Source organism: Camelina sativa, chromosome 8, assembly GCF_030686135.1.
Source record: "Camelina sativa cultivar CO46 ecotype springtype chromosome 8, ASM3068613v1".
Classification (NCBI taxonomy): domain Eukaryota; kingdom Viridiplantae; phylum Streptophyta; class Magnoliopsida; order Brassicales; family Brassicaceae; genus Camelina; species Camelina sativa.
This window is the reverse complement of record NC_141887.1, coordinates 6343309-6485774: the sequence shown is the minus strand read 5'-3', so window position 1 is coordinate 6485774 and position 142466 is coordinate 6343309. Positions and strand designations below refer to the sequence as shown.

Genomic DNA, 142466 nt, shown 5'->3' with positions numbered 1-142466 from the left:
TTCAATGGATATGAATTCAATACTATACTGCTTCCTTGAAAGAAAGAAAAAAGAGTTAAAAAGAAAGTGGGAATTGATAAGGTTGACAAAGAAGTGAGTTCTAATAGTTGACCGAAAATAAATAAATTGTCATGAAAAAAAACGTTGAACAAAATGTAAAAAGCTGCAAAACCAAAATCCCATAAATGGTAAAAAAAAAAAAAGTAAAAACCTCATCAAATCATTAATCATTAGTCATTGTTTAAATATATACTTAAAAAATCATTAGGATAATAATAAATTGATAAGAATTCTCTACAAATCTCCCCTCTGTCTTCCCATTGGGCAGGCACAGATTCTTAAAGAACAAAAACTCAGAAACTGAAATACCAAAAAATCCACTGTTATTTTTCTGTAACTGAAAAATAGAAGAACCTAACCAAAAAGACACAAACCCAATTTGTCACTTACTGTTTTATTTCATATCCTTTTTATATACACTCTGTATAAAATTCTAAAAAAAAAATCACTCAAAAAAGGAAAAATATCTTATAAAAAATGAGTGAAAACAAATAAAATAAAGTTTAATACTAAAAAATTTCACCATTTATATTCCTTCCTGGTTTATCTTTCTCCTTAACTCTCACTTCCTTCTCCTCCTCTCTCTCTTCCTAAGAGCTTTTTTTTTCTCTCTCTCTCTCTTTCATAAACCCCATTTACACAGAACAGAGCCAAAAAAAAAACCACCGCCATTGTAATAAGAGAGGAGAGGAGTGGTTTTGGAAAAAAATGGAAGGTGTTACACCAAAGTTCGTGTTGCCGGAGACATTCGACGGCGTGAGGATGGAGATCACAGGCCAACTAGGCATGATCTGGGAGCTTGTGAAAGCACCAGTGATTGTTCCTCTTCTTCAGCTGGCCGTTTACATCTGTTTGGTAATGTCTGTCATGCTTTTGTGTGAGAGGGTTTACATGGGAATCGTCATCGTCCTCGTCAAGCTCTTCTGGAAAAAACCAGACAAACGTTACAAGTTCGATCCCATTCACGATGATGAAGAGCTTGGTAGCTCTAATTTCCCAGTCGTCCTCGTTCAAATCCCCATGTTCAACGAACGAGAGGTCCCTTTTTCCTCTATCTCTCTCTCTGTTTTTTTTTTCTCTGTTTCTCCTCAAAAGTTTTATGATTTCGAGAAAAGTACCCTCAGATTTTACGGGAAATTAAACTTTCCCCCACGTATTTCATATTCCTCCGCCGTTCCAAATCCCGAAACGGCGAGAGTCGTGACTCATATTTCTTTATTGTTCATTTGAGATTTTTTGGGGGTTTTCTGGATAAACCCATAGTTTTGGGGGTTTTCTGGATAAACCCATAGTTTTGGGGGTTAATCTATAGTAACTTGCTAAAGTAGTGGACTAAAAGTGAAAGAGTTTGACAATAGATTTATTTTTTGCATCCCCGTGATTTTTGCCGTGCAGGTTTATAAGCTATCAATAGGAGCGGCGTGTGGACTCTCTTGGCCGTCCGATCGTCTCGTGATTCAAGTGTTGGATGACTCAACAGATCCTACTGTTAAGGTTATTTATTTCTTAAATAAATTTTACTTAGTCCATTCACAAAAATATAGGGTGCTGCACTATTAGTATTATTTTCCATAACTTTCTCTAATTAAATTAAGACTTTTTAGCATCTTTGAAAAAGATTAATTTACTTTCTTGAAAAAGAGATGTAATATTTTCCGGTAGGTAAGAAAGACAAGATTATGGAATCATTAGATTTTTTATTTATGATGTGGTGATTTAAATGAGATACTTAAAATGTGCAGCAAATGGTGGAAATGGAGTGCCAAAGATGGGCAAGTAAAGGAATCAATATTAGGTATCAAATAAGAGAGAATAGAGTTGGTTACAAAGCCGGTGCTTTAAAGGAAGGACTCAAACGTAGTTATGTCAAACATTGCGAATATGTTGTCATCTTCGACGCTGATTTTCAACCCGAACCGGATTTTCTCCGCCGTAGCATCCCTTTTCTCATGCACAACTCCAACATTGCCTTGGTTCAGGCTCGATGGCGGTTCGGTAATTACATTCTCTCTTAAAACTTAATAATAATAGGAGTATATCTTAAATTTGATACTAATTGAAATAGGTTGTTCATTAATTTATAATAGAAAAATGAAAAATGTGACACTTGATAATGTTGTTGTTGTGCAAGTGTCATGGTCAAAATATTACTGAATTGATGTCTTCTTTGTTTATGTTTTATGAAAAAAAAATAATGTTGTTTTTTCGATTCATTAAATGAAAGCTCGTGGTTTTGGTTTTGTAGCTAGCATTAGTGGTGTCGGTGGTATATGCTTTTCAATGTTCTTTTTATTTTTTTTTATATATAGAAAATAAATATCGTCTTTTCCTTTTTCTTGCTTACATCTTTTTCCATATAGTTCACCTTTAGTTTTTGGCTTTTTGAAATGGTCTTTTCGTCAATTTTTGTATTTTTCTTTTGAGCATATAATTATTGTTATCTCCTCTGTGTATATTGTCTGATTGAAGAAGTAGGGTTAGTTCTGTTTGTGTCGGCGGAGTAGCTGCACTAGTGTTAGTTGTAGTGTCTAAACCAATTATAAAGCAGCGCGTGTAAAAACAGGTGCGCTTTGTTTACATTAGAGTTTTAAGTACACCTCGCCGCACTGGATTAAAAAACTAGTACTACTAATTGTCAAATACACCGGGTCGGATTAGTTGCGGAATCCCGGGTCAACGGATAATTTTGCTGACGTCATGTCACGTTTCTTTTATCTGCTCCGCGATTTCGGACCCGTCGGTCAATTAACCGAATCGGTAATCGGTTTAATCCGGTTTAGATGAAGCGGATCGGGTTATGATGGACTAAGTAAGAAGGAACTGTTGGTCTTTAGAAGTTGTCGGGTCTCTGATACCCTCCACGTGCTCTTTGCCTTACTTTAAATGCTCAAGTGTGAGACCCCATCTTTGTCAGTATTATGTAAAAGTATTATTGTTAGTATACAGTGTGAGTATCGTAGTCTCTACTGTGGACTTTGCGTTTCGCTTGCCGACACTTGGTGTATAGTATAGTGTATATTTCATATAGTTTTTGTTTTGGTATTTCATTCTTTTATTTATTTAAAGCATGAGTCCAACTTAGTGAATTTAATAATAATAAATGAGAAAGCTATATGATGAATATGGTTGATTTATTAAAAGCTAAAAACAAAAGAGAAGGACGTTACTTCCTTATAGTGCCACATTTGGACAATGATCTATAATAAAATTGGTTTTTTTTTTGAATCTTTTTGGACTAATGTTTTTAAATCTTTTTGCTTGCAGTGAATTCTGATGAATGCTTATTGACAAGGATGCAAGAAATGTCGTTGGATTATCATTTCACTGTTGAGCAAGAAGTCGGTTCATCAACTCATGCTTTTTTCGGCTTCAACGGTAAAAAAACTATATAGTAATTATTACTAAAAAAAAACATCATTTAATTGGATTAGAAAGTAGTAAATATTAATTGTTGGGGTAATATCATTAGAGTTTTGGGGGTGATGTAGTTGGTATGTTGTCCGACCAATTGAAGCACAGTATGTGGACCCTAAACCTTTTATTTTATTCTTATGTTTTTATGATAAGTGTACAACTGTTACTAGAAAACTAAAGAATAAAATAAAGGAATCATATTAATCTATAAATAATCAATCATTTAATTGATTGATAGAAGAGTGGGGAATCTGAAATGTGAAGCAAGTAGGTGTTGTTTATGTAAGTACTAATACTTAAATAGTTATATAGTCATTCCTTGTCTTATAAGTAAGATTTGCAAGCTTGAAGATTCTCTAATTTAATTGGTTTTTAAAAATCATGTGTTCAATTCATTTAGTAGCTAGTGTAAGGGGACACATTCATTACAGTAGGACTTGTAGTTGAAGCAAATGAAAGGCCGATCTTGTTTTTTTTACAGTAGGACACATTCAATTACAGTAGGACACATTCATTGTTTTTTTTCATTAATAATTTTATAGAAACTTTAAAAATTAAAATATGGAACATGTTATCTAATGTTTATTTTTGAAAAAATTATAGGAACCGCCGGAATCTGGAGAATCGCAGCGATAAATGAAGCCGGCGGGTGGAAAGATAGGACCACCGTGGAAGATATGGATCTCGCTGTCCGAGCAAGTCTTCGCGGCTGGAAATTTCTCTACCTCGGTGACCTTCAGGTTTTTTTTTTTTTTTTTTTTTTCTGATATTTTTTTAGATAAATACCACAAATAAAATAGTTAGAATAAATTAAATAGACTTAACAAATATATTAGTTGGTGGTGCACTAGATACTGACTTGTCTCATTAAACACATGATAGGTGATTCAAACAAGCTATGTTATAATCATTTTACCTTTTTAAGAAGCAAAGATATTTTGTATTGACTTGTATAAAAATTGGTATACATCATAAATATGAGCCTTTTTTTACTTTCTTTTCTTTGTATTAGGTGAAAAGTGAGCTTCCAAGTACTTTTAGAGCCTTCCGTTTTCAGCAACATAGATGGTCTTGTGGACCTGCAAATCTCTTTAGGAAGATGGTTATGGAGATCATAAGAAACAAGGTAATGATAATAGTAACAAGTTAATCACCTTTTTTTTCTTCTGGTTACGTAAAAAAATATTCAGAGATTCTTTAATCTGATTTTATTAATTACTGATGTGGTGCAGAAAGTGAGATTCTGGAAGAAAGTGTATGTGATTTACAGCTTCTTCTTTGTGAGGAAAATCATTGCACATTGGGTCACCTTTTGCTTCTACTGCGTTGTCCTTCCTCTTACCATTCTTGTCCCTGAAGTTTATGTTCCGATTTGGGGTTCTGTTTATATCCCTTCCATCATCACTATCCTCAACTCCGTCGGTACTCCAAGGTGAATTGGATAGCTTGTATCTCAAGTCATTACATTTTTCTTTCTTCCTTGTTGAGTTGCCTGTGTGTCAAGTAACTGCATTTGCATCTGATTGAATCTTTGACATTTTGATTTTGTTTTGTTCAAAAGGTCGATTCATTTGCTGTTCTATTGGATTCTATTTGAGAATGTGATGTCGCTGCACCGGACAAAGGCCACTCTCATTGGTCTGTTTGAGGCAGGAAGGGCTAACGAATGGGTTGTGACTGCTAAGCTTGGAAGTGGTCAGAGCGCTAAAGGAAACACAAAAGGGCTCAAAAGGTTCCCAAGAATCTTCAAATTGCCTGATCGGTATGTATACTTTCTACATCGAAAAGTTTATATATATTAATAGAGAGTAATTAAGGATATACAGTAAAATGATACGATGAGTTTATCTGGTGTCAAGATTGAATACATTGGAGCTCGGATTCGCGGCGTTCCTGTTCGTGTGTGGATGCTATGACTTTGTGCACGGGAAGAACAATTACTTCATCTACTTGTTTCTTCAGACATTGTCTTTCTTCATCAGTGGGCTTGGCTGGATCGGGACTTACGTCCAGTAGAGTTGTGTTCTTGTCAGGGAGAAAAAAAGAGAAGGTTTTAGTAATTTTCTTGGGAAAATAAAGACAATTTTTCATGGAGAATGACAAAAAAGGAAAATTGATAGGGAAATGGTTTTGGGGGAGATAGATTTGAGAGAGAGAGACGTACCCGGTAACAAGTAGGAGACTTTTATCAAAGACAAGGAAAGAAGAGGAGAAGCTCCAACTCCAAAAGTGTTCTTTTGATTTATTTTAATTTTTCTGTGTTTTTTTATTTATAAATATTTTAGTTATGGGATTTGTCATTCAGTAATTGTGAGATTTTTTTTCTTTCTTTTGGGTTTTTTTAAAGTGTTAGTTTTTGTTTTGTTTTTTTTTATGGTTTAGAAATTCAAGATTCTGCGTGAGTCACAAGTGTTCGACTGATGCAAGGGTTCAAAATTCCCTGTTTGTCATCATCAACAATTATCCATTTTATAGTAATTAATTTAAGTTTAGTGACTGTCTTTACCACATTTGTACTGCGCACCACCATCATTATTTGCATTTAGATGTTTGATTTATAATTTTTTTTACCACTTTGTTAAAAATATACCATTTTAGTAGTTACCAACATAAGGAGGTATGCAATTTCATAATTGTATTGAGTAACATTTACTAACGACTATGAAGAGACTTTTTTACCCATGTTTCTAAAAGTTTGGTACAAATGGTTTAATCTCTAATTTACCGGTTAAGTTTATATTAAACCGCAAAATGATACTAGAAAACAAAATCCCAAACTTGACGGTGATTGTGCGTGTGCCTTCGTCTCCCGTCGGATCTTCCGAAACACAAAACCCTAAAAGTCGTCTCAGGTGATTACTTCATCTTTTTCGCTAATCTCCGGAATTGTGATGAACTGTTTCTGAAATTGGTGGTGACTGTTTCGAGGTTGTCTCTGTGGGAATCTTCTTCGTGTTCAAATTTGTGCGAGCAAAATCTAATGGAAGGCTATTTGGAATATATGAAAACGAAACAAGTATGCCGCGGCGTATGGCCGCCGCCACGGTACATCAGTGGTAGAGAGGATATGATAAGCAAATTTCCTGATGCTTTGATATCTCAGATACTCTTGTATCTTCCCACTAAAGAAGCTGTGAAGACCAGTGTTTTGTCCACTAGGTGGAAAAGTCTCTGGCTTTTGATTCCCATTTTGGATTTGGACTCTTCCAAGTTCCCAGATTACAACACATTCGTGGGATTTACGGACAAGTTCATAGATTTCTCTAGGGAACATAAGTCTTGCTTGCACAAGCTTAAGCTAAGTATCCGGAAGAATGTGAATGATCCGCCTTGTGTTACTCGTTGGGTAGATTTTGTGGTTAGGCGTAAGCTTGAGCATCTTGATGTTGAGTGTCTTGTGAACCGTAAGTTTTTAGAAGAGATGCCGTTAAGTCTTTATGTATGTGACACGCTTGTGTATCTAAGACTCCATCGGGTATCGTTGGGTGAGTTTGAGTCTGTTTCTTTGACTAGTCTAAAGACTATGCGTTTTAGAAGAGAATGTGTATGCTAATGATGTGGTTCTAGAGTCACTTATCTCTTCTTGCCCTGTTCTTGAAGATTTGAGCATTCTTCGGATGGTGAAAGATAACGTAAAGGTTTTACGAGTGCGGTCTCAAACATTAACCAGTCTTCATGTAGACTTTTATTTTGGTGCAGGTGATGAATACTGCGTTGATGGTTTTGATAAGAAAGTCTCAGGGGTTTTTATTGATGCCCCTAGACTCGAGTATTTGAAATTCCAAGATGATCTATCGGGGAGTAAAATCATTACAAATTCTGGTTCCTTAGCCAAGGTCAATGTTGTATATGTCTTTAATGAGTCTGACTGTGCTGATGTGGTTGACTTACCAAAGCGAAATATGGTCCGTAATTTTCTTACCAGTATCTCCGGAGTTAGGGATATGACGATCTCTGACCATTTTGTGGAGGTATACATATATATAATTTGTATCTAGTGTTCCTTCATGAAGTTTAGTATTTGCTCACTCATCTTTGTTTTCTTTGGTAAGCAGTTTCTCTACTATAATATAGACTTCGACCCACTGCCCCAGTTTTGCAACCTTTCGTGTTTAAAAGTGAAGATTTCTTTAGAGTTACTGGAGATTCTGCCAACCCTTCTTGAGAGTTGTCCCCATCTAAAATCACTCGTCTTGATGTTGGTAATGACTTGCACAACCCTATAATTTTTTACTCACTTACTTAGAAAGAATGTGTTATCTTATCCACATTCCTCTTTTGTTTGTGTGGAATGTTGTGCTTATGTAGGAATTTGATCCGGCGGAAGAGGATGTGCAAATAAGATTCTCATCTGTACTTCGGTGTTTGGTTTCATCACTCGAGTTTGTAGAGATAAAATACATAAACGGATGGCCTGCTATAATGGAAGTAGCAAGGTACTTCGTAGAAAACTCAAGAGTCCTCAAAAAACTTGTTCTGCATTTGAGGTGTTCCTCGCACCAAGAAGGATTTTACATGCTAAAGGAACTCCTTGAATTGCCCAGAGGATCTAGCACATGTCGAATCATAGTTTGTTGACGGCTTGAAAGGTTTTAGGTGGGTCTGTGATCAGATCAAGAGTAGCATTCCCAGCTGGTTACTTAAATTGGACTTGGATTTGGTATTTGTTTTTTGTGGCACACTATTATGATGTCTTTAGAATCTTTTGGCTACTAGTTCTGGATGATATATTCGAGAGTTTTGTGTGGCTTTTGCCTTCTCTTAAGCCATCTCTGTTTTGATACCATGCCATTTTCAACCAAATTTTACAACTTGTCTTGTTTGGAAGTAGACCTTTATAGACCATTTGTGTGCAGGACCTGCTACTTGTCCAACTATGAATATACACTTCCTCTTATCAATTTGCTAGTTATTAATAAAACTCTCACTTCCTCTTATCAATGGCGTTGACTTCTCCAATCTGAAAATTTAATTATTTGTCTAAACCAAAGACATCTAACAACACAACTGTGCATGTGAAGAGACTCATTTCTTCGCCATGATAGTTTCCCGAAGATTCAGAATCAGAGATTCAAAGTGACATCCTCTGTTCCTCTCGGATTTTAAGGTAAGAAAGAGTAAGACAAGTCGGTAGTTTATGAGAACTACGTACGTTCAATATGTGGTGTGGGCCTCTATAAGGCCTAAGAAATAAATAAGAAACATGTTTCATGATTTAACCTAAAACAAAATTCTTGTGCAAAGTTGACGTCAGTTGAACCAACTCCATCTGTGTCTCATCACCTTAACCATAGGATCTTCCAAAACCCTAAAATCCATTTATTAGGTTTGCCGTCGAAGTTGTCACTGCGGTTCCATGTTGCGAGTGAATATGATGGAGGAAAGGGAAGATAGAGAGGATTTGATAAGCAAATTACCCGACTCTTTGTTATCTGAGATCGTCTCATATCTTCCGACGACAACGGATATTGTAAGGACTAGTGTTCTATCCAAGAGGTGGAAAAGTGTGTGGCTTTCGATTCCCAGGTTGCACTTGGACTCATTCGAGTTCCAAGATATTTTTTTTGAAAATAAATCCCAGTTCCCAGATTATGATGCTTTTTTGAGTTTTATGGACAAGTTCCTAGATTTCTCTAGAGAACATAACTTGGGTTTGCACAGCCTCAAGGTAAGTATCCTAGAGGATGCGGGAAACGAGTGTGTCACGCGTTATGCGGAAGACGAGTCTTGTATCACGCGTTTGAGAAAATTCCTGGCTATGCCTCAACTTAAGCATCTTGATGTCGAGTGTCTTGCTGTGAAGCGTAAGTGTTTTCAATCGATGCCAGTGCCACTACTAAGGCTTAATATATGTGAGAAACTCCTTTACTTAAGATTCCATTGCGTTCATCTTGATAATTTTGTGGTGGCTTCTTCATTACCCTGTCTCAAGACTATGCGTTTAGATCATTGTTTCTATTCCAATGAGGCGAGTCTAGAGTCATTTATCTCATCTTGCCGTGTTCTTGAAGATTTGAGCATTCTCGGAAGGTTCGATGATAATATAACGGGTTTACGTGTGCACTCTCAGACAATAACCAGATTCACTATTAAGATGGTTGGGTTTGATAATGATGATGATGATGATGATGATGATGATGATGATGATGATGATGATGATATTAGAGATAAAGAAAACATAAGGCTTGTGATTGATGCCCCTAGACTCAAATATTTGAGTTTCATAGATCATTATTATGATTTTAAGACCATAATCAATTCTAGTTCCTTAACCAAGGTCAATATTCTTGGCGATTTTCAAGTGAAGGATGATGTTGCCCGTAACTTTTTCACCAGTATCTCGATAGCTAGGGATATGAAGATCTCTGTCAAGGCTTTCTCGGTAATACCTCTATATATATAATGCTTTTACACGAACTTTTCTGGTTCTCCAATATTCTGATCTCCTTTTTTTTTTTTTTGGTTTGGATGAACAGTTCATGAACAAGTTTGTGCCATTATCACAATTTTGCAACTTGTCTTGTTTGGAAATAGAGCTTTATTCATTCTACCTGAAAAAGCTGCTAACGTTTCTTGAAAGCTTTCCGAACCTTAAATCCTTAATCTTGGTAGGTAATAATGACCCTAGAGTTTTACAGTACAGTTTATAAGAAATGCATGTGTTAACTGTTATGAATTGTAATTCATTGATGTTACTGCAGGGTTTAGTTTGGTACCATGGGAAAGAAATAAGAAATTCATCGTCCCTTCCCAAGTGTTTGTTGTCATCGCTTGATATTGTAGAGGTGAAAAGCACATACGAGGCAGATGATTATATTACAATGGAAGTAGCAAAGTTCTTCGTAGCGAATTCAGTAGTCCTCAAGAAAGTTATTGTGTCTTTCAGGTCTTCCTTGCGGAAACAAGATTCCACCGTTGTAAGTGATATCCTTGCATGGCCAAGGCGATCTAGCTCATGTAAAATCGTAATTAGATAATTGTCGAAAATAACTTTCCAGTCTTTTTATATATGATTATCAGACTTTGTTGGATTTTGTGAGCGTTGGACATATCTTAATTGATAAGGTTTGAGGATTTCAAAACTGTTTTATGTGGTATTCTTGATTCTTGAATATACGGAAATAACCTGTTTAGGGGTGTCAAAAAGTGTTATAATCTTATTAGTCACTAGAAAAAAACACAAATCATAGCCAGCTACAAAAACTAACTCCTTTTTCAGAGTAATCATCATCATCCTCGTCAGATTCAGGCTTCACTTCTGCAAGATTAGCCTTTGGCTTTGAATCAGCCTTGACAACATTCGAGGCAGCAGCTCCAGCATTTCCTGAAATGTTTTGAAGTAAAATAATATTGGAGATGATTTTCTGATATATCATGGTTTTTACGGTTTTTAACCATGATATAAGTGTGCTTTTTGAATCTTTTGATTTGTTTTCTAGTATGTTTTAGAATCTTAACATGTTTTCTAGGATTTTGGCACTGATGGAGCGAAATGAAGCAATTTGGATGTTTTTACGGTTTTTAACCATGATATAAGTGTGCTTTTTGAGTCTTTTGATTTGTTTTCTAGTATGTTTTAGAATCTTAACAGGTTTTCTAGGATTTTGACATTGATGGAGCGAAATGAAGCAATTTGGATGTTTTAGAGCATTTAATCGGAGGAAATCAATTTGAAGTCTGATCATACAAGAAGAGGCGACCAACACCATACTAGAGAGAAGATTTCTAAACTCCCTCTTTTACTTTTGATATCTATTGCATGTTATTCAGAATTATGTCTTGTTCTTCATTGAATATGTCTGAGTAGTTTTCTTGTTAGGTTCAGGGTTTTCATAGGGTTTTTATGATTTATTAGATCTGTAATTTTTAGGGTTCATTATCTTTTATGATTTTCATTTCTGGTTGTTCTTCATATTAATTTTTGATTGATCACCTAGAATTAATAACTTAGGATTATAAATTGATATGAAAATATAATTGATTTTCCTGATTAAACCATTGATGGACAAAATTACTTTTTACAAAGAGATTTGATTTATTAATTTTGTAAACTCATCTAAACCTGTTTTCAAAGCTGATTTTTAATCTTGAACTTTACAAAGAGATTTGGGTTTTCTAGTTTTAAATTTATATAATATTTGCAGTGAAAACTGATTTATTTTACAAAGAGTTTAGAGTTCTAGATCTGATTTTAATTGTTTGAACCTTAATTAATTTATTTGATTTAATATTTCATAATTATCTGAGAAATTCCCTAGGCCTAACCTTTTGATCTTCTGAATTCACAACACTTTTATTTAATATTTTGCATTGCTTTTTCAATAATTAAATCAACTTGTTTAGCGTAATAACAAAACTCTACAATTTATTGTGTTTGATCTTGAGTCTCTGTGGATTCAACCTCTAAGTACTACAGTGATCTCTTGTTTGAGAAAGTAGCTCCAGGGATTAATTTGAACCTATCAAATTTTGGCGCCGTTGTCGGGGACTCTTTGATCTACCATTAGATTTGAGTTTTTAATTTCGTCTAAATATTTCCTTTTTATTTTATAACTTACACGTTTTTGTTTTTCTTTTCTTCTGTATTTCAGGTGTATGCCTCCTAGATCTCACACAAGGAGCAACAAGACTAGTCCTACTGTGAACCTTTCAAACCAAGAATTGGGAAAAATTAGAGTCTATACCTTTATCATTTGTATATGATATCTTGGAAAGAAATATTGATATTTTTTAAAAATAGTTGTGAAGATTGCAATCTTTCAAAATATATATTTCCCACATCGTGTTGAATTATGTCATGCCACATTTAAAAATCAGACTTTTAAATTTAAAAATTTAAAACCTCAAAAATACCAAAAACATATTGTATGTTTAAATAATTTTATTTTTATTTTATTTTTTACTATTATATCACCATGTATTATATTCACTTTTTATATACTATTTTATCCAAACTCATTAAACAGATATATAATTCACATAATTGACTACAATATAGTTCTGAGATGTAACATATGTCATTTAGTTAAGAATCATATGTATCTATAAATATTCCCCCACGCTACAGCGCGGATCTGATCCTAGTTTAAGTTTATTAGTAAAGGCTGTATCCCCCTACTTAAAACAAAAATATCTATCCTTGCATTTATGCCTTTAATTGAATTGAATGCATGTACCTTTTTCCCTCTGCATTGCAAATAATCCAGCTGCTCTACCTGTATCAAGTACAGATTCTCCTCCTTGTACAATGTGGTTTGGTGCTTGTTTGTCAACTCCCTTTGCAGGTTCTCCTCCTTGTACAGATTCTCCTCCTTGTACAGGTTCTTGTTTGTAGTTGAATAGCCAAGTTTTAGAAAACTTTATCTGTTTCTGCTTTTGTTGTTAAGAATCAATAAGCTGGTTTTTTCTAAAATCAAAGGATGAGCTAATAAAGGCTTGCGCATTCTGTTTTGTAGACGTCCCAATAACAGCCTGTATCGTAAAATCCGACATCTTGAAGGCAACTCTCATTCGGTTGATTCGGTCTATATGATGCCTCTGAACCTTTTACTTATGTGAGACTTTGGTTTCATTGAGACTTCAGAACGTTGTGTGGCTATATTGTTTCGAGTTTGTGTCTTTACCTAATCTCAAGGTGATGTATCTAGAAGAGAATATACACAATTGGGTTTGAAGGGAAACAAAAATTAAGTAATGCTTGCAATTTTTTTAGTCATCTTTCACATTCCAGCAATATTCATACTGAATTACATAGGAAAGTAGAAACTGCAATACTCAAAATAGCTCTTCCAATAGAAAGAGATAAATTCTCAAAATATAAAATAAAAAGGATAAAATCCCAAAAGCACCCTTAAAAGTTCATCTACTTAAAACCAAAATATCCTTGATCCATCTCCTTAGGCTCTACCCTTTCCCTTGCCCTTGTTAGACCCCTTGTTGTTAGAACCACCGAACTGTTTGCCCGAGTTGAATGGCCTGTATACACACAGCATTGATTAAACATCACACTGGATGCATTTTAACACATCATCGAGCTATGATGAAAGATGAAGAAAGAGACAACTTACTTCTTGTTGTTACCACCGGATGATTGACCTCCAGACTTGGGGCTCTGGTTCACAGGAGACTTTCCACCCTTTTTAGCTGGGTGTGGTGTGGCTGTGTGTCCTCCCTTCTTCTTCTCTTCTGTAAGACAATGTAGTTCTCTTTCATCAGAATACAATCATTATGCTTATTCATCATAATTCTACTCAGATTGACTAATTTAAATAGATCTCAACAACAAGACTCAAACTCTACAGAGACAAAGAAAAGAGTTTTATCATTCAACCTGTCTTCTGAGGAGTAGCTGCTGGTGCTGCTGCTTGCTTTGCCTTCTTTCCCGAGACAGGTGATTTGGAAGCAGATTCATTTGGCCTCTTCTTGTTGATTGGCTCAGGCTTTTAAATAAAACATACGAAACAGTAAAGTGAGAAAAAGGATTATGTAGAAAGCATAGTAAGCAGAGCAAATGTTAGATAGACAGTATATCTACCTTCTTGGGAGTCTCCTCCTCCTCTTCATCCTCAGAATCCTCCTCCTCTTCATCATCTGAGTCATCTTCATCAACATCCATCTACAAGAAAAACATCACCACATAATCAACATACTCAACTTCTCCGGAACGTATGAATGCACATACTACTATCCGATATGGAAAAACACAAAATCATAGACAAGTACAAAAAAAAACTCACTCCTTTCTCAGAGTCATCATCGTCATCAGACTCGTCTTCCCCGTCGTCAGAGGAATCCTCATCATCTTCAGATTCAGGCTTCACTTCTTCAGGTTTGGCCTTTGGCTTAGAGTCAGCCTTGACAACATTCGAAGCAGCAGCTACAGCATTTCCTGAAATGTAAAGTTATTGTACATTGGAGATGAGATAACAACTTTTAAAAGAAAAAAAAAGAAAAGAAAACAAAGACAATAGTAGCATCCACAACGCTTACCATTGGCAGGAGCAGGAGCAATGGCAGGAACAGCAGCAGGAACGTCTTCGTCCTCTGAGGAGGAGTAGTAGTCACCATCGTCCTGGTCGATGTTGGGGGATCTGTAACCAACGAAGTGAACGCTTCCTTTGGTACAGTTGTGGGAAAGCTCAAAATCTTTCTCAAAGACAAGATCAAAGCTAATCTGAGGGAACTTGTCTTGAGAAAGGGTTCCAATAACAAGCTTCTTCCTGTCAACAGTCACAGTCAAGACAATAGGTTCTCCCGTTTTCACCTTACCGTCAATCGACGCCTACACACATAGAGAGAAACCCAGAATCAATCAAGCTAGTTCGTTGCAGCTTAACCTAAAACACTTCAAATAACCTAGTTTTTAAAAAATAAAAATAACCTGAGAGATGTGGATGAGGTGGTCGTCTTCAGGCCTCACCGTGAGAGGTGCCCCTGGCTTCACTTCAGCTCCTATATAAACATTACACACAAGAAATCAATCATGAGTCCTTCGTTTCTCAGAACGTTCATCACTTTGTTTACTTTAGAGAACCTAAACGAAACCTAAACAAGCTTAGCTAACAAACGTAACGAAGTATGAACAGATACACACGATTCAACAGTTTTCAAAATCGAGTAAGAAACTCTAACGAAGGTTAAAAGCGAACACGAAACACACGAACAGATGATAAGGCAAAGCAAAGCAAAAACACGAGTTTCTTATGAAACAACCGATCGAATTCTCGAAACGTGAAAACAGGAAACAATAGAGACGACGGAGATAATAAACAAGGATGAAGAAGACAGATGCTTACCCCAGAACTCCATTGTTGTTGAACGAGGAAGAGAGAAAAAGGAGCTTTTAGGGTTTTTGAGGAAGCGAAGAAAAGAGAGAGAATTGCGAGTGAAAGAGGCAGAGAAGAAGAAGAGGTTTTGCGGACAATTTATAATCGAAGAGAGGTTTAAGAAGAGCCTAGGGTTCTTCTTGGGCGGCTCTCTCTCTACGACGTCGTTGTTGGTTTAATGCGGCATAGTATATGTAACGCTTCCATTATTTTCGAATATTGCCTTTACTTGTGATAAAAATAAAATGGTAAAAATCCAAAATTTTTGAATTTAAAATTTTCGAGAAGATTCTCATAAATTTATGATTTAAGAAAACAAAATTTCATTGATAGTTGCGGTCAAAAATAATAATAATATTTATTAGACAATACAACAACAACAACAACAAAAAATATTCAAATGATTTTGTCCACAACCAAAGAAGAAGATGTCTGAAAGGGTACATAAGAGAAGAAACTCTGAGCTAAAAAGCTACTGGAAGAAGGCTGGAGGAGTCTCTGCATACATATCACAACGTTTTGTATGGATTTGGAGCGACAAAACCGAACTCATTTCTCCAACCGGTGTTTTCCAGATTCCGGAATCTCTCAGGTCTTTATTGGAGCTGTTGTTGTTAACAGGAGGAGGAGGAGAAGATGATGATGATGCATTGCAAGATAGTTGTCGTGAGAGAGACATTAGCTGAGACTGAGATCTTGAGCTTCCGTTGCTTCTCTGGATAAAACCTCGGTTTGATGATGCCTTTACCATCTTCAGTCCGGGTTTGTTTCTTGGCAATGGAGGGAAATGGATTGAAGCTGCTGTGTTTTCTGCACCTTTGATGATTCCTGGTTTCACTTTTGATGGTTCTGCTCTCTGTTGCTTCCATGCTAGAAACGATCTTTCTAGTCTTGATTGTACCTGCCAAGTTTTACATGTATCAAATACTAACTTCTTCTAATCAAGACAAACCGAAATCATTATGCTGAAAAATAAAAAAGCAGTATTACCGCGGGAAAGAGGGTACATGAAGCAAAAGACAACGAGGATGAAGAAAAAGGAGAATTCCTTCTTCCCTTGTCTGCAGATCCAAAACTTGATGGCCCAAGATCATCATCATCATCGTCGTCGTCGTCATCATCTTCTCCGCCTTCACCATCAGCATCATCCTCATCATCTTTGTATTTCTCTTCCTGTTTCTTCTCTTGTATCTTCTCTTTGGCAGCGACAACTTTCTCTTCTTTTTGAACCGGGACAAAATCATCATCTTCATCCTCTTCAGTCAAACCCATTTCAGTTTTTTTTTCCTCTTCTTGTTCTTTCTGCTTCAATTCTTCATCCATATCCTCTATAGCTTCCTCTAAGCAAATCTCAGCCTCTACTAACTCAAGCTCCTTCTGTATCATCTCCTTTCTCTCTTCATTTGCTTTCTTTTTCTCTTCTGTCCATTTCTCTAACCCGTCAAGCATCGGCTTCACCGATTTCTCGATTCCAAGTATGAATCTTTTTATCGGGTGCTCCTTTTTCACTGCCACTTCTTTCCCATAGAACTCGTCGAAACCAAGTGGCAAAAACTCAACTTTTGAAAGATCCACTTCTTCCCCTCCTTCCTCCAGAGTAGGTTGCCAAAATAGTCGTATGCCGTGCTTTTCATCCTCAACATAGTTGATTATCCGACCTGTTGGCGTATGCAAAATAACAGGGTCCTCCGTTTGAACAAGTTTGGAAGGATCTTCAGGATCAGGTTCAGGTTCTTTGTTCAGTAAGACAAACTCCGGTGTCACCTCCACTGATCAAGAAAAATAAAACACAGAGATATATAATATATTCAATAGAACATCGCAAACATTCAATCATGTAAGACCAAAATCTGTATGAGTCATTACCATTTTTCCACCAATGTTCGAGCTCAGCGGGCATTGGTAGCCTCAAAGGAGCTTTGTAAAAAGAGTTCAACCACATTTCCCTTTCTTGATCCACCTCATCTACGTAGGTTTCCCAATACTCAGGGACCTACCAAAAAACGACAGATTCTTATGTCAACTTTGTGGTCAGAGAAGAGAACTAACTCAAAAGCTTGATAAGAAAATGACTCACTTCATAAAATTGGTTAATGAAACCTGGCGCCATCCAAACATCCTCTTCTTCATAAAAATATGGATGTTGAGGATCACCATATGGGCCCCTCTCTTCCCTAATCACTGCATACATAAAAACAAAAACACTTTGAGCTCCCAACTAAATTAACACAGTACTGTAAAATGAACAGTTTTCTTCCACTTTTCTCATAAGCTGGACATTGCTTGAAATAAAGGCCAAACATATATTTGAAACAGAATATGATTACTAGAGAGGGTCCTACACTGATCTAAAGGAATCAAACATGCCCTTAAATATGCCTTGGCTTATACTAAATAGTAAATACACAGAACAAACAGAAGTAGCAATAAGGAAGAGGGGCAATACTTCCGTCAGGTTTGTTTACAAACATTCGAGCCTTAGCTGCGGCCACCTCCGCCAAACCAGAATGCAGCTGAAAATGATTTCACATCAGTATATTTATCATTCCTTCCTCTTTCGTTGCTGAAAGTTATAAGTATCACAGAGAACAGAAAAATGGGTAACTACCGCACAAATATCTACGGTACAGCCATGCTCCTCCTCCAAAAGCTCCCCAAAGTAAAATCTACCCTGCAATACCATTAAGATGTGAACTAGTGTCAGAACTATGAATATCCATTACAGAAAATGCTTCATGGAGGAACAATTTTTAGCCAAACCACTAAAGAAAATGCAATTTTTGGATTACAAAAAATTATGATGTAAACGACCAATTTTTCTTACTACTCACATATAGGATGCGTTCATTAACTTCATAGACACCACACCCATGCATTCGACTGTGCTTCCATTGACCAGCATAGCGATATCGACCTTTCTCCCTGGTATGAAAACCATATAATACACAATGTATTAATAAGGAATAGAGAGGGAAACAACAATAGTGACATTTTTCAGCTCGTAATTTTAGTTCAAGTTATTGCCTAGTCCACCAATATATCTAATGAGGTCAATAAACCAAATTCTTAAACCAAACCACTCAAATCAGTGTTGGGAAGTAAGCCATCTAGTAATGAACTTATAATTGCGGACTTACGGTTTCTCGCCAAACTGCGTGACCCACTCTTCGTTTTCATAGAAAGGAACTTGGAAATTCCCATCAGTAAGTGCAACACTGTCCTCAACATCCATTTCCAACCACTTTCTGTCTTCTGGACTCATATAATCTCTCTTGATAATCCTTCCTTCTGCACGCATCTTAGCTTCAAGCCTACATAAACAGAAAGAACAGTATCTTATTCAAACGACCAAGTCCATAGAATCCTTTGGGAAGATTAATAGGAGCAGTAATCGTACTTGGAACCTGGCATGGGCTCAATATCAGGAATATCAACTTCGACAACCCCATGACCATCCATGTCATTCTGAAGCCATTCACCCTCATACCTAAAGATTCAATTACAGAGCCAAAACCAAAAAAAAACATATGTTCGGTCATTGAAAACCAACATTTACAAGGGAAACGAAACAAAAAACAAGTAAATCTACAAAACAAAAGTAGCACCTCACAAGCCCATCTTCAGCAATATAAACACCTTTGCCTTGAGCCAAGTCATCCCAGACTGTACCTTCGTACCTTTTAGCCAAAAAAAAAAAAAAAAAAACACAGAGAAAATAGTGAGATACGAAGCTTCTCAATCAAGATGAAAGTATATACATCACAAAAGCCACCCCAAACAGATGAAGAAGATCTTTAAACTAAGTAGCAAGAAAGCTTCTAATGCACTATCATTCAACCTGCATTGCCATTTCCTTCAATTTCCAGAATTCAAACTCTACTTTAGAATAAAAAAGATTCAAACCAAACTTCATGAACATTCAATCCGCAGCTATAGAACACAACAAACTAAGAAAGTCACTAACTTTAGAGATTGCTTTCAGCTGAATTGAAGAAATAAACATCAAATGAATCAAAACATATAAACCCTAAACCCAAAAAATCAAAACTTTAAACACCAAATTCACATAAACAAGGAACAATAGTCAAAGAGAGAGAGAGAGAACAAAAAGGGGTATTACGAGCTTCCATCAGGGAAAATATAGCTGACCCATTGAAGAAACTCTTCAATCCTATCAAGCTCCTCAACAACACCTTTAGCATTCTCAATATCAAAATGGTTATCCGGAATCGCTGGGTAAGGCTTCCTATAAGGAACATAGAAAGGTTGAATCCCAGGATCTCGACCTTCTTCAATCTCATCGTTAACAACATCCCAATCATCTTCATCAGCCCAAACAGGATCCCAACCAGGTTTAGTCATATCCAATGGACCATCAGCCCAAATCTCCCTAAGATCTTCTTCCTTCCACCGTTCTGGGTCTCTAGGGAAATCGAATAGATCCTCGTAGAACGTGTACTTGTCTTCTTCCTCTTCCTCCATACGCTTCACTCGCTTCCCGTCGAGCACGCGATTGAACCGGCGGATGTTGGTTTCTGGGTTCGCGTTTGGGTCCGGTGGTATGTCGCTTGGTCGAACGTAGTTGAGGATGCTGTTGTCTTCTTCTTCTTCTTCTTCTCCTTGTGCTTCGTTCTCGGACTCGGAGATGTAGAAGTCGTCGCCGGAGGATTGGGATGATGAGTCGGAGTCGGAGTCTGAGCCATTTGCTTCATTCTCATTGGGTGATTGTTGACTCGGGTCTTGTTGTTGTTGTTGCTGCTTTGTCTCGGTGAGTTCGTCTTTAGCCATGAGGGAGGGAGAGAGAGGAGGAGGAAGTGGATAGGTGAAGTGTGTTGTTGAGCAGATAAAAGTGTGTGAAAGGGTGAGGTTTTGGGGTTTTTGTGTAAACGAGCACTCAGACAAAAACACATTCGCAGATTTATTTATATTTCTCCCCTATTGTTTTGTTTTTTTCAGTTTCAGCACTGTAATTTTGCTTTATTTCTACTAAATCCATTGATCTTTTGAGTTTTTTTTTTTTTTTTTTTTCTTGTTGGAATGTTAAAAAAAAAGAAGGAAAAAAAAATGGGTAATGAATTACAATGGTAGTAGAGTTTGAGTGCTTAATTTTAAAATTGAGAGCCAATGTTAGAGAGAAATTTTAAAAGAATGTGTGAAAGTAACTTGCACATTGTAATATCCACTATGTTTTGGTTCCTTAAATTTTAGCTATATAATAAAATGCATCTAGTAATTAATTTATGTATGGATGCTGATAAATCCATTGTTTTTACTAAGTTACCTTGTCAATAGAATGGGCAAAACATTTTGGAATTGTATGTAAAGAAAAGCATCAAGAGAACAGATTTTGAAGAATGTTGAATCTATTTGAAGTATCACTAATCATCACGATCGTATATGTTGTGACTAGGGATTGAAATTTGAACTTTATCATTGGTCCATATTTTGAGTTATATGGGCCGAACATTACTTCAGAGAACATGGGCTGTTTCAAGTCTATAAAATTAACTTCTGTTAATATGCATTTTACACTGATGCACATTACGTCCAGTATTTACGTTAAAAGTCGCCAACTACTTTGAGAGCCCAATATTAAAAAAACACACAGACACATACACAATTAATTCAATATCAGTGTGTTTTAGAATGTGTAAATGTATTTATTTTACTTTGAGCTGATTAGCTCAATTAGTTGGCCAATCCCCATATATATGCCATAGATGACCTATCATGAATAGGTTCGAGAATTCTCAAGTGGAGTGGAAAATGCTGTTTGAAAACAACAACACAAGACCATAAGGAGAATAATTTTTTATCATTTTATTTTTGGAACGAGCTATTTCACGTTAAATCAAAGCTCATCACATGATTTACGTGTATATAATTTTATATATGCAGTGCGTAGTTGGATAAGCTAGATCTTAAGAGAAATACAGACTTAAGCCAAATATATCTTCAACGATCACTTGATTTCAAGTTGCCAACTGAAACTAGTTTCACAGTGAGAAAATTCTACTCCTTAAAAATTGATTGAGGTAGGTTTCTATGATGTCGTCTTCACATAATGTTGATTGCCCTTAAAACACACATAAAAACAATCGAGACTTCGTTACAAATTATGTCATTTTCTTGAACCACATATATAATATATATAACATAAAGTTATTGTTCAATCACTAATCAAGAACATATGTAAATTAAACCGGACCCAAAACCAACAAAAAGCTTAACCGGACTCTAACGAAGTCGGCAAATCCTAAGTACTATACAAGGCTCCCCCACACTCACCAACTACCATAGTGTGCTCGATCTCTCTTTCTCCCACCTACCACCCCACTCCTGATTTCGCCATTTCTCTTAATCAACCCTATTTTAATTATTAATATCAGTAATATGATAATGGAAGTGTTTTAATCATCTATGTCTGCTGTTATCATGACGAAGGATAAAACATTAATGAAGTTGGTTTCAAATATTATGACGATGGAACTTTTTCATTTATTTTTCGAGTAAGTAATAACTGAAAAAGACGACCAAAAAAATGCTGTTTATAATATAGTACTAAGAAACTAATTCCTCCATTTTGTTTATATAAGTTCGAGTTGTGAATAAGAAATGATAATTCAAGTTTTGTTTTTCCTATAAGTTCGAGTTGTGTTTGAGAAATGATAATTCAAGCTTAAACATATATATCAAACCTATATAAGAAATGTTGTTTTTCCTATATATACGCTATGTATCAAACCTAAATACTAAGAGTCTAAGAACAAAAGACAAAAACAAAATTCTAATCAAACCCCAAAAATAAATACAAGACGAGAGGTTCGATTGATATGTTTCCCGACCACTGCTCTCTCCCACCAAACCCCTTACGGTCAATTGACATAATTGTACCGTCATAATATTTGTCCCACATGAAATATAAATTTAATTACATTACAAATAATATATCCTTAATTAGTGTTTATGAGTATAATAAAATGGGCCATGACATGATTCAGATCATCTCGATAACCTTCATATTCGTGATCGTGATTTTTGTGCTTATGAACAAGGCAAGACTATACTATCTCTTTTGAATTAATTATTGGTAACTTTTTAGTAGGCAATTTTGTCTTCGCATTAACAAGTTAAACAATTTTTTAATTAGTATATGGTGGCCGTACTTTATAAATGTACGATATTATAGGACACCACTGTGCCAAAAACAACAAATCATCACTTGTGATTTATTCATATCGCGATTTTGAATATCAAGGGGTTAATCTTAAGGACATCATATATAGCTAGGGCTTAGTAGTTTTCACCACATCTAAAACTGTGTTGGCATGCAAAATAGTTCAAACCCTAAAACATAGGTGGGAATACATATATAGTATAAATATATAGTAAAGTCGTGTTAAACAAATAAAAAAAATACTAACACTAAGTTTCGTCGAAATTGTATGGCCAATTATTTGTCAACTCAAACTGAAATATCCTGAAGATAGTTGAGAACTTTAATATATACTTATATATATCAATGAAAATTCATGGAAGTTGGCACAGTACACAACCAGATGGATGATTATACTTTCGTTTCAAAGAAAGAAACATCGAACCTGTGTTCACACGGTATGTTTTACTTATGTACTTTAATTAACTGGTTTTAATTGACTTGTTATCACTTAAAAAATGTTATAAGAATCTGAAAGTCTTTCTTGTTTCGTTGGTTAACGCGGACGGGTGTTTTATAAGAGGATAGCTTCAAATATTATTTTAAGTTTATTCTGCTACATCTTTTATCAACAACTTCATTTAGAAATGTAATGATCAAGACACTCCATGTTTTTTTGGGAAGATGATGAAAATAAATTGGGAGAGATGATTTAATTACATGTTAAGCATGTACGTGTTATCAAATGATCAATGCATGATGGTATTGGGCTTGGAAAATGTTATATGGTATGAGACTTCGTCGTATACATTGTTACTCTTTTTACACATTTGGTTCTCTAATATGTATGTGCTTAATGATTAACGATGTATACTAGACATAAAAAAGCTGTGCTTAGCTTAAGAAAATATCTTCAATTGTAATCTTCGAAACCAAACTACAAACCGATCTTGTTCCAACAGAGTAGAGGATACATATACAACACACAAAATATTTGGTTTGTGATATAGGAGAGAAATAAAATTTAATATTATTCTCCCCACTATCACTTGCAAAACGAGTTCTACAAATTCTAATTTAACTCCCACCAAGTATATATATATATAAATTACGATAATTTTATCATAATGTTATTAAATAAAATTATAGATAGAAATATTGTCATACGTCTTCTTGGCTAGGTGGTGGTAACGTGGACCATGGCGTCATATCCATTGGGTAACTTCCCAGCACCCTGAGGAATGACGTGTACTCCTGCACCTCCGATAGCGCGTTTTGCGCACGCGCCTCCGCCATACTCGCTTCGAAATCCACGTAGAACGTGTACTCGAAATGCTTCGAGGTCCCGACGTTCTCGTCGCCGACGACTCTGACCGGACAGTTATGGTGCGGCCGCGACTCGATTTTAGTTAGGCTGATGTTTCGAAACGCGAACGCGGAGAGCACTTTGAAGAGAACGCTAGTTCCTTTGTGTTCCTGAGCCGCGAAAACGATGCTCGTTTTAAACGGACGATCCGTGCGGGGGATGATCGGGTCACGCGCTAGCATAAGGAATCGCGTGACGTTCCCGGCGTCGTCTTGGATCCCGTCGGCGAGAATATTTAGCCCGTAGAGCTCAGCCGCTCTTGCGCTCGCTACAGCCGCCGTGTCGTGGAGGTCGTTGGCTGCTATGTATTCAGCCGCGGCGGCTGTATCGTGAAACGCCTCGATCGCGGCTTTTGGGGTGAGTTTGTTGAGCGATCCTTCCGTCTGAGCCAGAGCTTGAGGATGAGAGATCACTCGCGTGATGCAATCCGTGCGGACTCCGGGGAGTGCGAGGAGACAGTGGTGAACCGGGATCTGAACTTCTCCGACGATGTGGAGACGGTGACGGAGGAGGAGATCGTAATTTCTATGAATCGAACCACCGAGAGAGTTCTCAACTGGTAGAACAGCACGATCGGCGATCCAAAGCTCCACCGCCTGAAACGCAACGTCGAACTGATCACACGGGATAGCTTCCGAGTTCGGGTAAGCTTTTCCGGCGGCCGCTTCGGAATACGCGCCGGGAACTCCTTGATACGCTACACGGAGAGTAGATCCGTGAGACGGCGCCGGAGACAGATCCGTAATCGTTAACGGCTGAACCAATCCAGGCTTCCCGTTTTTCGATGGAACGATGCTTAGATCGACGGAGCCGTTACTGTGTCCGTTAACGACGGCGACTTGATCGGCGATGGAGCTTGAATTCTCAGCCGAGACTACTTTGCTGGCTAAGATGGCGCATGAGCTTTGCCAATCAGCTCGACTCGAGCCAACACCGTTAGGGAAACTAAACGACTCAGACCTGTAACCGCAACGAACAGACACGCGCTTTCCATTTACGTGAGAGAAACGCCCAATCTTAGCCGTTAGATTCGGTTGAATTACGGATTTGAGATCGCACGAGAACACAGGCGAAATGGTTTGCATGATTACAGTTTGTTTTATGGTAGGTAAGAGGAAAAAAAATATATAAAACGGCGGCGTATTTAAAAGAGTACAGAACAAAAGCTTGTAGTTCAATATATGAGAGAGAACTTGTAAGCTGAGAGATAATGGTAGACAAGGTAAAGGATTATATACTAAGTATTTGAGGGTAAATCCGTCAAATCCTTCACCTACCACATTTTATTTGTTTTTCTTTTTATAATTAGAAAGTTGTTTTTTTTTTTTTTTTTTTTTTTTTTTAATTTGAATATGTTAAAAGCTTTTGCTTTGTTAGGAAAAATAATGGTGAATTGCTTGGTACGTGTTAAACAGTGGAGGCCTATAAAGATTTGTTGCTGCTAATTATGAGTAAAGATCATTCGTGACTAAAAATAATGCGATTAGCAAATGACATGTGGCGGCTTTGGACTTTATAGTAACAACATCGAAATGCCAACGTTCCTTGGAGATTTTGTTATGTTTTCAAGTTTCTATTTTCAGTTCCAAAGTTTTATCCTTCAAATCAAATTACTAAATAAAGTAAGTAAATGAATATTTTAAGAGATATCATTTGTATGATGAATATGTGGATTCGTAATAACCAACCATGTGGTGTGTGATCTATTGGTTTAAGTTTTTTTTTTCCTTCTTCTGGTTGAAGGAAGATAAAGATCGAGTTTTATCGCATTTGGAATTATTGATCCCCGTTTTTGTTTCTATATCTGGCCATTTATATATGGGTACGTAATAAAATTCATGGCATATGAGTTTAGAATTAAAATAGTAAACATTTTGATATACGTAGTAACCCAACAAACTATAAATAGATTTTTCAAATGATTTTATGGTATAAATTTTTGGATGAATTTGTGTGAAAATCAAAATAAATAAAAAAAGTATGTATAAAATAACCAACTAAATAAGAAAATTATGTGAGTAACCATTGGTCAATAAATAATTACCAAAAGGGCAGTTTTGGTTGTAATGGATTAGTGGTGGCTAGTGACTAGAGGAGGTGGCGGGCGACCGGAGGCGGTGGCCTGAGTAGGTGATTGGAGGTGGTGGCGGTGGTTCATCTGCCGGAATTAGTAGTGGTGGTGGTCCGGTTGCGATTTTTCGGCAGATGTGTTCCGACGGAGATAGTCCGACAGTGGTGGTCTAGCGGTGGTGGTGATTGATAAAAGATAGAGGTGTTGAATAAAAGAGTAAAATTGTATATATTGTAGATAATTTAGTGTGTATAATAGTTTTATTGTTAGATTAGTTAAATATTTAATTGTTATTTTTTTCTTGGTAAGTTTTGCTAATTTTCCTAAATTTTTAAAAATTTGAAAGAAAACAAATATAGGTGCATAGATATCCATGGTCTATTTCGTTCTTTTTTTGGCCATCAATGGCTCATTTCATTTATCTCCCTAAATTTGGATATATTTACATTTTTATATTTTCTTTTATCTTACGATACTATTTAGATATATGAATCTCAATCGTATAAAATAATTAGTAGAGCATATAGATTTTCTTTATGAACATCATTGAGTCGACAAGAGAAAATCATACCTATTCACAGTCTTATACATACAATGCAGGATAGTAAAATATTGGCTGGAAGCCTCGAATGTAAGTTGTCAAAATGGACCGTTAACCACTTAATTAAAGATATTTATATAAAATACTTAATATAAATTTATAACTTAAATATTATTGGAAAAATTATATTTTTAATTTTCAAAATATCAGTGATTAACACTTTTAAAACTTGAGAGAATTTCACTAACATTATAAACCACTAAAATAATTGTACTAATATTTTAAATTTTAAAAGTAGTTTTATGTGATTTGACAAAAAAAAAGTAGTTTCATGTTTGCATCCCCATAAAAAATGATGGAGCATTAACGCCGTTAATGCGAAATAGTTAAATTAAGTTAGTTTAATTTATATATTTGGTTAATTAAACTTTAATTATTTTTTTATAATTAAGAAAAAAAAATTCATCTTATTCGTCTATTCACCATCCGACCATAAAACTCTCGTCAAACTCTATTAAATTGCAACACCACTTCTGCGACCGATCCCACCAGAGTTCGACTTCGTTAAATTGCGTTACTTTGTATAGAAGAAATTGGTTATGGATCGAACTTTGTCAATTCAACGATAAACAAACAAAATTATACACATAAGATTATGAATAATATCCTTAATATCTTCATCTTTATGCACTAATCACTTTAGTTTTGGCATAGCTAATAGTCGCTCTAACAATAAATTCATAAATGTGTGGCTTAAAAAAATAAAAGAGTGTTATAAAGCTAGAATACAAGATTCAGAAACCAACGAAGGAAACCTAGGACACCGGCCCAACCCGAACAACCATAGACACACAAAGAACTGGAGAGACATATCTGTAGGTATTTATCTAATTTAGTGTTAAACACATAGACATGCAAAAATTCTAGTGAGACATATTGGTGGATGTAGATTATCCTAGGATTATATATTATCTTTATCCCTAACTCTAATAGAATGTATATTGATTGCACACCCTACTTCTTTACCAATTGATTAAGCCATTTACCAATTGTACCTTATTAATGAGAGAAAAAAAAGAAGATATTTTCATGTGATTCTAACAAAAGTTTATGTACTAAATTATACCCAGAAATTAGGATACTAACAAAAAGATCATGTACTAAATATACCAAAATAGTTTATGTATAATAAAATATTAGAATGCAGGATATAAAAAGGACCACTAACAACTTAACAAGTAACAACAGCTCCAATATGCTACGATTATGTAATACTTGTGTCATATTTGTTTCTTCTCTTAGTTAAAGTTAAAGATAGGTGTGACCTCAGGTTTCAAAAGTGATGCCCAGGTTCTAATAAATATATATAATTCTGGTTTGTTTTTCTTCGTTTTGAAGAAAGAAACACACATATGACATATTCATGGTATATAAAAACTAATATTGGTTTAATATATAACATAATATAACAATCAACAAGCGATCGTTGGCCGTAAAAATATTTATCGATGGGGTAGTTGAAACCTTTTTAAATTCATATATTTGTAAAAGTTTAATATGGCAAAAGTTGGTGAAACCCCAAGTGGCACTATCTAACATTGTATTTGTACCTAAGCATGTTGAATTGATTCTTTCTACATTTCTTTTCATCTCTCTTCACTCTTGATGAACGTTTCAACATCTTTTTAACTTTGTTTTCAAATATGATTGGCGACTTTTTTTATTACATTTTTAATAGGACCTAAACCTCGTTCTAAAATCTAAATCCCACCAATTACTGCAATTATTAATCAGCAAAATGGTAGGAATATGCGAAAAATACATAACTAAACAGTGACAAATTTATTTTTACCAATTTCCTACAATACCAAAAAAATAGAGAATAAATAGTTTTTCACAATCAAATTTACTGGTTCTAAAACATTTGTGTACAATATATATTAATCTTAATAATTCGTTGGTTTTTCGTCCATAATCATCGATACATAATAATTTTTTAAGTAACTAGGTTTTGAACTCATGCTACGCGTGGGTTTATATGATATATTTTGATAAAAAATATATATGATTGATTACGGTAATAAAATATTATCTCATAAAAAAATTAAAATTAGTACTAAGGAAAAAAAAAAATTTCAGATATACAATTTTTAAAAATATAAAAATCAGTTATGCTATAAAATCAAATCTGATAAAAAAAATCATAAATTTAACTTGACGTCCAGGCGAAACAAATCAAACTGATGACCTCACATATCCTAAACCATTTTTTTTGACCACCAGAAAAACGAAACAATTTTATAATCATGAATTTAACTCGTTTTCATATTTAATTGATCGCTACCACCTATGTTTTCGTGTTTTTTATTCAATGTTTTCTTATTCTTCATATTCTTTCTTGTCATTGTCATTGTCAAATTTTGTGTTAATTGTCATCGTAACTTTTACCGTTTGGTTCTTCGTTATACTCTTTTTCTTCTTCTTCCTCGTCAACTTCTTCACATTCTTTCACTGAAAAACTTTTTTTAGACTACCACACAACTTGTTAACCCATCAAACTCCAAGAACAAAATCATTTCTTTTCTCATAAAATTTGTGAAATTCATGATTACCATCATAGTCAACATATGTTTGGTTTTCCCAATTATTGACAATTTTATCCATATACTTATTTGGTTTTAGATCCACGCGTTTAGAAACTTCTCAAACCAAAATCCTTACTTGGTTTATAATATTTTAAAAACATAATAAAATATACTAATAATTATTTATTTAATATGAATCATATGATATATAGAAATATGAGTACACTATAAGAACATATTAATTATAAATAAATAATATCAATTATATTATATCATCAAATAATATTAACCCTATCATATTATCAAATAACCATAACCATATATAACAGTAACCGTTTGAACCGTAACCGTATTTAAACGTAACCGTTTGTTAAACGGTTCTAGTTAAGATTACAAATTTTTTTAACCATAACCGATGGTTAATAAACCTTAACTGTGACAACTATAATCCTGGTCATGCCTATGTATAGCTAATTAAACATGTGGGTTTGTCGTCTATCTTTCTTCTTTAAACCTCAAAATTTGACTCAAACATCAAATTAAGGTCTTGCGATGTCAATCCTTCTTCCTTAAACCCAAAAATAAAAAATTAATGAAAGAATATCAACTCATCTATAAAATCATACACAAAAATATGTTTTACAGCTCATAAGAAATAAAAAGCACAAATGTAGATAAATAAGATAATTTATGTTTTGCATCAATATTTATAATATTTTAAACTTTGAAAAGGTTTCGAAATATAAAATTTGAACCTTTTAAATTTTTTTCAATACTTATAATATTTTAAACTTTTAAAATTTAAAACTTATAATATTTAAAAACTTTTTAAAAGCTAAGAACTTTTAAAAGTTTCAATATTTATAATATTTAAACTTTTAAATATTATAATATTTTTTTGAAACTGTTTAAAGTATTAATTTGATCAAATAAAAAACCAGATCAAACCAAATAAAACTTTTAAACTTGGACGTCTGATAAATCAAGCTTTCCTGCTCATTCGTTGTTGGAAGCATATTAATCTTATTTATACTGGTTTTGAACCATTGTCTAAAAAACTTCTAGCCGATGTGGGATATTATGCTTAGTTCTTTGATTTCCATAAATTTAAAATTTTCCTTTTTCTAAAAAATTCTGTTAATTTAAAAAATGTTAATGAATGACATGTCAAATCATGATAGGTTGTTTAAAATAATTCTTAATATTGAAAATTCTGAAAATTGTTTAAAATGTTAATAAGTGATATGTCAAATTTCTATTGGTGGTTTAAAATCCTATGTGGACGGTCTTAGGAGCTTATAGCTCCTACTTTTTATTAGTATAGATGCGTTTTCTCATACCATTATTATTATTATTATTATTTTTTTTGAATAAAATGTAGAATTTATTCGAAAAAAATACTGTTTACATAAGCGTTTGGTTCTGTGCTTTGTTAAGAGCTATAGCTGTTTAATTTAAAGAAATACAAACTTTTAGTGACTTATGAAAATCTCGAGCCTAACCATAGAAGCATGCAAATCCGCGGAAAAACCATTCCCCTGATCATTGATGGAGAGTAGTCAATTTAGGACAAGCCTGTCTAGAGTCTTTATAAACAGAGTTGCTGGTGTTGGTGATTCCCCGTGCCGACGTCTGTTTCGTTCTGTCCAGAGAGAGTGAACTGTGGCTTGGAAGGCATATCGCTTCAGGAAAAGTTTATCCCTCCCTAGAGTTGCATCTGTTAAGAGGGTGACGTTATTTGACCAAACCGTGGAGAAGCTGTGACCGAGTAGCCTTGACATGAGGTATGTCCAAATCGCAGTTGAGTAGGGGCAACTAAAGAATAGATGATCACGTGTTTCAATGGGAAAGTGGCAGAAGACACAGTTAGTGCGAGCCCCACCACTCCATTGTAGCATACGATCGCCGGTTGTTAATCGGTTGAGAGCTGCAAGCCAAACAAGGAGCGAGTACTTCGGTGTGGCGTTAGGAAACCAAATCCCTCTATACCAACTTACCCTTCCTCGTAGCATACATTAGATTTCCTATGTCTCCTTAGTGTTGAAAGAGTCTTTATAGCGGTCTTGTTTACCCTTCCAGAGAGCCTTATCCTCTGTTTCCGTAAGTCCTCTGTTCCGGAGTTCATCGAGAGCCAGCTCCATTTGATTGAGGTAATCTATCCGGTGTCTACTCTTGCAGTGAGACATGGCTTCAGCTACAGTGGCATGAATCGGGATACCCATGTGAATACAACCTCGTTGTCCAGCAAGATCCAACAAACACCCCGTCGGAGACCAGTTGTCATGCTAATAAGATATTGTGCTTCCATTGTGAACCTCGTATTTAACATAGCCAGTAGCCACATTGCGGAGCTTAAGTAGCTTGCGCCACATCCATGAGCCGGAAGATGAGTTCGCTCGAATAGACCAAAAAGATCTCTTGCGCAGTAAATAAAGTCAAATCCATTAAGACCACAAGGAGTTCGAGGAAATGATTCTCCAAAGGAGCTTTAAGCAGCTGACTGTGTTTGCTTCTTTCAGCGGCCTCAGTCCCAGTCCTCCTTCTTCTTTCGGTAGACAGACATCATCCCAAGACACTTTTGCTTTCTTTGAGTTCAAAGCAGGGCCTGACCATAAGAAAGCAGAGCAGAGACTATCAATTTCGGTAAGACAAGCTCGTGGTAAGCGAAAGACGGACATCCAGAAGTTTGTCAGGCTATGAATAACAGAAGTGATGAGTTGTAGATGAACAGCAAAAGAAAGATGTTGAGCCGTCCAACTGCCAATACGAGTCTGGATTCTCTCAACAAGTGGTGAATAATCATTTGAGTTCATCCGCTTGGTTAGAAGAGGAAGACCAAGGTACCTGACGGGTAAAGAACTGGCTGCGAAGGGGAAGGAGGTCAAAATTGATTCCTGGTCCGAGGCTGTGACTCCAGCTAAGTACAATGTAGACTTTTCAAGACTAATTTGCAGACCTGAAAATACTGCAAACTCTTCAAAATTAGTAAGTATACCCTCGATAGTTCTTTTAGTACCATCAGTAAACACAAGCAGGTCATCAGCAAAACATAAATGCGTAAGGTGCAGGTTGTGGCATCGGGATGATACCCAATTGTTTTATTCTGAGCAGCTTTATTTAACATGGCAGATAGAACTTGCATACAGATCACAAACATGTAAGGCGATTGATTGCCTGAGCCCCCTCTCACTGCGAAACAGTCCTGATAACTCACCATTGACCTGCACAGAGAAAGACGCCGTGGTGATATAAAGCTCGATCCAGTGGATACATTTGGGGGGGAAAGCTTGGGCCGTAAGTGTGGTGAGGAGGAAAGACCATTGCACTGAATCAAAAGCCTTTGAGATATCAATCTTTATGGCACTTCGTGGTAAAACTGTTTCATTGTGATAATCTTTAACAATTTCATAAGCGAAGAGAACATTCTCCATCAACAATCTATCCTTCATAAATGCAGACTGAGTCGGAGAAATAAATTCCGGAAGGAGTTTCTTTAATCTGTTAGCAATGAGCTTCGATATTACCTTATAAATAACATTGCAGCAAGATATTGGGCGATAATCCTTCATCTCTTTCACCTCTTTTTTCTTTGGGATGAGGGCCAAAATCGTAGTGTTAACCCCTTTGGGAAGAAAACCAAATTGGAAAAAAGATTGAACTGAAGTAACAAAATCTATCTTGACAATAGACCAGGATTCCTTTAAGAATTCCATGGTGTATCCATCAGGTCCAGGGCTCTTCTCCAATGGCATTGAGAAAAGAGTGTCTCGAATCTCTGTCTCAGTAACTTCTTTCTGCAAATCAGTCTGCTGTGCATCAGAACAGCGAAAATCTATTAGACCACCAATAATATCCTCAGTAATTCCCCTGTACTGCTCTGGTTTATACCCCAAAAAAAGATTGGAAAAAGCGTACAACTTCCACTTTAATCATCTCTTGTGTGTCAGCAACAGTTCCATCCACACAGGTGACCTCTTTAATAGCATTGTGGACCTCCCGAGCCTTTGCAGCATTGTAGAAAGCTTTATTGTTGCCATCTCCAACACTTAACCAATGAAGCTTTGACTTCTGTTTCAAATAACACTCCTCTAGCTCTGAAACATGTAACCAGCGAGCATAGGCTGCAGATTCTCGTCTTATATTCGCCTCGGTGGGATGAGTAAGTGTTTCACCCTGACAAGAACAAAGTGTGGAGTAGGCCTCCTTTGCTTTTTTTTTGTTATATCTCCCAATCGATCACGGCTCAACACTTTGAGTTTTGGTTTTAGTGCTTTAAGCTTCTTTGAGAATCGGTAGATGACAGAAGTAGAATGGTAGAGCTACTTCGTGCTGTCCCAATACTCTTGAATAAGGGGCTTAAATCCAGGGTCATGAATCAAAGCATTAGTGAATTTAAAAGGTTTCGTGGGCGTGGAGTATCTCCACTAATCCTGATACGACAGTGAAGATGGCCAGAGCAGCCTCCAGGTTCAAAAATGCCATAAGATTGCTGATATGTATGAATCCAAGCCGCATTGACAAGGACCCTATCAAGCTTCTTGCAAATTAGCCCTTCCTCTCGTTTATTTCACCAAGTAAAGAGAGGTCCATGAGTCTGCATATCTGTGAGAGAACAGTAGCTGGTGACTTCTTGAAAATCTCTCCTCGCCCTCTAGTATCTCATTGAAATCACCATAGATCAGCCAAGGTTTTTTGCTAACGATAGGTGAATCCTGATGGTGCTTCAGATCCTCCCATAAAATTTTTTGCTCTTCAACAGTGTTGGAAGCCTAAACAAACAAGACAAAGAACTCCTCATCCATTCCTTCAAGAAATACTGAACATGTGATTAGTTGTGCACTCGTAAAAAATGGAGTAACACGCACTCGTGGACTCCAAACAACCTAAATACGACCAAGGCAATTAAAAGAGTAATTAGACAAGTAAGACCAGTCCGGAAAAGCAGACTGAATAATACGAGCAGCTTTACCCTCCCACACCCTTGTCTCAAGCAAGCAGCCAAAGTGAAATCTCTCATTTAAAATCCAATTTCGAACAACGGAATGTTTTGACATTTTGTTGAAACCACGAACATTCCAGAAGAAGCTCGACATAAATTATTGTTGGGGGGGTCTCCTACTCTGAGCTGGAATAGGAGGATTGGTACCATACTTAGAAGATTCTTTGGAGACCCGAGGAATGGTTTCTCGCAAAAGAATACTCTCTTTTTTTGCTGTTTCGTAGGAACAGCCTTAGGTAGTACACCAGTATCACCATTATAAACACTATTGGGCGCATGGACTAACTCATTTGATGGATTTCCACTGACTACAATATCAGCAATTGCCTTGTCTTGTAAGACACTCGTCTCAACTACCTTGTCTTGTTGTTCCGCTTCTATCACGTCTTCCTCTGTTTCGCTAAGAATAGAGTAGGAGTTTGACAAAAGTGAACCATTACCAACTTTTGTGTCAGCGACTTTTTTTCCCGGACTGTTAGCTGATTTATGACCAGTTTTCTGTGGAGTGATCCAGCCCTGTTCACTCTCTGTGTCCCCTTCCTTCACCAGTCGCATGGCAGGCCTACTAGATGCTTCATCCTTCTCCTCAGCACCCGTAGGAACCTACGCTGCACTCTTGTGGGGAGAGAGTAGAGGTGGTGGGGAGTCAACAATACAAGCGGCCTCCAAATGGCCCCATTTCTTGCACTGAAGACATTGGGGAGGCAACCACAGGTAAGAGTATTTGACGACAACATCCAACTCTCCCTCTTCTTCACCAGCTAGATGGTACTCCTCCGGTAATGGCTTGGTGAGGTCTGCTTCAATTAACATCTGAGCTTCCTCAAAACTGGTACATGCCTCTGTTTTTGGGTGTAACCGAATTTGCTTGCCTACTGCACGAGATAAAAACTCCAAACCCTTGTCCGTGAACAAAGAGGGAGGAATGTTCTTTAAGACCACCCACAAAGGAACATACTTCATGGCAGGTTGCGCCTCCTCCGCGAACGGAGTCCACTTAGTCACAAGCATAGGTATCCCCACCATGTTCCACATACCACGGTTGAGGATTTGTTGTCGCATGTTCTCATTACGAATCATAAACTTGACAGTTGTGTCATTGACATATGACACATCAATAAGTGAGGATTTGTCTCCCAAGTGCCAGATCTTATTGACTATCATATGGATCTTTCCTACATGCGGCGCAGAAGCGTTTAGGAATTTTCCGATGAGGAAATCCTCCCAAAGCGGCTTAGCATCCACAAACACATCCTTTGGCACCACCACTCGAGGTTTGCCATCAACTTCCGAAACCACAAAATCATGTTTAGAGAAATTATTCGTCTGAACCGCCTTTACCCATAACCTCTGATCCATTGTCGTCGAGTTAGTAGCAGAGAGAGCAGGAACCTCCGAATCCCCGCGCCCTGAAGAGCGTGGTAGCATAGCTGAACCCGTGGGAGAAGCACCAGAAATAGTCACCCGGCCATCCCGACGTCCGGGGAAGACGGCAGCGGCGGCAAATCCGCTGGCGGCATCAAACTTGGGTGCCAAACAAAGAAGCCCTAGAAAAGTCGCACGCCAGCAAAAATTAAACAAATTTTTTTTTCTTTCATACCATTAGGTTTAGGGTCGCTTTGGTTTCAAACCAAACAACTCATTTTTTCTTTCAACATTTTATTTTGAAAAGAGTTTACATCTTTCGACATTTCTTTTCCCAAAGTCATCTCTATAGTTAATATTTTTTTTTCCGCCACATACCAAACCAAAGAGAACCAAAGTAAGAAAATAAAAATTTGAAAACCTTGTGGTAAAAAAGAAGTCATTGTTAATTACTTGAATTGGTAAGAGTTTTTCCAAACCTAAACAAATCAAACCGAGACGAGACCAAACCAATTATTTGTACAATTGACTTTCTTTTTTCTCTGTTGACAAAATTGACTTCATATTTACTAGAAGGTGCTCGTGTTAAATGTTCACGTACAGTACGCTAGTATTGAAGGTTCTACGACTTTGCATTATGAATAAAGTAACAAAGTCCCACTAATACGACACGTGAACCTAATTCAATTGTTTCGTTTGCTTCTCTTTTGGATACTCGAAGGAGTCTTCTCTGATGGTATAAGCTTTGTTTCGGAATATGTGGACCGGTAAATTTGTCTACGTACCATTATTGCTACTGACCAAAAAATTGTTGTATTTTTATGGTTGGTCCAGGGGAATTGTGGTTTTTATGTTTTCGTTATTCGTCCTCACCACAACTGACAAACTCTTTGTTAGGACTAAGTTAGTGAAAAATGATAATAGACCTGTTCGTTTTCATCGACCACAGATTGACAGATATTTTATTTGGGTGTCCATCAATGCAAACAATGACCAATTTTTTTTTTCTTTGTTCACCAAACCATCTAAAATTTGGCAACACAATAATTGCGTTTGATAAATTAATCATATAATTTCACAAAAATGTGATCTTACCTAAAATTCATGAAACTAAACTTGCAAAATTTACAATAAAAAAAAAAAAAGAATACCCTGATCTTTAAGACTTTAACAAGTCTTCATGAGTTTGATTTAAATCTTTATGCGAGACATCCCAGTTGTTCATTCTAACATACTTTTCTTTCTTTATTAATGATTTTATTTTATTTTAAACATTTTTGGATTGGTAAGTGTTAGATATTATGTTTTTTTTTTGCTACATTTCCAAATTATTATAAACATTATTTAGGAATAATTCCAGTGAAAAATTCAAACAAAAAAAAGAAAAATAAAACTTACATGCCTTGAACTAAATAAATTTCGTGTTCTGCAGAATTGTGCTATATTTATAATTAAGAACATAACGTTGGAGAATGTAGTATATAAATAGCATATTATTTGTTAAAATCCATGTATATTTCTTAAAACATTTTGACAGTGATCCTAGGTTATTTACCTAATTAAAAAATTTATATAATTTATGTAAACAATAGGGGTATTTGTTCAAATTAAACTCATTATTCATTAAATAGGCTTGCTTAAATAAACACGAAAAAAAAAAATCGGGGATATTGGGCCGACCCTCGAAGGCCCAAATACGACAAGACAACAAAAAAAAAGCATGATAAAAAATCGAACTTCCCGCTAAATAGAGATAATCAACTAAAAAAAATCATATTCTAATTTTCTCGAAATTAAAAAAAATAAAGAAATTAAAATGATTTCTCTGCCACTCACTAGTCCGATTTCACCCAATCGGAGTCTCCTCCACCAAACCCGCCGGCCTTTTTCGAATCGCCGCCGCTTCTGGATTCGATCATCATCGAGCTTACAAGACCAAGGCACCGCGAAGACGCCGCCGAAGCGAGTTGTTCTCGTGAGACATGGACAGAGCACGTGGAACGAAGAAGGGAGGATTCAAGGAAGCTCCGATTTCTCCGTTTTGACGAATAAAGGCGAGTCTCAGGCCGATATCTCTCGCCAGATGCTCTCCGGAGACTCCTTCGATGTCTGCTTCACCAGGTTCTGCGTTTTCCCTTAGGTCTATTGAATCGGTTTTGAAATCTATAGATCGAATTGAGGTGTTTGGGGATCGATTGAATTCGTAAACACTTAGATGATTCAGATTGATTTTGTTAGATTAGTGTATCCACTGCATTGTTGTGTTCTTGTTCTTAGTATTGGAGATTTTTGTTGTTGGTAAAGCAGATTGGCTGAATTTTGTTATACATTTGTGTGTTTAGTCCATTGAAGAGATCAAAGAAAACAGCTGAAATCATATGGGGAAGTCGAGATAGTGAGATGGTTTTCAACTACGAACTCAGAGAAATTGATCTTTACTCTTTTCAAGTAAGTTTAAGCTGTGTGATGTGATGATGGAGACTTATAGGTATTTTCATAGACCCGTCATTGTACTTGTTCTTAACTTTTGTTCTAGGGTCTACTTAAGAAAGAAGGAAAAGAAAAGTTCGGTGAAGCTTTTAGGGAATGGCAAGAAGATCCTGCAAACTTTAGCATTGATGGCCATTATCCAGTAAGAGAGTTATGGTCGCGTGCTAGAAGCTGTTGGCCTGGTATTCTTGCTCATGAGAGCAAGTCTGTTCTTGTTGTTGCTCATAATGCTATTAATCAGGCTCTTGTCGCAACTGCAATTGGTACTTGTTCTGTTTCTTCTTCTTTCAGCACATAGCCGAGTTTTGATATCTCTATTGAGTTTTTTTACTTCTGCGGTCTTTGGTTGATGTGATAGGACTGGGAACAGAATATTTTAGGAGTTTGTTGCAGAGTAATTGCGGTGTAAGCGTACTGGACTTCACACCAAGAGCTGATGGTGGATCGCCTCATGTATGTCTTAATCGACTAAATCAGGTAAACTGTGGAAGGCAAGCTTACCCTTTGTTTTTTTTATGGAACATGGAAGCTCTTCTTTAATTCATAGATATGTCTGGCTTTGACTTAGACTCATAAGTCTTAATCATCTTAGTTATGTGAAGTTTTTTTTGTTGTTGCAAGATTCTTGAGTTGGGTTTAAATTTTAAAATATTAGAGGTAGTCAAAATTCTGCTTACTGTTTTTGTAGTAATAATGCAGACACCTAATTCCCCTCTATCTGGTGGAAGTTCTGGTGGCCGGAAAGCTAGTAAGCGGATCATACTTGTCTGCCATGGTCAGGGGGATAATGAGGTATGTATGAGTTCCGTACGTAATTCTCTTAACTCATCTTTATTTCCAGATTTAAAACTCCATTGGCTGCGTGTGGAAGGTGTTTGGCTCTTTACACTAATTCCTGAGATAAGAAAAGTTGGGAGACTTTGTCAAATTTTATCTAATTTCTTCGTTTTTCAACTTACAGGATTCTGCAGTTATTAACCAAGCAGCCACTAATGATCAGCCAATGAACATGCTTGGTGTGATACAGGTAACATATACATGAGTTTTGTGAAGGACAATTGTAAAATAGTTCTTAAAACCTGCATCAGGTACTCTTCAAAAATGCTTACTTGTTGTTATTGCAGTCACAGAAAATCGCAGAGCTTCTTCTTGATCTGAGGGTAAGTTCAATAGTTTGCAGCCCTGATACAGCCTCCATTGGGACTGCTGGAGCAATATCCCGCGTAAGTTTTATAAAATCTCTATCCACCTAGCTTCAATTTTCTTAACAAAGTGAAGACTTGAAGAAATCTATTTCTTCGGAATCTTGTTTATTTTCTATTTAACAGTTTAAAGAGTTGATAGGTGCAAGAAGCTGCGGGTTGTTTGGGTGTAGATAGTGTGCCTCGCTACTTGAAAACGAAACAAATGAATGAGCTCAATGTTGAGAGTGTTCTTGACAAATCCAATAAGGCAAGATTACTTATCCTGATGCAGTAGTAAAGTGAACACTGATTTGATCGTTTTGACCCCTCAATTCTGCAGGATAACGATGTGATTGCATCGATCCAACCTGGTTGGCTAAGTCAATTAGACGAAGAAGCAGTTTCAGCTCTATGGAACAGATCCGGGAAAGCATGGGAATCACTCTTAGACGAACTGTCGGACGAGGAGTCAAATCCAGGAGACACCATGGTGGTGGTTGGTCCTCCAATAGCTCACATATCGCTCATAGCACAATGCCTTAACCTCACTAAAGAAGGACTCGGGTTGTTCCACCTAGACGCAGGTAGCATCAGCGTCATAGATTTTCCGGATGGTCCTAGCAGAAAAGGAGTAATCCGTTGCACAAACTACACCGCTCATCTTGGAAGGTGGTGCATCCCCATCACAAGACCCGCCTGAAGAAGCTTGTCTTTAAACCCGATAAAATCACAGTAATGTTATTTTTAGCAAAAAAATTGCATGAAATGTTCGGAATCCTATAACATCATCTGACAGCTGTGTCCAGAGTATTTGCAAATACATCATTATAGAATTCAACAAAATCAAAATCCAATTCCAATCATAGATAGAGCCACCTAAAAGTCTTTATACGATTTGACAGTTAGACGGCCTTGGCAATACAAGGAGATCTCTTAAGTAAACCAAACTTGGTTTTTGCATGAAATCGCTCAAGTGAACAACAAGTTGGCAATGCAAGGAGATTTCTTAAGAACTATACCGTGTTTTTTACAACGTACCTTGACACATTAGTTTCAGCCGTCCTTCCCCTGAATCTGCTTTAAATCTCTCTACAAACTCGAGGGATGACAACAAACACTGAAGCACGGACGAGATACTTATGGATCCTGATACGCATTACAATGAGTTAAATCCTACAAAATACATAAGTTTAATAAATTAAAAGATGAGTTTAATTTAACACATTTCTTATTAAGTCAAAACTCTAGGTTAGTGCAAGTTATCACCAAGACGATGGATGTTAGATTCGGACAGCTTTCAAGAAAGGTTGACATAATTCTCACATCAGAGTGAGAAAACTCTGCTTCCAAACAGGACAGGTTGCAAAACTGAGGCATTGGTTGTACTTGCAAGTAGGCAGAGAGATTAACTACTTGCATAAAAGAAAAAGGAAAAAGAGAAGGCTATGGGGTTAGCAAAATTTCGTGAAACAGAATGATGCAAATAAATATATTATAGACACATACCTCCATAATACTCTTAGAGAATATCATATCAATAGCTTTGGAGATACCAGTGAAAAAATTACGGACAACCTGTTGCTTTGATAAGTCGAACCCATCAGAAGGATACGAACCTCTACTACAGGAGTCAACAAAACTGACCTTAACTAAGGAACCGTATTGCTTATGGTTTTACTCTTTGATATTTCATTTTCGAAATACAGATACTTGAGTCTAGGGGCATCAATCCAAAACCCTGTTTCTTCTTTAGAACAACTATGCACTGCTACAACATTCTCACCAATAGAAAAGCCTACACTGAGACGGGTTAGTGTCTGAGAGTGAACTTGTAAAACTTTTACATTATCATGTACCCTTCTAACAATGCTCAAATCTTCAAGAACAGGGAGAAAGATAAGATAAACGACTCTAGAACCTCCTCATTTGCATATGTATTTTGTTCTAAATGCATAGTTTTGAGGCGAGGTAATGAAATAGACTCAAACCTACCAAATGATACCCGATGAAGCCGTAGGTTAAGAAGTGTCTCACATATATAAAGGCTTAAGGGCATCACTTCAAAACACTTAGGCTCAACTAGAAGACACTCAACATCAAGATGCTTAAGTTTACGCCTTGACACAAAGTTTATCCAACGTGTGACGCAAGACTGATCATACTCACCCTTGTGAATCCTTAACTTTAGCTTGTGCAAGTATGACTTGTGTTCCCTAGAGAAATTTAGGAACTTGTCCGTAAAAACCACAAAAGCATTGTGATCTGGGAACTCTTTAGAGTCCAAATCCAACTCGGAAATCAAAAGCAAGAGACTTTTCCACCTATTAGACAAAACACTAGTCTTAATAGCCTCATTTGTTGGGAGATACAAGAGTATCTGAGTTATCAAAGCATCAGGTAATTTGCTTTTCAAATCCTCTCTTGGCCTAGAGAAACCTTGGGATCGTTTCACGGATCTTCTTTTCGCTTTCCTTTCCTCCATCAAAACTGAATCTGGATTTAGTTAGCAATGAAAAGTGAAATCTAACAAGGTTATGAGTGACGTGCGCATCTCTCAGAAAGAAAAAAAGAAAAAAACCAATGAGAGAGTGCTATTCTTAGGGTTTATTTATATGCCAATCGGCTTATTTCTCTCCTCTCGTTGTCTCAGGTCTTTCTCTCCTGATCAAACTGAATATTTTCGATCTTTTTATTTGGGCCTTTTTGGCCTAGTAACTCGATTACTGTATTAATTAGGTTACTCTTGTGATCATGTTTACTTGCTGATTACTTCACTCAAACAAAACCCTAATAATACTATTTTTTTTGGGCCGGAGGCCCTTTTGACTTCTCTGGTTTGAAGCCAACAAATTGTCCGTTAGTAAAAACAAAAAATGATATTTCCAATTAAACTGTAGTACTGTACATACACATTATTTTCTTAGGCACGGGTTAAAATTTCTTTTATTTATATTATAATTTTAGAGTAAAATATAATGTATATGATTATTTTTAAAAGTTTTTTGGATAAAAAATTATGCAATCAAATCATATGCAAAATATAATGACTTGAAAAAAAAATACCTATTTTATAAGTTTTATATTGTTAATTTTGTAATTTTATGTATGAAAAATGGTATGTTTTTGTTTGTTTTTATTTTAATTTTTGAACATGTTTGGTGAAAGTTTTTTAATATGACTCATACTTAGGTATATTTTATTTTTAGTTGCACAATAAGATCTCAGAAATCACGATTAAATGTGATAAATTGCCAAAATTTTATTCCTTTTTACGCCTAAGAATAAATCTTTATGTCTAACAACATATATTTTGTAACAATATATGAAATACTAAAAATTTTATTTAGGAAATTGTATAAATCATTGGAATATTATCTTTAAGAAGATTTTTTGGGATATTCTTAAGTACATTCATATAGTCCACAAATTGACCAATTAATCTATAACGTTTTTTTTGTAACAAACCTATATTTAATGTATAACCTATTTTGTAACTAACTTATAAAAATTATATAGTCTACAAAAAAAAGTTGTGTACTTCCGTTTTATTATATAGGGGATAAATCTCAAAACATTTATGTATATTTTGTGAAATAACAAAATATCTATTAATGGTTTTTTTTCCAAAATTTTGCAGTGTAAAGTTTTGTATCTTCTATTTATTTATTTATTCTGATAACTTATTAAAAAGCAAAAAGAAACAGATTAATACTCACATGAAAACATAATCAGTATTAAAATTTTTACTTAATACGCACTTATTGAAGAAATCATGAACTTCCAAGTTCTATCCAAAGTCCAAACCAGATTCTTTAACATCGCATATCGTAAACAAAACAAATCAAAACCAAAACATACATAACCAAACAACTCAAACCTCGTTTACATTAAGAAACAAAGTTCGATATATATGATATGATCATCACAAGATTCACGGTGCGACAACAACGGAAGATTTGACGGCGGCCACCGGGAAATCCAAAAGCACGATCTTGTCGATGACGGCAGTGAAAGCGGCTGAGAATTCAACGTGAAGAGGATGGCTCGTGAATGCAACGTAACCATCTTTGTTCTCAAAGGTCATCGAGAATGCGTGTGTGAATCCTTGTCTAAGCATCTCGTGACTCTCTTTATCTTCTCCCCTAATTAATAATCAAATCGTACGGATCATTTAGTTAACAGAGATCCGAAGAAATTATTGAAAAAAAAAATTAAAAACAAATGACGAACCATTCAAAAGATTTGACAGTATCGATCTGAGAGACAAGGTTCTCCAAGCCCTTCAAGATCTCATCAACCTTTGTATCTTCCTTAAACTTCACAACCACCAAATGCTTGAACCCTGAAGTTGCCATTTCCTTACTTCGTTAATTACTTTAGCTTCACTTACTTATGTTGAAGCATTTCTTATATAGAGGTGGAGATTCCTATGTATGTGCTCACATGTGAAGATGTACGTGTGTGAATGCACACGTGTGTGTGTCTGTACACATGTGTGTGAACAATAATGCTTTTTTGCTGTGCTTGATTTCAATGTACAATCTTCTGTCTGCTTCTGACAATACCTATATGACTCTTTGTCTCTGAATTTAAACATATTTTTTCTTTGTATGGTTTTCATTTGTTTTTGACAACTTGCATGTTTTGTCAGGTTGTAATTTGTATTTCGAATTTCTAGGTTCTGAGTAGTTTTTGAAGTTAAGTGGGTTTGGATGTCTGTGTTCTCATTCACCGAAAGAAGATAACTTGTGTAGTAGAGCTGTGTGATGCATATAAGTCGCACTAGCTACCTAGGACGTACCACACGAACTCAAGTACGATCTATGATTTTTTTTTTAATGCAAATTTAAATATATATGACTAATCTACAAAAACCCAACTCCTAAAAACTTTGTTTCTGTTGTTTAAATTTATTAAATACTAGTGGTATATATATATATATATATAATATAACTTCCACCTTTTTTTTTTGGTTTTGACAATCTTGGTATATGGTAAATTGCGTTAAATTCTATAAGTTCAATTGGTATGGTTAAAATGCGAAGTATCATAAAAATATCACTAACGATAATGTTCTAGCTAGCTTTACCAAATATTAATATATCGTATCACTAAAGTTTCATTTTAGTTGAAATTTATATTTATTATAAATAAAAATAATACAAATGTTTTGTATAATTTTATCCAGATATTTCAATTACTTTATTCTTTTTATATTTTCATACTAATATATTATATATCTATTATCTATACCAAATTGGCATGCCAATTGGAAATGCATTAATCGTAGTCATACATAACATATTCTTGGATTTATTCGGTAGTACTTTGAGTTTCACAGTGACGTGCGATAATATCTATTTTTTCACAGAAGCAACTTATTTTATAAACACTAATATTCGCCTTTCCTTTTATTAAAAAAACTTTTGATTTTCCCAACCGAATAATCTTACCATTAGTAAGAAATTAAAATGATACAGTATATACCGTTAATAACCACTTAACTTCTCTCATCGATAATGACAAAAAAATTAGCGCGTGATAAGGTTGGTTCAATCGTTCTCTATGGCCATGTATTGTTATTTTTATTTGGAAACATATTAAAGATTTAATGGCGACATAATTATTGGTCACGGAGGTGTTTTGATTTATTTTATGGTGATGTCGAGAAATGATTCCGTCAAGTACTCTTAAGTCTTAATTCTTAAGTCTCATTTGAGATGTCCTACAACAAGGCGTACCCACGAGAACTGAAAATAACCACACATATATTTTTTCTTTTCTTTTGTAATATTCTCCGTATACATGCATCGTGCATGTATTCGATCAAACTCTAGAATATATCAGTTGTAAAAAAAGAGAAGGTATTCGTAATGGCAAGCCGGCCGATATGGTTATAGAAAAAAAAAAAAAATTAAGAACATGCGTCAATATTGGCCCGTGGGATTCATAAGACGAAGAAAAAGATGCGTAAATTTGATTTTAACCAAGACTGATGTTGTTGATAAAAAAAAGAAAACGAAACCAACTTTAAAAGTGGATTCTGTTGACTTTGGTAATTTCTTTTATTCCAATTTCCATATATATATATATATATATATATATATTGTTAAGAAAACATAATTTTGGAAAAGTTTAAAAAATAAAATAAAATAAAGTATTCTGTTGTCCTATTTATTTTTCCATTACAAATTTTTATACACCAAAAAGAGAAAAAGATCTCGAAATATCTAATTACATTAAATGTATAATCATAATCATATCTTGTTACGTGATCACAGGATTGAAAACTTGATACGCAAGTTACAGAGTTGATGCCACTGAATCCGCTAATACCCCCCCCCCCCCCCCCCCCAAAAAAAAGTTGGAGCATGCAGATCTTGTATGCCCATCTTGAGACAAAAGTGCTTGAACTCAAATTTACCCAACGGCTTGGTGAATATATCAGCCAGCTGTGATTTACTAGCCACGTGAAGCAAGCGAATGTTCTTCCGGACAATCTCATCAGGGACATAATGACAGTCCACTTCCACATGTTTAGTTTGCTCATGGAAAACCAGATTGCGGGAGATGTGAATCGCGGCCTGACTGTCACAATGAACAAGCATCGAAGTGTCGTGTGAGACCCCTAATGACTTTAGAATCCGCTTCAGACAGATTAGTTCTTGAGTCAAGTGGGCCATTGCACGATACTCTGCCTCAGCTGATGAGCGACTGACAGTCTTCTGTTTCTTCGTTTTCCAGGAGATAGGAGACCCACCCATCTGTATGAAGTAGCCAGTAATGGAGCGGCGGGTTAGTGGGCAGCTGGAATAATCACTGTCACACCATCCAGTTAGCTGAAATGGCGTGTCTGATCGTAAGAATATTCCCTGACTTGGGTTATTCTTCAAATATCGAACCACTCTAAGTGCAGCCTCCCAATGATCTTCTCATGGGCGTTGCATAAACTGTGCAAGAAAGTGAACACAATATGCTAAATCGGGTCGAGTAACAACTAAGTAGATGAGACGACCAATGAGATGGCGATATTGTTCTGGCTGCTTTAGATGAGGTGAAGTCGAAATAGCAAGCTGATGAGTCGATTCGAGCGGAAAGGCGACAGGCCTCGCACCAAGTAAGCCGACATCGGAGATAATATCAAGCGCATATTTACGCTGACTTAGATACATGCCAGAGGAACTTCGGGCAACTTCAATGGGCCCAAATCCTTCATATGAAAGCAAGAGGATAAATATTCCTTGAATGTTTCCATAACTTGGCCAGTACTACTAGTAACGATAAGATCATCCACATAGATTAAAACATGAACCTGAGTTCCTTCGCGATCCAGGGTAGATAGTGAATAATCAGATAAACTCTGTTCAAATCCATAATCTTTCAAAGCAGTGGTCAATTTAGCAAACCAACATCGCAGACTCTGTTTTAAATCATAGATCGAATTTCGGAGGCGACATACCTTTGTCGGACTTGAGGCCTTGAACCCAGGGGGTAACCACATATAAATTTCCTCATCGAGGTCACCGTGAAGAAATGCATGGTGAACGTCCATTTGATGAATGTCCCACTTGCGTTTGACAGCAGTATCCAAGAACAAACGGACGATCCCCATTTTCGCGACTGGTGCAAACATCTCGTTGTAGTCGAGGCCTTCGATGTGTTTGTTACCAAGCACTACTAATCGTGCTTTGTGTCGTTCCGGAGTTCCATCAGACCGATACTTAAGCGTATATACCCACTTACACCCAATTGCCTTTTTCCCTGGAGGCAGATCTGCAATCGTGAACGACTGATTGCGTTCGTGACCATCAATTTCTGTGGACATGGCATTGTTCCACCGTTCATCTGTCGAAGCTTGTTGGAATGATCTAGGCACCGCAACAGACGTAATCGCGGCTAAGAAAGCCTTATGTTGTGGAGAAAATCGTTCACAATCAACATAATTGGCCACAGGGTAGTGAGAGGATGAAGCATCGGTTGGATGTGTGGGATTAGAACTCGTATTCACCACAAAATTTTTGAGTTTGACCGATCGTGTTTTCTGTCGTTGACCTCGACCCAGTTCTGGCTCCTCAGGAACCAGAGCCACAACGGGTGTTTGAGATGGCGGAGCTGGTGCGTCGATCTGGCGGCGTGTGTCGTGAGGTAGCGTCGTATTGCTATTGTCGCAAGAGGTTGAAGACAAAGGAGGAGTTGGATTTGGTAAGGGTCCAATAAAAGGTGGGTTTGAAACAGGCCTAGTAGCAGGTGGGTCTTGAACAACAAGCCCAATTGAAATAGAAGTTGGTGAATGGTCCACCCGACTTGTATCCTCCTCCTCATAAAACAGAGAGGTTAAAAACTGCGATATATCCGCTTCCGCCTCTGTTTCTTCGGCACGATTGGAGGCATAGGGAAACTCTGTTTCACAAAACACAACATCCCGTGACACAAAGAACTGAGCTTTTTCAAGATCGTATAACCTCCAACCTTTTTTCCCATACGGGTATCCCATAAAAACACACCTATGGCTCCTTGGCGCAAACTTGTCACCCTTGTGAGACTGATTATGAGCATAACACAGATTGCCAAAGACTCGGAGATGTTCATAAGCAGGTTTGGCATTGTATAATTGCTCATACGGAGTAGACCCATGAAGAACAGAGCTTGGTGTCCGGTTGATTAGATAACCCGGAGTTAGAACACACTCTCCCCAAAAATCCATGGGTAAGTTAGCTTAGAAACGCAACACTCGAGCAATGTTCAGAATATGCCGATGCTTCCTCTCAGCTCGCCCGTTCTATTGCGGAGTACCGAAGCAAGACGTTTCATGAACTATGCCAAGAGTGTTGACGAAGTTACGCAAACACACAAACTCAGACCCATTATCACTTCGTATCTTTTGAACTTGTGTGTTGAACTGTCGTGTTGTTATTGTTAAGAAATTCTTAAGCTGGGTTGGAGCCTCAGATTTTTCATTCAACAAGTGTATCCACACACTGCGAGAGTAATCATCGACAATGGTGAGGAAGAACCTAGCACCGGAATACATGGGAGTCCTATACGGTCCCCATAAGTCACAATGAATCCATTCGAAAATGTCTGTTGTCTTATTCTCACTAATCGGAAAACTCAACCGTGTTTGTTTAGCGTGGAGAAATGTATCACACACTTTATTCAAAATAGTAGAAGAAATATTATGAGAAACTCCATGCAGCAGACCCACGACTTTAGCAGCTGGATGACCCATGCGATTGTGCCTGAGTTCAAACGACTTTGCATCTCTAACAGTAATGGATGCAGTGTACTCCAAACTTCTAAAGTGAAAGGTTCCTCCCAAACGCTTACCAAATCCCGTCACCGTCCTCAAAATACGGTCCTGAACAACAAGGAAATGATCAGCCAACTGTACGACGCATTGATTCTCATCCATCAACTGACTCAGTGAAATCAACTCAGACTGAAATTCCTCAACAAAATAAACAGATTGTAGGAGAAAGTTTGGTCCAAGCCTAACAGAGCCTTCTTTAACCAAAATACGTTCTCTACCATCGGCTAACACAAACCCAACTGGAGCCATATCTCTAACATCCGTTAAGATATCTAGACGTCCAGTTAAATGATGGGAGGCACCAGTATCAAGGATCCAAAAAAGGAAGAGAACACGTACCCGTTAATTTTTCAGATGCAATGGATGTACCGGCATTGAGAAGATTTTTAATGGCTCTCCATTGAGCATCACTAACTTGCACCTTATCACGATCATTATCCGTGACAACATAGTTAGCATTCGTAGAGCCTGAAGGAGCGGCAACTTGAACGGCGTTGGCGAATGTTATACCACGACCTCGTCCAGCACCTCCATTGAAACCTCCATGTCCACGGCCTTGACTTTGCGATGCGCGAGAACGTGGTCGATCCTCCCACCACTCCGGATACCCAATGACGCCATAACAACTCTCGCTTAAGTGTTTTGTACGGTGAAATGCTTACACACAACATGCTTGTCTTTGCCTTCTTTACGAACACGTTGCATGGCATGAACAACAAAGGCACTGACCTCGGCAGTTTTCTCACGACTATTGGCACCGTTTTTCAACAGATCTTCTTCCTGGAGAACGGTATTGTAAATCTCCTCCATAGGTTGAATCAGAATTCGCGAGACTAAGCTCGATCTCACAGTTAGGTAAAGTGTATCATCGAGTCCAAACAGGAACTGATGTACCTTATCTTCTTCACGATCTCTCTCCTGAAGCATGCCAAGATCGCACTCACACCTACCACACTTACACAGGCGAAGAGGACGATAACTCGCCATGCTATCCCAAATGCGAGTTAATTTCCCAAAGTAGGCCTCAATGGTGAGACCCCTTTGTTTGCAGCCTACAAGATCCGCCTTGATTTGTTGAACTCTTGGTCCATTAGTCACCAAAATCTCTTCTTCAGGTGGTCCCACAGATCTTTCACAACATCTCGATGTGAGATGTTGGAGCGTAGAGAAGGATCGATGGACATCTTGATCCAGGACACAAGCAACGCCTTGATTGTCCACCAGTCCTCTAGGTTGGGAGAGCCTTCATCAGGTCGTGGGATAACTCGATTGAGAAACCCAAATTTCTTCCGTGAGCACAATGCTGTCTTCATACCGCAAGACCACTCATCGTAGTTCGTACCCGTGAGTAAGGGATGCGAGATCACCGCTCCAGGATTGTCGGCCGCCGTTAGATCGTACGAATATATAGTATGTCGGACCTCCTTCGTTGTCGTCGTCGAAGTCGCTGTCGGGTTCGGGGTCGGGTTCACCAGTGGAGTTTGTCCATCGTTGGTGGTTGTCATTGCCGAGATCGATTAGTTTTAGAGACAAGAAATGGTAATATTATCTTTGCTCTGATACCATAAAAATAAAGTATTTTGTTGTCCTATTCATTCTTCCATTACAAACTTTTATACACCAGAAAGAGATCTTGAAATATCTAATTACATTAAATGTACAATCGTAATAATATCTTGTTACGTGATCACGGGGATTGAAAACTTGATACGCAAGTTACGGAGTTGATGCCACTGAATCCGCTAATATATATAAAGGATTTGAATATGATAATCACTCAAACTTAATAAATGTATAAATATCTTTTATTTTTTCCGGAACAAGATCTGAGAAAAATCGGAAACCCAATGGAAAGAGAAACATGGTGCATGGATTTGTGTCAGCTCAACATCTTTGCACCCCTTTTACAATAAAGTTTGATTCAGCCATAGGATTTTGTTTCTTTTTTTTTGCTGGGATCATTCTTGCGGTCTTTCTTCCTCTAATCTCAATTCTCAAGTCACATGAAACTTGGACCCATCAATTTTATTTTCTTCATTATTTCCCTCTTAAAAAGATATGATTATAGTAGCATGTGGCCATGCTCTTAAATCAATTCCCACTGAAAATGACATCATATCGACCCCTTGCCTAACATTATTGGTACTTTTTCGAGAAACAAAAATATGGAGGAGGTTTCAAATGCAATGTCTGATTATAAATTTTATCCTTGTTAAATACATTTTTTATGCTTGAGATTTGTCACATTTTATCCCAAAATCTCGTCCACTCTGTTATTTAATTGACCTACGTGTAGGTTTACCTCAAGAAAAGTGTTTAGGTGAGGGTTGTGAAATGTCAACAAAGGAATTTGGAAAGATCCTTCATTATGTGAAGAGACGATTGTTGCATCAAGATGGAATAGTCAAAGAATTAGAAGAGAAACTATCAAGAGGTAATCCAAACTGGGGCAGATTATTGGGAAGTGATCGGTCGAAACAGTTGATTCACAAAAAAAAAAAAAAAATTAAAATAAAAACTAGATCAGAATGTTCGATGCCGATGTCTTCTTTGACAAAGTATGTATACTACTAGTTATTATTCTTTGTTATAAAAACAAAACAATGACCAACTCTTATTTGCGGTTGGGCTTTTACTTATTTCCATGTGTAATGTGACACCTATCCTTTCCAGCCCATATAAGAAACATCATTATGTTAATATGTTTTGCTACTTTGGTTTATGGAGCTGGCAATTCCCACATTTGGCATGAAACTCTTTTTTCTTGATTACCAAAAAGTTGGAGGACTTTGACCAAGGATCTAGTCAAAACTACTGTAATTTATAGGCCAATCCGTCCCATCACTAATGTTTCAACGTCATCAAAATAAATTTTAAAAACAAAAATACTCAACTGAGAAAAAAGAACAAAAATCCAATATCATATTCATATCACCGCGAAAGATAACAAATTTTGTTTTAATAGTGATGTATCTTTAACTTACATTATTTGCTGCTGTCAAGAAAAAAAAAGTTGTATTATTTGTTAGATTAGATAACTAGTATATTCCTCTTTTATGCTTTGTAAAAATCATATCCGGTTCCAAATCCGTATAATTAAATCCATTATGATTGCCAAAATGAGAATACCCGTGTGCCTAGTTCCATTTTGGCTAATAGGAAAATAAAAATATCTCGAAACTTTAAGCCTTTTATGATGCATTTTTTTGTAAAACAGTAGTGTTTTTTTTTTTTTTTGGGTTAAATATAATTATTTTACATTCTTTCAAAAAAATAAAAATGATATCTGAGTTTTTTATTTTAATTTTTCTTCTTAAGTATTTTGATTATGAAACCGTATTTTTTCTTACACACTGTACCTCAAGCGACAAATACTCTTGCAGGTGTAGGTTGGTTTTGTTCTTCCATTGAAGATTCGAGGTCAGATATGGGAGCTACCAATTTCCGTAGAAGTTTGTCTCCACTCCATGCTGAAGTAGAAGCTCTCATTTGGGCGATGCGTTGCATGATTGGACATGATTATCGGGACGTGATTTTTTATACGGACTGTTCTGATTTGGTGAAGATGGTGTCTTCTCCTCATGAATGGCCGGCTTTCACACCCTACCTCGACGACATCAAGATAGATCAAGCGGAGTTCTCTTCCTTCTCTCTATCTCTAGTTCCACGTAATGCGAATGTCAAAGCGGATTCTCTGGCACGCCAAGCGCGATTATTACCGCAGCATGTTTTGTTTGTAAACTCTTTTCCTCCAAATTGGCTCGTTTGAGTTGATTCTATTGTTGTCAAAAAAAAAAAAAAAAGAAACCATATTTTTTTTTTAATATGATAGCCGAGTTTTTTTTTCTAACGTAAAGGTTATGTAATATTTGAACACATTATGACTTAAGTATTAAATCATCAGATTCTAACTAAATTGACTAAATAGAACTATACTTTTTAGTTTGGAAAATATTAGACGCCAGCTTGATAAATGAAGTTTTGTTTCTTGTAGAAGATAGTTTATAAGAAAGCATCCAAATTAGGTGGTTGAAAAAGGCTACTCGATCGTGTGGTTTTTCTACAAGTCTATTGAAAGGTTGTTCAAGCAAACCGTAGTCCACTAATTTTCCCTAGTTTAGGGTTCAATCAACCTGAGTTTTGCATTTGCCAAAATTGACTATCAATAACGACTGGTGCAAGATAACAAAACTCAAGCAGTTTAGTAGATAAGCCTTAATTATTGTGTTAGCAATGAATGTATGAGCTGGCTACCCAAATATATGAAATCGGGAGCAAGCACCAATGCACGATGGATGTTTTTTTTTCCTTACTAGGAAATATACATACGTCAAAAAAATATCAATTTGATGAAAAGCTGGAAGCAAGAATCCAAAGATAAAATATCTTGAATTTAAAAGTCCATAAGAAGTTAATATAAGGATAAGTTCTGTTGGATTATCAAAATGGGTATTGGGTAAATTTGGTTGAAGTCGTCGTGAGAATAAAGAAGACATGGACGCTACGTTCCAACTACTTGATCATTTAATTAGCTAATAAATACTACTATATCCCCTCTTTTAAAAATCCCCGACTAGCACCGATTACGTCCTATAAAATCGCTAGATCCACCCTCTCCGCCTCGATTAATGACTAATCCCCGCCTAACATCCATTATCCGATTATACCGTCTAATCCGATTAATTTCCGCATAATTTTGTATATACCGATTATTTTTGGAGCTAAATATAAATCAAATATATATATTTTTGTTATTTAGACATTTAAATTAAGAGTTTATGATGTTTTACAATAACTAATGTACAAACTTTTAATTAAAATCATTATTTTTTTCTTAATATTAGGTTTTTATGTTTTTACCGTAATTTTAAAGACAATACTATAGCTTTATATTTTATTTGATATTTTTTTTTCACAGAAACATAATTATACATATATTTAGTACTATATATTTTTAATTTACTATTAATTTAATAAAATAATCCAAAAACTAGTCTCCGATTAATCCCCATTTAATCTCCGATTTTCTTGTTAGGCGCTAGACCCACCCCAACCGTCCGACTAGCGCTTAACGATTTCTAAAACAGGGATTATAACTATATAAAATGTTCTCTCCGTTATTTTCATGGAAGTCATGTTCACATTCACATTTACTCAATACATAAAATAATGTGACTTGACCCATAGCTTAGCTTGACTTATACATATGTGACCCCTTTCTCAATATAGTATATACCTAAACAATTTCCAACAAAACAAATTGCTAATAACAAGAACAAAATACATGTGGGCAGTGGGCAACGAGTTTCACAGATCAGATCAAAGTCACATGCCGTTATTCCAAAGTTAATAAACATAATTCTTTCATGGAGATGTCAGTTGACATTATTCACCCAGAGAAGAAGATAGGGGTTGTAATTGATGGGCAAAAGAACTTACCATTCTAAAACTTCGTGATTTAATTTATTGGACGTACAGTTTCATTATTTGATCCGGTAAGTTTTTACCATGGATGAATAATTGAATACAGCAGTCTGATAAGGACATTTTCTATAAGATTCAAGTTTTACTATATCTCAATTATTAAATAACATTTGGACCGAGTAGCCAAACAAATTAAACTCATAGCATAGTTGACTAGTTGCTGTTAGTATATAAATATATATAAGCATTGGTGTTTGTTCTCACGTCAGTCTGCTGAAATCATCTCCTTCAATAAAACTACGTCATGTGGATGACGTCGATGTATCCGACGAAACTAATGCCGTTTCCATTGGTGCATTTAGTCGCCATTCGCCAGCTACATCTCAATTATTTCTATCTTTAAACGTTGAAAAATTCTTCAGATCTTACTTTTCCATTATGAATCTAGTACCTAATAACTTTGCTTTTGTCTGGTCTAAACATAAAAAAGCTATTTATAATTTGAACCAAAACTCACTACAAACTTTAGATTTTACCATTAAAGACATCCACGAACGATCAACATTTTAGTGGAGTGTTTTCACTACAAAACAATGAAAATGATCATATTTACGTTGTGATACTTGTTACATTAAGCAATACAAACAAAAACTATTTTTGTACGATTTATCTTTATGAAGTTAAGAGCATTCATTTTGGGGTTTAGCTCACAAGTCTCTCTAATCTATCTGACTTTTTGTAGGAACACAGTTTTCTGTTAGATTCCTCCTGTCTTATATGCACAAGGAAAATTGTTAAGTATTCTAATAGACTTAGTTAAAAAGAAAAACTATGTGATAATTAAGCCAACCGCGTAGATTGATTAGTGTAATAGAAAACAGATAGTTTCTGCAATAATTAAAAATAGATTCTATATAATTAAGCGAGCCGCGGGGAAAGGTATATAAAATGAATTATTTCTATACATGACATATCATATGCTAAGGTCAACACCTAATCTATCTCTCTTTTCTTAGATACACCCATAGGTGAAGCCGAGCGCACATGTCCTAAATCGAAATTATAGTTTTTCATTTTCTTGTTAATATATACCCTAGTGTATGTATAAATATATTTGATAAACTCAAATTGGTGAAGTCATTTGCTAACGTGTATGTACAACTTGTTCCTATAAATTCTGATCTCCCTATCCGTTCAAAATTAATAGCAGAGAGAAGAGACTTGAGAAGAAGAAGAAATAAAAAGAAGAGAAAAGAGAGAAGAAAGACACACACAAGTTCACTCTACTCAATGGAAATGAACTCCCCACACGATAAGGCGGTGCAAGCTATCCTTTATGGACATAGCTGCGCCATGCGGTTGAAGATGCGGCTTGACCATTTCAATATGGCTGAGAGCGGACCGGTTTCTAGTTATGATCTTGCTAAATCGATCGTCGATTGCTTTTCCAATGCCATTTCAATCTTATCTGTTAAACCAAAATCCGAAGATGAACAGTTTTCTGATTTATCTTCAAGGGATTCTTCTCCTCCACCACCACAGGGTAGCCCCTCCAAGAAAAGGTATGATTTTTTTTTAAGTTTTTTTTTAGTGCTTTCTTTTGTTTTTTTCTCCTAAAGAATCAACATGATTTATATTTTCAATGAATATTTAATATATATATGTATATATATATATATATATATTTGTTAGTTGTTAAGAATATAAATGAAATTACAACATTATATGTTGATTTTATGCTAATATTTTCATGCTTACAGGAAAATCGAAAGTACAAATTCAAGTGCAAATTGGAGGGACGATTCACCGGATCCGATTTACTATGATGGGTATCTTTGGAGGAAATATGGCCAAAAGTGTATTAAAAAATCTGCTCACCAAAGGTAATACTAGATATAATATTCTAGCTATATATATTTTTTGTTCTTGTGTCCACCAATACAGTACTAATTAATTTGGTGTATGATGATGTTACAGGAGCTACTATAGATGTTCTTACAACATAGATCATAACTGTGGAGCAAGAAAGCATGAACAAAAGATCAAAGACAATCCTCCTGTTTACCGAACCACTTACTTTGGCCAACACACTTGCAAAACCAATCATAATCTGGATGCTATTTTTACTGGCTAGATGATTCAAAACCAATCATAATCTGGATGCTATTTTTACTTGAAAAGATCTCGATCAGGAGAAGGAACACCACTCAAATGGTTTCTCCTTGTCAGTCAAACATGAAGAAGAAGAGAGCATCAGAGAGCAAACCATGGATCAGTACCATGAGATAGCCAGTAATAACCAAGATTGTCAACACGTGATTAAAGAAGATCTATCGTCACCATCAGATTCTTATCCTCCTCCATCGTCATCTGGCAGTGAAAGTGCTGAGTTTGATTCAGATTTGTTATTTGACAACCCAGATTGGGATCGATTTGATCAGTTTTACTTTTGATTGTGCTTACTTTAAGGTGGTGTAGAAAGTTTTGATATCTTTTTGTGTTTCTAAAAATCAAATTCACATATTTTATGTTTCACTATATTATCTATATCACTATACCATTAAATAGATAAAGCAATATTTTTAAACTAATTGATTTAATTTAAACTAATCTTAAGTTTAAAAATGCAATGAAAAAATGATAAAAGTTATAAATAAATGAATAATTTTTTTTCTTGTTTGTGAAATGTAATTTACTTTTAATAAGTAAATAGGTTATGAAAATGATAATTAGATATATATTCGGATTTGATAGTTGATTAAATCTTTCATTTTTAAAAACTAATAGAAAAAAACATTGACTCATAATATACCAGTGGCATATTTATGTAAATATAATGAGAAGTAAGGGTATTTATTAAAAAATGTACAGGAGCTCTGTGAGCTCGACACCTCAGCCTTTTTGTGAGAGTGCTTATTTATTAATATATATATAGGGGATAGGTAGAATATGACCTCCCATTCTCTGAATATCTTGGGGTTGATATTGGTGGGTAAATTATACAACTCCCTCCATCTTTCTCGCTAAAAATTTCCTCAAGCATGGTTGCGTGTTTGTTCGTCAAATGCGCTAACTCGAACTTTCTCACCGCTGCTTCTCACTACAGCAGTAGTATGAGTCAAAATACTTCTTCTCTCTCATAAAAGAATTTTTTATTTGGGTCAAATTCAGAAATTTTATAATCTTAAAATAAGGTGGATCAGACTGCATGTGGGTCAAACTGTGCTGTCATAAACTACACGCGGCGCCGCAAAACACATATAATTGACAGGTGGCGCCGCAAATATAAACATAATTGTTCCTAGTTTTCAAGTTCTACTCGCTTATACATAGTTGTACTTTTTGGGATTTTTATGTATAATTAGTTGTACTTGTATTTAAACTAAATTTTGTAGTTGTACCAAAGATTTTACTGATTTTCAGTACATACCCTATGTATTCATGCAAAAATATGTGTCAAAATCTTACTTTTATGTGTTTTGCAATGGAATTGAGTTAACAATAAGAAAGTCATCCTAAAATACACAAATGAATTTAATGAAGACTAATCTTTTTTTATGTCACACAAATTTCAATTTATACAGCGAATATGATATAGTGAATACGAATAATCTAACATGTGTGTAAAAAATTTTAATTTTATAAAATCGTAATTTTTAAAATTTGGTCGTAGTTGTACCCGTAGTTGTACCAAGTTTTACAAACTGAATGGGAACAAAAACATACATAGTTGTACCATTAGAAGACCAAGTTGTACAAAAACATAGTGTATAAATACATTGAAAATATACTAATCTTGAATTTTATCTTGGCTACCTCCCTCGTTCTGAAACTAGCTATCAAAGTTTCTCCATGGCTGCCGTTTATACTTTCAGAAGGTTGGTCATTATCTTTGTTTTCTGAAAAAATAGAATTAAACGTAAATTAGCACATAATAAAACATCAGTTGTACCAGTTATACTACTTGTAACAGTTATACTCAGTTGTTCTAGTTATACTCTATTTGCAAATTGATTCACGGACAAAAACACTAATCTACCTACGTTTCACTACGAATCAACCACTACATTCCATTAAGGTGTCTTAATCGACCCAAAAACATGGTTATCCATCTAGTTTTCATTAATTTCCAATACCATATCTAATCTAATTGAAATCTCACAGTTTTTAAATACAACACCAAATCTACTAATGACTTCATGGATTAAGATGTTAGAAGTGAAAGAAAAGAAGAGGATCGATCTGGATATTAAAGCATCCATTTCAATGATGGAAGAGCAGCTGAATTTTGGTCATGAACGAGGTGAGCATCACCAGAAGGAGAAGAACATGAATTGGGTTTTTGATTTTTTTTTTTCTTGATGATAATGATGGGTAACGTGGAATTCCTTGATTGGTTGAATATTTCTTTTCTCATTTGTTAAATTTTGTTATTTTTAATTAATCAATTCAATTAAAAGTTGGTTCGATGATTCAGTTTGAATCGGTTTGGTAAGGATAAGTTGGGGGATTGAAAATGTCATTAAGAGTAGAGGAGTATACGAGACTGAAAGAGAGTGTTGAGAATTTTTGATGGAGAGTAGAGAGCTTCCGAGATTAAAACTCTTTATACTCTATGTTTTTGTACAACTTGGTCTTATAATAGTACAACTATATATGTTTTTGCTCTCATTCAGTTTCTCATTCAGTTTGTAAAACTTGGTACAACTACGGGTAAAACTACGACCATATTTTTATAAAATACGACTTTATAAAATTAAAAAAAAAATTACACACATGTTAAATTATATATTCATATTTACTATATCATATTCACTATATAAATTGAAATTTGTCCAACATAAAAAAAGATTAGTCTTCATTAAATTCATTTATGTACAAGAAAGACCTTATCATTTTAAGATGACTTTTTTATTGTTAACTCAATTCCATTGCAAAACACACAAAAATAAGACTTTAACACATATTTTTGCATGAATAAATGAGGTATGTACTACTAGTAAGTAAAATCTTTGGTCCAACTACAAAAATTTAGTTTAAATACAAGTACAACTTGTTATACATAAAAATCATGAAAAGTACAACTATGTATAAGCGAGTAGAACTTGAAAACTAGGAACAACTATGTTCATATTTGCGGTGCCACCTGTCAATTGTATGTGTTTTGCGGCACCACGAGTAGTTTATGACGGCGCAGTTTGACCCACATGCCGTTTGATCCACATTATTTTAAGATTCTGAAATTTATGAATTTGACCCCAAAAAATTCTCTTACAAGAGAGAAAAAATGTTTTGGGTTATAAACTTCACGATTACTGTTAAGTATTAATATTTGTGGGTAAGGTTAGTATTAGGACTCATAAAATTAAGATTCAATTTTTTTATTCTCAATTTTAAGATTCAATTCATCACGAATTGGTATAACTGGAATAATTTGGTATAACTGTCCAACTTGTTTATGGTCATGAAGATCGAATTCACCAGCAAAGATGAGTCCCGTCTCTCGAGATTCAAACTCAAGTCTTTATTTGATTCAAACTCTGAGTTCTATAATCATGTTCCTTAGTTCATCTTCACTAAGTTATACTTACTTGTGCTTTGGTCCGTTCATCTAAATCTTGCAATCTAGATCCATGTGTTCCAAGTATTACCAAGGTGTACCTTTTGGTTTTATAAAATTTTTAGTTACCCAACCACCGTAGTTGTACTAAGTTATACTTGCTTGTGCACAAATTTTAAAACAAAATTTCTCAAAATTTGACCGAAATAAAAAAAAACTAATTTTAAGTTATACATATATGGAGGTGTTAGTCATTGAACCTTGTTCTCTATTCTGTGAAAGAGGGAGAGACTCGAAATCCAAAAGTTGTATCTTTTAGTTTCATCAAAATTTTAGTTATAAAACCAAACTAGTTATACCAAGTTTTACTTAGTTGTGCACATCTTAGAGTCATAATGTTGCATCTTCTTCTTCTTCTTTTTTTAATGGGGTCCCCACGTTGTCTTCGTTCTTTGTACAAAATTTCTCAAAATTCATAAAAATTTCTTACAAAATTGAAAAGAAGAAACTGATTTCGGAATACATAAATTGAGAGTTGTGTAGTTATACCAAATAGAAGTAAGATGAAAAATTCATCTTTTGTTTGAAATGGGAAGAAGATGATTTTGGTTGAATTGTTTTAGAGATTTGAAAGGGAGTAAACAACAATGAAGGAGAAAAAAAGTTGGGATTTTTTTAAATAGTTTTAATCGATTTGGAGAACATTTGGAGAAAAAAAAATGAAAAAAATCGATTCACAGAAGGTTTAATGAGTTTGACCCATAGACATGGAGTTTGGATCTTTTTTATCCATTTAAACTGGTTGGGTTGGTAATAAACTTCAATGGTAAAGGATCCAAAAGTCTTTCGCTAATTTTCCGATTTAAAATAATTTATTACAAAATTCAGTTTTATAACAAGAGCATTTGAGATCAACTGTTGGAGAGTAGAAAGCGCTGGAGAATTTAACCCGCATGAAGCTTTAATGGAATCCCTAAAATTAAGCATCTATGAAGCATTAGCACGTGGAGTAGTACCACGGCCACAACCTGCCGGAGAGTATTGGGAACCATGAGCATCGCCTCGAAAGCATGGCCTGTCCCCACACCATTCTGGAAAGCCGATGAATTTAAAACACGAAGAAGCCTCATGACCCATTCGCCCACCGCTTGTACACTTGTGATTAGGATCACGATTCACTGGACTAAACCAATAAGTGAATTGTCGAGCCAGGTCACGTGTCTGAACTATCGCTGGTCGAGGAGAAGATTGAACTTGAGAAGAAAAACCCATCGCAGGGACATCGTTTTTTGCAGTAGAAAGGATTGTCTCATTCTGGAAGAGGATTTATTATACATTGTATAACGCCATGAACAGAATCCTCAAGTCCAACTAGAAAATCATGGATATGTAAAGTTTCAAGTTCCTTGTCAAGAGCAGCATTTAGATCACAAGTACACATTCCACAAGTACAACATTTGGAGTTCATACAGTCAGCAATACCATCCCAAAGCTTCGTGAGGCGGCCAAAATACTCATCAACGGTTGATCCGTTTTATTTACAGTTTGCCAAAGAGTTCTGAAGCTGTTGTATTCAAGCTTCGCTTTTAACTAAGTAGCGCTTCTTGATGATGTCCCACAGACCTTTGGCCACTTCACAAGTTGAAATCGAAGACCTAATCTTTGGTTCAATAGTTTGCTTAATCCATCCAACCAACAAGTGGTTGTTTGTTGTCCAATCTTCAAGTTCAGCAGCTGTCGCAACCGGTTTTGCAATGCTCCCATCGATAAAATCAAATTTCTTCCGAGAACTAAGAGCCATCCACAGATTGAGTGCTCACTCATCATAGTTCAAACCATTAAAAAGAGGTTGAGAAATAATCGCACCATGATTATCCATGCTCTGATACCATGATAAACTAGATCGAAAAGAATACGACTTGTATTATTATGACTTCAAAGTCTCGCTCCTATTTATATAAAATGTGTACCAAACCCTAAAAAAAGATAATTTACATATAAATTACATACGAAATTCAGTAATATCTAAAGAATTGGAAATTATCCTCAATATGTTTCACCTTATTGTGTGTGTTCTGTTGATGATGATCAGGCTATATACTATTTATGAATTTGTTTTCCACATAGTATTGGATTTATGCAATGGTATTGAGTTTTTATTAAACTCGGTCAATATTAATCAATCAAACCTCCAAATTAGTCACCAGTGTTACTTAATGATCAGTCATCATACGTTGACCTTATCACTATTTTGACAGCGGGTAAACGATCCAATAAAGAGGTAGAGGGAAGCTGCATAATAATCGATGATCATTTACACATTAGTCTTCTATTGCACAACAATCGATGACCATTTCCACATTAGTCTTTTAAAGAGGTAAATTCACTTAAAACATATCTTTTTAAAAATTTGGAAAATGTTTGCTTTGATTTTTTATTGACGTCTAGTATATTTCCTTTGGATGTAGGTGGACGGTCTCGGTCATATGTTGTTGATTTCAAAATACTTGCGCTTACGCAAGACGCTCACAAAGAAAAAAAGAGCTGTTCATTCATGGATGGCCGTGCAAGGAGCTTGTCTAGAATGTTAAGACTTAAGAGTCTGGCGACTCAACATACCAGGTTCGAGGGTTATGATTTTAAGGTTGGTAGTCATCAAGTTTTGCCTCTTAATCAGTAAAGAATAATTATATCTCCAACCCTAAATTCAAGTTATTTGTATGAATTTGCTCGTAAACACATCACCATAAATTAGAAATGGTAACGATTTGTTTTTTTTTTAAATTTATAAATACTAAATCTTATCCCCAAATACTATACCCTAAATTTATAATAATTAAATCATATTTAAAATATAAAAAATCTAGATTCTCGAAAATTATTTTTGTGTATGTGGTATTTTTACAAAACCTAATGCGTTATTTGGAATATATATGATATTTTTGGCAAGAAAACGTGGTATTTTGAGGAACTTTAATAATAAACATGTTTTCTTTTAAGTTACTAGGTTATATTAACCCGCTAGCGGGTATGCTTGTATGGATTATCTTAAGAATGTTTAAAAAAAAAAAAAAACTTAAAAATAATTTATGTAGCTATACATTGACAGATAGTATGCAAAAGTATTATAACGTATTTCCTCTGTTTCAAAATATAGGATGTTTTAGTTAAAACATGCATATTAAGAAATAATTACTTTTAAAAAGTTTAACCAATCATAAACAAGACTGCATAATATAAAATATAAAATTAATCTAAAAGTTGTATAGAAAGTTGGAAGCATCTTATATTATGAAACAAAAATATTTCTCTAAACATCCTATATTATGAAACGGAGGGAGTATAATTTATGATGACATATAGTATTTTCTTTTCATAAAAAATGGAACATTAACATATAATTTAGATTCATTATTAGATTTGACATTTATATTGATACAATGTTATTATCAACATTAAAAAATAGAGAAAACTTCCTTGATTGTATTAGAGATATGAATGGAATTTTAAAAAAATATGGAATGATGTTTTGATCGTTTTGGTGAATATGTAGATACAAAAAAATGAAATTTATCTTTTATAAATAACCGGCGCGGCTTAACTACCATATCAACGCCAATTGGTAAAATATTCTTAATGTTAAGATATATCAAAAATATATTCTATACTAATAAAAAATAGAAGTTAAGGCGTGTCCACATAGAATTTTAAATAACAAAAATTTCTTAAATTGGGAACGTTAACAAAAATATTTATACCTTTTTTTTTATGATTACATAGAGTAAGAAAAAAGTTTAATCAAGTAAATTTTAGTTTTATTAAAATTTTAATGCTAATATGGAGATTGACATGGAAATATGCGATATGTTATTTAAAATCATATTTGGATAGCTTTAGAATCTTATATATAGTTTATATTTTTATTTAGTATAGATTTCAGTACGTAGAAGATACCTCCAAGTGCTTGCGTTAGGAACAAAAGTAGGATTAGACATGTTGCGATGATGCTTATTCCACCTGGTATCACAAAACGTAAATGAACTTTCTATTAACATTTCGTACGTACGTTGTTGTTACGCGGAACATTACACAGCAAGCGTAAAGTATGTAGTTACTCACAGTTACTCATATACCCAATATCTTGTCTTTTACGGATTCTAAAACATTCGTGGTACTAACCTCGTTTATGTTCCAGCGTTGGCTCGTGGCCGTTAGCACGTCGCCTGTTAATGATCATGGGAATTGACCCGACAAAAATGGTTCCTAACAGTCTAACACCAAACCGATCATCTTGTTTCACCTTTTCGGCTTTTCGCTTTGTTCTGTTGATGATCATGCTACACCGCATGACCTGCTTTTATAGCGAATTGGATTCAAGTCATTTGTAATGACTTTCATGAAGCTGGGTAAAATATCAATCAATCGAGCCTTTAAATTAATTAATCACCGGTCTTATTTAAATCCTCGGTTTTAACGTGGACCTCATCACGTTCATAACAAAAGGATTTTAGTATATATTATCAATAAAAGAAGGTGGAGAGAAGCTGCATAGTAATTAAAGACCAGTTACACATATCTGATTCATAATAATTACTATACATGTGATAGTCAATACTTACCTCTTTTTTTTTTTTTTTTTCTAATCTCAATGCGCAGTTCTTTATTACATAAGATAACGGCTGATGGATTCTGTCGAGATTAATGGCTAAAAGAGTCATCATCTCGAGAGGGCGTGTAGAGAAAAGATCCCACATCTGATAGATGTAAAGGGACTTGAGTATTATATAAAGAGTTAGGGCCTCTCCACTCATTGCCAATTGGTTTTGAGTTGGAAGGCCATAGTAAAACCTGAATTTAACATGGTATCAGAGCCTACACACGCTGGCCCGTTAACTAGTCCGGCCCGAATAGACGTCCGATCACCCCATTAATTGATGGCCCAAAGGAAGCTCCAATTCCATCGAGATAGCTAAAAAAAGAGCATTATCTCGAGGGGGAGTGATGGATTCTGTCGAGATTAATGGCTAAAAGAGTCATCATCTCGAGGGGGCGTGTAGAGAAAAGATCCCACATCTGATAGATGTAAAAGGACTTGAGTATTATATAAAGAGTTAGGGTCTCTCCACTCATTGCCAATTGGTTTTGAGTTGAAAGCCCATAGTAAAACCTGAATTTAACATTATCATCAGTCACAAAACATGTAGTGATTAGCAGATTAGATTTTTAAAAACCTAGAATTTTTCAAACGCAAATATATAGTAGGTCTTGTTCGGCATCTCATCGCTGCGACAGCGATCCAAACTAGAAAAGTAGAAGAAAGTAAGAGAGAAAAACTTAGCGATTGGTTTTAGCGTAGTTTATCAATCGCTATAAATAACAGCGGCAGTTTCATCGGAACTAACGACGGAAATTCCATCTCTAGCGACTGTATTTTTTCAGATCAACTTAACTTTTGTCTTTGTTGACGTTTTTTTTTTGTCGTCGTCGCTATCGCAGCGATTAGATAACGAACATGTGGTATGTGTTTGTGTTTATGTTTACGTTTGTAATTGACGAGGTAAATTTTCATAATGTCGAACACGTGTGCAAGTTACCGAACACGATAAGTCGAGCTTACTTTTTTTTTTGAACATTTTTTATTAAGAAGAACCATGACTAAGTCATGCAGATTACAAAGATACTTAAGTGCTAGAAAGACAAGGGTGCAAAAGATGCACACATACAATCGAATCAACCGCTTCGATTGACTTAAGCATAAGATATTGTAAACTACTAGCCACGACCACTTTGTCTCCCACGACCTTTGCCCCTTCCACGACCTCTATTACTAAGAGTTTCTTTTACCTTTGCTAATGGTTTAACTGGTCGTTCCCGAAGGATTCTTTTACCTGTAGGAGTCATTAGATCCATCTTCTCAGTTTCGTTATCTGATTCTGATTCCAACAAATCTTCTTCTCCTTCGATAGAACCCAATAAGGCAAACTGATTGGAACCAAATTTAATCTCAGCTTGTTTACTACTTCCACCTTGGAAAGTAGTATGAGACATAGCTGAAGATATACGTGTAGTTTCCTGAATAGGAGACTTAATATATAAAGGAGTTGTTGGACCAGTTTTAGGAATAGAAACATTCTCAGTGACTGAGACAGTTGTTGAAAATTTGTGTTCCTCTACAATAGGTTGTGAAGCTGCTATTGAATCTCCCGCTGGTAAGAGAGAACCATGAGTAATTGGTACATCAATGCTTGAGATCTGAATAGGAGCAGTAGTCTCATGAGTAACAACTGGAACAGAACTTGGAGCATTCTCACTACCAAGCTCTGCAATAATGGATGACTCAATAATAATAGCTACACTCGCTTGAGGGACTGATGTAGACTGTAAACAACGCTTTTCTTTATGACCCAACTGCCCACAATTCTTACAATTAGTGGGTAACCAAGGTACTCTACCTCCACCATAGAGATAAACCCATTTATGTCACCAGCAGCAATCTTAGTTGGAAAGGCTTTGCTCAGCTCAACCTCTACCAAAATCTTGGTCTGACCCATCAGAAATGGATCTAGTCTAGGTTTATGGGTTGCTATTGGTGCACCTAATCCAGAAGCTATATGACTTATACCAGGAATTGAGTAGAGAATGTTGGGTATGTTTTTTTAAGTCACCCATACATCAATCGTTTTGATCGCAGGGATTGCTAAAGATGCTTGTGGAGTCCAATAAGCTACAAACATCAAACAATCATCAACATGCCAAAGACCCCTCTAAAGAACCCAAGACCTAGTTGATTCATCCGGAATGCCAAAGTCGAGCTTACTTTGTTTGAACTGAATCAAAGGTTGCCAAACAAGTGAAGTCAAGCAAGTGTTTAGCAGTTCTGAGTGTTAGTATGACAAATGGTGTTGGTCACAAACCGAATGGTCTTGATTGTGGCCAGAAAATGGATTGAGACCGTTTTTCTTTCACTAGGTCAAATTCAATTTGGGCCAGGCTTTCTTAGAGACGAAGCCTGTCAAGATCCATGTATAACTCAAATAGGAACTGACTAATCAATCCTAAGTCAAAGGGTCGAGAAACTCAAGGCTACTATTCTTGAACAACTTGGATTGGAGTGGGTTTTCCTTTCGCACTATTACGAGTTTGAAATGAAAATAATGAAAAAGTTAGATTCAATTGTCAACTACTCCTATTGAAAATAGGATTGATTAAGGATTCGAGCCATAGCACATGGTTTCATAAAACTGTATGATTCTCCCGATCTAAATCAAGCTGGTTTATATAAAGAAGATCTTCCTCAACATGTTCTATTCGATACGGGTAGTGATATATCATGGTTTTTAGGTGTTTTTAGAGATGATATAAGTCTTTAAAGGATTTAGCATGGATGAGAGCATAATGAAGCAAAATTGGGAGGATTTGAAATACATTCAAGCATTGAGGCTGAAGCTGCAAAGTTGGGAGACGAATTCCGAGGATGCATCGACCGATGCAGCCACAGTGTCGATCGATGCATAGCCAAAGAAGAAATCAGAAGTTTTTCCACAAGTTTTGAAGATTTACAAAGCTGCCCCAAAGTTTTTCATATTTGCATCATTAGTCCCGGGACGTGTTTTAGGAATATAAATAGGATTTTTATGGTCATTGTTTAGACCTAAGCTTTATTTTTCCCTACAATTTTTGAGAGAGAACCCTGAGAGATTTTTAGAGAGCTTTTGGAGAGAAGAATCAAGACTCTTTCAGAGAAGATTCAGAACTCCTTTTCTTCTTCCTTTAATCTCTTAATGCAATTTATTCAGAATATGATTTGTGTCTCATTGATTATGTCTGAGTAGATCTGCTTGTTATGTTTAGGATTTCTCATTAGGGATTTCATGGATTGTTAGATTGATTAATTGTTTGGATTCATTATCTTTCTTGTTTTTCACCATAGGTTGTTCTTAATGCTAGATCTTTAATTAGTCATCTAGATTTAGATCTTAGGATTATTGATTGATATGAGGATATAATTGATTTTCCTGACAAAAACTTTTGGTGAGCAAAATTACTTTTTGCAAAGAGATTTGAATTAGTGATTTTGTGAACTTATCTAAACAAGATTTTATTGCTGGTTTTAACTTGAATTTTGCAAAGAGATTTGGATTTTCGGGTTTAAAACTTAGATAATATTTGCAGTGAGAACTTATTTATTTTACAATTGTGTTTAGACTTCAAGAACGGTGCTTAATTGTTGAATCCTGCTTGCTAAATTAATTGATTTGATTTTTCATGATTTCCTGAGAATTTCCCTAGGCCTAGTGTTTCATCCTTCTGAATTTACAACTCTTTATTTTTGTTTAATCTTGCAATTTAATTACAATATTTTGGTTTAGCATAATTAAAAGATTAATAAATCTATTGTGTGAATCTAGAGTCTTTGTGGATTCGATCCCTAAGTGCTACAATTGATCTCTTAATTTGAGAGAGTAGCTCAGGGTTAAATTTGAGCATATCAAATTTTGGCACTGTTGCCGAGGACTATTTTGATTCACCATTAGACTAAAGTCTTTGATTTTGTCTAAATTTTTCTTTTCTTATTTTACTCACACGCTTTTGTTTCTTTTCTCTTGTGTGTTTCAGGTACATGCCTAAGCCTAGCACCAGGAAAAATCCTACTGGTCTAGTTGTGAAGCTTACAAACCAAGAGTTAGGACAACTAGAGCGTGAAAACACGAAAGCAGCCAAATTAGCAAAGATGGTCAACCCAATCATATTGAGACCAGATGAGGCTGGAGTTTTGTGGGATCAAGAGGGTCATGTGCGCAACGAACAAGGCCAAAAATTTGATGCTGAAGGACGGGGTATTAAGGAAGAACTCGTCGTGGTCGATGAGAATGCACGTTGCGTCGAGCGACGCAACGATGGCATCGATGAACGCAACCCAGATGGCATCGACCGACACAACGTTGGCGTCGATCGACGCAATGCTAGAGCCGGTGAGGATGGAGCCAATTTGGATGGTAATAACCAGCAGAACCTCCAGGCTAGACGGGACAACAATGGAGAGCTTGTTAAGACTCTTGCGGACTTCAACAGACCAGACTTGTTCTATGAGAACCGATCTGCAATTGTCCCTCCTCCATTCCCAAGGAATGATTTTGAGTTGAAGCCTGCCTACTTTGCTCTTGTTGGACAAAGACCATTCCAGAACTTGCCACATGAGAAGCCTCTAGACCACATTGAGCACTTTGAGGATATAGTCACAAGCATCAAGGCTAATGGAGTCATAGAGAACTATCCATATTGCAAGCTTTTCCCCTACTCTCTTGCTGGGAAAGCTTCTCATTTGCTAAGGCAGTTGAAACCAGGATCTCTGAAGACCTAACATGACATCAAGGTGGTTTTCCTCAACTACTTCTATGATGATGCAATGTCAGATGAGCTGAGAATTAAGCTTTCCACCTTTAGACAAAGACCAGCTGAATCTTACAAAGCTGCTTGGGTGAGGTTCAAAGCATACTAGAGGGATTGTCCGCATCATGGGTTCTCAAAAGTGCAGTTGATTAGTATCTTTTTCGGCAGTATTGACTGGAGATATCAGATGGCTTTGGATGCTGCTAGTGATGGAAATTTCAAGACAACAGATGAAGCTGAACAGTTGATTGAAAAGCTAGCCTCAAGAAACAGTACTAAGAATGCGGACCTAGAGCGGAAAAGAGCACATGAAGGCCATGATTCAAATCAGTTTGCTGTAGTGAATGCTAAGTTGGATACAGTGCACAATCTTCTTGTGGGAAAGAAGTCTGTCCATTTTGCTGAAGATGTTGAGACTTTTGAGCCAAAGCCAGAGATTACAGAAGACGATGTCAACTACGTGTATGGAGCTGGATATCAAAATCTGAGATTTGGTCAGAAGAATTCCTTCACAGGAAATCCAAACAACAACTTAACTAGGAACTATGGTTCTTCTACTTACCAACCCCTCCCTCCACCCAATTCAGAGAGCAAGATGAAATCAATGATTGGACAGATTTTGGAAGGTCAACAGAAGTTGAAAGTGGACTTCAATGGGAAGATTGATTCTGTATACACTGAGATGACTGGGAAGTTTGATGCATTAAACACTCATGTTAAGAAGCTGGAGAATCAAGTGATTCAGACTGCTGGATATGTTAAACGACAAGAGGAACTTCTTTCTAGAAGAACAGAGTCGAATCCCAAGCATGCTTGTAATGCGATTTTGGTGAAGGAAGAAGACAATGATACGATATTGGAACCAACATTGATCGACGTCACCCAACTGCATCGACCGACGCAATCACCACCAAGCATCGATCAATGCTCCATCAGCGTTGATCGACACACCCCACGACCAGCTCCGGTTTCTTTTCGAGTTCCACCATCTGATTCAGAGCAAGCTTATAAGCCTAAGGTTCCTTTTCCTAAGCCTAGGAGGTCTAAGCAGGAGATTTAAGAAGCTAGATGCAAGGCTATGATGGACAAGGTGATGATAGAGATGCCTTTGATTGATGCAGTCAAGTTTTCTCCTGGGATTAAGCGGTATGTCAAGAGAATGGTCACTAATGGTTTGAGTCCTGAGGAAGGAGCTTTGCTAACCAAGGATGTCAGCTCAATTTTGTTGAATCAGCCTCCACAGAGAAAGAAAGATAGGAAAGAGAAAGTGGTTGTACCTGAGAAAGTGAGTGCAGTGATTCAAAGTAGGATTGCAGAGAAGTTACCAGATCCTGAAAGTTTTGTGTTAGATTGCTCTATCACCACAGGAAGGTTTCCTCACTCTCTTTGTGATCTCGGCTCTAATATCAACTTGATGTCATATTCTGTTGTTGTAAGACTTGGGATGACAGATTTCAAGCCAACTAAGATCTCTCTTATCTTAGTTGATCGATCCAGAAGGATTCCTGAAGGTGTCTTAGAGGATATTCCAATCAAGATTAGAGGTTTCATGATTCCCACTCACTTTATGGTGTTGAAGTATGACAAAGAGCCTAATGATCCTCTCATCTTAGGACGCTCTTTCTTGGCTACAACTGGTACCATCATAGATGTGAAGAAGGGACACATAGCTCTGAATGTAGATGATTAGGTCATGGACTTTGAGATGGACAAGCTGAGAAGAGCTCCCACTATTGATGGTCAAACATTTTCTGTGGAAATTGCTTCTCATGATGATCTAATCATAGAACTTCATGGAGACATTACTGCTGGGTATGTCAAAGAGTTGGAGACTGTTGAGAAAGTGAGTAAGCAAGCTTTTAAGCTTGAAGATTTGAGTGGAGATCATCTAATCAGTACTAGAGACCATGATGAGGTTCTGATCTATGAAAAATTGCTGGTAGATGACGTTTTTGTAATGGAAACACGGATTTCGGAGGTTAGTTGCAGAATCGAGGAAGAAACACGAGTTGCAGGCTCAGCATCGATCGATACAGTTGTTGCATCGATCGACACACCTTCCAGAGACAGTTCAAACGTGTCCAAAACCGAAGATTCTCGCTTTGGATCCTTAGCTGCAAGTCCTAGACCAGTTATAAAGCTGAAATCTCACCATTCTACAGTCAAGAACCCACAGGTAAGGCCAAGGTATGCATCTTCTTCACCCAAACCTTCTCCTATCATCAATAAGACTTTCAAAGGTACAAAAACTGTTTTGCAGTTAACCAAGCCACGAGATTATCGTAGAGCGCTTGTTTCATATACTTATTTTTATTTTATTCTTTTTCCCTTTTATTTTGATTTATTTTTATTTTTATTTTTATTTTATTCGCCAAGCTCTTACTTGATAACACTGGGGACAGTGTTGTTTAAGTCTGGGGGAGGCAGTTACTAACAACGTTTTTTTTTCAAAAAAAAAATTGTTTTATTGAGTCAAAATTTTTGTTGGGAACTATGATTTTTCTTTTTTTAGTGTACTGCTTTGGTTGATTAATGCTGCAGATTGAATCCACAATCCGACTAATGAAAAATCCAAAGGTTGTCCAGTGTACCAAAGACATCTGAATTTCCAATAGAATCCATAAAAGCCTGAGGTAATTTTTGCACTTTTCTTTTTACCTCATCAAAGAGATTGATGTTCATAGAGCTTGACTTCTTGTTCATACCTGACAAGTAAGATTTCATAAGGAAATGGTACTCCTTTCCCTTATTCAAGTTAAAAAAAAAAAAAAAAAATTCTGAGAGCTTTGTTTAAAAAAAAAAAGAGTGAATAAAAGATGAAATAATTTTGATCAGTTTAGAGAGGTAGGTAAATTACCTATGGCCTCATTATTCTACTCTTGAGTCAAATGATCACACAAAGCTTGGAAGCGAGGGGTAGGTAAATTACCGATGACCCCATTATTCGCGTACACCTTTGATTTTTTTTTTTAAAAATAGATACTAAGAAAAAAAAAACAAACAAAGCTCAAACGAAGATTAAATAGAATAAGTCTGGGGGAGAGAAAGAGTATCACTGGTGTTAAAGATTTGTCTTGCTTGTTATGGTATAGTACGGGAATGAGTCTAGAAGGTTCTTGACATTGATCAAATTGATGAGAGCCACCGATGAAGGCTTAATGGAGGAAGTAGTGGAATTTGGTTTGAATTTGGGATGCTATGAATATCAACGGAGAAGTACGTGGTGGTTCGATTTGGATTTATCTGCTAAGCATATGGATTATGGTTTGGATGATCATGACATTACTTTAAAAAGAAAATGAGTTCCTGCTTTTTCAAACCTCTTTCACAGGTCTAAGTTGATGTTTTGCTTGAGGGCAAGCAAAGGCTAAGTCTGTGGGAGTTGATATATCACGGTTTTTAGGTGTTTTTAGCCATGATATAAGTCTTATTTATAGAGTCTTTTTGGTATTTTTAGAGTCTTTTGAGTCTTTATAGGATTTAGCATGGATGAGAGCATAATGGAGCTAAATAGGAGGATTTGGAATACATTCAAGCATTGAAGCTGAAGCTGCAAAGTTGGGAGACGAATTCAGAGGATGCATCGACCGATGCAGCCACAGTGTCGATCAATGCATAGCCAAAGAAGAAATCGGAAGTTTTCCCACAAGTTTTGAAGATTTACAAAGCTGCCCCAAAATGTTCTATATTTGCATCATTAGTCTCTGAACGTGTTTTAGGAATATAAATAGGATTTTATTGTTATTGTTTAGACCTAAGCTTTATTTTTCCCTGCAACTTTTGAGAGAGAACCCTGAGAGATTTTTAGAGAGCTTTTGGAGAGAAGAATCAAGACTCTTTCAGAGAAGATTCAGAACTCCTTTTCTTCTTCCTCTAATCTCTTAATGCAATTTATTCAGAAAATGATTTGTGTCTCATTGATTATGTCTGAGTAGATCTGCTTGTTAGGTTTAGGATTTCTCATTAGGGATTTCATGGATTGTTAGATTGATTAATTGTTTGGATTCATTATCTTTCTTGTTCTTCACCATAGGTTGTTCTTAATGCTAGATCTTTGATTAGTCATCTGGATTTAGATCTTAGGATTATTGATTGATATGAGAATATAATCGATTTTCCTGACAAAAACCTTTGGTGAGCAAAATTACTTTTTGCAAAGAGATTTGAATTAGTGATTTTGTGAACTTATCTAAACAGGATTTTATTGCTAGTTTTTAACTTGAATTTTGCAAAGAGATTTGGATTTTTGGGTTTTAAAATTTAGATAATATTTGCAGTGAGAATTGATTTATTTTACAATTGTGTTTAGAGTTCAAGAACGGTGCTTAATTGTTGAATCCTACTTGCTAAATTAATTGATCTGATTTTCCATGATTTTCTGAGAATTTCCCTAGGTCTAGCGTTTCATCTTTCTGAATTTTACAACTCTTTATTTATGTTTCATCTTGTAATTTAATTACAATATTTTGGTTTAGCATAATTAAAAGATTAATAAATCTATTGTGTGAATTTAGAGTCTTTGTGGATTTGATCCTTAAGTACTACAATTGATCTCTTAATTTAAAAGAGTAATTTAAGGTTAAATTTGAATATATCAGGTAGAAGTAACAATATTCTTTTCTTAAACTTTTAAAAATAAAAAAAGTAAGAACTAAGTAAAGATGATACGAATTAATCTATGTATTCTTGAGCGAAAGATCTTCCCATTTCCAAACACTAGGAACGACTGTGATGGAACTCTTTAATTCTTTTCCCACCTCGTACCACACTCAATCACCTCGTACATCCTAGTGAGATCATGGCGTCACTATTGATGACGTCGATATTCTACCTAAAGTAATCCCATTTCCATGTTATTATCACCTTGACCGCCTTAGTTGATTGATTAGCATTACATGTTAGTATAATATATTTTCTTTTGCTAATATATAATAAGATACCACATGTCTTTCACTCCTTATTATACGATTATATAAAATCGAAATTGTTGAATCATGGAAAACGGCAAAATTTTTTTTTGAAGAACTTACGATGTATAAGGTGCCATTCATCTCACGCGAAATCGAGAAATATAACCTTCCAAAGTACATATGATATAACTGTATATTTAACGAAACAAACGACATGACGACAAAAAAAACACAAACAAACGACACGCATAATTTAACTTAGCTGGGTACATATTTTATTTAAATATATATTAACATTTTTAAGTACATTTGGTGTTTATCCTTAAAATTATACTTATTTAAAAAAAATTATAAATTTAATCTATAAAACATTTCTAAAAATAACAATTACTTGATTTTGTTTTCTAAATATTTTATATTTTATTTTAACTAAAAAAACAGTAATCAATATTACATGGAAATAGAAATTATGATATATTAACAACATCTTCTATTGTTTTTAAAATATTCTATCTCTGAATCATTTGCAAACAAAGAAAACAACAATTTTATTTTATCTTGTTTTCCAAAATCCGTGAGTTTTGATTTTTAACGTAAGAAAAACTTAGATTCTCATTTATTTAGATATTATAATCAATATATAAACATAATGAATTTTTAAAATCTGTAAAATTAAAAAGTTTAAAATATTATATAATGTGGTCATATAGTAAATAGGTTATAAAGAAGACATGTTGGAATTCATAAAATATTATTAAACTATGCTAATATGGGTTTTCTTATTTTATTATTTGTTAACACTATTAATATTAGAATATTTAACATATAAATCAAATTGATTTAATTACGATTGTATAAAAATATTAAATCATTAGAAAAATGTGACTTAATCACAGTGTATAAATTACTTATTATGTATTTAAATTCTTTATTTTTTTATTCTAATAATTAAAAATCTAAATAGAATTTTAAACACTAAACAAAGTAAACTAAATATAATAAACAAATAGTTATGCAGTGTACTGTGAGTTAAAAATTAATAAAAAAGTTTAGCTATATAAATAGTCGAAAATTTTAATTATTTATTTATTTATAAAATATCTGATATTTAACAGATAAATACAACATAAAATATAAAAAATTATATAATTGCAATGTAATACGGGTGAAAATCTAGTTAGTTGTATTATTGGGGTTGATATCACATAATTAATGAAATTCTTGGATTTGGTACTGGTAGAGCCGTGGAGGGTAGACTTTCAAATACATATAACAACAACACTAGGTGAATTTATAATTGTAAAAATAGGTGGACAAAATTATTTAGATGATAACGTGATTTTTTCATGATAAGAAATTTTATACCTTTATGTTAATATTTTAGTTTTAACGTGACTTGCGTGCTAGCTGTCTTGTTGATAAACTATAGAAGTCTTAACATAATGGTCTTTTAATAATCATTTTATTTTTCTTTAAATATGAACTAAAGCGTTTCATATTTCCTCGTCAGCAAAAGAAAGACAAAAAGAACTATAGAGAGCCACATCCAAAAAAAAAAGAAAAAAACAGTAGAGAGCCATGAATCCTCCCAACCAAGCCACTGGAGGTAGCATGACTATCTCAGTGGCAGAAAAAGATACCTCTTGTTGCATCATACAAATTGAGAAATCTGTGAAACATCTTAAGGAATCAGCGGGTGGTCAATCTTGTTGCATCTTCAGAATCCCTCACACTCTCGTTGAGGCCAATGAAACAGCTTACAAACCGAAGATTTTGTCTATAGGCCCATATCACAATTTGGATGGTAAAGCTGGTGGAAATCATCTTCAGATGATCCAGGAGCACAAACAACGATATCTTAATATATTTTTATCCAAGACAAAACAAAAAGAAGTGTATTTGACCCACTTGCGCGAAGTGGTCCTGGGGCTAGAAGAGAGGATCAGAGGTTCCTACTCTGAGGAACTGAATTTTAGTTCAGAAGAGTTGGTCGATATGATGGTTCTTGACGGTTGTTTCATTCTCACGTTGTTCCTGGTGATTTCAAACAAGAGTTGGCGTGAGGATTATCCTGATGACCCGATTTTCATGTTCCGGTGGATTCTACCAACTCTTCGAAGTGATCTCCTCCTCCTTGAAAACCAGGTCCCCCTATTCCTTCTTCAAGCTCTCTTTTCGACATCAAACTTGTTTCCTTCCACTTCCACTACTAGCTTAAACACTATCATCTTTAGATTCTTTGGTTATCGAATAATAAGGTCAAACCAGTTTTGGAGGGACAGAAAGGATCTTGATGCAAAGCATCTCCTAGATCTCATTCGTCAAACTTTCATACCCAAGAAATCTCAAGAACCGAAACAAAGCTGGACCAATATATTTAACGTGTTTACATTCCTCAATAGAATAAGTCCTTCCAAAAGTAAAGTTCAAAAAGAGACAAAACCAACAACAAGACCAACAGAAACACTACCACTACCACCACAACCTACAGAAACACCACCACCACCACCCCCACCAACACTAGCAAAACCACCACCAAAACTAAATCGACCAAAGCCTCGCCCTTTTCTCAAGCTGGTTGTCTCAGCAAAAAAACTTCGACTCCGAGGAATAAAATTCATGCCAAAGGAGAGTGAGACACCGCTTGACATAACTCTCGACGAGAGTGGTGTACTTGAAATACCGCTACTAACATTTGATGACTTTTTCAGCTCTCTTTTAATCAACTGCGTCGCCTTTGAGCAGTTCAATTTATATTGCACAACCGAAATGACAAGCTTTGTTACTTTCATGGGCTGCCTCATAAACACTGCTGAAGATGCAACGTTCTTAAGCGAGAAAGGGATCATAGAAAACTATTTTGGAACGGGAGAAGAAGTATCTTTGTTCTTCAAGAACACAGGCAAAGACATTGCGTTTTCCATATCAAGTAGTTACTTGTCAGATGTGTTCGAGGGAATCAACGACTATACTGCACGAGGCTACCATGTACATTGGGCAGGAATCAAGTACACATATTTCAAAAGTCCGTGGACATTTCTATCATCTCTTGCTGCTTTGGTACTTCTTCTGCTTACCATTTTCCAAGCTTTCTTTGCAGCCTACCCGTATTTTCATCCTCGATAGTGATTACACCTATCACCTATGGCTCTGGCTCTCACCAAACGTTGCACCTTTGGCTTCGTCTTCTACGTGAAGCGTTCATCTTACCTTTGTTTACATATTTCTTATCGCTGTTTTCTGTTACGTGAAGCGTTCATTTGTATTCGACTTCAGTACGTTTTCAATTTCATGTCTTTGTATTTTGTTGAAAAGAAATCAGGAAAAATAAAACGATTTTTCCGGAAATAAACTATAATAGGAAAAATACACGTTTTCAATTTCTTATTGGAATGAGAAGAGTCTTTTGCAAACTTATAATGACTTTATAAAACTCTTAATCCAATAACACTAGATTTATGAAGATTATAGATAACTTTTTACAAATCCACAACTAATAACACCAAATTTTAAAATAATTTTAAAAAGTCTTAATTGAATAACAACATATTTTACATAACTTTTAAAATCATTAAAATTCTATTTAACTCTCAAACCAATGACCCCCTATATATATGTTATTCTCTATATGTATAAACCAATTGGTTTAATGATTAATCAAAATAATTTAAAATTCAATATTTATTAATGTACATCAAAACTCCATTATTATTATTTTTATCTAACTTAACAGTTTTGGAATAACTCTAATAATGTAGAAATTTTAGTCAAATTTAAATATAAAATTCTAATGAAAAACAACAATTTGTCCAACAGCTTTGAATGAATTATATAGTGAGTTTTTTTATCCAACAATTTTAAATGGTAATAGTAATGATTTCTATGTAGGTTGCATACGACGTCATTTGGATGTTGTGTTAGCATTACTATAAAGTTTTAAAATTAAAAGATGATGTTGAATAAAAGTTTTTTTATGATTCCATCTTTCGGTTATACCTCTTCATAATTATTTTTAATTTACATTACTAAAATATTTTTTTTGGGGCATTAATCAAAGATAAATAAAAACACTTACTAAACAAAACAAATATTTATTAAGTATTTAACATTTTTCATTTAAATGTGTTACATTTTTAATGAATCCAAACCAACATTTTCTCAAGTATATATAGAATTGATGAAATTATTATAATTATTGTTTCAAAAAATTTTTGCAAAAAAGAAATAGTTTTCTAAAAAAAATCTTAGTGTCGTATCTCTTTATCGTAGCTATTAATGATGTATATTATTTTATTAACAAAAAATTTCGTCTTCTAATACTTTCTCATGTGCTTTCAGTTATTACTTATATATTTATTAAGCTTATTTACTTTTATTTCTGTACAAAGTTTCGTTTTCATTTATACATATTAATTTTTCAATATATTCAGTTTTAATAACTAAATATGATAGTATTTCAAAATTTACTTGTTTTTTTAAAAGATCGAACAAAAATTAAAATCATTAATTTAACGCAAAAAGTCTTTTTTAAATTATAACTTTATAACTTTTTAAAATATATTTGGACTCTCGCATATCTTTACTAATCTCTAGAAAAGTTTTACAATATAATATAAAATAATGATATATTTACATAATAATTGATACATACATGTAATAAAATATTACTATTAACTTTTTTTTTTTGTGAAATAACTTTTTAATACTAAGATAGCTCATAAACCTAGTACTTTTTTTTAATAAAAGACAGCTCAATTTGCGCCACTACATCAGGTCTTTTTTTATTAGTTTAGTTGTTGTGTTATCATCTAGGTATCAACATGCAACTTGTGTGTTGTTACTTGTGACAGAACTCTGTTGCAGCTTAGAAACCGTTAAATGTTCTTTCAAATTGGCTCAAATCTAGCTAACTAATAGGCATGTGATCATATAAATAAGTTGAAATTCTTTGTGTTGTAACTAAACTAGCTAGTGTTTACTACATCATTGTTATATTATTAGACACGAGATAGTTAGTTACAACACTATTGATTAGCACATGAGTTGTATTGTATTGTTTAGACACTAGATATATATAGTTAGGTACTAATACGATAAGTTATGATCACTATGTGATCTGCATTTCTGTATATAATTTTTTTTATGTTAGTTGGATTAGGCCTGGGCATTCGGGTGGGCGTTCGGGTTCGGGTTCGGTAGTTTGGGTTTTCGGGTGTTCGGGTTTATAGATATGAAAACCGATCAGGTATTCTCTATTATCGGGTCGAGTTCGAATCGGTTAGTGTCGGGTTCGGTTAAATTCGGGTTGCACCCGAAACCAAAATAAGAACGGATAACCGATCATGTTCGGTTATTTTAAACCGAATTGGCATAGAAAGCCCGAACTGCAGTCAAAACCCGATGTACCTGTAAACATTTGCACTCTCAATACACACAATTACAAAATACAAACACAAAAACATTGAGAAGAAATAGTAAAAGAGATAGAAATCTAAATCCAATATACTTAAAAGGAGTTCCATGACATTAATCCAATAACCTTAGAAAGAGTTGTAGAGTAGAATGACATAAAATTAAAGAGAAGAAAGACTTAAAACTAAAGAGTGAAACCGATTGAACAAAAGGTCCAAAACCAAAGAGTATGATAAAGATTAAAAGAGAAGAGAGAATGTGACAAAGATATTGAAACTAAAACATCTCGAAGACTTTTGAAGAGAAAACTGGACCTGAGAAATGTAATGTGAATTACATGAATATTTAAAAGCAAGAAACAAAAAATGTGACAAGTGAAATCAGAAAACATAAACGCAAAAATCACCTTGTATTTAAGCCGCCTACTATCTCAAATCAGATTGTGTTCTTGAATTGGTTTTCAAAGTCAAACTCTGAAAAAGATTAATACAAAACAGATTAATTACTTTGTAATCAACAAATAAGAAACTAAATCAAATCAGTAAGTGTACCTTTTTCAAGCTCATCTTCAAATTCAACTTATGCAAGTATTTGTGCATTTGTGAGCACCTTTGATACACATTTGATGTCTTGTTTCATCCATTGCTCTGTACACATCAAAACTTCAACCATATAATGAGTTAGACAACTTCTATATGGGTCTATTATTCTCCCACTAGTGCTAAATGCACTTTCAGAAGCAGCACTCGACACTTGCATAGCAAACAGATCAAGAGCCATCTGTGATAGAATTGGATACTTGTCACTGTTTACTTTCCACCAAGAGAGTATATCATACTCAATACCCATCATGACTTTAGGATTCTCAACCTTTTCTCAAAGATATGTCTCCAGCTCATCTGTGTCCCTAACTCCAATCTTTTTAACCAATGTATTGTACCTATGCTCCATTGAATTGTACCCACAAAACTCATCCTCTTGAGTAGATTCAGATCGTTCCATAGGCTGCTCTTGAGTAGCTTGAGATGCATTTTGATTTGGCATTTCATCATCGGGTTGGACAGTCTTGTTTCTCTCACTATAATCCTTATACATATCCCGCATAATGCTAATAACTGATTCGTACAACACCTTAGCTGTTTTACTACCTTCCCCATACAGATCCTCAAAACACATATTGGCAAACTGCATCTTTTTTCTCGGATCAAAAACACTAACAATTAACAACATCTTGTTAATGTTTTTCAAGCCATCCCAATATTTTTCGAATTTCATAAACATTTCCTCAGTTTTTAGCTTAAGATCAGCATCTAAACTATTACAGAGCAGCTGAAGCTTTCCTGCTATATTAACTATCTCACCGTAACACTTGTGTGCATTCAGAGTAGTAGAAGCTGAAACTACCAATGTGGATTGATAGAAAATATTAAGAAACTTCACTAACCTCTCAACCTGACGCCAATGATCTGCTGTAGGTGTTCCAATCCTTTTCTTACCATTATCAACCTCTAAGAAATGGTCATTATACAACTTATCAACATCAAAAAGGTTGAGAGGTTGAATACCATCCTATCAAATGCTCCCTTGAATTTAACAGCCCTTGTCAACATCAAAAAGGTTGAATTCCATCTAGTTTTCACATCTAGAGGCACACTACCCCTTGTCATCCTACCAGTATCAACCCTAAGTTCAAATGCCTTTTGTCTAGTAGTCCCTGACCTTACATACGAAATGTCATTACGAACTGCAGTCACACTTTCGGCATAATCAGACATCCCATCCTTCACTATCAAGTTAATGATGTGACCAGCGCATCTAACATGCATAAAATCTCCATTCATCACCAACGATTCATCTGATACCAAGGAGAAACTAGACTGAAAACTATCCAGTGCATTACTATTAGCAGATGCATTATCCACAATAACACAAAATACTCTTTCGATTCTCCAATCAGCAAGGCAAGCAAGAAGTGTGTTGGATATGGTTTTACCTTTGTGGTCGGTTACATATTTGAAGCCAATAATTAGCTTCTTCAACCGCCAAAATTTATCAACATAATGTGCTGTAATCACCATATAACTAGCACCTGCATATTTATAATAAAGATAATGATTAGATTAAATAACAAGATAATAAGCTAATTAACAGATTAAAGTGAAGAACATCACCCGTAATTGGACAAACCCAAATGTCAGTTGTGAGTGACACTCTTTCCTTGTTAGTCATAAACCATTGTCTAAAAGCAGCTTTCCTCTCAACATACATCTTCACAATGCCTCTTGATGCTGTTGTTCTTGAATGAGGCTTGTACAAGTTGACCTTAAAAAAACACTATTAGTAAATTTGTTTAAGAAAAAACAAAACCAAAAAGATAATAATAAGAAGTTAAGAACTAACCTTTTTGCAAAAGTGTCTAAATGTCATACTCTCTACAAACGCTAGTGGTAACTCCCCTATCACAAGCATTTCATTTATTGCTTCTCTGAAAACATGCTCAAGCACTTTTGCATTTTGAAGAGTTCCATCTTTACTAATCACTTTCTGATTCTGAGTTTGATCTTGACCCTCTTCCCATGCCTTGTCTTCTTTACATATCCTAAGATGATTCTTCAAGGTTGTGGTCCCTGACTTCGTTGGACATGCTAAGCCCTTCTTATAGTAGTTGCAAACACATCTGTTACGGTTATTCGACAGCCTTGTGAAATGAGCCCACACACCAGACCTTATGGGGAGTATCCTCGGGCTCTTAGCATTATTTTGCTCAGTATCAGCTTCTTTAGCTGTTGTATCACCATCAGCATCTCCACTCACAGGTCTTTGTTTCCTTTTGCCTCTGCGATTTGAATCCGGTGTCAGAAATTCTTCTTCTTCTAAGTCATCATTCTCATGTTCATCTCTGTCTCGGTTATCATGGGTTGGAGATGATGAATCCATCTGCAAAGAATAAAACACCGGTTAAGTACTAATGTAAATCGTGGGTCTCAACCATTCAACCCAACAATCATGAAAACGATTGAATATCAAGTACTAATGAAAACGATTAAGTACTAATGAAAACGATTACTTGTTTAAATCACTTAAACATGAGAATATCAACCACCCAACAATCATGATTCATCACCTAATCCAAAATCATTTTCAGTTTCAGATGCAAACGAGTATGAATATCAAGTAATCAACCCAACAATCATAATTCATATTTCATCAACTAAAAAAAAAGCAAACAACTAACGATTGAACAAGATGAAACAGAGTACCTGAGATTGCCTCTGAGAATTCTCAAACGGCAGAGAAGATGAATTTTGGGGATTTAGGGTTTCCATCTTGAAGAATTGGGTTTTATATCGATAAGTTGGTTATCGAATCTCACAAAATCAGCGTTGAATTCAGGAAAGGAAGTTGGAATGAATTGGCAAAGGAAACAAAGAAAGGGAATTAGAGATTTAGGGTTAGAGAATCATAATTAGAATTAGATAGGTATATATATGATCGGGTGCATTCGGGTTCATATCGAATATCGGGTATGGATATCCGATGTAGTATTAAGATGAAACCGATTGGTTATTAGCACAAACCCGTATCGAACTCTCTACGTTGGATCGGGTTCGGATTCGGTTATCGAGTATGGGTAATATATCCAGGCCTAAGTTGGATTAAATTATGGCACTTTAAAACATACTAACTGTAAACGTGAGAATAGCTTTTACATAAATATACAAACGCAGAAATTGCCGTTGGAAACAATTGCACGTTGTTTGGGGTACCACAACTTTATCCAAAAAACTTGTATTGACTATCCGTATTAGTATAATTTTATCAGTTAGTAGTATGTAATTGTCATTAATTAACATGCAGCTCTTCTCCACCTTCTTTATCTATCATAATACTGTATAACTAGATTAGGATCTGTGCCAGAACACGGGTTGAAACTTTTTTTATTTATATTATAATTTTAGAATAAAATATAATTTAAATGATTATTTTTAAAAGTGTTTTAGATAAAACATTATGCAATAAAATCATATGCTAAATATGATGGCTTGAAAAAAATAACTATTTTGTAAGTTTTATATTGTTAATTTTGTAATTTTATTTATGAGAAATGGTTATGTTTGTTGTTTGTTTTTATTTTAATTTTTGAACATGTTTGGTGAAAGTTTTTTAATATGATCCGTGCTTAGGTAAAATTTTATTTTCAACTGACAATAAAATCTCGGAAATCACGATTAAATGTGATAAATTGCCAAGATTTTATTCTTTTTATGCCTAATAGTATATTTTTATGCCTAAAATTAAAGATTTTATTTTGTAACAATACATGGAATACTAAAACTTTTATTTTGTAAATTGTATAAATCATTGGAATATTCTCTGTAAGAGGATTCTTTGGGATATACCAACTAATCTATAACTTTTTTAGTAACCAACTTATATTTAATCTATAACCTATTTTGTAACCAACTTATAAAAATTATATAGTCTACAAAAAAAGCTGTGTAAAAGCTGTGTATTTTCGTTTTATTATATTGGGATGCTTTTATTTGTAATTTAATTAAGAGATAAGGCCCGTCTCAATAAGATAACAGACTTTCTCAAAAAATAAAAAATAATAATAAGATAACAGTGATAGAGTACATGTTATAAGTAGTGATATTTAATTAAGACCGTGGATTCATTGACCCAGTTTCATATAACTCATTAAAGTTGACTTAGATCCAACTCTATCTATATAAAGAGTATACCATGGGATATAGCCGGATCATCAAATAGAACAAGCAAAAAAAGTAAACAAAAAAAAAAATAGATGTTGGGCTTGGTGTTAGGAACCATTTTTGTCGGAACAGTTCCCATGATCATTTACAGACGCCGTGCAAACGAGCCCATACAGAAACATAAACGAGGTTAGTACCATGCACGACTGTCTTATAATCCGTATAAGACAAGATATATATATATGGAAAAGTTCTTGCAATCTTTTCTAGTGTTCTTTTGGTGTAATATGGAAGAATACATATTTTATCACGACAAAGTGTTAATGAAAGTAGATCTGGTTTTTGTGGTACCAGGTGGAGGAAGCAGCATCCTCGCAGTGTGTCTAATCCTACTTTTGTTCCTAACCCAAGCACTTGGAGGTATATATATATACCTTCTACCGAAATTAAAAGTCTCTTTATGAGTAGATCTTAGAAGAGTCTCTTTATGATCGAAACTGACAACCATAAATTAAAAAAGTACAAGGTTCTTAAGTTTTTAATAAAAATAATAATTGTAGGGTTTATAGTTAGAAAATGATCAACAGAAAACAACTACAAGATTCTCAAGTTTTTTATAAAGTTACAGATATGGTTTATCTGGAAAGGAAAATGTTGAAGAAACTGAGCAGATATTAAAATATGTAAAAGATCAGGTTTTCTACTTTATGTCCTACTTGTAGAAAATAAATTATGATCGTAAACCTGATCCCTAATGTTTTCATAGGTTAAGTCATATATAACTCATATATATAATGTTTTTTTTGAAATATAAGCACATCTATGCAACAATGCTGGGGGAATCTGTAAACCTGGAGGAGCACGAAACAAGATCCATGCAGGAGAAGAATTCGACCCCAGGCGCGAAGATGTCCGTGATGATCAGGATGATTATGATCAGTTTGAGTTATGATTGGCGGAAGATATGCTGCAATCCCATGAATTTTCTTCTCATATTTTAATTTCCAATAATGAAATGAAAAATGTGTGTTTCCCTTTCAATAGTTTATTTTATTCCAAGGAAAGTGAAGGTTTTGTCCTTTTCTATTACTTTTTATCTCCACTTTATACAAGTTGGATTATATTTTTATTCCTAACTAAAAAAAGAGAAAGTAGGAGAAAATTTTGGTTTAAAAAAATAAGAAAAATTTATCTTTCTATTCAAAAAAATTCTCAATCAAACAAAATTAAAAACAATGTTTTTAAATAAATTATTTAAATATTAGACGATTTAAGTTTATATAAAAGTGAGAATTAACAAAATTTAGAATTAATAATTAACTGTATATTTTCTTTAATCCCCTTTTCTATATTTTTTTGTAGAATTAATAATTTAAAATTAAAAATAATTAAATAATATTATAAATTCGAATTTTATGAAATATATATATTTATATAATCTCCTTATAATTATTTTTAAAAACTTTGTATTTTGTTTTATAAATTCTATAATTTTTGATAATTATCTTTTTACATTATTAATATTTTTGAAAACAAAATATTTTATTTTTGTTGTAATCAAATATCTCCTATTAAATATTAACTTTTACACATGACAAAATCTCATATTGATAACTTGACACATGTCAAAATCTTGTTAATGTCTAACTTTCAAAACCCAACTTTATATAATAAAATATATATATATATATATATATTATAAAATTTGAAATTATAATATTACTTATTTTTAATTATAAGTTATTAATTCTACCTAAAAATAAAGAAAGGGAAATATACAGTTAATTATTAATTCTGAATTTTGTAAAAATTCACTTCTATATAAACATAGATCGTCTCATATTTTTCATCTAACAAACTAATTTATTCAAAAATACTGTTTTCAACTTTGTTTAAGTGGAAAAAAAAATTTAATGGGAAGGTAGATTTTTCATAATTTTTTAAACCAAAGTTTTCTCATACTTTCTTTTTTTTTCAGTTGAGAATAAGTAAGATTAATATGTTGACCCAAAGAAAAGATTAATTTATGCGTCTTCTTTTTCTTATACTGTATTTAAAAATTTATTGTAGTATTTTTAGATTGTTTTATTTAATTTATATTTTATCTTTGAATTATCTGGGATTCATATATTATTGTGCTTATTATTTTCCAATTATTTCTTTTATAATGCCAAATTAATTTTCTTCTAATTTCTCAACTTTGATTGGTTGGTCATAAACCCTTTTTTTTGTAAACATAATTGTTACCACTATTCATTCAATCCCAAAAGGAGATAACGAGTAGAAACTCATCAAACACAAGCTTACAACAAACATAGATAGATAGATTGGAAAACATAAACCGTTGTTGATAGATTTATAGGAGCTTGAATATTGTGACACCTTGGTTTGAAGAAAAGTTTAAAAAATTGATTTGACCACATATGTCACCGAAATGCACTTATCTTTTCGGTCTAGGGTCCTGAGAGAACTTCATGATGGGTGACCTTCCTCGAAGTGATTGTCGGAACTGTGCGAGTGGGGACAAAACACATGAAAATATAATTTGTTGATTTGTAGGGTCAGTAAACAAGTTTTAAAGCCTCCCAGACGTAACAAGCTGACTATCGAATATGGGTGAGTCCACGGGCCAGAAATAGATGTAGGGCTCACTTAGGAAGGTGGGCCCATGGAATGAGAGTGGACATGAGCTCACTAAGCAAGGTGGCGGTTAGGGCGTTATAGAGACAGAGGCTACATCATGGTGTGTCAAAGACACTTCCACGAATACATTAGAAAATTTAATATTAGTTACTATCAAAAGATTTTGTGACGTTAGAAAAAGGTTTTTACTTTCATTGGTTGTCGGAGCAAGCCATTTTGAGATAGCCAAAAGACGTGAACATGTTCTCTCCACACAGGAGGAAGGCAGAGCCAAGGTTCTCTGTATGGTGGAGAAGGTTGGACACAACGTTATCTCCCCAAGGGAGGAAGGTGGAGGAAGTTGGACGTAAGGTTATCTCCCCACGGGAGGAAGGCGGAGCCAAGGTTCTTTTTATGGTGGAGGAGGTTAGATGCAAGGTTCTCTCCATAAGGGAGAAGGGTGGAGCCGAGGTTTTTGATACTAGGATTTTTGTGTGTCTTATCCTAGCAGGTTCAATTAACCTTATGCAGTTGTAATACTTAAGGTGTCAATCCAGTTGGGAAACTTTACTAACAATTAAGATGCAATCAAGAAATCACAAGTTAAGTCAATTCAATAAGAGTGTTTTTATCTAACAGTCCTAGAATGATCAGAATGCAAAATGGAAATGTGTTCTAGAACTAGAAACGAAAATGTATGACAAGAAGCGAAAATGAATAAAAACAGAATCAAGTCTAAGCATGAACTAAAAAGCAAGAAATGAAACAGTCTCAGGAATGTAATAAAAATCAGAAAGAAAGAGGTCCTAAGGATGGGAGTAATTGATGTCGGTGGAGTACCCTAGTCTATAGAGTGTTTAACATGTCACAAGCTACTCAAACTCAACCACTTCCAAACCTAGCTCTCGCTAGAGAAACATGATCAAACATGGCATGACAAACAAGTTCATTCACGTCAACAAACATCCTAGACAACTAATCTCTTAGGCTAGGAACGTAAGTCTCTGGCACTAGTTGGTCAGACGTTTCATCGAACACCTTTTGGGTGCGGAAATATCTAAAACCTAGTTCCAATTGATCAGAGAGAAACTAGTAATTCAAACACTAGTCCAGAAGGGAATCATAGAAATCAAAGCTTAAACACCCTACATCATAAGAGCCTCTACCTAATCTATCCCATCCTCAAGAACTACTACACTACTCAGATCCGAAAATCATCATCAACAATACAAATCCAGAAAACATTGAACAAAGCATAATAGATAGATAGAAATGAGAAGAACAAGTTTGTAGAATAAATCAAATGCAAATACTCAATGTATTAAAAAATATTTGGATACAAAGTCTGAGAATGTTTTTGGAGGCTAGGTAAAACCTTAAGAACAAAATGAGATAAAAGATAGGATGTCTCCGCCAAGACTTAACAAAACGTACTTAAAGTAAAAACATGTCAATCCCTAAAACTTAAAACGACAAGATCAAGAGTCGGTTTGGGAATCTCCTGAAGCGTGTAAGACGGAACGTCTTCCTGACATGTGCGAACGAGTGGTGGCTCGAGTGGGTGATGGTGTTGGCTCGAGTGGTGGAGGGTCGAGTCGACAGGCAGTGGCTCGAGCTGGAGGGTCGAGTCGAAGAGCAGCGGCTCGAGCTGGAGGGTCGAGTCGACGGGCAGCGGCTCGAGCTGGGTGTATACGCATCCACTAAAACGATGATAGCTTTTGAACTATACTTCCGATTGGCTTGAAATAAACGGCATTGGAAAGATGACTCAATTCTCGACAACGTTTATGAAGACGTCGAAAGCTAAATCTCAATCTAATGGAACGGCTCGAACGGCGTGGAGTGGTTGCATGACGAGTAGCTCGACCTGGGTGTATACGCGTCCAGTAAATCGATGATAACTTTTGAACCATACTTCTGATTGGATTGAAACAAACAGCATTGGAAATATGATTCTATTCTCTACACCTTTGGTGAAGACGTCGAAAGCTGAATCGCTCGACCGATGGCTCGAGTGATGACTCGAGTGGTGACTCGAGAGTGGTGGACTCGAATGGTGTTGGGTCGAGTCGAAGGACGTGGACTCGAATGGTGTTGGGTCGACTCGAAGGATGTGGACTCTAATGGTGTTGGGTCGACTCGAAGGATGTGGACTCGAATGGTGTTGGGTCGACTCGAAGGATGTGGACTCGAATGGTGACTCGAACAGCGTCTCGGACAATGTGTTCCTGACGTCTCCTAGATACCTGAAATACTCCGAAATGCACAATGTATGCAAGGATGATGCAAGAACTACCTAAATATGCAAAGTGTACAAAAGAGGCTAGAAATTGATGCAAAACGACTAGTTATCCTAGCTAAATGCATGACAAATACATGCTAAGCAGAGACAAAATATAGACATATCAACTCCCCCAAACTTATTATTTGCTTGCCCTCAAGCAAACGATCAAGAACAACATATGGAGAAGAGGTGTGAAGATGGGGTCTCAGAACCTAAAACATGCTGAATAGAGTAGTTAGAATCAAGGTCCTTGTTTTTAGTTCTATGATGCATGGTGAAGGAACTTTATTTATTTAATCTACACATGTAATCCTATCAATCACTCCCTTTAACATTTATTAACAGAGAACCGTGAATCAAGCTATGCAATGTCGTTGAACTCATTTGGCTAGGGTTAAAGGTCAAAGACATAGATGGTCTCATTCTCAAGTGGTTTTATCAATACAGAACAAGGTTCTCTCACGAAAAGGAGTTGAGCTTAAGAGAAGGCTAAAGGTTGAAACCAACTGATGCATACAAGAGCAGCGCCCTGTCTACTCAAAGAACATTCCAAATCAAAGTTGGTTGGTCCTATCTCTACCCTTCATCAGAAACTTCATCTCAAACCCATTCTTTCATTCTTTAGACTCGGTCTTAGGAGGAGTTCAATTCTTATCATTCTAGCGGATTGAGAAATCTTTATTATCAGTAAGGTTCTTTTTTTTTTTTTTTTTTCTAAGGACTCTAGACATCTTAAGCATTTTTACTTTCTTTTCTTTGTCTAATCTTTTATTTCATGCCCAGAACCAATTACTCTTTTTTACTTTGCTCAACCCATATCCTTTACTAGACTTGTAAACTTTGAAAACACATCTCCCTCCTTAAGACTTTCTACCCTTTACTTTTCTGCACAAATCCATACCCAATACCCAAAATCGAGTTCTCACCTAGTCCTACTAGTCCAGATAACGCGAACTAGAATTACACAGGATCCTACTCTTGTCGGTTAGAACTTAACACTTTCTAACAAGCTCAACTCGGAAAAGGCCTGACACTCAAGAATACAATTGGCTTGAAAGAAGGGTTGGTTAAGGGTGCGGGGAACTGTTCCAAGGATGAAAATCAGCTACTTGGATTAACAAGGGTGGTAAAGAGGAGAAAGATAATCCAAGTATGTATGTGGTATCCATGAGTTCAATTTCTATGCATAACAGAATAAATGCAAGTCAGGATTAGGTTCAGGTAGATAGGGAATGATATCAATTCAAAACATGCTTCAATCTTACAATTTCAAGTTCAATCAACATGCATCAAAGAACTAATAACAAGGATCTTGATCCTATCCTATTGAATCCAGCATGCTACCAAGGTTACAATCATCATCAACCCCTATGCTAAATGCAACAACCCTATATGAATAAACCTAGACTCAATCCTAATATGCAAGTGCAAACTACATGAACACTCTGTTTTTGTGGAAATTTTCGAAATTTTTCAATTTTTTTTGGTTTTTCTATGCAAATAGATGAATACAGACTCAATCATGATATGATGCAAAAATTTGAAATATGAATCACAAAAAACAACATCAGATACATCATCTCAAACCATCCCCCAAACTTAAATTACACAGTCTCCTGTGTAAGAAAAATTTGCAGAAGGATTTCAGAATCACAACAAAACAATGCATGAATGAAATGGTTTATACAAAGGGAATGTAGGAGTACCTCAGTAGTATAAGAAGGAGTCGGAGCTCGCCCAAGGAGTTGGTGCATGATATTGACTCTGTCCTTCGCCTTGTTCGGGATCCGCGGGAGTGACCTCAGCTGGTTGGTCGACTTGCTGCTCAACCGCTTGCGTGTTCTGGTACATGTTCGGCTGCTCGTCACACTGAATGTCATCGACTCTGGACTCACCATGGTCCGATACCAATACAATTACCTTCGTAGGCTGATAATCACCTTGATGTTCGATTTGTTGCTCAACCCCGTGTATACCCTGATGATCACCCTGAGCTTCAACTCGCTGTTCAACCTCATCATCATGCTCATCTAGAGCTGCAGAACGACGCGCTGATCGATGACTAGAGGAGGCTCTGGAGCCTCGCGAACCGCGTCTCCGTCTTTCCCTAGACTCGTGTGACGAGTGGCGTGAAGGGACGGGTGTAGGCTGACGCTGCTGAGATATATAGTAAGATTGGCGAGCTGGAGAATGGACTGGAGAAGGTGTTCATTGGTGAGTTCGCTCGAGGCTCGCGGAAGCACGACCCCGCGTGGGTCTGGTGTCCTTGGGGACAGGCATTAGGATGGCGGTAGTGGATGTTGAACAGCTGAACTTACGCATGAAGTTCGTGAACGTCTTTGTGAAACTGTTGAACGCCCTGTCTCTTGCCTTCCTTCTTACAGATTTCCTGGGCGCTTGTCCCGAACGCAACTCAGGTTCCTCCTGTTCATAATCACTGTCCTCCTCTCTTGAGTTTTAAACTGGTACTGGTCTCTTCCCGGACTCTTGCTCTTGGTGAGCGGTTTGACAGGGCTGCTTGACCTCTCTGCTTGTCCTAAACCCTTAACAGCTTCTTCTACCAAGTTTTTCATTTCCAAGAAACGCTTTGCCATGGATTTAGGCGATGAGCGTTGTCCACCTACACAATCATACGCCTCTCTCATCTCATGTATGAGCTCGGTACTCTTCCTGCTTCTCTGAGACATAATGAACTCAAAGCTAAACGTTAATATATTAGTGAGCAAGTAGCAAGAGAAATTATGAAATTTAAAACTTGAAAGTGCAAAGAGAGGATAAACCGATCGAGTGGGTGACAGCTCCGGGACGACGGATTGAGTGGAATCGAGAGTGGCTCGAACAATGACAGTTTTGGGATGGTGGATCGAGCGGAACATCTTCGTCGTGTGGGTCGAGTCGCACATGTTTGGTAGTGGCTCGTTTGGTGATTGTGAGATAGGCTCTATTGACAGGTATGAGGACGACGACGAGTGTGGTTCGAGAGAGGCAGTTGGGCGAGTGCAGAGTGAGATGGGCATTGAGCGACTACAGAGAGAGATTGGCTCGAGCGTACAGGTCGAATGGAGTTCAGCGGAAACGGCTCGAGTGAGGCTTCGCTGGAACAGGTGAGGAAGCAACGATGTAGGCTCCGGTCGAGACAACACTGCTGACTCAGCGAGAGAGGGTGTTGGCTCGAGTGGAAGTAACAACAATGGCTCGAGAGTGGATGTTGGAGCGTGACTCGAGCGGATCTTCACGGGGGCAACGAGACCGGAGTAACGGAGATGGCTCGACCGGATATGAATGGTGGAGGTCTCGAACAAAAATGACGGTGCACGGCTCGAACGGGGTGTTGGGCGAGTGAGATAAAACGTCGCTCGAGTGGCAGGTCTCACGTTCTGAAGTCTCTGCCTCAACTGCACATACCTCCTCCGCGCCAGATAGTTGCTCGAACTCCTCTGGTCCATTCGTTTCTCTGTGGGAGTCTAGCAGATTCTTGCAGCAAGTGGTCTCCTCATGCAGGAACCCTTCTTCTCCTTCCTTGGTCAAAGCAGTCTTGAGATGGTCCTTCAGCAACTCGTCAGCCAACTGATCCATCTCTTCAGTATAAAAGACTTGTCCTCCTATTGTTGGTTTCTTCAAGGTATCCTTGAAGTCAAACTTCATAGTGAAGTCGTCCCCCAGATTAAGATTAATCTTTCCATTTCTGACATCAATGATGGTTCCAGCAGTCGCCAGGAATGGTCTTCCTAATATCATAGGATCTTTTGGTTCTTCATCCATTTCCAAAACCACAAATTCAGTTGGCACTTCCACTTCTCTAATCCTGACAGGTAAATCTTCTAAGATACCATGTGGAAGTCTCATTTTTCTATCTGCAAGGATGATGGAGATTTCGCAACCTTTAAATCTGTAAAACTCAACCTCTTAGCCACAGAGTGTGGCATAAGATTAACTGAAGCGCCAAGATCACATAGACACCTATCAAAAGACATAGGTCCAAGGGAGCAAGGTAGTGTGAATGATCCAGGATCTTTGAGCTTCTTAGGTACAATCTTCTTCTGAATGATTGCACTGCACTCAAGACTTAGTACCGACATGGCTTGAACTTCTTTTGATCTCACCATCATTAAGTCGTTGAGGAATTTCTGGTAGTGAGGAACAAGTGCGAATGCATCCAGCAATGGCATCCTCAATTCAATCTCCTTGACTCTTTTTTCGAACAGAGCTTTATACTTCTCAGTAAGCTGCTTCTTAAACCTCACTGGAAATGGTAGAGGTGGCTTGTATGGTGGAGGAATGAATCTCACAGGTTTATCCTTGGGAGCAGCGGGTTCTTTAGTAGCTTGAGGATCAGATTGCTTGGCTGACTCAATTGGATCCTTGAGCACCTTGACGGGATCCTTTATCTGAACTTCATCTTGAAGAAAATCCTCCCCATCTAAACTATCATTGTCCTCAGTTAGCCGTACATCTACAGCTTGGGTGGTGATAGCATGGATAGTAGCATTGTAATGACCCTCACCAAGGAGTGAAATTTGAAATGAAAATCCATGGGCCAAGGTCGAGTAAAGGACATGGAATTAAGCCAAAGGAGGAAGGAAGAAGAATTACAGAAGTAATGTCCGGAAAATTCTGAACAAGTTGGAAGATGGCCAATGGTACCGCGTACCATGTACTGACCAGGACGTGTCGTCCGTACCATATGTACCATGCAGGACGTGCTATACATACTGTCCGGGACGTACCATCTGTACCGGCCAGGACGTACCGTCTGTACTGACCGAGACGTACCATTCGAACAGTCCGGGATGTATTGTCCGAAATGTCCGAAAGTTGCCGAAAGGACCAGTGGTGGCCGTAAGCGGGGAGAATGGTCCGAGTAACGCCGAAAGAGCCGAAAACATTCAAGCGATGACCGAAGGGGTAAGCGGACGCGGACGTTGGACGATGGACGAGAGAAGGAGCATGGAAGAAAAGTTTGTCTCTTAAGAAATTGACCAATGGGATTACATGCATTCATGCAGAGACAAAGTGGGAGAATTAAAAGAAATGGCGCAAGCTGATTGGGCGGTGAGACACACGCGCCACATGCAGCCAAAATTTTGCCATTTGTCGATTTCCACTAAAGAGAAGAAGGAGAGCCTCTCCCCTATAAATAGACCATTTGCGATTGAGAGAAGGAAGTTTTCTCATTTCTCTCCCAAACTCTTGCCAGTTTAAAACTCAAAAGATTTTTCTCTCAAATCCAAGAGAGAAAGATAAAGAGAAATCGCCTTGAGAGAGTGGAGTAGCGAGTGTGAGTTAAGGGAGAAGCAAAGAAGGAGTCTTTGGAGAGAAGGTCTTGCTGTTGCCGAGTCTTTAAGCTGCGGATCAAGAGGAGACCAAGGGGCGCTTAGCGGTTGGAGCTAATGGAAGAGAGATCTGATCAAGTGGTGCACTGAAATCCGAGTTTCCATCATCGGCATAAAGGGTGAGTGCTGCGGTAATGCATGCATGTAGATTAGTTTAATTTTGTTGCATGCGGTTCATGGTAGGCTTTATGAGAAGATAACCATGTGAAAGTGAGTGTCGCGGTAATGCATGCATGTAGAGTAGTTGCATGTTCATGTTGGTTTAAAATTCGTTGCATGCATTCATGGTAGGATTTTTGATAGAATCACCATGCGCAAATAAGTACATGCATTGATCTCACCTAAGAACTGGTTAAGTGTTAATCCGGTTGCATTTTAAGGAAACGGTGGACTTAAAATTGGTGAGAAGGTTTACATGCATCATGTGACTTAGCGATTTGTTTTATTAGCATAACTTGCTTAATAAACCGGTTGCATGCATGAAAGGAGATAGATTGTTTGCAATTTTATTTGCATATTTTCGGTTGAAGTTAGCCGTTGCTAATTAACTTGACGCATGTTAAGTTTATAACCGAATTTTGTTGCATGCGCATTTTTAAATGAGATTTACTTAGTTAAATCATATCATTTTGGCATGCGGATGGTTGAGTGTTTGATTAAGTGAATTTAAGCATTTGCATGCATTTATTTAATCTTAAGATCTTTGAATTTACATTCTCGTTCTTGTTGATTATTGCATGTTGAACCGCATGATTGTTCCTGCTTGTTGGCTCGACTTTCTTGCTTGTTTTTGGTGTAAGTGTGTTTAGCTAGTCTCTTGAATTTGTTTCTTGAGTCTTAGCTAAAAGAAGTAGAGTCGATATTTCTGGTTCCGTATGTATGTGCGTGTCTCGCAAGAAGTTTCAAACCACTTACGCGAGACACAGTCACGGCTAACTAGCTATTAGCGTGACCGTTACATGACGATGTAACTTTGGTGGATCTCTGCTGGTTACCTTTGTGGTTTCAGCATGGGAGCTCATGTTGGTTACTGGGGAGGTTTCAGCATGGGTAGTGTGGGAGAACGGAACAGATTATCGAAGGGCCCTAGGTGAAGGAGTCTAGGATGTCAAGAGTCCCTTGTACTATTCTAGTTATCCTTACTTTTTGTGTGGTGTTGTTAAGAGTCTAAAGTGTCCAAGAGATCCTTGTTCCTTTAGTCGTCTTTCCTATGGTTAGAGAGTTTAGATCGTCTGAGTAGAGTCTTGTCGTTCTATTTCTTTCTCGCTTGCTTGTTTGTTGTTGTTTTGCTTCCGCTATAGCTTCTGTTGTGTAGCTTTGATGACTTGCCTTGCTTGTTTGTTTTAACTTGCTTGGGGTAGTCGGGTTGGGAAGTAGTATCCTGTTTAGGATGAAAGGGGTACCCAGGCTCACTGAGTAATCTTAGATTACTCATGATATTATCTTTTGTCTTGCAGGGAAGCCTAAGTGAGTCTAGAGCCGAAGCAAGTTTTAGGGTACCGGATAGGGTTTTTCTTGTGTTTCTTGCAAAACCCTATGTTTTTTATAAACATTTATCCGACTATCTTTTGTATATTGCTTTAATGTTTTTGTTTTCAAATGCAAAGAACTATTGAAGTAATATACATTCGATTTTACAAAGGCATGGCAAGTTGCAAATGATACTTAGCCTTGTCCGGGCTGACACAACGCACCAGGCCGCAAGGGTTGGAAAGCCTAAGTAGTCTCGACTGCGGGTGGAATTGTACTAGGATGAACCGGTCGGGAAGTCTGCAGCTTCCGTCCCTCGACCGGATTGACCCGGTGCAATTCCCATCGTAGCGTTCCGTGGCTGTGCCATGGCCTGCGTGGTCATAGTACGGTTCGGGGGCGTTACAAGCATAGTCCTTGGGATTTTGAACTGCTTTTCCAGATAGTTGGCCATGTGTTAGGGTAGAAGTAGAAGTAGTTTTGCCTTCCATATACTTCAGCTTGGAGTTAAGAGCTTCAAACTTGACATTCAGATCATTGTATGAACATTCCATCCACTGACTAAGTTCAGCAAACTTCTTAGCAGTATCCATAGAAACCGCTAGCTTGACCCTCAAGAAGTTGTTGCATCATTTGCTTCATTTCTTGATCTGGGGATGTAGTAGGCTGAAATGGTTGAGGGCGGAATCCTGGCGGTGGTCCTGAAGGAGGTTGGTAACCCTAATGGAACTGTTGTTTTGGAGCGAATCCCAGATTGTAAGGCACAAAAGGTTTTTGTTGACCTTGTTGTTGTTGTTGAGGCGGGTACACCTGATCTTGTGGATTAGCAACATTGTTACTTCGGTAAGACAAATTGGGGTTCGTCTTGTAGGGGTTGTAACCTTTGTTGTATCCACCTTGATTCTGAACATAGCCGATCTCCTCAGTCTGCTCGCCCTCCCCATCTGGAACTTGAAAAGGGTCATCCTCAGATACGAAGTGGACGCTCCTCTGCTGGATTAGCAAGATACGGTCAAGCTTCTCATTGACATTTTTGAGGTCCTTCTTGTACTTCTCTGCAGACCTAGCGTCGCCTCTAACTATGCGGTCATAGTCTTCATTGTAGTTGCCGTCAGACTGGACGAGATTTTCAACCAATTGCCAACCTTCATCTACGTCCTTGTTCAGGAAGTTACCGTTTAGAAGCCGTGTCAAGCAGCATACGTATCATTGGTAGTACACCACGGTAGAGAGTGCTCAGCAGTGACTCGTTGCTGAATCCATGGTGCGGACACTGGCTCTGGTAACCCTTGAAGCGCTCCCAGGCTTCACAGAATGATTCTGAGCTCTTCTGAGTAAACCTAGAAATCTCATTCCTGAGACGGGCTGTTCTGGAGTTGGAGAAGAACTTGGCCAAGAAGCCTTTCTTACAACCATCCCAGGTGGTGATTGATCCCTTGGGAAGGTTTTTCTCCCATTGATGAGCTTTGTCTCCCATAGAGAATGGGAAGAGGCCCAACTTTTAACCATCCTCACTCATGCCGTTGATCTTGGTGAGACTGCACAGACGGTCGAACTCGTCCAAGTGGTCGAGTGGATCCTCCATAGGCAACCCGTGAAAGTTGTTTCCTTGGATCATGGAGATCAGACCACTCTTGATTTTGAAGTTGTTGTTCTGCACGACGGGAGGGACAATTCCAGCACGCTGAGTATGAGTGTTCGGTGCATCCCCAGCACCAATGTTTCGTGGTCCCGGATGTGGTCCATTTGGTTGTTCCATTATGATAGGTGCGGGATGATCAGTGAGTTGACGAGCTTGTCGTGGTCTTTGTAACCGGTTGATATCGTCGATAACAGGAAGGAGGTTCTGATGTCCTCTTGATCGGGTGTGCATGCAACGTTGCAATCAACAGGTTCCTGAGATGCAAAACAAACAAGCAGACAACCAAAACAAGTCAGTACTCAGAATGATAAGTGTAATAGAACTTAATCTTGCAAAACTTGAAATCTTAAATGTAGCAAAACAAATCCCAAATGGCAACGGCGCCAAATTGATAATAGGATTTTTGTGTGTCTTATCCTAGCAGGTTCAATTAACCTTATGCAGTTGTAATACTTAAAGTGTCAATCCAGTTGGGAAACTTTACTAACAATTAAGATGCAATCAAGAAATCACAAGTTAAGCCAATTGAATAAGAGTGTTTTTATCTAACAGTCCTAGAATGATCAGAATGCAAAACGGAAATGTGTTCTAGAACTAGAAACGAAAATGTATGATAAGAAGCGAAAATGAATAAAAACAGAATCAAGTCTAAGCATGAACTAAAAAGCAACAAACGAAACAGTCTCAGGAATGTAATAAAAATCAGATAGAAAGAGGTCCTAAGGATGGGAGTAATTGATGTCGGTGGAGTACCCTAGTCTATAGAGTGTTTAACATGTCACAAGCAAACAATCCCTAAGCAATGAACATCTCTTCTTAGCTAATCCAATCTCTTGACATAAGCTACTCAAACTCCACCACTTCCAAACCTAGCTCTCGCTAGAGAAACATGATCAAGCATGGCATGACAAACAAGTTCATTCACGTCAACAAACATCCTAGACAACTAATCTCTTAGGCTAGGAACGTAAGTCTCTGGCACTAGTTGGTCAGACGTTTCATCGAACACCTTTTGGGTGCGGAAATGTCTAAAACCTAGTTCCAATTGATCAGAGAGAAACTAGTAATTCTAACACTAGTCGAGAAGGGAATCATAGAAATAAAAGCTTAAACACCCTACATCCTAAGATCCTCCACCTAATCTATCCCATCCTCAATAACTACTACACTACTCAGATCCGAAAATCATCATCAACAATACAAATCCAAAAAACATTGAACAAAGCATAATAGATAGATAGAAATGAGAAGAACAAGTTTGTAGAAGAAATCAAATGCAAATACTCAATGTATTAAAAGATATCTGGATACAAAGTCTGAGAATGTTTTTGGAGGCTAGGTAAAACCTTAAGAACAAAATGAGATAAAAGATAGGATGTCTCCGCCAAGACTTAACAAAACGTACTTAAAGTAAAAACATGTAAATCCCTAAAACTTAAAACGACAAGATCAAGAGTCGGTTTGGGAATCTCTTGAAGCGTGTAAGACGGAACGTCTTCTTGACATGTGCGAACGAGTGGTGGCTCGAGTAGGTGATGGTGTTGGCTCGAGTGGTGGAGGTTCGAGTCGACAGGCAGCGGCTCGAGCTAGAGGGTCGAGTCGAAGGGCAGCGGCTCGAGCTGGAGGGTCGAGTCGACGGGCAGCGGCTCGAGCTGGGTGTATACGCATCCACTAAAACGATAATAACTTTTGAACCATACTTCCGATTGGCTTGAAATAAACGACATTGAAAATATGACTCAATTCTCTACAACTTTGATGAATACGTAGAAAGCTAAATCTCACTCGAATGGAACGGCTCGAACGGGGTGGAGTGGTTGCATGACGAGTGGCTCGAGCTGGGTGTATACGCGTCCACTAAAACGATGATAACTTTTGAACCATACTTCCGATTGGCTTGAAATAAACGGCATTGGAAAGATGATTCAATTCTCTACAACTTTGGTGAAGACGTTGAAAGCTTATTCCCTCCACCGGTGGCGAGAGTGATGACTCGAGTGGTGACTCGAGAGTGGTGACTCGAGAGTGGTGGACTCGAATGGTGTTGGGTCGACTCGAAGGACGTGGACTCGGATGGTGTTGGGTCGACTCGAAGGATGTGGATTCGAATGGTGTTGGGTCGAATCGAAGGATGTGGACTCGAATGGTGACTCGAACAGCGTCTCGGACAATGTGTTCCTAACGTCTCCTAGATACCTGAAATACTCCAAAATGCACAATGTATGCAAGGATGATGCAAGAACTACCTAAATATGCAAAGTGTACAAAAGAGGCTAGAAATTGATGCAAATCGACTAGTTATCCTAGCTAAATGCATGACAAATACATGCTAAGCAGAGACAAAATATAGACATATCAGTTTTCTCCATGGTGGTAATACATTATTGTGATGATACATCACTGATTAGTATACTATATGATATATTTTTTATTCGATTTATTTTTTGAGCCAACAATTTTAGTAGTGAGAAAACTATGTAGAAGTGAAAGCAAAATAGTTGGTCTCATGTGTTCATATAGACATTTTTTAGGTAATGATAAATAATATATATGTAACATAATGTATATTTAGGTGTAAAAAATACATTTTTAATAATAACATACATAAAGATTTGTAAATGTATATAAATTACTGTATTATAACAAAAATAAAATTTATAAATAACATACAACAAATTTTAATATATTTTTTATTTAATTTACAAAACTTTAAACTTGCACATCAAACAGGTAGTCATCAAGTAATTCATATACAAGTATAACACTCTTAATATATACTACAAGGAATTTGTCAAGATACCACAGGATGTAATATTGATCAAGAGTTATAAAGAATTAGTGTGTTTAGAAATAGTTAGTAAGAATTAGTTACACATTTAATTACTTAATTATAGCTTTACTGTTTCATGTATCTCTCTCTCGTGTATCTAATTCTAAATTTCTAACTAACTGTATCAAACACACTAGAAAAAGAATTGAACACATTAATTATATGAGCTGGTGCTTTGCAATCGACAAAACGAAGACACTTCCTTATATGGGTTATATGGGTTAGATGCATAACCTCTTGAGGAACATAATTAGCAAAGCCAAGCGGATCCGGGAGAAACTGTCAGTCTTCAAGGGTCACCACTCACCACCACTTGGAGGCGGCGACTGATGTGTACTTTGGCACCGAGAGTGGGATGAGGAAGTCTGCACAAGTACTAATATCAAATCAACTGGCTGATCAGAATGGCCATAGATCGCATTGTCACACAACCGGCTCGAAGTCTTTTCAACAAAGTCCGCCACAAGATTGTGTTACTTAGGTCCTTACATAGATTCTTGTTTGGGAGGGGTTATTAATTACAGTTCCAGTGTGATGTACTCTTGACTAACCATAACAAATAACATATATAATTTGTATTTTGATACAATGGAGCATGTTGCACAAACTGTGAGTGAAATCAGTTAAGAAACTAGTGGCTAGATTTTAATTAAAGAGCAATTCAGAGAGCATTTATATTAAATTTGCTGCAGTGTGTGGAAAGAAAATTGCTGAAAAAGAGAGAGAGAAATAATCAGTTTATATGAATTCTAATCTGAATCGCTATCTTTTGGTCCTCTCAACTTAAAGTGGGGTCCATTGTACATTTGATTGCTTGTTGGAATACCACTCGTTATTGTGTCTGCGCTGTGGCAGGCGGCTTCTTCAACACCTATGCAGAACTCGGCCTTTCCCTTTTGTCTTCTTGATGAATTCCATTTGACTGTGTATATATGTTGGCAACATAAGATTTTTTTTTTTTTTTTCTGTTGTTACCAGAAGTAAAAGAAATGGTAAAGTAATTGACTCACCCGGAACTGTACAATCAGTTGAAATGCTAGGCCTGATCGGGCTTATAAGGTGTTCCTCTTCCGCTCTAGCTTCCTTATCAGCTGCGGTGACAACAACAAAAAAAAAAAAAAAAAAAAGAAGATTTTGTTACACTGACGTTATGTCAAAAATATGATTTGCTAAAGGAGATTTGTTAAAATTTCGCTAACTTAAGAAAAAGGCTCACCTTCCAGTCGTCCTCCCATGGCCTCATAATATAACTCACGGATTACGTAAATAAGAAAAAGAAGAATAACAAGAAGAAGTGCTCCGATGATGCAGGATCCTAAGACTAAATACAACATCATCTTCTTCTTCTTCTTATGTTTTTTTTTTTTTTTTTAAATGTGAGAATGATCAAGCTAAAGACGAAAAATCACTTCCTTTAAAAGAATTGAGAACAGCGTCAACGAAGATGGGAACACATAAATGAGCTGTCCTATACAATTGAAAATAAGTATTTAATTAGACATTTTATGATATGAGCTGGTGCTTTCTAATTCTAATCGACAAATCTAAGGCATTTCATGCAATAAAATAAACATGGACGAGTATACGTACTTACAACGTATTGATAAAATACTACACGTGATCAGCGTGATTTGTCTCCCGTCTCTCGGTGATAGATTTAGTGACAGGGCCTGACAAGTAAATGAAGATCTATGAAAATCCCTTTTACAATATGTTAATTTGCTATGAAATAAAAATGATTACATTACATATCACGATCAGAACGACTAATTTTGGAATCTTATGTCTCATACGAAATTCTAAAAATAGTAAACCTAGATTTAATATTTTATTTTTTAATATTTCTTTTGTAGCAATTCATGGTGTTTAAAGTTTAGAGTTAAAACCATGAAATTAGAGGCTTAACGGTTGCCCAAAAAAAAAAAAAAGGCTTATAAATATGAAAACTTTTATGTGAACCAAAAAAAAAGGAGAGTTATGAATAATATTGTCAAACTTCGTTTTTTTCTTTTTGTAATAAACGGTCGATACTATTGATTTGATTTTTTTTGTCAAGTTTAAATTTTGCCAGAAATCAATTCTTTTTTTTTTGCTTTTATTTCCAAAATATAAAAGTTGTGAAACTAATTACATTTTTTTGGCTAGAAATACAGTTTTATATAGTCTCTTCGAAAACGAGTAATAGAGGAAGTGAGGAACCCTTTTGTTATTTATCTTTTCTATAAGGTAAAAAAATAAATATTAAAAAGTTATTTTGCAAATTTTGAAACGTTAGAATATTTTTTAAATAAAATTTAAATAACATAATTTTTTGCCAGTTTTCTCTCTAGTTTATATTGCTTTTTCTTTGTGTAACGACACAAATTTACAAACAAATTTTTTACTAAATTTTTTAAGACCAATATTATTAAAAAAAATTATACAATACTTTAACAAATAATATCGAAGAGACAAGAATTATCAATCTTTCAAGCGGGTCGACTTTGCCTACCACTAATTTTGAATTGTTTTCTTGGTCGACTTCTTTTATGTTATCAGTATCATCACCGGATCCAGTCAATCTGTTTAGTTGAGAACTTTACACGTACTAAAAAAAAAACAAATAAGAAACAAAAAACTTTCTTGTAGGTTGTAACGTTTTCTTATGCATATTCTAAGCCTTTTTATCAAAAACAAAAACAAAACGAAAAAAAAAAGACAAAAAGACAAAAGTCAAAACAAGATTATGAGTAGTGATGCCATCTGTGTGAGTGTGAACGGCTTGATCTGTAAAATGTTTAAACTAATAACATGTGGGAGAAACGTGATATTTGTATAATATAGCAAGAATAAAAAATTAATCAATTTAAATTCGGTCTAGATTTGAAATCGATCTATCTAAAAAAATCTTCAAATAATTGCATCAAATCTAGAAGTGTATAAGATCGAGAAAATGAAGATTTTTTTTCCAAAGATATGGAAATAAACTTTTTATTTGCACTCAATACCAAGCAAATATAAAGAATAGCTTGGACTAAACTTACTAATTAAAAAAAAAAAAATAGATATTTGGATGTAATAATTTGCGTATGAAATAAAGAAAGATGATTATACTTCACGATCAAAACGAATAATTATGAAATTTTATGTTCTCTGTTGCCAAAAAAAAAAAATTATGTGCTCATCGAACAATTTAAATAGTAAACTTAGATTTAAAATTTATTTTTCTGTTAAATGGAGTTAATTTTTTGTCCTAATATTATAAAGGAATTATCCATTTTGTATACCTCTTTATTTCAAAATAGATGAGTATAAAGTTTTTTTTTTTTGACATCCTTTCTTTTTTAAAGGGCATTCAAGACATCCTTACAAAATATATTGTTCAAAAGATATATAGTTTAAGGTTATTCACACATATTTAAAAATTATATTTAGAAAACAAAATTGAAACATTTTTTGGCAAAGAAAAAACATTGAAACACTATTCACTGTTTATCTATTTATAATGCAACCAATAATAAAAGTAATATACTCCAGATACCTCATGCCTTTCGACAATTGGCTCTGTTCTTTTAACTGTCGCGCGATTCATACCATAGACTGAATTTTTTTTTTTTTGATATATCAATTTTGTAATTATGAGTATTCTAAGGGGTATAACCATAAATTTAGCAAACTCTTAACAAAGATTTATATGTTTACGGTGAAGATCAAGATACAGTTTTACAGATCTAGAATGACAATTTGATTTCTAAAATCTAGCGACTGTCACTCCTAAAATAAAGCTTAAGTTGTGCAGCTGGTTTTTTCAACGATTCTGAAATTTGATAATTGAAGTTGCAGCGACAGAATATGAAGAGAGATGAAGAAAAGTAAAGACAAATTTTCAGTCGTCGGCAGTTGTCGCTGCGACTCTCTCCCAAACAAGGCCAATATGTATATGTTCACCATATCTTAAGTCGGTGGTGTCGCTATTTTCTTAGCAACGTATTTAGGCAACGCTGGAAAGACCGAGTTTTATTGTTTAAAATATGAAAATTGACATATATATATATATAGATGACTCCTTTTACTAAGGCCTTTCTTTTTCTTTTAATTAAGTTGTATCAAGGACAAAAGAAATTTAACACTGATTCTTTGTTTTAATATATTGTTGATTGATTTCATATGTAATACTGTTTTTTCTTTGATAACAAGAAAATTGAAGGCAGTCTCGTAGTTTCTTACTTTCTTTGGACTGATTAACAAGAGCAGAGTTATTGAGTTAACATAGTCCAGTCTCAAAACTACTTTTGAATCGAGGAGACAGGAACTATCAGTCTTTCGGAACGGACTGCTGTCTGTACCTACTACTACTACTAGTAGCCCAAATTTTATATTGTTTTCCTGGTCGACTTATTTTATGTTATCACTAACGGATCCAATCTGTTTAGTTGAGAACTTAACATACTAAATCACCAAAAACAAAAAAGAGTCAAAATAAGATTATCACAAGTGATGCCATGTGTGTGAAGTGTGAACGGCTTGATCTGAGAACGGCTTAAACTAATAATAATATGTGGGGAAACGTGATATTTGTATAATATAGCAAGAAGAAAAATTATATCATTTTAAAATCGGGTTTTTGGTTTTACATGAATCGTTAAGTTTTTTGTTTAGATGTTCAACAAAACCATTTCACAAAGTTTAAAAAAAAAAAAAAAAAGAAGACTGATAGCAAGCTAGAGAGCCATGGATCCTCCCAGCCAAACCAATGGAGAGAGTGCCACATACTGGAACGAAAAAGACGAAGAAGACGAAGAAGAAGAAGAAGAAGAAGAAGAAGCTTATTTGCTCTTAGATAAAGTGATCCCACCGATCTATCTGAAGGAATCAGCAGGTGGTAGATCTTGTTGCATCTATAGAATCCCTCACACTCTTGAGCGAGTCAACGACAAAGCTTATGCACCCAAGATCGTTTCAATAGGCCCTTATCACCACTCGAATGATAAAAAACATCTCAAGATGATAGAGGAACATAAAAAACTTTATCTCAAGATGTTCGTGTCAAAGACTAAGGACAATGGCGTCAACCTAAGTCACTTAGTCGACGTAGTCTCAGGATTGGAACAGAAGATAAGAGACTCCTACTCCGAGAAGCTTGAGTTTAGTCGACAAAAGCTGATCAAGGTGATGATTCTTGATGGCTGTTTCATTCTTATGTTGTTCCTAATAGTGTCAGAAAAGATTGAATACACAAACTACAAAGACCCAATATTCATGCTGCGATGGATATTGCCAACTCTTCGAAGCGATCTTCTACTTCTTGAAAACCAGGTTCCTCTCTTTCTTCTTAAAGTTCTTTTAGAGACATCAAAGCTAGCTCCATCTACTACCTTAAACATGCTGGCCTTCACATTCTTCAACTACTCGATAGAAAAACCAGATGAGTTCTGGAAGGAACACAACGATCTTAGAGCAAAACATCTCCTTGATCTTATCCGTAAGACTTTCATACCCGTTTCGCCTCCACCAACCACCCCAAGGCAATGCTGTATCAATATCTTGAGTGGTACTACTGGACCTGGAGAAAATTCAAGAACAGAGACATCCCAAGACACTTGTCTCGGTAAGATAAGTTGTTTAAAGGAGAGAACTGAAGCGCAAACATCATCGCCTCCTCGCAGACCCTTTCTTGGACTAATCATCTCAGCCAAAAAACTTCGACTTCGGGGAATAAAATTCAAGAAGAGGGAGAATGTTAAGACACCTTTAGACATAAGTTTCAAGAATGGTCTGGTTGAAATACCACTACTTGTCTTTGATGACTTTATCAGCTCTCTTTTGATCAATTGCGTTGCCTTTGAGCAGTTTAATATGAATTGCTCCACTGAGATTACAAGCTATGTAACTTTCATGGGTTGCTTGATAAACACAGAAGATGATGCGACCTTCTTAGTCGAGAAAGGGATTATAGAGAACTATTTCGGAACGGGTGAAGATGTTTCTTTATTCTTCAAGAACATAGGAAAAGACATCTCATTCAGCATATATGATAGTTTCTTGAGAGATGTGTTCGAGGGGGTGAACGAGTACACTTCAAAAGGTTGCCACGTGCAATGGGCAGGGTTCAAGTACACGCATTTCAACACTCCATGGACATTTCTTTCATCTTGTGCGGCTTTGATGCTTCTTCTCCTTACTATTTTCCAAGCTTTCTTTGCAGCTTATCCTTACTTTCGTCCTCCCAAAAACAATTGAATGTAAGTGCCATTTTGTTTATATGTTTAACCTAGCAGTACTTATGGTGTATTAAAACATCTTTAACTAAGTATGACATAGCTTACATCTCGCATAGGAAAAAGTAGAGACCACTCAGACCAGTGGCTCAATACAAGATTATAAATTAAAATAATAGTGAGAAAGAAAGCAATCTAGAGCTAATTTAACCAGGATGAACATTACATCTCAATACTCACGTCCCATCTTGTTCCTTAGTTTTCCTCTGTTTTCGTTTTCGTCACTCCTCGTAAATCAAAGCTCTTCACTTTGTTGAAATCATTTTTCAAGGATGAAGAAGAATCACCTTCCCCAAGTTTTCCATAAATAATGTTGCTAGTACACATATATTCAGATTTTCTGTATCCCGGTGATCCCATGACGTTTGTCTTCTTGTCCGGGGTTTCTTCTTCACCATCTTCGACTCCTACTGGCTCAACCACATCCTCTATTTTCACATGATTGTGTTGTTGCTTCTTACTCTGCTCCTTCTTCTTTTGCTTCCTCCTCCTCAAACAGATGATGTTGAGACAACTTAAACATCCTTTAGACATTTTCAAGATTTTAGCAACCTATTGCTTGTCGATTGTAATTAAAGGTATACAGAGACAAAAGATCTTGTTTTTGATGTTTTTATATAGATTTGATTTCTTGTAGATTACTACTGTAAGCGTGTTTTTTTTTGTTTTTTGAAAGTTGACTTAAAAGTGAACGGAGAGTTGTCCAAATTTTAGGAAAATTACAAAGAAGAGAAAAACGTGGAGTCTAAAAAATTTTCTAATAACTAATTGATTGTTATCTCTTGCAGAAAGTTAAAGAAGAAAAGTCTTAAATTTCCAAAAAAACAATACTTTTGTTCCTCTGCCGACCTAACGTGGAGACTTGTCAACATTTTGCTAGTGTGAAATTTAACTCCTCCTTCCTTAAGTTTCATTACAAAATTCGAGGATGACTAATCCATATTAAAAAAAAAAGTATTTCAAGTCTTCCACCTAACCAGAAGACAAACTGAGGTGGTTTTGAAGGTTTGAATTAATGGATCCGACATCAACAGTCGTGGACATATATCGATTAGTTTCAGAAGATATTGGTCCAAAACTTCTGAGAGAATCAGCTGGTTCAGAATCATGTTGCATCGTGAGAATCCCACAGAGCCTTGCACGAATCAACCTCAAAGCTTACGAACCAAAGATCGTCTCCATTGGTCCTTACCATCACGGTAAAGAACATCTCCAGATGACACAGCAGCATAAACGCCGGTTCTTGAAGTTCTTCGTGGTTAAAATGGAAGAGAAAGGAATCCATCCTCAAGAACTGGTCAAAGCTGTAACGAGTTTGGAAGGAGTTATAAGAGGGTCTTACTCCGAGGATCTTGGTTTTGATTCTCAAAAATTGGTTGAGATGATGGTTCTTGATGGTTGCTTTATCCTCACGTTGTTCTTTGTTGTTTCCGGGAAAGTTGTTTACACAAATCTTGATGATCCTATTTTCAGAATGCCATGGATTTTGCCGTCGATTCGAGCTGATCTTCTCCTTTTGGAAAACCAGGTTCCTTATCTTCTTCTTCAAACTCTCTTCGAAACATCGAAGTTAGTTACTTGTAGTGGTCTAAACGAGATGGCTTTTGAATTCTTTGACTACTCATTACAAAAACCAGAGACGTTTTGGGGAAAACATTATGGTCTTGAAGCAAAACATCTTCTTGATTTGATACGTAAGACTTTTGTTCCTGTTACGTCTCAAAGAAGCATCAAAGATCATAACTATCTCACAGTCCTATGTTGTTCCAAGGGGAAACGAGGAGAAACTAGCAGTAAATCATCAGATCATGAATATCTAGGATTCGTTCTCTCAGCCAAGAAGCTTCATCTTCGGGGAATCAAATTTAAAGCAAGGAAGAACACAGACTCAATTTTAGACATAAGGTATAGTAACGGTGTGCTTCATATTCCTCCGGTAGTCATGGATGATTTCACCGTCTCAGTCTTCTTAAACTGTGTCGCGTTTGAACAGTTATATGCTGATGCATCTAACCATATAACGAGCTACGTAGCTTTCATGGCTTGTCTAATAAACGAAGAGAGCGATGCAGCGTTCCTTAGCGAAAGAAGAATACTCGAGAACTATTTTGGAACAGAGGATGAAGTGTCTAGGTTTTATAAAAGCATTGGTAAAGACATTGCCCTTGACTTAGAGAAGAGTTACTTAGCAGAGGTGTTTGAAGGAGTTAACAAGTATACTTCGAAAGGGTTCCATGTTCACTGCGCTGAGTTTGTTCATACGCATTTCGATAGTCCATGGACATTTGCATCGTCATTTGCAGCCTTGCTGCTTCTTATGTTTGCGGCTTTGCAAGTCTTCTTTGCAGCTTACAGTTATTTCCGTCCTCCGAAAGAAAAGTAAAAGATGCTTTGTACACATTGAATGATTCTTTAAGTTAAAGTGTTCTGATTCTTGAATCTATTATTTTGGCTATATATTTTCTTTGACACTTATGAACTTTTTACCTTCCAACATCCAAATCACCATATGCGTCCATTGATAAACATGAAATCACATGATACACATACATAAAAGTAGAAATCAATTGCTCAAAGACAAGATAACATTAATCAAGAGAGCCGTACAATTTCATGTATAAATATCCTCTCTTAAGTTTTCATGTGATGAACGACGCATCGCTGAACCTCTTTCTCTTATTCACTTGGCCGCGTCGTCTGTGACTCCTCGTATATCAAAGGTCTTCACTTTGTTGAATTCATTATTCATTGATGAAGAAGATACATCTGTTTCTGCGTAGTGATCTCCATAAACATAGTTCATTTTTGGTCCAACATCGCTGCTGCCTACATGTGAGGCTGGTGACGTCTTCCATTCTGCTTTGGGTCTGAATATGCCATCCTCGTACTTCTTCTTGTACGCGCTACACTTCACATCTGTTTCTTTTTTTTCAACCGGCTTTGGCAATCTCTCTCCTTTCAGAGGTTTGTCATGTATACCTTCTTTTTTTTCTACATCTTCTTTTTCTCCAACTGGCTCTGGCAACCTCTCTGTTTCCACGGGTTTGTCTTCTTTCTTTCTTTGCTTCTTCTTGAAGCAGCTTAGACATCCTGTAGACATTTTTCTAGGGGTGGATAAATGAGTTTTTAACAAACAATATGTGCTTCTTTGTCGAACTTTAAAGAAGGTATATACCAGAGAAGACAAAGACCTTGAAAATGTTTAGATCTTTCAGTAAGAGAGAAAGAGACCTGAGTTTTGGCTGAATTATTATTACTTAGTAGTATTTCTTTGACTTGAGAAAACGCAGAAGCTTCCTTTATTCCACCAACTCACTTTCGAAGAAATTAACATTTACTTTTTAAAAGTGATACGAATGAAGAAAAGTGAGTTTAAACAAGAGGTCATATACCCGTGACTTTTACACATCATATACGTATGTAGTCCAATCCAAATATCTACACAAACACTGTAAATAATAGATGAAAGGATATTGTTAACATAAGGTGAATACAATTTTGTGAAGGCAAGAGATCTTATTGGCAGCTACGAATCCCTTTTTTACCTGCGCCAGTTAAGCCAACACCAAAATCACAATGAGGTAATCATGAAAATAGACATAAACTCATAATACTCAAAAAAAAAAAAAAAAAAAAAAAAAATAGTCCCTAGTGTCACATTTTCCATAAAGCATCCTGGCAGCTCCATGTAACCATGTTTCCCAAAGATTTATAACTTAAACAGCATCAGTCTTCTTCCTATGATAATGATAACGATAAACACAAATCCGATTAGACTCCGAACAAATGAATCAATGTTCTCAAATAAACAAAGACCCAGTTCCTAACTTACAAGAGTATGAGGAAGAAACAACTCCAGTAAAGTTAAGCTAACACCGTTTACAGAGAAAGACTCGGAGAGAAGATGATTACAAAATCTTTTTAGATAAATTTCGCAATAAGGAAGCTGAAACGTCACTCCTCCTTCTTAAGCTAGACGACCCCGTGTGACAGTTAGTGACAGCTCACCCTTTGCTACGTCGATGTTCCGTTAGCCACAGAAAAGATTCCCCGTCGAACTGCTGACACGTGTCCTCTGCTTTTATTCTCTTTATTCAAATATTCATACGAAAAACGGAAACCATATGAAATATGAAACCCTGTAACAGAGATCCCCTGTTTGGAGAACCTTGTCCTCAAGGTTCAAATGAAGGAAAACAACGCTGAAGGTTGAACAAGTATTCCCATGTTGCTTCTTCTTCCCCCTCACCTGTCCACTTAACCAAAACCTTTGTTGCCGCCCGCCCCTGGCGTTTAACCATCTTCCTCTCAAGCACAACCTCAGGTTCCTTAAGTAGAACATCATTTAACATCGCTGGTAATGCTGTGGAAGTGAAACTGTTTCCAACCAGAACTTTCAGCTGAGATACGTGGAAGACCGGATGAATCTGAGAACCGTTTTGGCAAGGCCAACTTATACGCGATTGGACCACAGCGATCTATCACTTTGTAAGGACCGTAGTACTTAGGAGCCAGCTTTTCATTACTGCAAAGAACCACGGACTGTTGCCTGTACGGTTGAAGCTTAACATACACATAATCACCAATGTCAAAGCTTCGTTCCGTGCGATGTTGATTGGCAAACACTTGCATTCGATGCTGAGCCCGGAGCAAATGAAACTTAAGGATGAGGATCATACTTTCACGCTCCTCCAAGCTCTTGGCGACCACTGCAACTTTTGATTCACCGGGTAAGTATGGCAAGTGCACAGGAGGAGGTTGACCATAGACTGCTTCAAAAGGTGTTAACTGAGTGGCAGAGTGGAAAGTCGTATTGTACCAGTACTCCGCCAATGATAGCCACTTACTCCATTCAAATGGCCGGTCACTGCACATACAACGGAGATAAGTCTCCAAACACCTGTTAACCACCTCTGTTTGTCCGCCACTCTGAGGGTGATACGCACTTGAGAAGTTGAGCTCTACCCCTTGCAGTGTAAACAACTCTTTCCAGAAATTACTCAAGAAAATCTTGTCCCTGTCACTGACAATAGATTTAGGACAACCATGTAGCTTGAAAATGTTATCCATAAAGGCCTGAGCCACTGATAGAGCTGTATATGGGTGTGCCAATGCCACAAAATGAGCCGCCTTACTCATTCTGTCCACCACAACGAATATCACTGTCTTTCCCGAAGAGTCTGGCAATCCCTCAATAAAGTCCATCGACAAATCCGTCCACAATGTATCAGGAATAGCAAGTGGTTGTAACTTCCCCGGAGAAGCGACCGTTTCATACTTACAACGCTGAAAAACTTCACATGCCCTGATATACGCATGTATGTCCTTCAACATTCCTTTCCAAAAGAAGAGACCTTTAATCCGTTGATGAGTGGCATCTCTACCCGAATGACCACTACTACCCGAGCCATGCATCCATTGGAAGATAGAGTTGCGTAACTTCAGACTCATTGGCACCACTATCTTGCTTTTACGACGCAAAATTCCCTGAGTCCACGAATAATACCTCTTGGATTGAGGATCTTGCTTGAGAGCTTCAATGATGCCCCGAATCTCCACATCCTGAGCATATTGGTCCTGAATTTGTTTCAGCAAGTCACACTCCACTACTGACATTGCCATGTGAAGTACCTCAGCTCCTTCTACTCTAGACAATGCATCAGCCACCAAATTGTCTTTACCCGCCTTATACTGTATTTCATAGTCAAACTCCAACAATTTTGGCAACCACTGTTGTTGGATTGGTGTATTCAAACGCTGCTCCAAAAGATACTTGAGACTCCTTGATCAGTTTTGATGATGAAATGAATAGGAAGCAGGTAGTGTCGCCATTTCTGTACTGCAAACACGACTGCCAACAGTTCCTTCTCATAGATAGACAACAAAAGTTGCTTTCCCTTCAAGTGGCGGCTTATATAAGCCAAAGGGTGTCCTTCCTGCATCAATACTGCCCCAATTCCTTGTGAACTTTCGTCAGTCTCCACCAGAAATGGTTTATCAAATCGAGGTAAAGCGAGAACTGGAGCTTCACATAGGGCCTTCTTCAACTCATTAAACGCCTGTTGTGCTTCATCCGACCATACAAACGCATCTTTTTTGGTTAAAGCAGTCAATGGGCGTGCGATAGTTCCAAAATTTTGTATGAAGCGACGGTAATAACCAGCTAACCCTAAGAAACCCCGGAACTGCTTAAGGCTCCCTGGTATAGGCCAGTCCGCTACTGCTGCAATCTTGCTTGGATCCGTCGACACTCCACGCCCTTCAATGTAATGTCCAAGATACTCCACCTTATCTGCAACAAAGCTACACTTGCTCCTTTTAGCGAATAACTGGTTCTCCTCCATCAACTGAAAGAAAGCTTGTAGATGCTCCGCATGCTCCTCTTTAGTGGCACTGTAGATGAGGATATCATCGAAAAAGATCAGTACAAACTTCCTCAAGTACTTTCGGAACACTGTATTCATTAGACTTTGGAAGGTAGCCGGTGCATTGGTTAAGCCGAAAGGCATCACCAAGTACTCATAGTGTCCACTATGAGTCTTGAAAGCTGTTTTGTGCACATCATCAAGGTCCATCCTCACTTGATGATACCCTGCTCGTAAGTCGATCTTTGAGTAGATACTTGACCCTCCTAACTCATCCAAAAGATCCTCAATTAATGGAATAGGGAACCTATCCTTAATTGTCAACTCATTAAGTCCCCTGTAGTCCACACACAAGCGCCATGTACCATCTTTCTTCTTTACCAACACCACCGGTGACGCATATGGACTCGAACTATCCTGTATTGTGCCCGCCGCAAGCATGTCTCCCACCATTTCTTCTGATGCACTGCATAGCGATACGGTCTTAAATTGACTGGGTTGGCACCGTCCTTAAGAGGAATCTTGTGGTTGTGATTCTCTCTAAAAGGAGGCAGCTCAGTTGGTTCCTTAAAGACGCCTTCAAATTCCTGCAACAACGCTTCAACTCCTTTCTCTTTCGGACCAAGTTGACTACTGCCTTCCACATTACTCAACCTCAACTCTTCAGTACTACCACCCTCTATCGCATAGATCATAGAAATTTGAGCTTCTTGTTCTTTGATTTTCTTAAACTTACTAGCTTTCATCGCCCTTACTGACCCCGGCTTGATCCCATGTAACATCACCTGTTGTTTCCCGTACTTGATACTCATTTCCAACTCCTTCAACTCCCATGAAATGACTCCCAAGGTCTGAAGCCATTGAATTCCCAAGACAACATCTACACCTCCCAATGGAATCAACATGAAGTTAGCAGCGAAGGTAGTGTTTTGGAGCTTCCATTGAAAATTGTTAACTACTCCACTCACTGCAAGCTTCCTTCCATCCGCCACAGAGACACGTGATTGCCGAGAAGCATCTACCACACAACCAAGCATGTCTGCAGAACGTGGATCCATGAAGTTGTGTGTAGAACCCAAGTCAATCAACATATAGATGATCTTCTTTCTGAAAGTACCCTTTACTCGCATAGTATCATATTCTTCAACCCCAGATACAGCACTCACTGACACCCGTGGTTTAACCTGATCTTCATCAGAACTCTGCCCCTCGTCCTCACTCTCTTCTTCTCCATCATCCACCTCGATTAAGAACAACTGCTTCTTCTTATGCTTGAGATAGTGATCCGGTGTATACTTCTCGTCACAAAAGTAGCACAAACCCTTGGCACGTCTTTCACTCATTTCAGCATTCGACAGAAACTTCTTAGAGTTCAGACCATCACTCTTCTCAACTACCTTTGACTCCTGCGGATACTCCTTCTTAACTCCCAAAATACCTTTGCCACCCGCAGAACCACCAGATGCCTTAGCCGAAGACCAAGTCTGCTGAGAAGGTCTCTGAGGATGAGCCTTCTCATAGAGTCGACCTAGCATCAAACAATGATGAACAGTTTGCGGTTGAAACATCCTGACATGCATCTGCGTGTCCACCCTTAACCCGGCAAGGTAAGCACTCACCAAGTAGTCCTCCGACATGTTGACCCTAGTACGGAGTAGTTCGAACTTTTGGTGGTAATCCACTATACCCTCCGTTTCATTCAAGCGTTTGAGTTCATCAATGGGATCATCCAACACATCGTCAAACCGTTCCTTAAGTTTTGACTTTTACGCATTCCAATCACACAGCAAATGATAATATAGACCAGATTGTACCAGCGCATGATGCCAGTGAGCTGAGTGTACAACGACCATTTTGATCTTCCTTGACTATGGTGTATGGTCTAGCTCAAAGAACTCTTCTACTTTGAACAATCATTCTTTAACTCCACTGCCATCAAAACAAGGAAAATCGATCTTACCGATTCCGGTAATCCCATCATATCCCTCCGGTGATGTTGCTTGCCCAATACAACCCTGAGCTCGAACATCTGGACCCAACTCCTTCGACACAGAAACTCTCGGGGGACTCAGATCTCGCACCAGGCTGACCTGAACCGGCGCCTTGGAACTGGAACTCGGATCTTGCCTTAGACTGTCCTGAACCGGTTCCTTTGAGCTGGATAGGAGACGAATCGCGGAAAACATCTCCTTAATGTTCTGATCCATCTTCTCGTTCTGTTCGACGATCTTTTTCTCCAACGCATCAGTACGAGCGATCATCTGACAGATCTGAGAACCAAGCGCCTCTTCTGCTTCGCGCACGACCACACTGGCTTCACGAGCTACCGTCTCCTTCAACATCGTTTGAGATCTGGTCTCCGCCATAGTTCCGAGGTCGTTTAGCTCTGATATCTTTGATAACGATAAACACAAATCCGATTAGACTCCGAACAAATGAATCAATGTTCTCAAATAAACAAAGACCCAGTTCCTAACTTACAAGAGTATGAGGAAGAAACAACTCCAGTAAAGTTAAGCTAACACCGTTTACAGAGAAAGACTCGGAGAGAAGATGATTACAAAATCTTTTTAGATAAATTTCGCAATAAGGAAGCTGAAACGTCACTCCTCCTTCTTAAGCTAGACGACCCCGTGTGACAGTTAGTGACAGCTCACCCTTTGCTACGTCGATGTTCCGTTAGCCACAGAAAAGATTCCCCGTCGAACTGCTGACACGTGTCCTCTGCTTTTATTCTCTTTATTCAAATATTCATACGAAAAACGGAAACCATATGAAATATGAAACCCTGTAACAGAGATCCCCTGTTTGGAGAACCTTGTCCTCAAGGTTCAAATGAAGGAAAACAACGCTGAAGGTTGAACAAGTATTCCCATGTTGCTTCTTCTTCCCCCTCACCTGTCCACTTAACCAAAACCTTTGTTGCCGCCCGCCCCTGGCGTTTAACCATCTTCCTCTCAAGCACAACCTCAGGTTCCTTAAGTAGAACATCATTTAACATCGCTGGTAATGCTGTGGAAGTGAAACTGTTTCCAACCAGAACTTTCAGCTGAGATACGTGGAAGACCGGATGAATCTGAGAACCGTTTTGGCAAGGCCAACTTATACGCGACTGGACCACAGCGATCTATCACTTTGTAAGGACCGTAGTACTTAGGAGCCAGCTTTTCATTACTGCAAAGAACCACGGACTGTTGCCTGTACGGTTGAAGCTTAACATACACATAATCACCAATGTCAAAGCTTCGTTCCGTGCGATGTTGATTGGCAAACACTTGCATTCGATGCTGAGCCCGGAGCAAATGAAACTTAAGGATGAGGATCATACTTTCACGCTCCTCCAAGCTCTTGGCGACCACTGCAACTTTTGATTCACCGGGTAAGTATGGCAAGTGCACAGGAGGAGGTTGACCATAGACTGCTTCAAAAGGTGTTAACTGAGTGGCAGAGTGGAAAGTCGTATTGTACCAGTACTCCGCCAATGATAGCCACTTACTCCATTCAAATGGCCGGTCACTGCACATACAACGGAGATAAGTCTCCAAACACCTGTTAACCACCTCTGTTTGTCCGCCACTCTGAGGGTGATACGCACTTGAGAAGTTGAGCTCTACCCCTTGCAGTGTAAACAACTCTTTCCAGAAATTACTCAAGAAAATCTTGTCCCTGTCACTGACAATAGATTTAGGACAACCATGTAGCTTGAAAATGTTATCCATAAAGGCCTGAGCCACTGATAGAGCTGTATATGGGTGTGCCAATGCCACAAAATGAGCCGCCTTACTCATTCTGTCCACCACAACGAATATCACTGTCTTTCCCGAAGAGTCTGGCAATCCCTCAATAAAGTCCATCGACAAATCCGTCCACAATGTATCAGGAATAGCAAGTGGTTGTAACTTCCCCGGAGAAGCGACCGTTTCATACTTACAACGCTGAAAAACTTCACATGCCCTGATATACGCATGTATGTCCTTCAACATTCCTTTCCAAAAGAAGAGACCTTTAATCCGTTGATGAGTGGCATCTCTACCCGAATGACCACTACTACCCGAGCCATGCATCCATTGGAAGATAGAGTTGCGTAACTTCAGACTCATTGGCACCACTATCTTGCTTTTACGACGCAAAATTCCCTGAGTCCACGAATAATACCTCTTGGATTGAGGATCTTGCTTGAGAGCTTCAATGATGCCCCGAATCTCCACATCCTGAGCATATTGGTCCTGAATTTGTTTCAGCAAGTCACACTCCACTACTGACATTGCCATGTGAAGTACCTCAGCTCCTTCTACTCTAGACAATGCATCAGCCACCAAATTGTCTTTACCCGCCTTATACTGTATTTCATAGTCAAACTCCAACAATTTTGGCAACCACTGTTGTTGGATTGGTGTATTCAAACGCTGCTCCAAAAGATACTTGAGACTCCTTGATCAGTTTTGATGATGAAATGAATAGGAAGCAGGTAGTGTCGCCATTTCTGTACTGCAAACACGACTGCCAACAGTTCCTTCTCATAGATAGACAACAAAAGTTGCTACACTTCACATCTGTTTCTTTTTTTCAACCGGCTTTGGCAATCTCTCTCCTTTCAGAGGTTTGTCATGTATACCTTCTTTTTTTTCTACATCTTCTTTTTCTCCAACTGGCTCTGGCAACCTCTCTGTTTCCACGGGTTTGTCTTCTTTCTTTCTTTGCTTCTTCTTGAAGCAGCTTAGACATCCTGTAGACATTTTTCTAGGGGTGGATAAATGAGTTTTTAACAAACAATATGTGCTTCTTTGTCGAACTTTAAAGAAGGTATATACCAGAGAAGACAAAGACCTTGAAAATGTTTAGATCTTTCAGTAAGAGAGAAAGAGACCTGAGTTTTGGCTGAATTATTATTACTTAGTAGTATTTCTTTGACTTGAGAAAACGCAGAAGCTTCCTTTATTCCACCAACTCACTTTCGAAGAAATTAACATTTACTTTTTAAAAGTGATACGAATGAAGAAAAGTGAGTTTAAACAAGAGGTCATATACCCGTGACTTTTACACATCATATACGTATGTAGTCCAATCCAAATATCTACACAAACACTGTAAATAATAGATGAAAGGATATTGTTAACATAAGGTGAATACAATTTTGTGAAGGCAAGAGATCTTATTGGCAGCTACGAATCCCTTTTTTACCTGCGCCAGTTAAGCCAACACCAAAATCACAATGAGGTAATCATGAAAATAGACATAAACTCATAATACTCAAAAAAAAAAAAAAAAAAAAAAAAAATAGTCCCTAGTGTCACATTTTCCATAAAGCATCCTGGCAGCTCCATGTAACCATGTTTCCCAAAGATTTATAACTTAAACAGCATCAGTCTTCTTCCTATGATAATGATAACGATAAACACAAATCCGATTAGACTCCGAACAAATGAATCAATGTTCTCAAATAAACAAAGACCCAGTTCCTAACTTACAAGAGTATGAGGAAGAAACAACTCCAGTAAAGTTAAGCTAACACCGTTTACAGAGAAAGACTCAGAGAGAAGATGATTACAAAATCTTTTTAGATAAATTTCGCAATAAGGAAGCTGAAACGTCACTCCTCCTTCTTAAGCTAGACGACCCCGTGTGACAGTTAGTGACAGCTCACCCTTTGCTACGTCGATGTTCCGTTAGCCACAGAAAAGATTTCCCGTCGAACTACTGACACGTGTCCTCTGCTTTTATTCTCTTTATTCAAATATTCATACGAAAAACGGAAACCATATGAAATATGAAACCCTGTAACAGATAATTGAACCCTTTAAAACACAACACCCCAAATTGCGTAACCCAACCTATAATTGCTGGTTAGTTTTCTAAACATAAAGATCTTTTTTTACCATATATTCAGATGTTGTTGGACATGCAGACTCAATCAGCAAGATACTCTCTTTCCATTATAAAAACTCAAGAACGGTTGTAAACAGATATATCTTCCATTAGGTCTTCGTCTTCATCGTCTACATGATCATCATCATCATCAGCTATAATCGCTAGATTTAAGCAAATAATCCTTGTACGTGGGACTCCAACATCAGCGACATCAGCCATATTGAGAATAGGGTTAGGCTGCATCATCCTGGTACGTGGTAACAAGGCGAGAGATTTGGTCACGAGAAAGTAAATGACGACTATTCAAGAAGAAGAGAAGATATAACAGAGTACTACAGATTATAACTACGCAAGAAACCTTCTAAGAAACAGAAACTGCCTTACGAATAAAGAGAATTAGCCCAAAAAAAGCCTTCCACTCTTTTCTTCTTCACACAAGCATCAAACCGCGAAGCTAAGCCGCACACAATGAGAACCTCTAGGGTCTTTATCCTTTATGCATCAACTCTCTTACTTCTCTAGGACGTGCCCAACATTTCTTTATATCTCCAACAAGACCTCCTAATCACCATATAGGAGAAGATTTCCAAATTCCATAAGAAAAAGACTTTTTCTTTTTTGCTATTTTCTTTTTTCTTGTAAAATTTTAACAAAATAAATATTAGTTTTCCTCTTCAATTCATCCTCAAACCGTCCTTCAATATTGCCTTCTCAAACCTTCTAGAAACTTCTCGGGGACATAAAACAACAACAATCCTGTTTCACTTCTTGTATCACACAGACACTACTTCAGTCAAACCAATACATCTTCATAAACAACAAGATTTGTTTGTACCTCCATTAATCTATGTCATGTCTCGTCTTGTCTTCTTCAAGTGCATGATCAACAAGAACAGATAAACTTGTATTAAACTTGTATTTTTTAGGATTTGATAGGATTTTAATATTTTATGAGATTGTAAGAGATTTTATTAGTAAACTTTTGGTGATTTTAAAATATTTTAAAACACAAAAAAATAAAAAAAAATCTATACAATCTTTATTTGTGTTGGCGCCTAATTAGTCTCCCAGTTAGGTGCCAACTTGATGCCTCTTGGGAGACTAAGGATCAGTTTGCTGGTATGGGGTTTGTTTTGTTGAGTCCTTTAATCTCTTCCGGCTTGATATGTACGAAGAGATACCTCTCGGTTCTTCATTCTGAGTTGGAGGCTTTACTCTGGGCAATGGAATCAGCGTTACAACAAGGATTGACATCAGTACACTTTGAGACTGATTGTGCGACCATTATCAAAGTCATAGAGGAGATTGATGAGTGGCCCAGTTTTTCCACGGAGTTAGGTACTGTTTCTGATATAAGAGCTAAGTTTTTGGTTTTTTCCATTTCTCATATTCCTAGAACGATAAATGTTTGTGTCGATCGCCTTGCAACAAGTGCATGAGCAAGAGGTTCTCTTTTTCCCCATGTAGACTTGAAGAATCCGGAGTGGTTGACTTTAGGAACCAACCTTTTCGAACTTGATTAATAAAATATGGTGTTTTTTGAGATCAAACAAAAAAAAAAGAGGTTCCAAGTTAATTTGGGTCGCGAATGAATTGATGAACTTACCATGTTCCTATTAACCCAACCCAACGTTGAGTTTCCTATGAGATCGGAGAAAGAAAGAAATAAGTATTATTACTTATAAGTTGCAGAAACATAGATGGGAGATAAAAATCAAACAAATTTATTAAACAAAATTGAACAAAGCTATTAAACAAAGCTTGTGAATATAGTAATGTTGATGGCGTTTGTGAAGAAATTAAACATTACTATATTCACAGCTAGAGACCATTATCAATTTTAATCTTGGATTGAACAAAGCTATAAAAAAATTTGCGGCCCAAATTATATTGAACTAGTAATAAGGCAAAGAGAGGTTCCTCCTTCGATTTTGGATTAAACAAAGCTATAAAATTCTTTGCAACCCAAATTATACTGAATTAATAAAAATCCCCAAATTGGAGGATTTGGATAATCTAGGGATTGGAGGATTGTACAGAGGATCGGGAAAACGTACATTGATGATTCTTTAGGGAAGATTACTATTGGTCATAATCGTATGCTATCAGATTCGATCGATTGTAGGAGGAGAAGTTGGTTTTGAGAGAGAAAGAGAAGAAGCTTTAGGTTTACGGGTGGAGAAGGTGACTGGTGATCGGCGGGGATTAGAGTTGTCGCATCGATCGAGAAGTTTATCTCTGTTTGTTGTATTGACTATTATTTTCTTATGAAATCCTTAGAAAATTTTATCTCATAAAGTATGATTTGTTACTCATATTTTTCAACTAAAAAACAAATAAAAGTCTTGTAGAATCACTCAAAGTAGCATTTATAAAAAAGTTGTGATATTTTGAACAACAGTAGATTTTAAGTAACTTTTGTAAATCACTGATTGAATAACAAAAAAATTGTAAATGATTTCAAATGATTTTACATAGATTCCAAATTTAATAACATAGGATTTTAGAAGATTTATAAAAATCATCAATTGAAAAATAAGTTCTTTTAGGAATACTCTAAAATCTTGACTCTATGGTGGTTGCGACAAAGTTACATCTTCATCTCCAGCTTCACAAATAAGCATAATCTTCTTTTTTGGCATATAATTATCTTTTTTTGTGTTGTAAATATTTTAAAATCACCCAAAGTTTACTAATAAAATCTCATAGAATCATATTTTATTTTCTTTTTTAGAAAAATATAAAAACTCTAATCTCCTAAAACACAGTCAAATCTTTTAAAAGTCTCCTAAATCTTTCAAAATTCAAAATATTAAAATCTTACCAAATCCTTAAAATATCATGTTGAATACCCCCTCTAAAACAAAATCAAATCTCCTAAAAGTCTCCAAATCCTTAAAATATCAAGTTAAATACTCCTCTCTAAACCAATCATCAACCATCTATCTTTTCATGTCTATTATATATACCTAGTTACCTACATAAAGTTTTTCAAAACAAACCAATACTTCATAGGTCCTGTTAAGATGATGAATATATCTACGATTCTCTTTGGCGTGTTCCTTTTTTCAGGTATTCATTTTAAAATTTATATTTTATAAAAGTTGTAGATGTTCAGATATTCTTACAAAAAGAGAATACCATGCCATATTCTAGCAAATGGTTAACTCAAAATAAGAGGTTATAAGAATTGAATGACCACTCACCTCATTTTTTTACCATTTGAGATGAATAAGTTGAAAAATTGACTCAACTCATTCAATCAAATTTTTTAAAAATAAACAAATTATAAAGAAAAATTGTTCAGCATATTCATCTACTATTTCGCAGAAAAATGAGTTGAATAATGTTCAACGTTTTTTTTGTTCAACTCAATTTTTTCTAATCATTCAACTACATGCAACTTTTTGAACGCATAATATAATCTGAAAATATAACTTATTTTTTGAAAAACTATTATCAAATAGGGATTGTATTAAATGAAATATCAAATGCGGATGTGTGTGACACTCCACTAGGAGGATCTTGTGCAGACTGTGCTGCAAGGTGTTCATCATCGATTAAAGGTTCAATTGGAAGTTATTGTGATAAGGAAGGTTCATGCATTTGCCACTACCACTGTGAGAAATGTCGCAAATCGTTCCAGTTGTTCACACTAGAATGTACAGAACAACAATGTCAAGTGATTTGCAATGAAAAGCTAGATGACCGAGCTGTGGATATCCATGGTTATTGTAAGAGTCACCTCGGGGCATATACCACTTGCATGTGTGAATATAAAAGTGCACATTGTTAGAAAACTTGAAAGAGAAAACTCAAAATGTCTAAATGATGTATCTTTATGTTAATAATAATAATAATATTGCAAAATATAAAGAGATATGTTATTCAAAAAAATCAAAGTATTTGACATTAATTTTTCCAATTTTTCCAATTTAAACATTGTTTATTTTTGCAACAACACAACTATTATTACTATTTTGAATGTTTCACACTAACCAAACCGTCGTGTCATGGGACCAACCAAACTTAGCCAAAATCAGTTCACCACACAAAAAGTGCCATAGAGGAGGATCAGGCTTTGATCGGACAGGGACTTGTCAGTTTTAACCTGTTAAAACCAATAGAACTAGAATAATATTGGAATGATACCCAAAGAAACTATTCTACTATTAAAAAAGAAATTTTAAGTATTATGTATTCAAAAAAATTAAGTATAGTACTAAGTCTTAATTATATATATATATACATATATTTCATTCATCCCCAATCTAGCCAATGATGCATCATCCACATTCCCATACTCTAAAAAGACCTGTAGTTACGTATATCAAGCTATACATAGTTGCTAGATAACCAAAACTAATTGAAACTAGTAAAAAAAAAGAACTGACATACCGAACCTTTCCAACTTCTGGTGTGAGATCATGATTCGGGTTAGGTCGTCCGATCACAATATTCACCAAGTTACCTGCACATCAAACAATTCATTAGTAATCTTGAAATATTCTTATATAAGCGTAATTAAGCGCTAATAACATAAGCAAAAAAAATATTTACCATATTTTCCAACCTTCTTTTCTCAAATCCTCCATTAGGTGTTGGTCTTTATGCATTTAAGACTACAATTGAGAAATGTCGCGCGCAAACCATTTTGGTACCAACGAACAATGTCAACTGACTTGTAATGACAAGCTACAATCTACATGACCGAGCTGTCTACACATCCATGTATCTTTAGCTGGTTTTGAGAACGAGGATAAAAATAAGCATAACTAAGAAATAGTAATAATATACAGCAAAACTTAAAGATATATGTTATAGTCCAAACTGTGGATTTGAAGCTTGCTTGGAGTTCATGACTTAATAAAGAATAATTCAAAGCTTAAGGAGGAGATTGTTGGATAAGCTTCGAAGCTTAGAGTCCAAGTTATCCTTACAATGGAGAGATAAGGATATGAAAGAGACTCAAAACAATCCCAATTAGAATTAGGAGTTATCTAGTTCTAAGTCCTAATAGGAATAGAAAAAAGAAAGCCTCTATATATATATCAAGTGTTGAGTTGTGACATTGATATGAGATTAAGAGAGAGCTCGAGAGGTGTTTAGTTAAACTTTGTTCTAGCAAGTAGCAACCTAAAGCTAACATAACGCGGACCACCCGAATTTTATTTGAGAAAAAATTTTGAATGTCAAATATGAAAATTTTTAAGCATGCAAATCTCAACAATGAATATGCTTTCATTTGTATTTTTTAGCATTAATTGTTGATAATTACCATTGTGTACATTTAACAAAAAATATTTTATATATCAATACCATACTAATTCCCACAACAAAACAAAACTTATTTGTAAATACTTTGACTTATTTTGAGAGTTTCACAAATCTAGAATTCTGGAGTCAAACTTTAAATGTTTTTGGTTATGTTAAGCTTTTGATGATATAGTCCATAAAAAAAGGCTTTATATATTTTAAAGTCACATCCATAATTCTAAAATCTCTACACTAAATTTAAAAGGTAAAAGTCTACAGTTATCAACATATTCATCCAATCATCAATACCATATATCTTTTCATGTCTCTTATATAAACCTAGTTACCTATATAAAGTTTTTTTCAAAACAAACCAATCCTTTATAGGTCCTATTAGGATGATAAATATATCTACATTTCTCTTTCGCTTGTTCCTTTTTTCAGGTATTCATTTTAATATTTTATATTTTATAAAAGTTGTAGATGTTCATATATTCTTATAAAAAGAGAAAACCGTGCTATATTTTAGCAAATGGTTGACTCAAAATAAGAGTTTGAAAGAGTTGAATTACTATTCATCTCATCCTCATTATTTTCCATTGGAGATGAATAAGTTGAAAAACTATTCAATTCATTCAATTAAAAAATTTGAGAAATGAACAAATTATAAAGAAAAATTGTTCAACATATTCATCTATTATTTCACAGAGGAATGATATTCAACTTTATTTTGTTAAACTCAAAATTTTCTAATCAATTAACTAGATGGAACTTTTTGCACCCGTAATATTATTTAAAAATATAATTTATTTTTCAAAAAATTATCACCAATTAGGGATTTTATTAAACGAAATAGCAAATGCGGATGTGTGTGACACTCCACTAGGAGGATCCTGTGCAGACTGTGCTGCAAGGTGTGCATCGTCGGTTAAAGGTTCCATTGGAAGTTACTGTGATGAGGAAGGTTCATGCATTTGCCACTATCATTGTAAGCAATGTCGCAAACCGTTCGGGTTCATCAGATTAGGGTGTACGGACCAAAAATGTCAAGCGATTTGCGATGAAATGCTATATGACCGAGCTGTGGATATCCATGGTTATTGTAACAAGCACCTCAGAACGGAGACCACTTGCATGTGTGAATATAAAAGTATAGATTGTTAGAAAACTTGAAAGAGAGAACTCAAAGTGTCTAAATAATGTATCTTTATGTTAACAATAATAATATTGCAAAATTTAAAGAGATATGTTATTAAAAGATCAAAGTATTTGACATTAATTTGTGTAATTGTTTAATATGTATATTTTCGTTTTCCAATTTTCACAATTCAAACATTGTTTATTTTTGCAACAACAACAACAACAACCGTTATTACTATTTTGAATGTTTCACACTAACCAAAACCGTCGAATCATGGGACCAACCAAACTTAGCCAAAATCTATCCATCAAACACAAAGCACCATAGAGGCAGGCTTCGATCAGATTGGCTGTAGTCAGTTTTAATCCGTTAAAAACAATAAAAATAGATAAAGACAAAAAAAATATTTCATTCATCCCCAATCTAGCCATTGATGCATCATCCACATGTACATCATTAGAAGCTATACATAGGACTTAGTTGCTAGATAGCCAAAACTGTTTAAAACTATTTAAAAAAAAAAAAAAAAAGTGAACTCATATACCGAACCTTTCCAACTCCTGGTGTGGGATCATTATTTGGATTAGGTCGTGGGATAACAATATTCACCAAGTTACCTGCACATCAAACAATTCATTAGTAATCTTGAAATATGCTTATATAAGCGTAATTAAGTGCTAATGACAAGCAAAATAAATACTTGCCATATTTTCCACCTTCGTTTCTCAAATCCTCCTAGGCCTAAATCCTCCATTAGTTCTTCGTATTCATGCATCTACGACTACCAATGAGAAATGTCACAAACCGTTCTGGTGCTTCAGATTAGAGTGTACCCATCAACAATTTCAACTGACTTGTAATGATAAGCTATATGACTGAGCTATCGACACATTCATGTATCTTTAACTGGTTTTGAGAATGAGAATAACAAAAATAATCATATAACTAACATATTAAGAAAAAGCAATAATATATAGCAAAACTTAAAGATATATATGTAAACTAATATTTTTGGTGAAAAGAGGGAGACTGTTTTTCTTACAATAAAATTAAAAAAATTTACGGTTCAGTTTGGTCATATGGTTGATGTGGACAAAAAATAGAGCTCCACAGGGTTCTTGGGATAACAAATTTGGGCGAAATGGGTTCATATCTAGGTTAACCTGAGAGTTTGGGTGGGTCTAAGACGAATGTGTTTTCATTTGTTCGGGATAGGCTGCATGGTCGGACAAATGGTTGGTCGGCAAAATTGTTATCGAAAGGGGGGAAAGAGGTGATGATTAAGTCAGTAGCAACTATTGTCCCGACGTTTTTGATGTCCTGTTTTCGGCCACCGAAAACAATTACATCCAAACTTACTAGTGCAGTGACGAATTTTTGGTGGCGTACAAATGATCGGTCGGGGGGTATGCATTGGCTAGCTTGGAAGAGATTATGTTGTAGTAAACAGTTAGGCGGCTTAGGTTTTTGGAATGTGGATGATTTTAATTCGACATTGTTGGCTAAACAACTATGGCGACTAATTGGGCCTCAAACTCTCTATTTGCCAGAGTCTAAGGTAGGTATTATAGGAATTCCAATACAATAAAAACAATTCGGTCATATTCTCCCTCGTATGAGTGGCAGAGTATTGTTTCAGCTCGCTCTCTGAGTAACAAAGGGCTTATTAAAAGAGTTGGGTTCGGGGAATCCGTTTTTATATGGACTGATCCCTAGATAGCAGCTCAATTCTTGAGAACAGCTATAAGTAATGGTCTGTTTAAGGACCATGACCTTCAAATTTCTCACTTAGTTGATCGTGGAACCAATTCATGGCAGATGGATTTGCTCAACGATTATTTTGATCATTTAGATGTTGCATTCATATGGGCTATACCTTTAGGGATATGTCGTAAGGTGGACTCTCTCGGTTGGGATTTTACAAAAAATGGAAAGTATATGGTTAAGTCAAGATATCATACGACACATATGGAGGTATCAAAGACTTTTCAGCCTCTTGGTAGCGGGCCGGAGATTACTCCTCTCCTAGCTAGCGTTTGGCATTCGATGTCCACAAAACTTCAGCATTTTATGTGGCAGGTATTGTCAGGGTGCATTTCGGTTTCGGCAAATTTGCACAGGCATGGTCTGGCCTGCAATTTGGGATGTGCACGGTGTGGTGCTGATGAGGAAACAGTGAATCATGCCCTTTTTATTTGCCCACCTGCTCGTCAGGTTTGAGCTTTTTCTTGGATCTTGTGGTATATATGGAAAAGCAAGGAATGCACGAGTTTTGAGAATGAAGATGAGCGACTAGAATAGATTATTCGGGTGGCGGAAGGTGAGGTGACGACATGGCAGCAGGCCAGGAGGAGGGTGAGGATGAGGATTTTTCTACCCACCACTTTGGCTCTAACCCAAGGCTGCGGACGACTACATGTTCTCTTCCTTAGTTATCCATGCTACCGTTGTTTCATTGATGGTTCTTGGAAGGTGGGTGATTCATTTGCAGGCATATGATGGATTTGTACCCAGCTTCAGGATCTGATGCCAACCATGGGAGCTAAAAACTTTAGACGGGGCCTTTCCCCCTTGCATGCCGAAGCCGAATCTTTCATGTGGGCTATGCGGTGTATGATCGGGTATGGTTTTTGTGATGTGGCTTTCTACACGATTGTTCAGACTTGATGAAGATGGTGTCTTCTCATTATGACAGGCTGGCTTTTTCGACATATCTCGATTATATTAAGAGTGAGAGGGAGGAATTTTCTTCTTTCTCTGTATTTTTTGTTTCTAGAAATGCAAATGTAAATACGGATTATCTGGCACGCGAAGCGCGTTCTTCTCCGCATGATATTTTGTTTGTAAACAGTTTCCATTTCATTGACTTTTTCAATCTAATTTTTCGTTGACAAAAATAAATAAATAAATAAATAATTGACCCCCAACATATCGTGGACGTGTCGCTCGAGCCTCCAGTAGCATCTTCTACAATAAGTCCAAAAACCCATCGCGTCTTTATTTATATTTGACTCTTTGATTCGGGTGGATCCGATTATAATATCATGAATTTTAGACGGACACGGTATAACCGGATATAGTAAACTATTAGAGAATTAGTTACCCACTAATCGCCACCTACCTATTGACTTGTTGTCACTAATATGGTTCTCTAGAGAAAAGTGTTGTTGATTCCTTGCTCTTAAAATTATTGAGGTGGATCGTTGCCTTGGAGCCAATAATTTGAAGAAAGTAGAACGATGGTAGACAAAGATGAGAAAGCTTCTATGCTCTTAAAAACGTGATCCGACCAAGTCTTCTAAAGGGATCATCAGGTAAACCTTCTTGTTCCATCTACCGCCCACTCTGTCACACAGACCAATGCCACCTACCTATGCACCCAAGATCCTCTCAATCGGCCCTTATCACCATTGCACTGATAAAAAAAACATCGCCAAATGATTCAGGAGCACAAGCAAGTATATTTGGAGTTCTTTGTTTCAAAGACTTGGAATATATGCGTTGGTCTAAGTGATTTGGTCAATATTGTCCGGGGGTTGGAAGACGAGATCAGAGATTCTTATTCTGAAACTCTTCAATTCGATAAACAAGAGCTCACTGATCTCGTGGTTCTCGATGGTTGTTTCATTCTTATGTTGTTCCTTGTGGTTTCACATAAGATTGGATACAATACAGTCGAAGATCCCATTTTCAAGCTGAGATGGATACTGCCGACACTAAGAAGAGATCTTCTCCTTCTCGAAAACCAGGTTCCCCTCTTTCTTCTTACCCGCCTTCTAGAGACGTCAAAGTTAGCTCCATCCATTAGCTTCAACAAGCTAGCCTTCAATTTCTTCGACTATACCATTAGAAAACCAAAAGGGTTTTGGGCACAAAACTATAATCTTCGAGCGAAACATCTTCTTGATCTCTTTCGTAAGACTTTCATACTCGGACGGTCTTCACCAACCCCTCCAACACAATGCTGCATCAATATGTTTAGTTGTCCTCGGGGAAAAAATTCAAGAACATTGTCTCGGTAAGATATGTTGTTCAAAGGCTAGAACTAGAGTGGAAACATCATCGAGGAGTACTTCTCTTCCTCCTCTTCGTCCCCCTCCTCCTCCTCCACCTCCTCCTCCTCCACCTCCTCCACCTCTTCCTCTTCGCCCTTTTCTTGGTCTGATTGTGTCGGCCAAAAAGCTTCGAACCCGAGGGATAAAATTCCAGCTGAGGAAGAATGTAGATACACCGTTGGACATATGTTTCAATAACGGTCTGCTTGAAATACCACTATTAGTCTTTGATGATTTTATTAGCTCTCTTATATACAACAGCGTTGCCTTTGAGCAGTTTAACATGACATGTACCACGGAGATGACAATCTTGTTGGATAAGCTTTGAAGGGAGAATTATCCTTACAATGGAGAGATAAGGATAAGAGAGAGAGGCTCAAGACAATCTCAATTAGAATTAGGAGTTATCTAGTTCTATGTCCTTCAATTTCTTCGACTATTCCATTAGAAAACCAAAAGGGTTTTGGGCACAACACCATAATCTTCGAGCAAAACATCTTCTTGATCTCTTTCGTAAGACTTTCATACCCGGCCGGTCTTCACCAACCCTTCCAACGCAATGCTGCATCAATATGTTTAGTTGTCCTCAGGGAAATAATTCAAGAACAAAGACGTCCAAAAAAACTTGTCTCGGTAAGATATGTTGTTCAAAGGCTAGAACTAGAGCGGAAACATCATCGAGGAGTACTTCTCTTCCTCCTCTTCGTCCTCCTCCTCCTCCTCCACCTCTTCCTCCTCGCCCTTTTCTTGGGCTGATTGTGTCGGCCAAAAAGCTTCGAACCCGAGGGATAAAATTCCAGCTGAGGAAGAATGTAGATACACCGTTGGACATATGTTTCAAGAACGGTCTGCTTGAAAAACCACTACTAGTCTTTGATGATTTTATTAGCTTATCCAACAGCGTTGCCTTTGAGCAGTTTAACATGACATGTACCACGGAGATGACAAGCTACGTTACTTTCATGAGTTGCCTCACAGACAGAGAAGAGGATACACTGTTCTTATGCGAGAAAGGGATTATAGAGAACTATTTTGGAACCAGTGAGGAAGTTACTATGTTCTTCAAAAGTCATTGCATTGTCTCTTTCTAAGAGTTACTTGGCTAATGTGTTCGACGGGGTGACCAAGATCAAAATACACAGGACTCCATGGAGGACTCTATCATCTTCTGCAGCTATAATTCTTCTTCTTCTCACCATAGCCCAAACCTTCTTCGCAGCCTTTTCTTATTTTCTTCTATGGCTCAGTCTCCAACTGTACCATGCATGTTAGCTAGCATTCATCATCCTATCTTTGTTTATTACTCTTGTGTTGTTTTCTATTAATCATTTAATGTTTGACTCCTAAATTTTTCAATTTCATTTCGTTGTATTGTTGTTTTTTTTAATATACATTTCTTTGTTTTTGATTACATTAATACCTACGATATTGAATAAAAAATATTTTGGAGCCGTTGTATGCAACTGTATTTTGTGTGTTGTGTGCCAACTGCCAACCCCTTTTTTTTTTTTTTAATTATCTTTTGTAGTTTTTCTTGGTTTTGTTCATATATCTCTCTCTACAATTTATTGGGGGTTGAAGTTACCTATAAATAATGGATAGAGACCCAAAGTTGCCCCTAAATCCAAATAAAGTCAAATCAATATAATAAAACTTGTAGGTTTTTCACGAGAGAATGACACCTCAGCTTTTGTATTGAAACAAAAACTGACACATCAGTTAAAATAAATATCCAATCAAATTAAAACAATTAATACACCTAAGCACAATTTTTGGTGACTCACAATATTAACACTAGGTTGTATCTCGATGTTTCCGTCATGCGATCTCGTCATGGTAGTGTTCCGTAATCACAACTCAACTAGGTTTGACCCCATGGTACACCACGGGACAATTTTTTTAAAAAAACTTTTGAATATATTATAAATAGATCAAGTTTCTTTGAGTTTTAATATAAATGTTACATTGTTATATATGTGTGTGTTCTCACAGTAATTAATAAAAAGATTAAGATATATATTCTTTATATATTAAATAACTCAAATGTGAAATAATCTATATCCGAATATACTTGTTTGGTTACAAAAATTCTAAAATAATTTTTAAAATATATATCCGTTTATAAAAATTCAAATCACATCATATGCTAAAAAAATCTAAAATTTTATTAACTTAATGTATTAAATAGTAATTTAAATAATTAAATATAAGATCAAATAAAAGTGAAAGGAGAATTATATTTTAATCTAACATATTGCTTTAAATTAGGTAGATAGATTTTAGAAAATTAATATTATCAAATAAGGAAATCATTTTGTTTGGTTGTAAGGATTGTAGAGAATTTAGTTGGGACTTGTTTGGATATAGAGATAATAAAGGATGACACAAAAATGTACTCCAAAAATCTTAAGTTAGATAGTCTTTAAAAGGGTTTGGATTTCAATCCATAATATCATTTCAATTTCATTTGTTTGGGTTTAGATCTTGAAAGGGTTTTTGTGTTATCTGTTTTGAAGTTATCGTCATCTTCATCGATTTCATTTTGTCAGCTCTGTTGATTAAGAACTGCTCGAGTTGTTGTTTTGCAGCGGCTGCTTCACCTCCATTGCAGGTATGGGAATCTGATTCAAACTCTCTTCTTCTTCTTTGTTATCGTTAATTGTTTTAAGATTTCCATAATCGATTTCTGAATCTACTCTATGTCAGTTTGTTGCAGGTAAAGATGACAACTCCAGCAGTGGAGACCGGTTTGTTCCTTGGATGGAGCAAAGGACATGTCGTCCCCATATGTGAGCTAGCTCCTCGTTCCAATTCTCGCAAAGGGATATAAAACTAAAGAGCCTTTTGAAGCAGATGTTGGAACCTGATCCCACTAAACGTTTGACTCCTCAGCAAATTCTTGGTAATGAAATGATTTTATCTCAATTTTTCTTAATTCATATTCTTTGCTACTTGTTTTTTCTTGTGTTGGATTTTGAAGTTGAGAAACCGCTGCTGAAGTGAAGTCGGTCTCTATTTCCTTCTTAAAGATCATTGTTGGATACAGAATGCTAAGCTCCAAATGTTCTTTTAGGGGATATTGTTAAGTCAAGGTTGAAACGATTCTCCGTGATGAATACATTGATAAGGTAAGCTCTACACGTAAATGTTGCCTCTTAATATTTTTCAGATGAGTTTATACTTTTGTTTGGAGCTTTGATTGGTTTCACTTACTTGCTCTCTTTTGATGCTTCCAGGTAATCGTTGAGCACTTGTCTCTTTTAGAAGTTGAAGTGATCAGAAACATGTCTACACTGATGGATGCAGTTGTCTCTTTTCGTTTGTTTTTTTCTGTACTAATCTTTGGTGATGCAGTTTTTTACCTTATAAGTTGTTAGGGAATACGTTTTCCCACTTAGTTTTGTTTAAGTATTGAGCTGTTCTCAATTGGTTTTAGTGATTTTTTCTTCTACATTGTCCTGATTTAAGTTAGGCACGATTTGTTTTTGATGTTTGAGTCTGTTGCTCTTTTGTTCTTTCGATTTTGGAGTAGAAAACATCCATTTGATATTCAGATTTTTATGCTTTGGAAAAGAAAAAAAACGATTCATGAGGGAGCAAGAGAACTCATCAGTGAGCTGTGACAATATCAAGAGATTCATACATTGAAGAGGTGAATCACAGAGGAGAAGAAGCCTTGAGATCAAATCCTTAAATTGAATTTTGGGGATTAAACAAATGAATCAAGAGGGAATGTTGGAAGTTGTATCATTACTTAATCCTGCGACATAGAAATATGAGAAAGTGAAAGATGCGATGATGATGAAGAACGCAGAGGAAGCATGAACAGATGAACTGAAGAACTGGTGGTGTGGTGGTCGTAGAGGAAGAAGAAGATGCAAAGAAGAAGAAACATGACTTGGTCACTAAAAGTAAAAGGCTATTGGGTCATTATTGTAGTAAAGACCCATATATATAAATGGGTTTGTTTAGTTTAAGTGTTAGGTTAAGAGGAGAACAAGTAGAAATATGTTATAATGTTGTAAGAGATAAATTATGTTAAATTCTAGGAGAGGGAGGTTGACGTAGCTCAGTCTAAAGTATTACGAGAGATCCATCAAGAACATTTACAATGTAGACAACAAAGAGTAATATCTCTTACTGTTTCTCAACAAAGAGTGAGAAACAAATCAAGAATTAAAGGTTTGTAATCCCTAAACTTAGTTCTTAAGGTAATAAAATTTAAAATATACTAAAATTAAATTGATAAAATCAAAAAATGAAAGTATCATATGATGATGTAAATAATAATAACAAAAAAAAAATTACCTTTAAAATTATCAAAAATTTATGAAACTTGATTCCAAGCAATATACAATTTATGAAATTTGCTCTCCTCATATGACAACTCATCATTTTAGGTTCTTCTCAGCTTGAAATCTCATTAAAATTGTTAGCCAATAAAAACATTATAAATACTACAACTCAACATTTTCTCAACCTATAATAAGTCTCTTTTTTCATGTCACTTTTTCTCTTAAACTTGATTTTATTTTGTTGGTGAATCAGACCCCACCATCATATTAAAAGCTCAATCATAAACCCCAAAAAGGAGATGTCAATGACAAAAAAAATGTTTTGATGGATTTCTTTTTTGACTAAAAATATTCTATAAAGTTTCATATCCCAACAAAAGAATGGTCGGACAATTTTGAACACAAGTTCGACTCATATGAGTTAATTTTTCTGAGGTGAGAAAAAACATTTTTTATAATATGTTTAATAATTAATTAACTAATCTCATATACGTGTAAGGAAGTAGAGTTGATATAACACAATCAAACAATTTGTTTAAAACAAAAAATTCTTAAAAATCTCCACTGTGTTGATAGAAACATTAAATAGCAAAAGCCAAAATTGATTAAATAAAATAAAATAACTAACAATAATAATGGTCCTCCAATACATCTTAATACAAGAAAAAAAATTGATTTTAATCTACAATTTTATTACAATAATAAAACTAGCAACACATAATAACAAAAACCTAAAACCAAAAATATTACCAATAAACATTGTCAAAAACTATATTAATAATATTTTTTTAATTACAAACACATATAAAATTATCCAAAAATAATAAAAATAAAAATAAAATATAAAACAGTCTCGCGGTTTAGCGCTGGTACTAACCTAGTACTATTAAAGAATGGATGCAGGCAGACCCAAAGTTGCTCCTGGCCACTCCTATTGATCTGAGAAAGTCGTCTCTTAAGAAAGAAAAAAGTCGTCTCTTTTTTTTTCACGTTTACAGAAACTTAATTTGGTAGGGAGAGCCATGGATCATCCGACACAAGAGATTGGAGGAAGTCAAAAGATAGTAGATAGAGAAGATTTCCTGCTCTTGAAAAACGTGATTCGCCCAACTATTCTGAGGGAATCATCAGCTTATTATTCTTGTTCCATATTCAGAATTCGTCACACTACCACACAAACCAATGACACAACCTATGCACCGAAGATCCTCTCAATCGGCCCTTATCATCATGACACTGACAAAAAAACATCTCCAGATGATTGAGGAGCACAAACAACTAGAATTGACGTTATATGTAACATGGACTGAAGAAAAGGGCGTTGGTCTAAGTGACTTGTTCGATGTTGTCTGGGGACTGGAAGAGAAGATCAGAGATTCTTATTCGGAAACACTTCCATTCAATAAACAAGAGCTGACTGATCTCATGGTTCTCGAATGGTTGTTTCATTCTTATGTTGTTCATGGTGGCTTCAAGAAATTATAATTACGAAATACATAATGATCCGATTTTCATGCTGAGATGGATACTTCCGACTCTTCAGAGAGATCTTCTCCTTCTTGAAAAACAGGTTCCTCTCTTTCTTCTCAATGATCTTTTTAAGACATCAAAGTTAGCTCCATCCACTAGCTTAAACAAGATGGCTTTCCAATTCTTCAACTCTTCAATAAGGAGACCACTGGTGTATTGGGATAAACACATTGATATTAAGGCGAACCATCTTCTTGATCTCATCCGACAGGCTTTAATAGCTAGAGAGATCGTCAACGACACTTGTCTCAGTATAAGAAGATGTTGTTCCAAGAGGAAAGACGAATCGTTTAGACGTTCACGCCATTATGTTGGGCTGATTGTTTCATCCAAAAAACTTCGACAGCGAGGGATCAAATTCAAGCTGAGGGGGGGATGTAGATACACCGTTGGACATATGTTTCAATAACGTTTTGCTTGAAATACCACTACTAGTCATTGATGATTTTTTTAGCACTCTTTTATCCAACAGTGTGGCTTTCGAGCAGTATAATATGAGATATTCCACGGAGATGACAAGTTATGTTACTTTCATGAGCTGCCTCATAAATACAGAGGAGGATACAATGTTCTTATGCGAGAAAGGGATCATAGAGAACTATACTGGAACCAGTGAGGAAGTTACTTTGTTCTTCAAGAACGTAGGAAAGAACTTGGCGTTTTCTCCTTCTAGGAGTTTCATGGCTCAGGTGTTCGACGGGGTGAACAACTTCAAAAAACCTAAGACCCCATGGAGGACTATATCATCTTCAGCTGCTTTAATTCTTCTTCTTCTCACGATGATCCAAGCCTTCTTCGCAGCCTTTGCTTATTTCCGTCCTCCAAGATATTGAACTAGTTTCAGTTATGGCTTCATCGAACCATAATTATCCAGGCGTGGCTAGCTCTAATTAATTAATGTCGCACTTTCACTCATGGCTCTGTCTCCAACTGGACCATGCATGTAGCATTCATCCTATCTTATTATTCTCTCTTCCTTGTTTTCTACTATTAATCATTTATGTTGGAGTCTTAGGTTTTCAATTTCATTTCGTTGTGTTTTTTGTAATCTACATTTCCATTTCTTTTTTTTTTGGTGCAAAACATTTCCATTTATTTGAACAAGAATCTTATACAATATGACAAAGTTTTTTTTAACTTATTGATGTGACATTTTACGTTCTATTTTTGCGACACTTGTACTTTACATTAGTTTGAAATTTGATCGTTTAAATTTGTTTACTTAGAAAAATATTTATTTCTTTTATCTTTAAAAAAAACCAGTACCACCTTCTTTGAAACCGTTCCCCCATGATCTCAAAGTTCTTCCCCTCAAAGTTCTCTCCCAATTTCATCAACGAAGTAAATACAGATACATTAACATCTTCTTTTCTTAATTCTCAAAACATCCTCCATTCTTTCTTCTAAATCCGCCATCAAAACTACCAGTAACAGAGAAACGAAAAAGAAAAATTATTAAGCCTCTCTAACCAATTCTGACTTTGGAAGAAGATGGGTGGTAAACAAATCAAATACCCACTCAAATCTCTCTGGTTTGTTTTCTCTCTCTCTCTCTTTGCATGACTTAAATGAGTGGGTCTCTGATTTTTTCTGCACGAAACCTTTCCTTCCCTTCCGTTTAGTCTTCTTTCGTTGTCGAGTAATCAATTATTTTCACTCTAATGTTTGTGTCAGGATGCTGAAAACTGAAAACAATGAAAGGTGAGGCTTACACTTCGGCGAGGGAGTTCACCAAGATAATGGTTCATCAATGATGCGCGATGTTAACTTCTCAATTGACGGTTCTTAACAAACTGACTTTGGCCCACCTAAACGCCGGTATGATATCGTTAAATCTTTGGCTATGCTTTCCAGATTTGTTACGTTTTACTTCATTTACCTTCTCCATGCATGTCTAATGTCGTCTCTTCTTCTTTGCAATTATTATTAGTCTTCACAATTATGGATTTTTCATTTGGATTTGCAAGTTCATATTCCAGATTAATATAGTTTACACTCTCTTTTTTTCTCTAGCATTGATTCGGGATGGTGGAGTTTTTTTTTTTTTTTTTTTTTTTTTTTTTTTTTTTTTTTTTTTTTTTTTTTTTTACATTTTTTGTTGACCATCTAACTGTAGCGTTAATCTCCATCATAAGAGAAACAGTTTTCTGCCAATGAAAGTTTTAAATTGTCTCCTACTCTACTATGACAGCAACAATTTCTTTCCCTTATCAGTTTGTATGATAATTGCTACTGAAATATGTATCCTTAAATACTTCAGTTTTTTTTTTTTTTTTTGATCAAAAAAAAAAAATACTTCAGTTTTTCTTTTTGTTCTTTTTAAAATTCCCCCACACCGTCTTACAGATTCTACGAACAATTGATTAGTTATATCTTTCTGTTGTTGGGTGAAATATGATTTCATTCCTTCAAGTAATCCTTCCAGAAATCTCCGTTTGTTTAGGAGTAAGTGGTAGGACTTTTTATTTGTTTTTGTTTTTTTCTTTTACGTAGGAGGAAAACAACAAGAAAAGAGAGACCAACAACAAAGGTTAGTTGGAATTCGAGTTTGTCTATATTGTACCAAATTTATTACATTTTTCACAATATATATGTTGATGTGAAATTCCCAAAATTTCTTTTGTTTGGCATAGTGATTTACATTTTCCGCTCATGCACATTCGAAGTTGTAACTTGGTGTCTTTCTATATTTTTCCGCTTAACTCTTCTTCTATGTAGCTTACTGTTTTTTTTTCTTGGTTCTGCTTCTCTTTTTTTTCCTAGATTCCACTTTCTCAATGTGTACTCTTTCTATATTTTGCCCAATGAAAATTCACGCAAGACATATAGGTACATAACTTGAGTTAATTACTAAATCGGGACTTATTGTTCTTAATCTTAACTATACTAATTAAACGATTTTATTTATTCTCTCCAGGAACACTATGGTTTAGTGAATATAGAATGATGAGAGTCTGAAGAAAATTCAACGTGGAATATAGGAATAAAGAAGAGAAGCAGAACCAAGAAAAAAGACACCAAGCTACAAAACAAATTAATAGATGAAGACAAGACAGATGAAATCTACTGTAAAGTCTAATTTTTGCAAAACCAATGAACGTTTGTAATATTTTTCTACACTTATGATTCTATCACAATTGGTTGTACCCCGTAGATTAACCAAAATGCCAGAAATTACTCATAGTTTTTTAACTTTATTTATTGATGTGACATTTCACTAATTTTGTGACAAATGTACTTTACATTAGTTTAAAATTTGATTGTTTAAATTTATTTACTTAGAAAAGTATTTATTTCTTTTATCTTCCTCTTTACTAAATCTTTAATTATTTTTGGTTTGTACTATTTAGTATTAATCCATATAGTTTACTTTGGTATAAAAAAAAGTAATCCATATAGTCTATTTTAATTTATACGATTTATAAATTCCTTACTAATTTTCCTTTAAATTTTTTATTCTTCGTCTACCAAATCTTTAACTATTTTGGTTTTTTATTTAGTATTATTTCATAGCAAAAATCTCTATAGAATACTTTTGTTAAAGAAAAAGTAATCTATTTTACAAGAATATATTGATTCTATTTTGTTTTTACGATTTAGAAATTCTTCACTAATTTTTTATCACAAACTTTATTACTTAAATATTTTTATCGGTTTCACATGTCAATATTTATTAACAATGAAGTACATTTTGAAAATGCCAGAAATTACTCATAGTTTTTATTAAATCTGCCACTCAAAACAGTTATCGAAATTTTCTCATTAAAGGTAAATTGGTCTGGACACTCCTAATCTTACTCCCAAACATTACTACTTCGGAGATAACAATATTCGGGTTTAGGGTAAGCCAATGGGATCATGAACAGAGGGGCGTGGATCTTACTTGGATTTTTTCATCTATTTTTCTTATATATATTAATTGCAATCCATAATATTAAGACTCTAATATACTTGAAACTAATCATAATCCACTAATTTTGTGATTTCTTATTAGCGATCAATTAGTTGTGAAAAATTAGCTACCATTACGCAAACTAATTACATATTGTTACCTAATTTCCCTAATTTTTTATTCGTATAATCGGTTACACATCCAATTAAAACAGTTATTCCAGCATTTATTTTCTAATTTTTATTCTATACTTATCATTATCTATCTTCGATGTAATATACAGATATTTATCAGTTTATTTTTAAGATTCCTAACTCGATCATCACTAACTCACACATTACTTTCCTTCGTGAGAGCTAAAATTAAAATTATATCAATGGCTACTTCATTTGCTCTCCTTCTGACTTGCGACCATACAAGACCAATTGGAGAGTGCAAGTGAAAATACTGCATTCATGGCGTGAAAATACTCCTACGGTTGGTGAAACACTTGAGTGTATCTTAGCTTATACCACGGTAATGTGTTGTTATATAAACATATGTTTTCATACAGTGACTAATTAATATTAAATTATTTTTATTAGGGTACAAAGATTCACGCATCTGTCAAAAAGATTTGGTGGTTCGATATGCTAAAGGTTTGGTTGTTCGATATGCTAATCAGTTGCTTGAAGGTCAATGGAGATTCATTAAAACATTCAGTCTAACCAATGCTACTGGTCATTTCATACCTACTTCACACGTCTACAAGATTAACTTTGTAAACGGTACCAATGTTAGGGCGAGTGACAATGTTAGTGAGTCGATTTTCTTATCCCCAGCAAATTGATTGCTCGGGTAATTACCCGATACACTTAGCTGTGAGGCAGTATATGCGGGGTCGAATCCACAAAAACCAATGGTACACTAAAGATTTGTGAGAGTTGTAAATAGCTAAAGCTGACGAATGTTTGTTTGTTTGGTTTTCAAGTTTGTAAATAAAAATGCAAAGAAATAAAATCGATTAGCTTATAAGATTAAAACATTGGGTCATAGGGTACTTTAGAGATCAATGAGTAATGAGAAAATGAAATATGGAATTCAATAATTAAGAACCGTTCTAGAACATGAACACAAGAATAGACTAACCCTCTTTCAAGGCATCAGAAACTAAACTTGACTATTCGTTTGCTAAACTTTCATTTGCAACCTCCTAGCCAAATTTGCATTACAATCAAGTTCATTAAGTTCACAATGCGTCCTAACATCAACTTTCGCAGGCTAGAAATACATTGCTCAACTCACACTCATTCAGGCATTCTATCGAACACTTGTGATGCATAGAAAAACCTAGAGTCTAAAACAAGGTGATAAGTCCTATTTTAGCATTAAGATCATGTGAATTAAAGAACCTAAAGATTAAGACTCCATACAACAATTAAAACATCAATTCATTGAATCCCCTAGTTGAAACCCTAAAACCCAATTGGAGAACTACTCACACATAGCAAAAGAGAAAACAAAAATCATAGATGAAGAAAACATGACTAAATTGCAGAAATAATAAGAAAGGGTTTAGAAATCTTCTCCAAATTTTCAATGAGGATGAATCTCTAGAATCCCAAAAGAGTGGCTTACAAAAAGTCTTAGGTTGTAGAAAAAAGGCGTAGAATAAAACTTAGGATTTTTCTCCAACAAATAGAAAGTATTTATAGAGTTATGAAAATAAGGTAAAAAGGTAACGACCTAGTTAGGACATCTTCGCAGCCAGGCAGGTATCTCAAATAGGCGGGTTTTGGCGTGAAACTTGCCGGGTTTGACTTCGCTTCTCAGCTAGGCGGGTTTCTCAGATAAGCGGGTTTTGACGTGAAACTTGCCAGGTTAGACTTTGCTTCTCAGCCAGGCGGGTTCCTCAGATAGGCGTGTTTTAACGTGAAAATTATTGGGTTAGACTTTGTTGCTTAGCCAGGCGGATTCCTCTAGTAGGAGGGTTTTCACGTGAACCAACATCTATCTCATACGCTTGTTTGCATCCAGAATTGCTCATTTTTCTTCCATTTTCCTCCAAAGTGTTCTAAAACCTATAAAGACTCGATAAAGAACCATAAGACTCCAAAAACACACTTTGACTCAATAAAAAGTATAAAATAAGAGAGAAAATAAAGACTCAAAACCGATAAAAACACCATATATCAACTCTCCCCGACTTAGATCTTTGCTTGCCCTCAAGCAAAACAAAAACCTTTGCCAAGGAAAGAGGTTTGAAAATGCGAGAACTCACATATTCTGCTGGGATCATGCTATCAAACAATTGCCTGCAAACCACCATCACAAAGCTCATATCAAACCGTACTAAATCGTAGTTTGACATGAGCGTAGCAACTTCATAAATCCTAAGATCACAAAGACTTTCAGACTCAGATAACTTAACATTTTAACATTCATTAGTAAATGCTTGCACTCTCACAAAGGGGATATTGAACACATTATGGTCTAGGTGTAAGGACAATTTCAAGGTGGCTCAAGTGTTTAAGGTTTCCAGCAATGCGAACGGAGGCAAATCATTATGCAAAATCACAATGTGACACATACCAATTGGGAGGTACACAGCTTCCCTCTAACTTGGATCATACCAACCAACGCAAAACCCCAAACAAATCATCATTGTTCTAGATGCTTTTGATAAATAAATAAGAGTACTCTGACTTTCCCGGTTCCATTCTTACTCCTTTCCCATTTTATTCATTTTTTTTTCTTTTTCTTTCTCAAGTTTTTTTTTTCTTTCTATATGGGGGAGTGGAACCGGTTCTCGTCTCACAAAATTGCTTCAAAAGAACTAAATCATGGGAACTCAACACATGCTTATGAACATAACCACACAACCACAAAAACTCAATATCAATCACCCAAACAAAACTACAATGACAATCCTAACTAGAGGAAAGCTATGTTGGTATGTATACTTCGTAGTTTTTGCATATGAATGCACATGATGATGATGATGACCAAGAATTCGAGTGGTATGAAGCAAGGATATGGGTAAAGGTGTGGTACTAGACTAAAAACGAGTCTAGCCATTCAGAATTTACAAAGAGTGGTAAAAATGGTGTAAACTAAACTCTGAATGTATGATCCATTACATGATTCTCAACCCCCTAAGTGAGATATAATAAGTCCATATTAATTCCAAATAAGAAAGGCCAAGCTCAAATCATCCAAATTTCAAAGCGACAGGAATTACTGAAGTGATCAAGTCATGATTTTTTCTAAACTTCCAAGTCATCCTTAAACTATGCTAAATGGTCCCAAGGCAATGAATCAAGCATGGTGCAATTCCCTAAGAAAAAGTTACAGTTCTCATACAAAAATTTTGACTCAATAAAACACACTTTTGACTCAATGAAGCAAACAAACTGACGAAAAAAAAGAAACAAAAGAAAAACAACCAAAGAAAACAAGATTAGTAGACATATGACACCTTCCCCCAGACTCGCTTCACATCGTCTCGGTGTAAAAACAAATCCAAGAAAAGAGGTCAAACCGACCCAAAAGAAATTTAAAAGAAAAATAATTAGTAAAAGAGAGAAATACCTAGTGGGTTGCCTCCCACAAAGTGCTTGTTTCATGTCACTAGCTTGACTGGATTCTTGTGAACTAATGGGTGTGAGCACGAGGACTTGCTCCAAAATAAGGTCTCCAGTCATTCATCTTTAGCTTCAAAACTCTACTCATAACCCCTTTCATAACTTTTTGACATTTTCCTTTCCTCTCTGAAGTTAGAATAGTCATAGCTTTGGAAAAAGGTTTCGAGGTTCCCTTACACTGCACCTTATACTCTATGGTATCTCCAACACACTTCACCGGTGTTAA

At 36.0% G+C, this 142466-nt stretch overlaps 12 protein-coding genes, 4 long non-coding RNA genes, 2 other non-coding genes and 6 pseudogenes across 27 annotated transcripts; 14 read left to right on the top strand and 10 right to left on the bottom strand.

The window, feature by feature from the left end:
• The first annotated feature begins 320 nt into the window (after positions 1–320).
• LOC104706563 (glucomannan 4-beta-mannosyltransferase 2) lies at positions 321–5984 on the top strand. Of its 2 annotated transcripts, none has more exons than XM_010422761.3 (9): positions 321–1098; positions 1456–1554; positions 1803–2055; positions 3325–3435; positions 4078–4214; positions 4487–4600; positions 4707–4906; positions 5036–5236; positions 5334–5984. In XM_010422761.3, exons 1-9 carry the CDS (start codon positions 769–771, stop codon positions 5488–5490), a joined length of 1602 nt encoding a protein of 533 aa, XP_010421063.1. In that variant the 5' UTR covers positions 321–768; the 3' UTR covers positions 5491–5984. The 2 variants fall into 2 exon arrangements, with proteins under 2 accessions (XP_010421063.1, XP_087318087.1); XM_087461961.1 differs by having other exon boundaries at positions 1803–2953.
• A 243-nt stretch (positions 5985–6227) lies between these two features.
• On the top strand, positions 6228–8277 carry LOC104706562 (FBD-associated F-box protein At5g22730-like). 3 transcript variants are annotated; one of them, XM_087461962.1, is made up of 5 exons: positions 6239–6326; positions 6403–6959; positions 7174–7445; positions 7530–7676; positions 7783–8277. In XM_087461962.1, exons 2-5 carry the CDS (start codon positions 6455–6457, stop codon positions 8050–8052), a joined length of 1194 nt encoding a protein of 397 aa, XP_087318088.1. In that variant the 5' UTR covers positions 6239–6326; positions 6403–6454; the 3' UTR covers positions 8053–8277. The 3 variants fall into 3 exon arrangements, with proteins under 3 accessions (XP_019084759.2, XP_087318088.1, XP_087318090.1); XM_019229214.2 differs by having other exon boundaries at positions 6228–6326; positions 6403–7445; XM_087461964.1 differs by lacking the exon at positions 6403–6959 and having other exon boundaries at positions 6263–6326.
• A 441-nt stretch (positions 8278–8718) lies between these two features.
• Positions 8719–10564, top strand: LOC104709285 (putative FBD-associated F-box protein At5g22720). Its single transcript, XM_087463439.1, has 3 exons — positions 8719–9856; positions 9951–10082; positions 10176–10564. The coding sequence occupies exons 1-3, from the start codon at positions 8831–8833 to the stop codon at positions 10449–10451; spliced, it is 1434 nt and encodes a 477-aa protein (XP_087319565.1). The 5' UTR covers positions 8719–8830; the 3' UTR covers positions 10452–10564.
• Positions 10565–13142: 2578 nt separating this feature from the next.
• Positions 13143–15504, bottom strand: LOC104706561 (histone deacetylase HDT2). Its single transcript, XM_010422758.2, has 8 exons — positions 15270–15504; positions 14855–14925; positions 14464–14755; positions 14211–14362; positions 14009–14089; positions 13805–13913; positions 13542–13659; positions 13143–13449 (listed from the first exon to the last, which is right to left on the bottom strand). Exons 1-8 carry the CDS (start codon positions 15280–15282, stop codon positions 13371–13373), a joined length of 915 nt encoding a protein of 304 aa, XP_010421060.1. The 5' UTR covers positions 15283–15504; the 3' UTR covers positions 13143–13370.
• A 101-nt stretch (positions 15505–15605) lies between these two features.
• LOC104706560 (protein TIC 100) lies at positions 15606–20190 on the bottom strand. Its single transcript, XM_087462542.1, has 11 exons — positions 19420–20190; positions 18905–18976; positions 18697–18786; positions 18437–18610; positions 18131–18221; positions 17908–17970; positions 17746–17812; positions 17377–17480; positions 17166–17292; positions 16290–17068; positions 15606–16200 (listed from the first exon to the last, which is right to left on the bottom strand). Exons 1-11 carry the CDS (start codon positions 20085–20087, stop codon positions 15772–15774), a joined length of 2664 nt encoding a protein of 887 aa, XP_087318668.1. The 5' UTR covers positions 20088–20190; the 3' UTR covers positions 15606–15771.
• A 3159-nt stretch (positions 20191–23349) lies between these two features.
• On the bottom strand, positions 23350–25258 carry LOC104706559 (arogenate dehydratase 5, chloroplastic). The gene has a single exon (XM_087462543.1). It carries the CDS (start codon positions 24904–24906, stop codon positions 23617–23619), a length of 1290 nt encoding a protein of 429 aa, XP_087318669.1. The 5' UTR covers positions 24907–25258; the 3' UTR covers positions 23350–23616.
• An 11857-nt stretch (positions 25259–37115) lies between these two features.
• On the top strand, positions 37116–39899 carry LOC104706556 (putative 2-carboxy-D-arabinitol-1-phosphatase). Of its 4 annotated transcripts, none has more exons than XM_010422753.3 (9): positions 37116–37503; positions 37725–37830; positions 37919–38135; positions 38231–38349; positions 38572–38664; positions 38834–38899; positions 38997–39095; positions 39217–39324; positions 39397–39899. In XM_010422753.3, the coding sequence occupies exons 1-9, from the start codon at positions 37199–37201 to the stop codon at positions 39754–39756; spliced, it is 1473 nt and encodes a 490-aa protein (XP_010421055.1). In that variant the 5' UTR covers positions 37116–37198; the 3' UTR covers positions 39757–39899. The 4 variants fall into 4 exon arrangements, 1 of the variants encoding a protein (XP_010421055.1); XR_015564226.1 differs by having other exon boundaries at positions 37138–37503; positions 39201–39324; XR_015564227.1 differs by having other exon boundaries at positions 37138–37503; positions 38561–38664.
• A 393-nt stretch (positions 39900–40292) lies between these two features.
• Positions 40293–41606, bottom strand: LOC109125898 (FBD-associated F-box protein At5g44490 pseudogene; annotated as a pseudogene).
• Positions 41607–42788: 1182 nt separating this feature from the next.
• On the bottom strand, positions 42789–43739 carry LOC104706555 (stress-response A/B barrel domain-containing protein At5g22580). The gene is made up of 2 exons (XM_010422752.3): positions 43287–43739; positions 42789–43198 (listed from the first exon to the last, which is right to left on the bottom strand). Exons 1-2 carry the CDS (start codon positions 43409–43411, stop codon positions 42988–42990), a joined length of 336 nt encoding a protein of 111 aa, XP_010421054.1. The 5' UTR covers positions 43412–43739; the 3' UTR covers positions 42789–42987.
• An 11029-nt stretch (positions 43740–54768) lies between these two features.
• On the top strand, positions 54769–56325 carry LOC104706554 (putative WRKY transcription factor 38). The gene is given in 4 exon segments (XM_010422751.3): positions 54769–55352; positions 55551–55673; positions 55768–55926; positions 55928–56325. Coding segments are annotated over 4 exon segments (870 nt in total). The 5' UTR covers positions 54769–55080; the 3' UTR covers positions 56244–56325.
• Positions 56326–68765: 12440 nt separating this feature from the next.
• Positions 68766–68872, bottom strand: LOC147939757 (small nucleolar RNA R71). The gene has a single exon (XR_015564896.1). It is a non-coding gene; the product is annotated as a small nucleolar RNA R71 (small nucleolar RNA).
• Positions 68873–75173: 6301 nt separating this feature from the next.
• On the top strand, positions 75174–77002 carry LOC104706553 (UPF0481 protein At3g47200 pseudogene; annotated as a pseudogene). Its single transcript, XR_015563806.1, has one exon. The product of XR_015563806.1 is annotated as a UPF0481 protein At3g47200 pseudogene (transcript).
• A 2354-nt stretch (positions 77003–79356) lies between these two features.
• LOC147939756 (uncharacterized) lies at positions 79357–83004 on the bottom strand. The gene is made up of 4 exons (XM_087460458.1): positions 82323–83004; positions 81463–81999; positions 79614–81384; positions 79357–79535 (listed from the first exon to the last, which is right to left on the bottom strand). Exons 1-3 carry the CDS (start codon positions 82386–82388, stop codon positions 81178–81180), a joined length of 810 nt encoding a protein of 269 aa, XP_087316584.1. The 5' UTR covers positions 82389–83004; the 3' UTR covers positions 79357–79535; positions 79614–81177.
• Positions 83005–83733: 729 nt separating this feature from the next.
• Positions 83734–84928, top strand: LOC104706552 (uncharacterized). The gene is made up of 3 exons (XR_015563191.1): positions 83734–83966; positions 84132–84197; positions 84593–84928. It is a non-coding gene; the product is annotated as an uncharacterized LOC104706552 (long non-coding RNA).
• An 11814-nt stretch (positions 84929–96742) lies between these two features.
• On the top strand, positions 96743–96849 carry LOC147939755 (small nucleolar RNA R71). Its single transcript, XR_015564797.1, has one exon. It is a non-coding gene; the product is annotated as a small nucleolar RNA R71 (small nucleolar RNA).
• A 3656-nt stretch (positions 96850–100505) lies between these two features.
• LOC104706551 (uncharacterized) lies at positions 100506–101491 on the bottom strand. The gene is made up of 3 exons (XR_015563190.1): positions 101175–101491; positions 100969–101049; positions 100506–100880 (listed from the first exon to the last, which is right to left on the bottom strand). It is a non-coding gene; the product is annotated as an uncharacterized LOC104706551 (long non-coding RNA).
• Positions 101492–104604: 3113 nt separating this feature from the next.
• On the top strand, positions 104605–106260 carry LOC104706549 (UPF0481 protein At3g47200 pseudogene; annotated as a pseudogene). The gene has a single exon (XR_015563120.1). The product of XR_015563120.1 is annotated as a UPF0481 protein At3g47200 pseudogene (transcript).
• Positions 106190–106822, bottom strand: LOC104706548 (uncharacterized). Its single transcript, XM_010422744.2, has one exon. It carries the CDS (start codon positions 106747–106749, stop codon positions 106411–106413), a length of 339 nt encoding a protein of 112 aa, XP_010421046.1. The 5' UTR covers positions 106750–106822; the 3' UTR covers positions 106190–106410.
• Positions 106823–107083: 261 nt separating this feature from the next.
• LOC104706550 (UPF0481 protein At3g47200 pseudogene) lies at positions 107084–108658 on the top strand (annotated as a pseudogene). Its single transcript, XR_015564225.1, has one exon. The product of XR_015564225.1 is annotated as a UPF0481 protein At3g47200 pseudogene (transcript).
• Positions 108659–108895: 237 nt separating this feature from the next.
• On the bottom strand, positions 108896–109315 carry LOC104706546 (uncharacterized). The gene has a single exon (XM_010422743.3). It carries the CDS (start codon positions 109313–109315, stop codon positions 108896–108898), a length of 420 nt encoding a protein of 139 aa, XP_010421045.1.
• A 12022-nt stretch (positions 109316–121337) lies between these two features.
• LOC147939754 (uncharacterized) lies at positions 121338–122291 on the top strand. Its single transcript, XR_015564731.1, has 2 exons — positions 121338–121520; positions 121916–122291. It is a non-coding gene; the product is annotated as an uncharacterized LOC147939754 (long non-coding RNA).
• A 1658-nt stretch (positions 122292–123949) lies between these two features.
• LOC147939753 (uncharacterized) lies at positions 123950–124979 on the top strand. The gene is made up of 2 exons (XR_015563181.1): positions 123950–124148; positions 124540–124979. It is a non-coding gene; the product is annotated as an uncharacterized LOC147939753 (long non-coding RNA).
• A 3164-nt stretch (positions 124980–128143) lies between these two features.
• LOC104706544 (UPF0481 protein At3g47200-like) lies at positions 128144–130233 on the top strand (annotated as a pseudogene).
• Positions 130234–134217: 3984 nt separating this feature from the next.
• Positions 134218–135596, top strand: LOC109125897 (UPF0481 protein At3g47200 pseudogene; annotated as a pseudogene).
• The last annotated feature ends 6870 nt before the right edge of the window (positions 135597–142466 follow it).

Bases quoted from the DNA above. Each gene is read 5' to 3' on its own strand.
- LOC104706563 (XM_010422761.3), top strand. From the start codon at position 769: ATGGAAGGTGTTACACCAAAGTTCGTGTTGCCGGAGACATTCGACGGC. The intron at 1,555-1,802 runs GTTATTTATTTC...TAAAATGTGCAG, and splicing joins CAACAGATCCTACTGTTAAG to CAAATGGTGGAAATGGAGTG. The intron at 4,907-5,035 runs GTGAATTGGATA...TTTGTTCAAAAG, and splicing joins AACTCCGTCGGTACTCCAAG to GTCGATTCATTTGCTGTTCT.
- LOC104706562 (XM_087461962.1), top strand. From the start codon at position 6,455: ATGGAAGGCTATTTGGAATATATGAAAACGAAACAAGTATGCCGCGGC. The intron at 6,960-7,173 runs GTGAGTTTGAGT...ATTTTGGTGCAG, and splicing joins ACTCCATCGGGTATCGTTGG to GTGATGAATACTGCGTTGAT. The intron at 7,677-7,782 runs GTAATGACTTGC...GTGCTTATGTAG, and splicing joins AATCACTCGTCTTGATGTTG to GAATTTGATCCGGCGGAAGA.
- LOC104709285 (XM_087463439.1), top strand. From the start codon at position 8,831: ATGTTGCGAGTGAATATGATGGAGGAAAGGGAAGATAGAGAGGATTTG. The intron at 9,857-9,950 runs GTAATACCTCTA...TTGGATGAACAG, and splicing joins TCTCTGTCAAGGCTTTCTCG to TTCATGAACAAGTTTGTGCC. The intron at 10,083-10,175 runs GTAGGTAATAAT...ATGTTACTGCAG, and splicing joins ACCTTAAATCCTTAATCTTG to GGTTTAGTTTGGTACCATGG.
- LOC104706561 (XM_010422758.2), bottom strand. The intron at 14,756-14,854 runs GTTATTTTTATT...CTATGTGTGTAG, and splicing joins ACCTCATCCACATCTCTCAG to GCGTCGATTGACGGTAAGGT. The intron at 13,450-13,541 runs GTAAGTTGTCTC...GTGTGTATACAG, and splicing joins TCCGGTGGTAACAACAAGAA to GCCATTCAACTCGGGCAAAC.
- LOC104706560 (XM_087462542.1), bottom strand. From the start codon at position 20,087: ATGGCTAAAGACGAACTCACCGAGACAAAGCAGCAACAACAACAACAA. The intron at 17,293-17,376 runs GTGAGTCATTTT...GTTTTTTGGTAG, and splicing joins TCATTAACCAATTTTATGAA to GTCCCTGAGTATTGGGAAAC. The intron at 17,069-17,165 runs GTAATGACTCAT...TTTCTTGATCAG, and splicing joins CGAACATTGGTGGAAAAATG to TGGAGGTGACACCGGAGTTT.
- LOC104706559 (XM_087462543.1), bottom strand. From the start codon at position 24,906: ATGCAAACCATTTCGCCTGTGTTCTCGTGCGATCTCAAATCCGTAATT.
- LOC104706556 (XM_010422753.3), top strand. From the start codon at position 37,199: ATGATTTCTCTGCCACTCACTAGTCCGATTTCACCCAATCGGAGTCTC. The intron at 39,096-39,216 runs GTAAGTTTTATA...AAGAGTTGATAG, and splicing joins CTGCTGGAGCAATATCCCGC to GTGCAAGAAGCTGCGGGTTG. The intron at 39,325-39,396 runs GCAAGATTACTT...TCAATTCTGCAG, and splicing joins TTCTTGACAAATCCAATAAG to GATAACGATGTGATTGCATC.
- LOC104706555 (XM_010422752.3), bottom strand. From the start codon at position 43,411: ATGGCAACTTCAGGGTTCAAGCATTTGGTGGTTGTGAAGTTTAAGGAA. The intron at 43,199-43,286 runs GTTCGTCATTTG...ATTATTAATTAG, and splicing joins ACTGTCAAATCTTTTGAATG to GGGAGAAGATAAAGAGAGTC.
- LOC147939756 (XM_087460458.1), bottom strand. From the start codon at position 82,388: ATGGAAACCCTAAATCCCCAAAATTCATCTTCTCTGCCGTTTGAGAAT. The intron at 82,000-82,322 runs GTACTCTGTTTC...TATTCTTTGCAG, and splicing joins ATTCTCAGAGGCAATCTCAG to ATGGATTCATCATCTCCAAC. The intron at 81,385-81,462 runs GTTAGTTCTTAA...TGTTTTTTTAAG, and splicing joins TTAGACACTTTTGCAAAAAG to GTCAACTTGTACAAGCCTCA.
- LOC104706548 (XM_010422744.2), bottom strand. From the start codon at position 106,749: ATGTCTAAAGGATGTTTAAGTTGTCTCAACATCATCTGTTTGAGGAGG.
- LOC104706546 (XM_010422743.3), bottom strand. From the start codon at position 109,315: ATGTCTACAGGATGTCTAAGCTGCTTCAAGAAGAAGCAAAGAAAGAAA.